Genomic DNA, 144,179 nt, shown 5'->3' with positions numbered 1-144,179 from the left:
TAGCAACCAATGAGATTCTAGCTATTACCTTCTAGAAGGTGCTAGATAAATGTTAAGTAGAATCTGATTGGTTGCTATGGGCAACAAAACCACTTCTAAAAACCCGCACTTTAGTAAATATACCCCATTGACTGTAGGATTTGTAGTTTTTAAGATAACTTTATAGTTTTTATTTGTATATCTGTAATCATATATTTTAGAATGATGTATTGTTGTAAATATATGCGCTGTAGAAGTTTGCTACTTTTTAAATGAAAAAAAAGTTGCAATCTGTGACAAGCAGTAATCAATCTGCATAAGAAGATACACCTGCTTAATGGGAACAAGAACTGCTATTTAAACCCCCTTATGAGCAATGCCAGCCAGCCTCCTGATGAAGTCGAATAACGAAACATGTTGGGGCATGGCGTGGCGTGACCTTCTGCTACTGTTTGACTGCTTGACTGTCCGGATCAGATCCTGGAGACGTTCGGGTTAAACACCGGCCTTATTGTTATTTTTATTATCACTTATGCTTGCAGTGGTTTTAGACCACTTATTTTGGTATGCACCCTGACATGGAGTCTTTGGACCTGATTCAGACCTGCTCGCTAGATGCGATCGCTCGCACTCAGCGTATGCAAATTTGGCTAGGTGACGGCATGGCAGGCGCTCGCTCAGAAAGGCATAAGCACGCCCACTTTGTTTTGGCGAGCGATCACTTTGTCTCTATAGAAGCCCTTTAGCTTATCAGGAGATGCCCACTAGCGCACGTCATCTCCAGGAAGTGTATTAAAACATTGGTACATCGAGGACAAACGGAAGCGATCGCAGCGCTTGTGGTTGCCTTACCTTACCACAAGCACTGCGAGGACTTCAGTGTAAAAAACAGGCATGTGACATGTACTATGATGCTGGCTGTTAATTATGCACGCCTCTGAAATGGCGTTGTCACTCTCAGGCACGCCTGCGTTCTCACCTCCACTCCCCCGTTATTAGTCATGCCCCTGTTACCACCTACAAATGGCCTCTCCTGTTACTCATTACACTGGGCTGTCTTTGCTGGGCAAGCGAGTAGATTCTGATTGCTCCGAGAAGTTTGACCATGCGCAGAACGAAGCATACGCATGCGCAGTCACTTACCATCGGCCACGAACGAGCGAGCGGCTGCTTGTGAGCGGCTCTGAATGAGCTCCTTTGTCTTTTATGCCATAAATTCTTTGTATATATTTAAGGCACGATGTAGCGCCCCCTTTTTATGCTTTAACATTTATATATATATATATATATATATATATATATATATATATTTTCCATAGACAAAAAAACCTTATAGTTTCACATGTCCTATTAAGGCTTCTTAGACATGATCTGAAGTTTCACAAAACCTACTGAATTTCTGCCACTCAAACTGAAAAAAGCAATGAAATTCCGATCATTAAGGCTGACGCCTTGATGGATGTGTTCGTTGAATAATACAGATATGGTATGCCATCACACCGTGTGCTTAACTGCAGATTCAGCACTCTCACAGAATGAGATTGCTGTCACTCACAAAATGGTGGAGCTGCTAATTCACAGAATTGCGTGCTCATTGAATACACATATGCAGTCTATACAACTGAGGTCTGAGCAGTTATGTAGCACAAACATCCCACTCAGTGCCCACAATCTACCCATTCGGTCACCTCAACAATCCCACTGGGTTCCAACATCCTTCTTACTCCATACATCCATCTCTTTCTGAATACACATTCAGCTCCCTAAATGCTAAAACTATCATACTCTGTCTATGCATGTACAGTATCTTCGCCTCCATGCTGCTCTATCTTCCCCAATCCCTTCTGCTGTGTGGTCTCCTAACTGTGCTAGTCTGTATTCCCTTATCCGCAACAATCTGCCTTTCCCCATCCACGCCACCATGTCTTCCTGCATCTGCATCACTGCCTTCCCCCCAGCCATGCCGCTCTGTCTTCCCCTCATCTGTGCCACTCTTTCTTCCTCCATCTGCACCACTCTGTCCCCCCAACCGTGCCACTCTGTCTCTCCCCCACCCACACCACTCTGTCTTACCCCCTTTCCCAATCAATCTTTCTTCCCCAATCCCTACTGTTGTGTGTTCTCCCATTTGTGCTAGCCTGTTGTGACCGGATAGCTTCCAGCCCGGACTCCCGATCACAGGTTGGTGTCACGATCCCCACTTGACCTTGGGGTATCAAGGTTCCCACTTACCATCAGTAACCACCTGTCACTGTAACAATGCTGCCACCACCGAGCTTCTCCAGTCGGCATTTGGAACACCCAGGCTCCTACCTCGGCACCTGTAACAGCTTCTGCTGCATATGCACTTCTCTAGCTGCGGCCACACCCCCTGATTGGTGTCAGCTGATTCCTCCTGATCCCTTGCAATGGACCAGGTCTGCACGGTAGCTGGCAGAGGGCCTGAACTTGGAGATGTTGATTTCTTACCCAGAACAGCCGGAGAACAGAATAGCATTTGCGCAATTCTGTTGGTTGCAGGATTGAGATGCAATTGAAGTTAGGCAAGATGTTTATTGCTCAAAGTCTTAAAAAGACTCAACCTCCTGAATGAAGGGGTACATTAGCATACAGGAATCTTATCAATCAGTAGTTCTTCTCCTCAAAGAATTTACAGGGTTGTACACATACAGGCTCACAGGCCCTCTTTTTATATCATTCTTACACACAATATCACAGGGGGGTAATATTCCTCCTGTGTTCCTCTCATCCAATCATGCTTCCTCACATAATATAATTTAACCACATATTAAATTTCAAAGGAGTCACCCAATTTCCTCCTTTCCAATCTACCACCCAAAGCTAAACAGAACCTGATTTATCATACATTATAACTGTCTCCTAAAATGTTGAAATAACATTTCACAGGAAATAGTAAATGACATTCATCCTTCCCAATGGAAGTATATATCAGTTTGGCATTTCCAAACTTAACACATTCAGTGACATCCAAAAGGGGCTTCTTAAAAACAAACAAATTGTCTTTTCAAAGGAAGTGCTATAACCGAAGGGTTTGGCCATATGACACTATTCACACCTTCAAACACAGAAAGCTTCCATCATGGTATCACCTGGAATGCACTTCAAATAAAGCTTTGTTACACAAAGGGTTTGACCACTACCATAGGTCAGGATAATTAACATATCACTTCCTATGTCAGGAGGATAATCCCCATTACAATAATATACTCTTAAACCATATAGTGCAGAGCCTATTAAATATACTTTGCTTCATGCACTGATGCATTGCAGATCAGCTGCAGTGCATTACAGCAATACATATATATTTTAATACAGTTTATTATAAACCATGTACAGTGTGCTTTTAAACTGTGTCCTCACTGGAACTTTAACTGTGTCAGTGCTGGTCACAGTGGGAGCTGGCTCTCCTCGTCCCCCTGTGTGAAGCCACGCTCTACCCAGACTCCACCTGGCCGCGGCATATAAACCATTAAAAACACACATACTAAAACTCAGCGTGTAGCACAGAGTACACATTTACAATGGACACCTGGTGCCTTTTGTCCTTTTAATAATGGCACTGCTGCATGGGGGTTAACCCCTTCAGTGCCACGGCTGCCATTATACACGTGGGGCTGGCCTCTGGCCACATCTGTATTCCCTCATCTGCCTCAAACTGACTTTACCAATCGGTACTTCTCTTTTTTCCCACAACCATGCCACTCTGTACCCCCCCATCCACATTGCTCTGTCCCCCCAAACCATGCCACTCTGTCTCCCCCCATCCGTGCTGCTGTCTCCCTCCCATCTGCACCACTGTTTTCCACCCATCTGCATAACTTTGTCCCCCCAACTGCACCACTGTTTTCCACCCATCTGCATCACTTTGGTTCCCCCCTTCTGTACAGTTTAATCTTCCCCCTCTCCATGCCTTCCACACCACTGTCTCCTCGCCCATCCATCCCACTCTTATCCCATCAGCGCAGCTCTATCTTCTGCTAAGACCTCAGTTGCATAAACTGCATGTGTGTGAGCACACAATTCTGTGAATTAGATGCAATGAGCACACAATTCTGTGAATTAGTAGCTCCACCATTTTGTGAGTGACAGCTATATCACTCTGTGAGAGTGCTGAATCTGCAGTTAACCACAGGGAGTGATGGCATACCATATCTGTATTGTGCAAGGAACACATCCATTAAGGCATCAGCCTTAATAATCGGTATTTCAGTGCTTTTTTAGTTTGAGTGAATCAGTAGGTTTTGTGAAACTTCAGATCATGTCTAAGAAGCCTTAATGGGACATGTGAAACCGTAGGGTTTTTTGACTATGGAATTACATTGCTTTTTTATAATTTATTAACCATCAGGGTTTGGAGGAACAAACCGGGACACCTGCATGGGAGAAGGGCAACAAAATGGTACACTAGCGCGGATGGAGGAGGGGATAGCACACAGTTGTTTTGGGGGTGCAGAGTGAAAGATGGGAGCAGGCTGCAGATATGCAGGGCAGTGGCAGCAGTGGGGGTGTGGGGCAGTGGCAGCAGTGTGGCAGTGCACAGGGCCATCAGCAAGCAACAGAGGGGCTCACTGGTGCTGGGAATGCATCTGAGAAATAAAATCAATAAGACACAGATGCATGGACGTATCATTGAGATCCATCTGTGTTAAAAAATGAATATGTGTAAAATAACAAAATTGTTTAAAAAATTGCCCCCCCACAAGCACATCCAGCCTCGGGCTTTTCACTGTGGGTCCTGGTTGTGAAATACAGGGGACAAACAATGTCGGATGGGGACCCAGTGAAAGGGCTCCCTTGGCCATGGCAATATCCCCCCATGCTGGTTGTGTTTAATACAGGGGACCTATATATTGTTTGTCCCTTGTATTTAGCACAATCAGTACTGGGTGCAAGGCTGTTTGTGTTTTTGGAGGGTGGGGGGCACGCTGTTTTTTTTTTCTATTTTTACACAGGTTTTCTTTTTTTTAAACACAGTAACTAACGCCCGCACCGCCACCCGCACCAAAGCCCGGTCCCACCACTGCCGAAAATGCTTGCATCACCGCTGCTAATGCCAGCACCTAAGCCAGTCTGCTAACATCTACTAACTCCCCTGAGTTCAAGCCACCGCTAACGCCTGCTACCTTCCCTGGGTCCCACCGCCATTACCACCCACAAAGGACCACCTTCTTTGTGCACCCATGTAAAGCCACAGTGAGTACATCCCCCTGCTGGAGGCACCTACTGAGGCTGTGCAACAAGTTGAAGCTCCCTATCTATATAATGGGGCATTTGTGAGGTAATAGTTTAAAAACTGTAAATTTCTCAATTACCTGAACTCTAAAAGCACCCCCACACTGGAACAATAGCTACGTAAGAAAACTAAACCCAAGTCAAAATTCGTCCTGTCCCTGACTTTTGTCTTCCCAAAAATCCCCCATAGATTACAGCAGAAAAGTGGTCCTAATAGAGAGTGGACGAAAAAACTGACAGTTGGAACTTTAGATTACTCCCAAGTCCTAATTTTATTTATTTATTTTCTTTGAAATTTGGCATTCAGCACTGAGCAACAGTCCTACCCATTCTTGCCACATTTCATCTCGGCATCTTCATTCGTTTTTGAAGTGTAGCCCTTAAAACACCATGACCCCCCCTCAGGAATTCTCTTTGGGAGAATGCCATTTTTTTTATTCAGCCTTAACATAAGGGCACAACTGTCCCCTTAATAAATTTTATATATATATATATATATATATATTGCACACATACAAGGTTTGCTCTTGGAGCTGCCCGCAGTAATAGAATATGATGAACCCTGTGTGCCCTCCCCAGTGGATGTACAGATATACAACAGAAATAGGCGGCACACACAGTGTTGAACCTCTATTTTTAACACTGCGAGTGTAGCCCCTTCCTGTTGTATATACATAGTCGTCAGTGACTATGTGATGCCGGAAAGCAGACACCTTGAGATTTACACAGTTAATATGCTGCTTACACTAATTGTACAACCATTGTGCTACCATTTGTTACCCCCTGAACCCCCTTCCTGGTAATGGGATAGCAGCAGCAGGCTGATGATTTATTTTTTACAAAAAAATGATGCTGCATTCAAACAGTGGAAAAGCAGAGGTGGTATTGGTAAGAAAATAATTGGTGCATCATACAGTAATTAGGTCATGGTTGCTAGATGACAGAGGCCCTGATTCATTACGGAGCACAAATGCAGTGCACATGCCTGAGTTAGCACTGCGATCACTCTGCGATCATGCACGCAGAAAGAAAGCCATCGCAGATGGAGGAACGGGACGTTTTTTGGGTGGTAAAAGGGGAGTGGTTGGAGAAATGCAGGTGTGACAGTCCTTTTTATCTGCGTTCCGTGCATTAATTAGCCACTGCGACAGCAAACGCAGCTTGTGTACTCACTGCATGCGACAATTTAGCAATTTTTAAGTAAGGTCAGACCTGTTGTAATTGTGCATGAGGGTCCGATGTTACTCGATGTCCCCGATGTATATACAGGACTGCAAGGTATTACGGATGTGAGACTGCGGTACTGGGAGGTAGAGGGCATCTTTATGCTGGATGTGCAACGGCATTGTGATAGCACTCATTAGCATATTCTCGCAGCAGAATTGCGGCCATGATTGCAATAGCAATCTGTAATGAATTGGGCACAGAGACTGGATTCCACAAGCAGGTCCAGTGATCTTCATCTGAAGCTGTCTGAGCCACACAATCTACACAGATATGCCTCCTGCAATGCCTATTGCTGCATATAAGTATCTCTTTCCCAGGGCAGCACATTCTGCAGAACCCGTAATACCGATTTTTATCTGTCAGGTCACCCAAGCTCAGGAAAAAGTCCTGGCATATGTGGCACAATAAATAATAAAGAAGTAGAGCCCCCTAATGAGATCTAAACTGCCACAAGGCAATGCAAAAACCCATGTTGTCATTTTCAGATTCCAGATAAATGCAACATGCAGACAGAGGGATAGCAGTGGCACAGTGCTCACTTTAAAAGTGATGATACACAGAGAAGATGTCCAAAACTCATAATGTAAAATAATGCAAGATTGTATTGTCTTCCCATCCATCATTTTATTGTATATGAATAAATAACAAACCCAAGAATTTCAGCATAAGGGAATGTCTCATTGTGGCTAAAGTGGTTGGTTTGTTTGCCCCCCCCCCCCCCAAAAAAAAAAAATGTGTTGTTGCTTATTGTACTTTATAAAAAATAGGGATTTTATTTCACAAAGTACTAATGATGCTTAAAATGTTCCTCCTCACCCAGAAAATAATTAAAAAGGATTTGATTAAAGCCTAAGGAACCAGAGTACACGGTCACACTACCCTGAATCTCTACCACTTGCTAACACAGAAGTGTTTCTCTTGATACCCACATACCAGAATTAATTAAATATTATTATTTTATTATGATTGGATTAATTAAAAAATTTAATTTTTTCAGTCAAATATCAACAATGGCTTTCAATAAAAGCACCAGAAAAGTACGGTCGCACTACCCTGAATCTCTATCGCTTGCTAATACAGAAATGTTCTCCTCACACAACAGAATTAATTACATTTAATTATCTACTTATGATTTGATTAATTAAAGAGAGGATTTTTAAATCAAGAATCAATTAAGGCTTTTCTTAAAGCCACAGGCACAAGAAAAGCATGGTCATACTACCCTAGAGCTTTGCCGCATAGTAACACAGAAGTGTTCCTTCTAACACTAACACAACATAATTAATTCAATGTACAGTAATTATTCTAATATGATTTAATTTTTTTAATATTTGGATTTTTAACCAATACAGGCTCTGATTAAAGCCACAAGCACCAGAATACCAGAATTACACTATCCTGAATCTCTATTGCTTGCTAACACAGATGTGCTCCTCCACTCATTCCTGTCTGACAATGACATGCAGATACATGTCTGAAAATGAATGGCATGTATACAGAAGGATAGCAGTGACAAACTGGGCATAATGGGTCATTTTAAAAATTGATCTCTACAGCAACAAGCTGGCTAAACCCAATAATGTAACAAATAGTGCAAGATGGAATTCTTGGGCTCTCCCACACAGACCTTATGTTGTATATTAAACAGGACATGCACATTTTTACCAAGCACTCCAACAACAGGGACTCACACTTTTGTGACTGAAGTGCTTGGTTTGCTTGGAGCACCACAAAAGAAATATGTTTGGTTGTTGTTGCTTGTTGGACTGTATAATGGATTTAGATATTAAGTTACAATTTAAAAATTGGTTTTAGTTTTTCGGTCTCATTTGTTATCTTTATGTTGACATTGACAATGTCATCATTGTCTTAGCCATCATACTCCTCAACACTGATGTCAAGCAGATCATCATCATCAACACTTAGTAGTTCTACCTCAGGGTTAAGCATCATATGAAAGTGATCCAGTCACATGGTTCCCCATGTTGACATCCTTAGAATGTCGACATGTTCACAATGTCGACATCAGAAATGTCACCAAATGAAATGTCGACATTCTCAGAATGCCAATGGTTGGGGTTAGGCACCACTGGGAGGGTTAGGCTGTGGGGTGGGACTTTTGGGTTAAGCATTAGGGGAGGGTTAGGGGCAGGGAATAGGGTTAGGGCTAAAATACTCACTGGAATGCAGCTCCATCAGACATCCCCACCTGAAGCGCTGGTCACATGGCGCTGGGACCCAGAAGATGATGTTGAAGTTGCCACTGCCGTCAGGACCAGGTAAGGGGCCACCAGGGACATTAGGTTGACATCATGTCAACATGTCATCCACGTAGACATGATTGACTTGGTCACTGCCGACATGCTAAGCATGTCTATATTTTGATCATATCAACATTCTCATGTTTACCTGATGCATGTCGACATAACTGCGGAACTAACATACCACATTTTATCTGAAAGGATCATCTTTACCTCTACAGTATTTTATATTAATGTTTATTAAATTGCTTGCAATATGATACCATTACTGTACAGTACTGCGTAAACTGTTGTTGTTTTATAAATAACTAGTGAACCGCCCTGACTTCGCACGGGAGCATTTTGAATTTACGGCGATAGTCTTTTTTAATCATGGTCTTATAAGATTGCCTTGTATTTATTTATTACTTATTAATTACCAGTTATTTATATACCAGGTACAGTACTTGTAGACTAGCACTGTGCGCACTTGACTATACATAATCTTTCTATTATTTGTGTACAATTAGTACTGAAGGGTGGTACTTGTCACATATAGTTATCTGCAGTCTAGAGAGGTGCTTGGCGCCTGTTACAACACCACTTACTCTATATAATCTACATTAGTTGTTTTCCCTCCTGACGTCAACATGAAAAGATTTAGTTTTGATGTGAGGTGGAAAAGGGCCACACAAAGTTGTTCACGAGAAAAACAGTTTCCACTTAGGTCAACTCCAGCCACGTTAAGTGTCTGTCCCTGTGCTTTATTTATTGTCACGTGAAAGCTGACTCTTACCGGGAATTGGACTTGTTTGAAATTAAAGATTTGTTTAAATAAAATAAGAAAGGTAAAAAAAAAGGGGAAAAACTGAAATTTTGTATCAGTAAACAGGGCTTACATCAATTTTTCTGGAGAAACCAAATAATACATATCAATCTCTGCATGGTATAAAATAAAGTCCATCATTGTGATATATCTATAACGGTTTAGGCAGCGTAAGCCAAGAAAGTGCTGGGACGTCAGTTTTTTTCATGGACTTGCTTCACTAAAAGCGTCACTGTTTGGCTCCCGTTTCATACACCTAAACCTAGCTCAGCAAATGCTCTATAGAATAGTGAAAACTGCATCAAAATCCACCCAGTGGTTCTCGGGATTAGCCCAAACAAAAAGACAGACGCCTACCAGGGACTTTATTTTATTCTATGTATAGATGGTATTATTGACTATGAGCTTTTGATGGTTGTGGTTTGTGACTTGGTAATGATGATTGTCATTTATGTGTGTAAGATGCCTTCTAGACGCTACATGAAAGGCTGCCTATATCTAAAGGGGTGTGTAGCTAAACACAATTACATTTGTTTATAATTGGTTAGAAGCAGTGTGTGTTCTAACCAATCAGAAATAAGCCACTCTATTTTATACAGTGAGTGGCTTAACCTGTCATTCGTGATGTGGATCCATTGGAGCAAGTGTACTGTCATTATAAGTAGGGTTTTCTGTCAAGCCAGGGCTAAGAATTCTACCTGGAATGAAGAGGACCTCCTACTTAGAATTAGGTGAGCAATAATAGAGAGAAAAAGGAAACATGGGTAGATTTTTATTTCAATAAATTATGTTTTTCAAAGGTGTCTGTCATTTTTTTAGGTTTTTTTTTTTTACAGGAATACTACAGGTCCCAGCAGGCCATAGTTGCCAGGGTACGCTGGCACAAGTGGTTTCACAATGCCAGCTTGCCCAGGCAACCATGAAATTGAGGCATAGCATAACCTGAGGAGACCTGTAGGTTACCTGGTTAAAAAATAAATAAATATATATATATTTTAAAAGCAATAAAACACTCATACAGCCCCAAAACAAAGGGCATTTATCAGGAATCTTCTAAAAAAAAAACACACTGGTCAGATTTGACAGCTATAGGGAGTATCAGTCCAGACGGAATTCTTTCTTTTATAGCGTAAATCATTATCCTTGAACTCCTCTAGAAATTAAGGAGCACCTTGGTAAGACCATGCTGCACTGCATGTGGCACAGATTTAAAATGTGCAGAGATTTCAATTTGGGATAGGGAAAAGCATCCAGGAACATTCAGTCACAGTTAAAGCAGAAAATACATGTCCAAAAATATTTAGTAGAAGATAGTTCATAAAAAAGAAATGACAGATAAGTTCATGAAGAGACATATTTCTCCTTTAAAATCCAAAGCCTCAATCCCACCTTAAAGACAATACAGTACTTACACTACAGTACGTATGACATCATAGTAACTTATTAACAAAAGGACACCGAAGAGGATTGTATTTCTTCATATTTCTCTAGCTATTAGTGTTTTATTATTGCTTGAGTGGAATAAGATATACCCATAACAAAAGTGTAAATACATTTATTTAAATTTATTTATTTAAATAATTTATTTTGTTTTTAATGTTTCTGAGTTTCTCTTTCTTGTATCAAAAGTCAAAGGAACATAAAAGTGTAACATATGAGTGTTATATGCAGTATACAGTATATACACAAATTAAAAGTTTACCAATAACAATTAACTGTATTCTTTAAATATCATATTTTTAAAATTCACCAAAATGTATGGGGGGAGGAGGAGGTGATGGGGATAAGCTGCCAAAACATGTTTTTTTTTGCTGGATGAGAAAATTTGTGTGGTCCGGTCCTGGGTCAGATCACTGTTGTCTACTTAGCTCACATTCCACAAAGAGAGAACCCTTCTTCACACCAAGCCCACCTTGTCATTCCACATTTATATTTCATCTCTATCAGGAGTTTGTGATTGGATGTAGTGGGAGCCTTGAAAATCTAGGTGGAGAGTAATACCATCTTGCGCAAGACCGACTCTTTTTTGGGGGTTCTATTTACTAAGCCTTGGATGGAGATAAAGTGACAGAAATAAAAAGTACCAGCCCGTGAGCTCCTAACTGCCATGTCATAGGCTGTGTTTGAAAAATGACAGTTAGGAGATGGTTGGCTGGTACTTTCTCTCCATTCACTTTATCTTCATCCAAGGCTTAGTAAATAGACCCCTTGGTCTTCTATGATCACTATGAGAGAAGTTGCTCTCTTTCTAAACAGTCGAATTTGTGATGGATCATAACCACCATTCACTAAGCCTATATTTCTGTGCAGGATCAGGTCACAGCTTATTCTACCAAGTCGGACAGTGCTTCTTGGGTGGTGCCACCTCGAGCCTCAGTGGAACTGAGCTGCGTGTTGGCCTTTTGTCTATACCTTCACAAACTTTTACAGGTTCAACATCTTTGCATCTAAGAATGGGTGGAAATTTCTGAGCATAGCAACTGTTTCCTGTACTGTTCCTTCCCCTGGGGTCAGCATTGGGATGTCCCCAAGGTACAGCAGTGCCGTCCAATATGGATAAAAGAGAATATAGGATTTTTGTACTTACTGCTAAATCTTTGTCCCTCAAATGGAGACAATGTGATCCTTCCACAGTTTCTCTAGTATTTTTTATATGGTTGTTTGATTGTTTGTTTAGTCTATCTCATGGGCTTTGCTAGTCAGAAACTGAAGGCTTTCCAGGGGAGGGACATAGAGGGGGAGGAGTCAGAGACAAACACATCTGAGGTGTAGTTGCAGCCTGCTCCAGCACTAGTGTCTTCTAGGAGGAGTCGGAGTTATTTGAATGTTAGAGCAGCTCGATGTAAAATTGTCCACAGTACACTGAATACATTGGGAAGCTATTCACATGCTCCTGATAGCCTGTTTCTGGATGACGCAACTTAGCATGTGACCTTGTGATGAATCATTAAATTCCCTGCATGATTGTATTTAATGCTCGGAAATCCAGTAGCTTCTCCAGAACTTTGGCCCTGATTCAGACCCACTCGCAAGCGGGCGCACGTACGTTAGGCGTACGTACAAAAATATTTAAATTCAATGGCTCGCTCGTATTTTCCTTCGCATCTAAAATTCCTCCCTAAACTCTGACGACCCCTCCTCTAGCTAACGAGTGTACGAAATAGCGAGCGTACATCCCCGAAATGGCTTGAAAGGAACGCACGCACAAGTATAAACAGGAAGTGGCCTTGTCAGATGTCGATTACCTGCTCCTTTATTCTGCCTACCTCCATCAATCGTATCATGCCAATCAATGTATCAATTAGCTTAATTGTTTGTTTTTTTCAACACAATGCAAGAAACTTTACTCTTGTCCGTGTTTGTGTTTACCCGCAGAATACGTACGGATGAAACATTCGCTTTTATTGTTCAAAAAACATGTGAACCACAATTAAACAATTGTACTATTGCTGTGGATCCCCGCATATTTCCCTGGGTTCATTTCTTTATTTAAATTTGCTTACGCATGTCACTGCATCAAGCCTATCATAACTCTCCAGAGATTTGTGGCCCTATCGAACACATGACTCATACACTAACCAATAAAATTGCTCCTGTTAATTTCCAAAATACATTAGCCAATCAGAAAATTTTTACACACTTTATCAAAAATGATTTTTACGAAAAACACCATTGCCATCATGAGAGCCTCCGCATTCACCAGGCGCGAGCTGCTGGTGCTTACGGAGGTCATGGATCGCCGGATCACCAGCCAACCTCAACCCATGACCAACCGGCAGAAGCGCTCCGCGTATGCGGAGGCACGGTCCCGCCTGCGGTCCTTCGGCTCACGCCGCAACATCGGGCAGTTGGAGCGCAGGTGGTCCGACCTGCAACGGCGAACGCCCCGCTTGCTGGCATGCTTTCGCATGCATATCCTGGAAAGTAAGTGTTATGTATTGTGGTTTTAATGTTTGTGTTTGTGGGGCAAACTGCGTGTGCATGTTTTCCTGTCTGTCCTCTTTATTATTTGTACTCATATCTGCGTGTGCATGTTTTCCTGTCTGTCCTCTTTATTATTTGTACTCATATCTGCGTGTGCATGTTTTCCTGTCTGTCCTCTTTATTATTTGTACTCATATCTGCGTGTGCATGTTTTCCTGTCTGTCCTCTTTATTATTTGTACTCATATCTGCGTGTGCATGTTTTCCCTCTATTTCTGATTTATTCATTCTACTGCTATTTGGCTTATTTGTTGTTTTTTTTTTTTTTTTTTAGTTTTGTAGCCCGGATTTGTCCATAAACTAACCGCAATTTCTTTGTCATATTTTAGGGGGACAGCCAAGACTCCGCCGTCACCGTCCGTCCAGACGGCGTTCCCGGCCACTATCCCCAACCCCCAGCCAACACTCCACCCCAAATCTTTCCCCTATTCCCCACTCCTCCCCATCCTTCCCAGACCCTCTCCCGGAAATGTCGGGCCTCCTTCCCCTCCGTCCCACTTCCCCCTCTCCTCCACCCACCCCTCTTCCAATTACCCCCTCCCCGGAGTCCATCATAACTCCTCCCCATTCTTTGGGGAATGACGGATCCTCCAAGGAGGATCATGGAGGCATTTCCGGAGCTCCCGTTTTGGCTCCCGGTATGTTTTTTTTTTGTTTTTTTTTAAAGCACAAACTGTTTGTATGTAATCATGTGTCGTGCCTTTCTTCGTGTTTTTGTGGCTTGACTTTTGGTGATTTTGAAGGTTTGCCTTTACCTCTTCCTGGTGATTTCAACATACACATATCATACCTGTGGGAATTTGTACCTAGGCCTTGTATTTTTGCCAGCCCCCCCTTTTTTTTTTTTTTTTCGGTTTAGGAGTGATTTGGTTGTGTTTTTTTGTTTTTAATGTGGATTCCCTATTGTTGTATTAACCCACACACTTTTCTCACCCACAGAGGAACAGAGGCGTCGGCAAGAGGTGGCGGATTGTGTGGGGCAGATGCGGCAAAATGTCATCGGCATTCTGGTGGCCCTCGACCGGCTGTCTGGCCTCCTTCGGCAGTAGTTTTTTTATTTTTGTTATCTTTTCTAAATAAATTTATTCAGACAAATATACGTTGTGGCTCATTTTTAAAATCCAAAACCAAGATAGTTTAGCATGACATAAGTAGACTGTTCCTGCAAGGATTTCCCTTTTTTAAAAGTTAGATTGTATTTTGTCTTTGTATGTCAAACAGACACAAGAAACACATAACAGTAACAATGTAATTTCCCTTTTTGGGTGTAGTGTCAATTACATATTTCTACATTTTACAGGTTCCTAGTTGGTGCGCAAGCTGCTTAGGCCAATCTTACAAATCCCAAGGTTGGGCCAGGCTTCCTTTTGGTGTGGGTTGGGAAGCTGAAAACATATTTCAGTTTAGCTCAACTGGCGTCAGTACTGGTTTATCCCTTAGTCAAATGTAACTTGTGTTAACCTGGTTACACTTGCTGTTAACGTCCCAAAAAAGGAAGACCATTTCACTCTCCAAACATTTATTCACAACATAACAGAGAAAACAAAGTGGTCACTCCCAAAAAAAGAACACAGTGATAAATTCAAATACAACACATACCAAGAAATAATTAAATAAAATCAAAAAATCAAGAACTGGTTGACGAAGGACCATGCCAACATGATTCCACAAACATGGCGTTGCGATATGGGTTACAGAATATATGCCCAAAAGGACCAGATCCAGGTTTGGTAAGGGTAGCAGGAAGTAGTGAGCGTTGGAGTGCCAAAGATTATGTGAACAAACAGAAGATGGTGAGAAAAAAAACACAAAATTAGATGTTCGCAAACAAACACAAACACATTAGGTATAAACACTGTAGTTTTGTTCAAACTTACCTAAAAAATCTGGCCACCACATCATCGCGTATGGCCCCCCCACATACTGACCTTCGACCAACCTCGGGGGGGCCATCCTCAGGTAAGGCATCCTCTGGCTGCATTGGGACACCACTCCTTATGGCAATGTTGTGAAATATCCCACACAGGACCACAATTTTAGACACCATATCCGGCACATACATGAGCTCGCCACCAGAGCGGTGGAGGCATCTGAATCGGCCTTTTAAAAGGCCGATACAGCGCTCCACCACTTGCCTGGTGGCTGTAAGTGCGGAATTATACGCACTTTGTGGCCCTGGTGTGGGAGCCAAATAAGGAGTGAGCAGCCAGGACATGCAAGGGTATCCACTGTCTCCTGTGAAAAAAAATAGACCACATCAGGAACACTGTGTATCAAGCTTAACATTGTTATGTACTAAAGGTCTCCACTTACCCAGAAGCCACGCATCACCAGCTTGTAGGTTGGTTAATTTCTGCCATATCCCTGATTGCCGGATGACGAAGGAGTCATGAGCACTTCCGGGTAATTTAGCATTCAGGGACAGGATCTGGAGGGAGGCATCACATACCACCATTACATTCAGGGAGTGATAGTGTTTACGGTTTCGAAATATTGCCTCCAGCCGTGCTGGAGGCTGAAGTGGTATGTGAGTACCATCCACAACCCCTATGATGTGTGGGAAGCCAGCTATTTGGTAAAAATTGGCCTTGGCCACACTAAGGGCACCCATATCCAAAGGCATTTTAATAAAATGATGGAGGTGCTTGAAAAGTGCCTCCATCACTGCCCTCAGGATCCGGGAAAAGGAGGATTGGGAGATGCCCGCCACTATTCCCACCGTTGTTTGAAATGATCCTGAGGCACAGAAATGTAACACCGCCATAAATTGCGTCAGTGGTGGTATTGCTGTTGGACTGTCAATTTGCCGCTCAAGATCACTTTCTATTAATGAGAGAGTGTCTATGATGATTTTGGGAGGTAGACGGTAGCGTCTTAAAACCTCATCATCGGGCATTCCAAAAAGGGTGACACGTGTTCGAAATATCTGGGGCCTTGCATGCCTACGATGCCTACGCCTGGGACGAGTTTGAGGTTGGTCGTCTTCCGGGAGCAGGGCCAGAACAATTCGCCCCAGATCTACCTGAAATTCAAAGTTTACAATGTAAGGCTTTTGAGCCACCCCAAAAGTAACATAAAACAACTTAGCTTTCTGATACCATCCATAGCTGCTTACATGCCGGGGTATTGTCATGATACGTATAAACTGTAAAAAAGCCAAAAATGAGACATCAAAAATTTAGAGGGTGAATTTTTGTTTGTCAAATTGTTGCAAGCCAACACATAAAATAGGCGAAACACACATTTGGCCATCGATGAAAACGACATTGCACACCGTATGTCAAATAGGGTTCAAATGGAGCCCAAAAATGGAAAAGGGAAAAGCAAAACTGGTTTACATGATGAATAAGCCTCGAAAAATGCGTTAATTAGTTCGCAAATGCAAGTCACTACACCAACAGTCAAAAATGCATTAATTAGTTCGCAAATGCAAGTCACTACACCAACAGTCAAAAATGCGTTAATTAGTTCGCAAATGCAAGTCACTACACCAACAGTCAAAAATGCGTTAATTAGTTCGCAAATGCAAGTCACTACACCAACAGTCAAAAATGCGTTAATTAGTTCGCAAATGCAAGAAAAAAAATGGACTTACCCAACTCGAATATATAAGATTTCCCTCAAAAAGGTCTTTGGGTCCGAAAGCCAAAACAAACTAAAAAAGATGAAATTAGTGTAAAAAACAAAATAGATAACCAAAAACCAGAAGTAGACACCAATTGGCCACAAATTAGACTGCACAAAACTTACCAAATCATGAAAGGATGGGGAAAAAAAGCAAAAAAATGCGAACGGAAAACCAAAACAACTGTAGCAAAACCAAAAAAAACCCAACTCTGCCAAATCCTCCAACCGCAAACAACCAAATCCAAACAACTTAACCGCCAACAATCCAACAACGCAACCTCGACTCCACACACACCAAGCCATAAATAGTGTTTATTTTCCCGCACAAATTAAGGATGAATCATAGGGACGCACAATCAATGATGCGGCCGCAAACTAAGGACGCATGTATAAATACGTCACGAAATCACATTTAATTTCTGGTTGATTTCATTCTGGAAGCAGAGACATGGCTTCAGACCAGGGAAACAATGGCCAAAAATCCGGCGGTAAGGCCTTCATGCATTTTGTCTCAATGATTCTTTTTAAACATAATATTGGGCAAGTTGTGAAGTGGCTAAATCTGCATATTTACCCAAATAGGTGAGGAGGATGACATGGAAGAGACTGCTGGCCCCAGTCAACCCGCCAAAGCTGCCAAAAAAAAAAGGCAGCCACATTTCACAAGCAAGGAGATGGAGGTTTTGATCCAGAAGTGCGTTGACATCCTGCCCCAGGCAGCCAGGAATATGAGCCAAAGCCAGAAGTGGAGAATGTGGGAGGAGGTCGCCGTTGCTGTCAATAGGGTGGGTGATTATGTCCGTCTAGCCCGGGATGTCAAACGGCGGTAAGTAAACACTTTCCCATCCTATAAACAAACCCCATTGTAAAAAAAAGGATAATGGTTCCAATTTCATTCCACAGATGGGCAGACTTCAAATATCATCTCAAGCAAAAACTTGCCGACAGGGCTAGGCATGCAAGGGGGACAGGTGGGGGTCCCACCCCTGTGTCATTGGAGTTGACAGACTTAGAAGAGCTGGCACAGGGGTGTGTGCAGGCTGTGGAGGTGTTTGGCGTGTCCAACATGGATACGGACATGCCAGACTTTGCGGCTCCTCATGTTGGCCAAGGTAAGTCTTGTGATGTCACCAACTCTGAAATGCTATTGTGCCAATATGTAGATTCTAATGTGAGTCTTTTCGCATTTTTCCTAACAGAGACAGAGGCGGATGAGTCTGCTCCAGAGGGGAGCCTTGGCCGCAGAATTTCTGCTGGCTCTGCAGGGGAGGAACCAGTACATCCGGCTGAGGACCCTGCAGAAGCCAGTCCAGGGCGTGCCCCCTCGCAGGCAGTGGGCCTCCTCACAGAACTCAATTTTAAATCGGATTTCCATACGGAGATTCTGCAGAGGATGGACGCCAGTCTGATACGGGTGGCTGAGGCCCTGGAGCAAAATGCTGCGGCCAACGTGACCATTGCTCAGGCCCTGGCGGAAAATACCAGGGCCAACATCCGCATCGCCGATGCCCTGGAGCAGCTCGTTCGCCAGCACATGGTGGAGCCGACCTCCCTTCCTGCCGGAACATCTGGATCCTCCACCTCTGGCACAACATCAGCCAATCCTCCAAATGTGCCTAGCCCTGTGCCTAGTCCAGAGGCCACAACATCTGCCTCTGGACAGGCCAGCCCGATGGCATCCCGGACCCGGTCTGGCGCCCACCCTCACCCAGCCAAACGGGCGAGAAAACGGTGACAGCAATGGCGACTTTTCCCACACTCCTTCTGTGCTTGGCTCATATTCCTTTCTGGTCAAAACTTCCCTCTCCTTTCTTGTGAAATTTTTTTACATTTGGTATTTACGTTTATGTTACCAGTTATGGCTTTTTTTTTTTTTTTAACAAATATCTTTGCCACAAAAAAAAGGCAACAAAATATTAGGCCAATTTGTTTGTGTTTAAACAATAAATTTAAAACAAAAAACTGACATTGTATTGTGACATTATTGTACAAATGGGTTACATTTAATCCTGGCCCTAAAGGCAAAAACTGACCCTCTTAAAAAAAAAAAAAGGCCTCTTTAAGGAACGTTTAAAAAATCACATAGCGATGCAAATTCCACAGTAAAGCAAAAAAAAGGGGAGCTAATTAAAACATGATGACATTATTGTTACAATAGGCCATAACCAACAAATTGTGGCCAAAATAAAACACCAAAAATGTACGCTAATTGATTGTGTAATCATGACATTAGCAGCTCTGATTTCCACCTGCGTACGCTTTTGTGCTATCCCAATAAACTGCTTTCCAAACACATACCAAGCCGGTTTTCAATCCAACACTAATTACTTTACTGACCAGCCGCGATTAATCGCAGCACCATCGTTGAGTCCCGGGACGGAGGAGAAGGCCATCGCCAATGTGGTCGAGTAATCCTGACCCTAAGCTGTGCGAGCATTTTGAAGGGAAAGCGGATGTTCCAGTGACGTATGAGACGGTCCGAACACATTTGACGTTCGCATCTGCTAATGTATGTACGCCCCAAAAACGCCTCGCCACGCCTGCGTTTTTTCATCTCCACCCCCGTCAAGACCCAAAAACGCCCTGTTCTGTCAATCACATTTGACATGTCACTTCCTGTACGCTATTTTAGGAACGAGAGGAAAAAAACTCGCAATCTGCCGTACGCACATGCGCAGTGTAACACCGACGCATGCGCGGTTAGTCAACATCGGAACGCAACGAGCGTACTGTTGTTAACGTGCGGCTCTGAATGAGGGCCTTTGTCTTTCTGAAAAAAGGGGAACAGAAAGAAGAACACTGTGGCTTTATCTTAATTCATAGATTTAAAAAAAATGCTAAATCACGCGCAAAAATAAAACAGTACAGTATAACATGCTTGGCAAGCCTGGCCGAGCAGAAAATCTGATTGATCTTACAGAAAATAAATCCATGCTTGCTGAATTGGTTGTCTTGAAATAAGTATATGAGATTAGGATTTCTATAACAAAGAGGTGGTGTGTGGGCCGATTGCACAAAATTGTCGGAAATGAGAAAATGATTAAAAAAAAAAAAGGAAGGACATATTCTAGAAATGAAACCATTAATGCCAATTTATTTACAGTGTTTGTATACTGTATGTTTATATTTATTTATAGTTGCTAACCAAACTGGAAACGAGACAAGATCTATGCTGGCACTTAGATAAAGCTGTGGTTTCCTGTTTATTACACTGTAGTTTGAACTATGTCTAAATTAGATGTTTTTGCACAAAAATAATTGTGGGCAAATGCACGATAACTCTGAAATATATATTTTTATAGAACTTATGAGTTTACAGAGCTACCCCGGTCTCCATAAGAGAGATTTCAGCTTGATGTTTGTAAGACAATGGTACAGCAAAGGGTTAACTGTATGATAGTTTAGCATAAACGTTAATAGTAAGATGGGAGTAGTTTAAATTGCAAGCTTTTAAACCAAGGCTATTTATTTGATGTGACACTGACACTTTCTTTCGGTTCTTATTGTAACCCCCATTTTAACTTTGTAAAGGGTCACCAGGTTACTAACTCCCTTTTGGTCTTATGACTCATCCAAAACCTCCCGCTAAGTTTTGTACATCCATTGATCAGTGCCTCCACCCAAGTATCAGTAAGTAGTAATTGGGAAAACCCATATTAAGCAATTTAGGTTTGGTTGGGAAAACCTCACCAGAAGTCTTTTGCTGGGTACACACCTAAAGATTTTCGGTCCCACCATCCAACTAGTTGATTGGTTGGAATGAAAATCTGGTAACATATGGGAGTAGATGATGATCAGCAATTTGCTCCTAAATGCCAGAAAACAGATGAAAATTTACGTCAGACAAGTTTGTTAAATGTTTGATCTAAACAATTTGTTCAAACAACAGTTTTTGTCCATTTTCCAGCATTTGGGAGCAAATTGCTGATTGTCATTTGCTTTCATCCCTTACCAGATTTTCATTCCAACCAATCAACTAGTTGGATAGTTGGACAGAAAATCTTTACGTGTGTATGCAGCTTTATACCCCTTTTCCACCTAAATTCCGGGTCTGACCCGGAGTTGGAACAAAGTTCCTATCCGGATCAGACCCGGAATTTTGCCGGCGCTGACTCGGGATATTCCCGAGTCAGCGCCGCTCACACCGCAGTCGGGTCTGCATAGACCCGGCTTTTGCGGAGTGAAAGTGGACGCTTGGAGATGACGTCATCTCCAAGCGCCACTGAAGCCGGACCAAGCGGCCGGCTAGCAGCGCACTCCAGGTCTTCGTGACCCGGAGTGCGCTGTTCCCATAGCAGGGTTTCACGGGCTACGCCCGTGTTAAACCCTGCTAGTTACCTGTGTTGGATTGCCGGGTCATTCGACCCGGCGATCCAACCCTCTGCCCTTTTACACCAGGGAGCTGCCCGGGTTAACCCTTCAAAAACCCGGGTTTTAGCTCCGGTGTAAAAGGGGTATAAGTCATAAACTTGTAGGAGGTATGTGAATTAAGATTACAGGGTATTTTCCCAACCACTTCCCTAAAGTAAATAGACTCACTGTGAAATTATATCATAGCATATTTATAATTTTACTGACGCTTGCAAATATTATCATTTTACCATCACGCACACATAAATGCATTACAACAATATAAGTGATTGTATTTAACTGAACAAAGTAATACTCAGTCCTGGTATATGAAGTAACAACTTAAAAGTATATAATTAAAAATACAACTCAAATTTTAAGGTGAGTCCAGCTGTAGCAGATTAGAAAATGCAAAAGGCAAGTCCTTGACTTACATTAATACTAGGTAAATATAATGATTCCCTTTAAACTGTTAAGGGTGGTAGTTCCTGGAGATTCCTGGAAGTTAAATAGTTTTGGGTACTCTCAAGTTCATAGCTCAAAACCTTGTAGTTAGTAACTAATAATAAATATGTACATTATAGTTTTTCTTTGCACAACAAACTGCTGATAGATACAGTATCCTTAGTTGAAGAATGCTACGGTATGCCACAAGTCCAGCCATCACGTAACGTTCCATGACGTGACTCAGAGGCCTGAATGCCACGCCATGAACAACGCCTCTGACAGTGCGCCCTGCTTCCTCACTAGTACCAGTCCTTAGGACAGCGATCAGCCTCCATCTGGATGAAAGGGTACTGGGTATCTGCTGTCTTGCCGCTGTAGGAGCCGCCCACCTTGGGGAATCTGCTGCTGCTTCTTCTGTCAGGACCTGAACCACCACAGCTGCCTCTCCAGACAATGCAAGGCGAGTACCACTGCCCACCGGCCTCCGCTGCCCTGAGTGGGACTCCCTTTCCGCCTCTGCCCCCCTGCGCCCAGAAGCACCTCACTACTCGTCAGCTGCCTGGGACACTGAAGGGAGAGATCAGCAGACTAATGGTGCGTACACACTGGGCGATCAAGGAAAGACAGTACAATTACGACATCGTAATCGTACCGTTGTTCCTGATCACCTGTAGTGTCTGTACTGAACGATCAGTCGTTCAGTGCAGGCACAGTCCATCATTCCTGAACATACCAATCTGCCGTTATCGGCAGATTGTGCTGCATGTTCAGGCGATAGACAATGTCGGAAACGACCAGCGGGACTGCGCATTGCTGGTCGTTTCGGACATAAAAGTGCACGAATTGCTTACAATTACAGTGCAATTGCACGATTACGATGTCGTAATCGTGCAATCGCTCAGTAATATCTCCCAGTGTGTACGCACCTTAACTGTCAGCTGCTGCTGACAGCTGTTATATACCTCTCTCCAACCGGACCTTCTTTTCCTGACAGGAACCAAATCACTTCCAGCCGTATCACTCCACCTCTTCTGCTACATTGCATGTTTATCCCATACACTGGGGCATATGTTTACCCCATTTAGAGCCCATAATAAAAGGTTTACATACACAATGCCAGGGACATATTTATAATGAGTGCAGGGTGTGCGGTTCGCATGGGCCCCCAGGTCCAGGGGAGGCCCACACCGCACACCCTGCACCCATATTATCTAAAACTTACCTCTCTGAGGTCCGGCATCGGGTTTCTCAGCGCTGCTCAAAACGCCAGAAAATGGCCGCTGCGGCCATTTTCCAGCGTTTTGCACATGCACTGTGAGGAAATCGCTGGGAAAATGGAGGAGGCGCGATTTCCCCTGTGATCTGCGCATGCGCAGTAGACTCTGGGCACACTCTAGTGCCCAGAGTCTGGGCACACTCTAGTGCCCAGAGTCTACTGATTCTGTGGTGGCCGGCCAACCATGTCAATCAGCTGCCGACCGCCGGGGTGAGACGGGAGATGCGCATGGGCCCCCTCCTCTCTAAAGACGCCCCTGCACAATGCATTAATCAAATATACAATTCATGCATTACATACTGTACATCTACAGTATATACATAGTTTTACCTCACAAATTTTAACCAGGGTTACATTATCATCATCATTATCCTTTCTGACATCTGATAGTCGATTTAAAGAGAAAACTTTCGTTATCAACTGAGGCTCCACCATTTGCAATAATGTCTTAACTCACAGGTTCTCAAACTCGGTCTTCAGGACCCCAATCAGCGCATGTTTTCCAGGTCTCCTCACAGAATCACAAGTGATCCACCTGTGGATCTTTTAAAATGTGTCAGTGAGTTATGAATACACCTGTGCACCTGCTGGGTGACCTGGAAAACATGAACTGTGTGGGACCCTGAGTACCAAGTTTGAGAACCACTGTCTTAACTTAATAACAAATAACATCCTCACCTAAAATAACAAAATGGAGATTTTCATTTGGTAAAAAAATAATTGTCACAATTTATTTTGTGAAAATTTAGTAAACGAAGGTGATGACAAAAAGCATTCATCCATCAGCTGTACATTCACGTGCACCCAGACAAGCGCCAGTTAGCAGCAGTACCACTAACACTTGCTAGGGCATGATTTTAAGTTACATGCGCTGCCGATGTTCACAGAATTGAGCGATTTTATTTTCTACTGTGCCGGAATCTAAGTAGCTAAAAAGTCGCACCACACATGTATCCCAAGGTATGTATCTACAAAATGGCAGGACTGATTGTGACACAGGGTCTCAGGAGTGTACTGGAAATGTACTGAGCGTTCCTGGGCGGTGACTGGGTGATGGCTATGCTGACGTACATAAATAGTTTGTCCCATGGGCCGCTCACATTTGACGCCATACTCTGATGGCGGTTCTGCACCTACTGTAACGTGGGGCTGGTGCAGGTTTAGATGGTGCTATCGATGGGGAAGAGCTCGTTCCAGCATTAGCATAAATTCGCACACACTACAACGGCAAAAGACAAATACCGACGCGGTAGCATCCATCTCAGACTCGGGCCTTAAATCTCTTAATTAGTGCATTACCAATAATAGTATAACAATAAAAATGACATACCTTGTACAGTATATATTTGTTTTGTTCATAACATAGATCCACCATAATACAGTAATATCAGAGTACAGCTTGTAAAATTATATAAATATAAGTCTTCACTTATTGTTTGGTAATTGTAAATGTGGTTTAGCAATAGAGTATCCAGGGCCGAAACTAGGATATCTGTCACCCGATGCAAAATAGCAATTTTTCGCCCCCTCCCTTTCTGTATCTGAAGTTTGTCCATGCTCCTGCATAAGGCAGTGCACTACTCAGTTGTCTCTGGTATAGTGACTTACATTATTCCACACACCATAATGTCCATTACACATTATGCCACACACTGTAATGCCTATTACCAAAGTGCCACTTACATATGTGCCCAACACCATTTTATACCCCACAGTAAGGCTTCTAATTACTTTAATATTACCTGCTCGGTGCCATGGGGTTTCATGCTTGTTGCCATGGGGGTTTCATGCTCATTGCCATGGGGTTTATGCTCGTTGCTATGGGGTTTATGCTCGCTGTCATGGGGTTTATGCTCGTTGCCATGAGGTTTATGCGTCTTGCCATGGGGTTTCATGCTCGTTGCCAGGGGGTTTATACTTGTTGCCAGGGGATGTCACAGGAGAAGATGCAGCTTTCAGCATTTTCTCCAGGCAGCGCCAGCGTTCCCGGTGCCGGGAACGCTGTGTGCATTGCGCTAGCCTAACAGACTGCATCTGTCTCCTCCTAGGCGGTGGCCATTTTTGGATGGCCGTTTTCAGCGTCCATGCGGATGGCTTGTCCGCATGCAATTTGCTGAAAATGGCCATCCAAAAATGGTCACCGCCAAGGAGGATACAGACACTAGAGGGCCAGTAAGGACTCAAGCATTTGTCTCCTCTTTGGTGGCGGCCATTTTTGGATGGCCGTTTTCTGAATCTACAGCCCCCAAGCCACCTCGAGTCAGCTTTTTTCACCCCCTGCATTCCAGCACCCGGTACTCGTGCACCTCTAGCCCCCCCCCCCTAGTTGTGGCCCTGAGAGTATCTACTGTATAAAGGGCTTAAATTCTGTCTCCTCAGTTATGCACTAAGGGGCTTATGTAATAGGTTGCGAGCTGCAGCCGCTGTGGGAACTCCTGCAATTCTTCCCATATTTTTGAAAGCGCCAAGCATTTTAAAGGCAAAACCAGCATGGTTTGGTCTTTGAAATAATTGACACTTTAAAAATACGGCAAGACTCGAAGAAGTTCCCGCAGCAGCTGGAAGTCGCAACCTATTACATAAGCCCCTAGAGATGAGGGGAGGCCTCCCCCTCTCCCCTCAGATCTCTTAGTGGCAGCTAGAGAGATAAAACATTCAAACATGCTCTTGCCTCCCGCATTCTTAAAAAACCAACCCTTGATCCTAACATACTTTCCAACTATCGACCCATCTCTCTTCTCCCTTTAGCTTCCAAAATCCTTGAGCGTATTGTCTACAACCACCTTACCACCTTTCTTTCTTCCCACTCCCTCCTTGACTCATTTCAATCTGGCTTCCGTTCTCTCCACTCCCCTGAAACTGCCCTCACGAAAGTCAGCAACGACCTCCTCGCTGCCAAATCCAAGGGCCACTACTCTCTGCTCATTCTCCTTGATCTCTCTGCTGCACATGACACTGTAGACCACTCTCTCCTCTTGCAAATCCTTTACTCTCTCGGTTTACGTGGCACTGCCCTCTCCTGGCTTTCCTCCTACCTCTCCGATCATTCCTTCTCTGTGTCCTCTCATGACTCCTCTCCCCCCCAATTCCGCTAACAGTAGGAGTTCCCCAAGGTTCTGTTCTTGGACCACTCCATTTTGCCCTATATACGTCCTCTTTAGGTGAACTCATAAACTCCTTTGACCTCCAATATCATCTCTATGCTGAGGATACTCAAATTTACCTTTCCACCCCTGAGCTCTCCCCTGAGCTCCTTACCCGTATCTCCAACTGTCTCTCTGCTGTCTCTTCATGGATGTCCCAGCTCTTTCTTAAACTTAACATGTCTAAGACTGAGCTGATCATCTTCCCACCCTCTTCCACTACATCACTTCCCACAATTTAATTATCTATTGATGGCACAACTATCTCCTCTAGCCCCAAAGTGCGCTGTCTTGGAGTTATCCTAGACTCCTACTTCTCCTTTAAACCACACATTCAGCACCTCTCACAGTCCTGCCATTTCCACCTAAAAATTATCTCCAGGATTAGATCCTTCCTCACCCAGGATGCCACTAAAACCCTCATCAACTCACTGGTCATCTCCAGATTGGACTACTGTAACCTTCTCCTAGCTGGCATCCCAGTCTCTCACCTCTCTCCACTACAATTGGTTATCAATGCTGCTGCATGGCTCATCTTCCTCTCCAGACATTCTACATCTGCTTCCCCTTCCCCTTCAAGCCCTACACTGACTCCCCTTCCCCTTCAGATGCCAATTCAAGGTTCTTACACTCGCCTACAAAGCCCTCACCAAATCCTCCCCTCACACTCCAGCCTGTCCACTTTGCTCAACAAATGCATGCTGCCTCTCTTGCCAACTGATTACTTCCTCCCACTCCCATATCCAAGATTTTGCCCGTGCTGCTACCTACCTTTGGAATGCTCTACCTCTCCCCATCAGACTCTCCACCTCTCTACAAATCTTCAAACGGGCTCTCAAGACCCACTACTTCATCAAGGCCTTCCAGCACTCATCCTAACCCACCTCATGCTCTTTCCTCCCTATCTTCCCCTTCTGTGTCACACCTGTCTGTCTGCACCTCCCCTTTAGAATGTAAGCTCTGACGAGCAGGGACCTCTTCCCTCATGTGCTTCTCATTTTCTTCTACTCTTTACTCCCCATAAGGGCACCTAACACGCGACAGCCAACTCCCAGCTGCTTATTGTGAGTGCTTTAATCGCTGTTGCAGCAATGTATATAAAACGTGTCCTTGTCCTGCACTGTAATGTCCTGTAAGTTACTTGTTTCTTGTTCACTTTTTAGTTCTATGTACTATGTAAGGTGCTGCGGAACACTTGTGGTGCCATATAATTAAAGGATAATAATAATAATAATAATAATAATAATAATAAAGGGGTCTATGTAGTAAGCTCCTAACTGTCATTTTTCAAACACAGCCTGTAAAGTGAGTTAGGAGCTTATTAGTTGGTACTTCATCTCCATCCACTTTATCTCTCTCCAAGGCTTAGTACATAGAACTAGTGGTGTGCACCGGCCACTCTTTGTGTTTTGTGTTTTGGTTTTGGATCTTTCTTCGTGTTTTGGATCTGGATTGGTTTTGCCAAAACCACCCTTGCGGGTTTTGTATTTTGTATAGAGATGTGCGCCGACCCCCGTGTTTTGGTTTTGGATCTGGATCTCCCCTGGTTTTGCCAACACCTCACCTCCGTGTTTTGTTTTCGTTAGAGATAAGTGGGTTGGATCCAAGTTGGATCCAAGCTGGCTCGGATTGTTCCCGCCGACTCGGATCTCCAAATCGAGGCAAAACTACAGAAGAAATCTCGCAGCTCACGAGCTTTCATCTCTACTATATATAAGGGACGTGGCGGGCGCCATTTCACTCTGGCTGTGGAGACTGAACAGGGAGGGTGGGTAGTGTAGGGCTGGGGAGAGGTGCTGGTGCTGCTGATCCATTCTGGGCTGGTGTTGTGTAGCTTGTGTTGTGCTGCCTGCTGTGTCCATCTGGGCTGGTGCTGTCTGCTGCGTCCATCTGGGCCCAAATAAAGTTGTTGTTTTTTTGCGTAATATATATTTGTCTGTGTGCATGTTAGGCTTAACCGCACAAGATCTATCAAGTCGGCAACGCAAGCTAGTGCTGCTGCCCGACTCCAGCCCAAAGTTCTGGAGCAGAAAAAATAAAAAAGACTTGTCTTTTTTTTCTAATAATAAATAATTGTCTGTGCATGTTAGGCTTAGCTGCAAAAAATCTATCAAATCGGCAACACAACGCAACTGCTTCAAGACCACAGAAAATATGGAGGGCTGTCACATGACAGGAGAGCAAGGCCAAGAACCACATGTTGTATCTGCCGCCAGCAGTGCAAGGCCATCAACTTCCTCATCCTCTATGAAGGCCCATACCCCGGGGCTTAAGTCATGCCATCGATATGGTAAAGCTTCTTTTACAGAAGTAAAGAAAAAAATCAAAAGGCAATTTGCCATTAGATAAACAAAACATTGCCAATATGCCCTACACTACACGAAGTGGCAAGGAAAGGATAAGGTCTTGGCCTTTCTTTAGGAAGACTGCTGATTCTGATAGCCCTTTGTAAAAAACAAACGTGTGCCCTGAGAAATCTAAATCACAAATCCCTGAGGAGAGTGCAAATGTGTCCGCGGTTGCCATTTGTGAGCCAGACTTAAAAACTAGTGTACTGGAGGATCCTCCAAGTTCCAACATTTGTGTGCCCTCTGTAAATGTGGGGAAGAGCAGTCAACATCTTGCAGACGTAGTCATTGAGGATGCTTCTGTGGAATTACACATGCAGGAGGAGGATATTTTGGTAGTTGAAGGTGCAAAGGATGATGAGGATGATGATGCTGGTGATGAGGATGTTGATGCCGAGGATGTCCTTTGTGTATGTAAGGCTACAGCTGTTGCCCATGGATTGAAAAAGCCAAAGCCCATTGTTGTCATGACAGGACAAAAGACAAAAAAAACCACTTCTCACGTGTGGAATTATTTCCACCCCGATCTGGACAACAGTTGTCAAGCCATATATGACCGTTGCCAAGCAAGAGTGAGTAGAGGGAGGGACCTAAACCACCTAGGAACCTCCTCCTTGTTACATCACTTGGAGTGCATTCATCAAATATCAAAATGTACGTCGCCAGTTCCAAAACTCAAAATGTAACAAGTCCAGTGTCACCTACCTGCTCCCTCTCTGTGAGATTCAAGCACCTTCGATCTCCAACACCAACACCTGCATCATCAACATCCTCATTCGTCATCGGGAGTAGTCCTGCTGCATCCAATGTTGGCATTCGAAGCATGATTGACTCCTCTCCTATCCGTGATTCCTCAGAAGGATCCTTGATGACTATGCCTGTTGCTGCTGCTGTTACCGTCAGTGGATCTTCATCCCAGAAGGGGACCAGGAGGAAGACTACTTGTAGTGTATCCTCCAAAAAACAATTAACTGTCAAAAAATCGTTTGCAGGGGCAAACAAGTACGACAGCAATCACACAGTTGCACAGCGGATCACTGACGCAATAACAGCTATGCTGGTATTAGATGTGCGTCCAGTGTCCGCCATTACCGCAGTGGGGTTTCATCAGTTAATTTAGGTCATGTATCCTCGCTACCAGATCCCTTCTAGATTCCACTCCACTAGAACAGCAATTCCAAATCTGTACAAGGACATTAAAAAAAACCTTATTAATATCCTCAGATATGCCGTTCTACCCACTGTCCACTTGACCACTGATATTTGGACAAGTGGGAGAGGGGAAACTAAGGATTACATGACTGACAGCCCACTGGGTAGGTGTATTGCCTACAACAGCAACAGCAGCAGCAACATCTACCAAACGACAGCTGATACAGAGGCAGGCTACTCTTTGTATAACTGGTTTCACTAAGAGGCATACCGCTGTGAACCTCTTAGAAAAACTCAGGGAAATCATTGCTAAATGGCTTACCCCACTTGGACACTCCTCGGGATTTGTGATTTCGGACAATGCCACCAATATTGTGAGAGCATTACATCTGGGCGAATTCCAACACGTCCCATGTTGGTGACACTGGACTTGTTACATTTTGAGTTTTGGAACTTGGCGACGTACACTTTGATATTTGATGAATGCACTCCAAGTGACATAACTAGGAGGAGGTTCCAAGGTGGTTTAGGTCCCTCCCTCTACTCAATCTTGCTTGGCAACAGTCATATATGGCTTGACAACTGTTGTCCGGATCGGGGTGGAAATAATTCCACACGTGAGAAGTGGATTTTTTGTCTTTTGTCCCGGCATGACAACAATGGGCTTTGGCTTTTTTCAATCCATGGGCAACAGCTGTAGCCTTACATACACAAAGGACACCCTCGGCATCAACATCCTCATCACCAACAACATCATCCTCATCATCCTTAGCACCTTCAACTACTAAAATATCCTCCTCCATGTGCAATTCCACAGAAGCATCCTCGATGACTACGTCTGCAAGATGTTGAATGCCCTTCCCCACATTTACAGAGGACACACAAATGTTGGAACTTGGAGGATCCTCCAGTACACTAGTATTTAGGTCTGGCTCACACATGGCAACCGCGGACATACTTGCACTCTCCTCTGGGATTTGTGATTTCAATTTCTCAGTTGTTTTTTCCGAAGGGCTATCAGAATCAGCAGTCTTCCTAAAGAAAGGCCAAGGCCTTATCCTTTCCTTGCCACTTCGTGTAGTGAAGGGCATATTGCCAATTTTCTGTTTATCTGGAGGCAAATTTCCTTTCAAGATTTTTTTCTTAACTTCAGTACAAGTAGCTTTACCATTTCGAAGGCATGACTTAAGCCCTGGGGCATGGGCCTTCAAAGAGGACGAGAAAGTTGACGGCCTTTCACTGCTGGCGGCAGCTACAACATGTGGTTCTTGGCCTTGCTCTCCTGTCATGTGACAGCCCTCCATATTTTCTGCGGTCTTGAAACAGTATCACAAGCACCAATAGTGTAGCCAAGGTGCGGTTACAAAATTCACACACGTGCAGTCGTGCGCACACAGAAAAAAATTTGAGAAAAAAAAAAAGACAATTCTTTTTTTATTTATTTTCAGCTCCAGAATTTGGGCCCAAAGCACAGATTGATGACAACTGGAGTCGGGCAGCACTAGGTTGCGTTGCCGACTTGCTAGATCTTGTGCGGCTAAGCCTAACACGCACAGACACACAGACAATTATTAGAAAAACAAGACAATTGTTTTTTATTTTTTTTTCAGCTCCATAACTTGGGCCCAGAGCACAGATTGATGATGACTGGAGTCGAGCAGCACTAGGTTGCATTGCTGACTTGCTAGATCTTATGTGACTAAGCCTAACACGCACACACAGTGGGCCTGATTCTGACCCGGTCACAAGCACTGTGCGCTCGCAACCGGGTCGATGGTGGGCGAGTGCGCATGCGCACGACGGAGCCGGCTTTGTCGTGCGCATGCGCGAGACCCGGATAGCAACGGGCACTCCGTCGCTCCGGGTCTCGTATCAAAGGGGGCGTGCTGTCGATGTTGAGTGACAGCACGCCCCCTTTGGTGGGTGGGCCAGGGGGGTGGCTGCCAAAATGGAGGCGTTCCCGTGTGAATGCCTCCGTTTGGGGGCAGCCCCACTGATATCATGAGTGATGTCAGTGGGAGAGATTTCGGCTCTGTTAGAGCCGAAATCTCTCTGGGGCTTGCAGTAACAAGACCTTACCACAAGGGTCTCATCGCAAGACCGATGGTCGTGATGGTCTTGACCATCGTGGCCATCTTTCTGGCCGCTCGCTAACAGCTATGCGAGCGGCCAGGAGGCAGTTCTAAAAAAAAAAATAGCCCGGCCCTGATTCAGAGCGTCCGGCTCTGAATCAGGGCCAGTGTCCAGAACTTGGGCCCAGATGGACTAAGCAGACAGCACAGCAGACAGCACCAGCCCATATGGATCAGCAACAGCTCAGATGGACACAGCAGTTAGCACAACACCAGCCCAGGACACAGCAGACAGCACCTCTGCCCAGCCCTACACTACCCACCTTCCCTGTTCAGTCTCCACAGCCGGAGTGAAATGGTACCCGCCGCGTCCCTTATATAGAGAGACGAAAGCATGCGCGCCGCGAGATTTCGTCTCTATGGTTTTGCCTCGATTTGAGGGATCCAAGTCAGGCGGGAACATCCGAGCCGGCTTGGATCCGACTCGGATCTCCAAAATTTGGGTGGGTTCGGATCTCTGAGATCCGAACCCGCTCATCTCTAGTTTTGCGTTTTGTATCTGTATTTTTTTTGAAAAAGCATAAAAACAGCTAAAATCACAGAATTTGTATTTTTTCCGTTCCTACGCTATTATTAACCTCAATAACATTAATTTCCACTCATTTCCAGTCTATTCTGAACACCTGACACATCAAAAGGTTGCACCGAGGTAGGTGGATGACTATGCTAAGCGACACAAGTGGGCGGCACAAACACGTGGCCCATCTAGGAGTGACACTGCAGTGGCAGACAGGATGGCAGTTTGAAAAACTAGGCGCCAATAGGCACTGTGCGGTAACATATCACGTCACCCATCAACTGCTGCTGCTGGGCACACAGGACGGGACTCAGAAGAGAGATGGTCGCCGCCGAAGCTGATAGGACGCTGTTCGTGAGGAACTTAGATCCCAGGGCCACTGAGGAGCTCCTGCTCGAGCTGTTTCTGCAGGCTGGTCCTGCAATTAACGTTAAAATTGCAAAAGACAAGGATGGGAAGTCGAAACAATTTGCTTTTGTCAATTTCAAACATGAGGAGTCTGTTCCCTATGGAATGAGTTTGGTTAAGTGGAATCAAACTCTTTGGGAGGCTGCTGAAAATTCAATTCAGATCAGGAAGCAGCCATGGCTCTGCAGAAGCAAATAGTGCAGCCTACTCACCACAAGGAAATGGCAGTTTTACTGGAAACAGTCCATCAACACATGACCGCAGGCATGATGGCACTGGGAAGTTCACAAAATACTCTAAACTTTCACCTCCTGTTCCACACTATTAGAGATCTTACTCTTCTCCGGACAATATTCAAAGACAAGCAATGATGAATAACTTCTATAGGTCGGAAACCCCTCAAGGATCGAGCACAGCAATGATGGCCCAACCCAGTTACTCGCCATCACATTATCTGCCTCACCAAAGTCGGTACAGTCACGGATCCGATCATTCTACCCCACAGAGATATGATTCCTCTTCCAGCCACCGATCCAGTAGAAGCCATAGCTCTCATGCTTATCATAAGGATAGTTACCACAGTAGCAGAGACGCATACTACAGCGGAGGTCAGGAGGAGCACTATCATGGCACTGGTGGCTGGAGTCCAAACCAGAGGAAAGAGCCTAGGTGGCATTCATCTCGCCACTAATCTGTCATGGTCACGTCTACTTTTTACTGGATCTCTGTTTGGCCAGAAGTATCTCTTCTTTAACTTCTATGCAAAGACAATTATTTCCTTGAGCTGTTAGGTGTCCTCTAAAGGCCCAGAGAATAAAGCTGCAAAATATTATTCTAGTATTATGGGCAGATGGTTATATTCTCACATTTATTTTTTTATGCCTCACATTGTGGGGGTTTTAAACAAGGCTTTTTTTTTTTCTTTTTTTAATTATTCAATGCAAGAAAATACTTTGTAATAGAAAATTTAATGTAAAGAGAAAAATATACCCTGTTTTAGAAGAACACCACATGTCCAATTATCCAGCAAATTATGAAAAAATATATTAAATCTACAACTACACGCATTAAAGGCATGTTATGTGTGAGCTGAAAGGGCATCACCAGTTTCTAGTGAATGGATGTGCTGAATGTAGGTTCCACCCACACATCCACTACCTGTATTGCGCATAGTTATTTGATCCACCTTAGTGCTTACACAATATGAGTGATCTAATCCAAATATCTGCCCAAATCACTAATCAAAGGACAGCAGTCGGTGAAATGTTGACCTCAAAAATGATTTGTATGAGTGTACCCCTACAGCAGACAGGGCAGCCCCTGTATAAATTATTTGTATGAGCGTACCCCTACAGCAGACAGGGCAGCCCCTGTAATAATTATTTGTATGAGTATACCCCTACAGCAGACAGGGCAGCCCCTGTAATAATTATTTGTATGAGTATACCCCTACAGCAGAAAGGGCAGCCCCTGTAAAAATTATTTGTATGAGCGTACCCCCACAGCAGATAGGGCACCCCCTGGACAGCACAGCACTACATCCATCCAGCCAGCCCCTATGGACAGGACAACAGCCTACCCGCCCCTATGGACAGGACAACAGCTAGCCAATATATGGACAAGGACAACAGGAGCCAGCCAACCCCTATGTATATATTGACAACAGTAGCCAGTCAGCCCAGCTTTTCACAATGGGGGTGGGTGAAGAGAGCACTCCTGAAGGACAGAGCACCCCCTGGACAACACGGCACTACAGCCAGCCATCCCCTATGGACAGGACAACAGCCAGCCTCTATATGGACAAGGACAACAGTAGCCAGCCCCTATGTATTGCATATGGACAACAGTAGCCAGCCCCTATGGTCAGCATCAGCAAAAGCTCCCTCCCTCCCTCCCTCTTCACAGTAGCCAGCCAGCAGTACTTTATTATTTTTTGTTTTTATAACTAACAGTCTAACACACAACACTGAGCTCCCAGCTCCCTCCTGACTCTGCACACTCCACAGCCGGAATGAAAAATGGCGGCGATCACGGGACCTTTATAGAATCCAAAACCGCGAGAATCCGACAGCGGGATGATGACGTTTTGTCTCGATTTCAGATCCGAGCCAGGCAGGAAAACTCGAGCCTGACTCGGTTCCCGGCTCGGATGGGGGGGGACTCGGGGGGGGGTTTGGATTTAGGAAATCTGAACCCGCATGCCTCTATCACACCTCCCCCTGCCCACAGACTGCCCACAATCTGTTGTGCCCCACCTACTTCTCTCCTCACCTCCTTCCTGTACGGCCAATGTACCACAAAACTCCCACCCACAAGCTACATTATCCCACCTCACTACCTTCTTACCTCCTTTCTGTACAGCACCACAATGAAATTCAGGGGAGCAATGCACCCTGTATCTGGTTACAGTATCAAAAACTTAATGGCGACATTGATAAAAGTGAGCATACAAAGAATATAAAAACAAAATGGCACTGCTGGCCACAACAGCTAATGATCCACAACATATAATTTTAAACGGGAGTTAGCACTCACAGAATTTCCCCAAAAGAGTGAGAGAGCTTCCAAATGCTGCCGACAGAGTGCCATATAAATATATCTATATACACATACACACAGCCCCCCATACTTGCATGCAACTACCACACGGGTGTGCAGAACAGCAGGAACCGGAGGACCAGCAGAAATTATTTGGTGAGTAGTAGCTTACTTATTTGAATTCTGCATATTAGTGTCCGCATCCACCCTGATACTGCACTCACGTACGCATGGGTTGTGAGACTAAAAGGCACCCATGAGAAGCACACATAGGAATAACATCACCTCATCACCAAAGACAGTTAACCATTATTTAAAATAACACTCTGCCTAAAGTTATTGCCTAACAGTGTTATAAAGGACACCTATTGGTTCAGTGCTATATTAAGGATATTGCCTTTCTGGACATTTTGTTTTGGGACAGTACTAAAGTCCTCATCACAGGACGTACACCCTGCCCACAGTTATTGCCTAACAGACTTACACGATCAGCTATACATGCATTTTGCCTTATACTGTATATCTCAATATAAAGTTTTTTCACATATTGAACGCATAAGTAGAATACATCCGAATACCACAGAGCGCTTGCTCTACTCCCCTATATGAAAATGACCCACAACATATGCCCACTACCCCCAGCAGGTGCAGTGAGAAAAGAAGATATATGGGAGAGAGGATTAGCAAACCAATATTGAGGTAAGAAAAGTGCAGAACAGTAGTAAAAAGATGTGAGGGGAGGATTAGGGGGTGGCAGGGGAAATAGGGGAAGGAGAGAGGAGAGCAGATGGGAGGTATAGTGGAGGATGGAAGGAATATGGGCAAGAATAGGGATATGAGGAGAAATAAGGGAAGACTGGAGGAATAGGGAAAAATGGGTGCAATAGGGGGAGATAGGAATAATAGGGGGAGTAAGGAGGAATAAAAGGAAAAATAAGGGAAGGCTGAAGAAATACGGAAAAAAGGGTTAGATAGAAGTAATAGGGGGAGTCAGAAGTAATAGAGGAAGACAGGAGGAATAGGAGGAGAAATAAGGGAAGACTGGGGGAATAGGAAGAAAAGGGTGTAATAGGGGGAGATAAGAGTAATAGGGGAAGACAGGAGGAATAGGGGGAGAAATAAGGGAAGACTGGGGGAATAGGAAGAAAAGGGTGTAATAGGGGGAGATCAGAATAATAGTGGAAGACAGGATGAATAGGAGGAGAAATAAGGAAAGACTGGAGGAATAGGGAGAAAAGGGTGCAATAGGGGGAGATAAGAGTAACAGGGGAAGTCAGGAGGAATAGGGGGAGAAATAAGGGAAGACTGGAGGAATAGGGAGAAAAGGGTGTAATAGGGGGAGATCAGAATAATAGTGGAAGACAGGAGGAATAGGGGGAGAAATAAGGGAATACTGGGGGAATAGTGGAAGACAGGAGGAATAGGAGGAGAAATAAGGAAAGACTGGAGGAATAGGAAGACAAGTGTGCAATAGGGGGAGATAAGAGTAATAGGGGAAGTCAGGAGGAATAGGGGGAGAAATAAGGGAAGACTGGAGGAATAGGGAGAAAAGGGTGTAATAGGGGGAGATCAGAATAATAGTGGAAGACAGGAGGAATAGGGGGAGAAATAAGGGAAGACTGGAGGAATAGGGAGAAAAGGGTGTAATAGGGGGAGATCAGAATAATAGTGGAAGACAGGAGGAATAGGGGGAGAAATAAGGAAAGAATGGAGGAATAGGAAGAAAAAAGTGTGCAATAGGGGGAGATAAGAGTAATAGGGGAAGTCAGGAGGAATAGAGGGAGAAATAAGGGAAGACTGGAGGAATAGGAAGAAAAGTGTGCAATAGGGGGAGATAAGAGTAATAGGGGAAGTCACGAGGAATAGGGGGAGAAATAAGGGAAGACTGGAGGAATAGGGAGAAAAGGGTGTAATAGTGGGAAGTTCAGAATAATAGTGGAAGACAGGAGGAATAGGGGGAGAAATAAGGGAAGACTGGGGGAATAGTGGAAGACAGGAGGAATAGGAGGAGAAATAAGGAAAGACTGGAGGAATAGGAAGACAAGTGTGCAATAGGGGGAGATAAGAGTAATAGGGGAAGTCAGGAGGAATAGGGGGAGAAATAAGGGAAGACTGGAGGAAAATGGAGAAAAGGGTGTAATAGGGGGAGATCAGAATAATAGTGGAAGACAGGAGGAATAGGAGGAAAAATGAGGAAGACTGGGGGAATAGGGAGAAAAAGGTGCAATAGGGGGAAATAGAAGTAATAGAAGGAGTCAGGAGTAATAAGGGAAGACAGGAGGAATAGGAAAAAAAAAATGGGAGATGGAAGGTCTAGAGGAATAACAGGGGAGATGGCAGTAATAAGGGGAAGCAAAGGGAGAGACAGGAGGAATAGGGGGAAAATAAGGGAGATGGGAGGAATAGGGGGAAACACAGGGGGAAATGGGAGGAATAGGGAGAAGAGACAGGAAGAATAGTGGGAAAGGTATGGGTAGGTGGAGGAATAGAGAGGGGAAAAAAATCCTGCACAATAACTATCACCATGGCAAATGACAGTTCCAAATTACTAGTACAGGTTGAGTCTTCAATATACAAAATTCCAAAATACGGAATTTTTTGAGCACGACTGAGATAATGACGCCTTTACTTTTTGATGGTGCAGTGGCCCTGATTCAGAGCCAGAAGCTCTGACAGAGCGCTCGCTCTGAATCAGGACCGGCCTTCCTAATTTTTAGAGCGGCCTCCTGGCCGCTCGCATAGCTGTGGGTGGCCACCCACAGCTATAGCGAGAGGCCAAAAAGATGGTCACGATGGTCAAGACCATCGGGCTTGCGACGAGACCCTTGTGGTAGGGTCTCGTTTCCGCAAGCCCTGGAGTGCTTTCGGCTCTATCAGAGCCGAGAGCACTCCCACTGACATCACTTGTGATGTCAGTGGGGCCTGCCCCAGACGGTAGGCGTTCCCATGGGAATGCCTCCGCCTGGGCAGCAACGCCCCCGACACGCCCACCAAAGGGGGCATGCTGTCACTCACCATCGACAGCACGCCCCCTTTGTAGCGAGACTCATAGCGACGGCTTGGCCGCCGCTATCCGGGTCTCGCGCATGCGCACGACGGAGCCGGCTCCCTCGTGCGCATGCGTACTGGGCCAACATCGACCCGCTTGCGAGCGCTCAGCGCTCGCGAGCGGGTCTGAATTAGGCCCAGTGTTCACAAACTTTGCTGCATAAAATTATTAAAAAATATTGTGTAAAATTACCTTCAGGCTGTGTGTATAAGGTGCAATATGAATGCATTCTCTGTTTAGACTTGAGTCCCGCTCATAAGATGTCTCATTATAGTATGTATATATTCAAAAAGTACAGAAAAATATGATACTTCTGGTGCCAAGCAATTTGGATATGGGAGACTCAACCTGTAATGTTATATTATAATGATATATGGGCAAACAACATTTACAGTAATTATAACCCAACTAATTCCACAACAGTAATCAGAAAATGCAAAAAACAGTCATAAAATAAACGGCACTAATCAGAAGATTCATACAGATGATTATAGTCCTTGTTTAGTCTCTGTCTTCCTGTCAATCATCGATGTGTATACATGGATTGCTCTGATGTTTATCCGATATTAACTCTCTCCAGGATGCATATACATAAAAAGAAAAGGAGAGAAAGCACTATATAGTGTAGTACTTTCGCAAATTTAATGACATATAATAAAATAAACAAATATAATTTTTACAAAAAGGTTTTTCACATGTAGTGTGCTCTGAGATCACTCAGACTGAAAAATATAAGAATTGGAACCGTACAGTGATTGGCACCAGATTCGGTGCTTCAAAGAGAGTGTATATGGGAAGTCTCCGGATAAACCTCCCTGTATATGTATATGCATCCTGGAGAGAGATAATATCGGATAAACATCAGAGCAATCCATGTATACACATATCGACAGGGGCATTTCTAGTGAGGAGGGGGCCCGTGTGCAGTCTCCGACACGGGCCCTCTCCTCTCCGGCCGGCAGCGCACTGAGCTGTGCGCGGCCAGCGCCAGAGTAATAGACTCTGGGCACTGGAGTTTGCCCAGAGTCTATAGTGTCTGCACAGGTCACCGGGAAAATGGCCGCCATGGCCATTTTCCAGTCATTTTATAGCGCTGGACGCCGCGCCAACGTGGGACTCCGGAGAGGTAAGTAATATTATGGGTGCAGTGTGTGCGGTGCAGGGCCCCCCTGGACCCAGAGGCCCCTGTTCCCCGCACACCCTGCACCCACTATAGATACGCCCCTGCATATCGATGATAGACAGGAAGACAGACTAAACAAGGACTATAATCATCTGTATGAATCTTCTGATTAGCGCTGTTTGTTTTATGACTGTTTTTTTGCATTTTATGATTACTTTCAATTGTTCTCGGTGGGAACAGTAGCTCATTTACATTGGCAGCTTTATATCAGAGTGCACCAGAGTTTTTCCATATAATTACTTAGTAATTCCACAACAGATATGACCAAAATAATTGAATTATATGGTTCAAGTTTATCTGAACTTCAAGATATATCATTTGAATTATAATAACATCAGATAATTAGCTTGGCTCTACAGTATCTTTACTATTTGTGTATTCTTTCCAAATTTGTGCCATTTCAACAAGGTATGTTTCCTCCTGTCTTCTATATCATCCCTTATATCAGACAGTAACTGTTATTTATTTTCGGTAAACGTCTCCTTAAGAACCGACTCAATGAGATCAAATACAGACTTCCTGAACATATTTTTGAAGCTTTCCACAATGAACAGGTAAAGTATTGGAGTAAAGCAACAGTTGATGCAGCTCAAACATGTTGTTAAGACTTGTAAAGTTTGCAGAACTCCCTCTTGGAATCTCCCATCCACAGACATTCCGTACCATATATGATAAGGGGTCCAGCAAATAAAAAACGATAGGATTGCAATGACAATTATCTTATAGGGCTTACTAGACCTTGCCAGCTGTTCCTTCTTCATCTTGATAAATATTTGGAGGTAACAATTTGCAATAATAGTAAAAGGAATTAGTAAACCCATTAACAAACGAAAGCTGAATAGGCCCCACTTTACCCGCTGTTCATTCCACTTCTCAAAATAGGTAAAATCATTGTAGCAGATAGTTTTGTTGTTGTCATCATCTTTCACTTGTCGAAAGATAAAATAAGGAGAGCTAAACAAAAACGCAACAATCCACAAAACCAGGCAGATAATGGAAGCGTACTGAGGATTCATGTGACTTCTATACCAATGCGGATGAAACACCAAGCAGTAACGGTCAACACCGATGGTTGTAAGGACAAACACTGTGGTGTACATAGCTAATGACAAAATGACATTAACAAACTTACACATAAACAGTCCAAACAGCCAGTGGGGCTTCATCAGAAAATAAACAGTAATAAATGGAATGATAAGCGTGAAAAAGAGATTGGCCAAAATAAGATGAAAGAACCAAGTTGTGTTTATAGTTTTTCTCATCCGGAACCAAAGGACCCAGAGATATAAAATATTTCCAACCAATCCAAACACAAATGTTAACAGCAGAAGCACAGCTGATATTATCTTGGATGTCGTCAAGGGCTCGTAAGTTGTTCCATTACTTGCACTGGGGTGATAACTAGAGGTCATTGTGTACTGCAAGACATAAATAACAAAGAATGACGCCACGTTCATGAAGACAAATCTGTTCTGTGGTCTAGCGGTTAGCGATAGTATCAGTAAGGATTCCATTTTATACAGTATATATGTCCTTTATAGTATTTGCAGTATAAAATATTTTCAAAATTGAAAATCATCTATGTACGTCTATGGGTCAGGAACGGCTGACTGCTTTGGCGCTGTTCTTTGTAGAGAATGACAGGGCTCAAAAATTCTACTTCATCAAAACCTTTGATGAATTCGCTTCAAAGAAGACAACAAAGGAATGCGTTTATTGTTACGTTTATGGGGCTTATGTAATAGTGAGCGAGCTGACGTCGCCGTGGAAATTCATGCGAGCATTCTCATATTTTTAAAGCGGCAATCATCTTAAAGGCAAAACCATCTTGGTGTTGCCTTTAAAATGATTGCCAATTTTAAAGATACAGGAATGCTCATATGAATTCCGGTAGTGGCTCCAGCTTGTACTCTATTACATAAGCTACTATGTGCAGGGCCGGAGCTACCATAAGGCAGCCTTTAGGCAACTGCCTAAGGGCACCAGCCACTGGAGGGTGCCGCAGAGTCCACACACATAAAAAGATGTCTCTTTAAATGCCGGCCAGAACTACTGATGACCAAGGTTGATGCAGGAACTCCCCCAGCCCCTGGCACTGCGCTCTCACTTGTTAGTGTGGTAGAGTCAACAGCAGTGGCCCCTTCACTCTCCTCCAATCCTTATCTCCTGGTGCCATGCTGTCATTCACATGAAAAGCTCCACTCCCCTAGACAACATGAGGAGATTCTGCAGCTGAATGGGTCCTGGTAAGGTATGTTGTGCCTTTTTGGTGAGAAATGATTAATGGGTGGGTGAGTGTATGTAGGTGGTGGGGGGCTTGTGTGTATGTGTTAATGAGTGCAGACAGGCTTAGCGTGTCTGGTGGTTCTATTGAGTGCTGACAGGATTAGCCTGTGTGTGTGAGTTTAATGAGTGCTGGCAGGGCGAGTGTGTGTGTGGTGAGGTAAAGGGTGCCGACATATATTAGTGCACACGTGTGGTATAAATATATATCGGGGCATAACGTATTGGGGGCAGATCTGTATGCCATATAAAGAATTTAGGGCACATGGGCATATGTACTTGGGGCATTGTTTGGCATAATTCACGACAATGTGACATACAATAAATTTGGTGCACAGCTATGTGGCATATTATGTATTGGGGCACAAATGTGTGGCATATTATGTATTTGGGGCATTGATGTGTAGCATAATTATGAACTGGGGATACAGCTGTGTGGCATGTAATGAATCTGTGGCACAGAAGTATGCATGTTATTAATTGGGGGCAGTTTTATGAGTCACAGTATAATTTTGGGGCTCTGCTGTGTGGCATATTATAAATTGGCGTCACTAAGGTGTGGCATAGTATGAATTGGAGGGAGCCGGGGCGGTGGGTGAAATTTTGCCTAGGGCTCCCAGACACCTTGCACCAGCCTTGCCTATGTGTTGCTTGTTGTCACTATGCAGTTTGCATGTCTCATATAAATGTTCATTATGTATTTTCCTGCATTTATTGATGTCTTCAATGCATTATAAAAACCAGCCTAGTATTTATTACAAGGACCCCAACAATCTACACTACGGCACGGGTTGCATTCATGTAAAAACAGAGACAAATGCTGAAGAAAATGTCTATTAAACATACCTTCTTTCAAAAAGTGCACCTTCACTTGTATGATACCAGCGACAGAATGAGATGATGAAGAGGTTTATCAGGAACACAGAGAAGTTGTGGTTTTCACTGAACAATTACAAATTAATCAAACTTCCACTTTCACATCAAGAAGGGAAACCAGAGAACATCAACATTCACAAAGTTTCTTCTTTTTACAGTACTTTCTGTATCTCTTATCTAGTTAAACTTTGTAGAATCTTCTATAATGATAAGGGCCACAAAGCTATAATTAAATGTTTGCTTTAAAGTGAATTGTACCAGTGGCGCATTAACACACAAGGGGGCCAGTGTGCAGCGAGCCCCCTCCTCTGAGCAGCGGAACGTGCATCTTACCTTGCTCCTGGAAGGTGAAGAGGGTCCCTCCATCTCCGAGGCACCAGCTTCCCAGTGATTATCGGGAAAGTGGCACATGCACACAAGAGAGCAAAGGCTCTGGCACCGTGACAGAATCTTTTACCCCTGTTATTTAGAGATGCGACCTGGTGAACATCCCAAGTCATTAGATACCTTCACTTGATACATTATATGTAATTGACTGGAAGAACCATATTGTGAAGAGGTTATGACAAAGAAATTTGATGGGCACAAGATGGCATTTTTGATTAGGACCTTTGGCTGTCCGGATGAGGTAGTGTAGGTTGAGGTCACCCAGCTTTCACGTTCATTGCCAGAAACTTGGCTGCTTGGCTTTCCTCGGCCTACAGAGCAAAACTCAGCAAGGGGCGAATGCATTGCCTTCAATAGTTTGACTTGTCTGCAAGGACAGAGGTTTAATTTTCACCAGTTCTGCTTGTGTTGCCGAGTGGCACATCCTGGCTTAAGTGGCTTCCATCATGGTGGTGCCACCAAATCGAGTAAGTCTCCTGAACCTTCAGTTGCTAAGTAAGGCTTCCTCTATTCTTTTTTTGGGTACCATGGTAAGATGTTTGGATTGGTACCCAAACAGATGTGATGCAGCTGTTTTATTGGATGGTTATAATTTTGGCTTTCATTTACCTGTTACTGAGGTTATCGCTGTTTGTTCTCCTAAGAACCTTAAATCTGATATGGAAATACATTTTAATCAGGGGCTTGCAGTCAAGGTAGGCAGGGACAGCAGAGCCTCCACGGTCATACTCCCAAGATTTGATATAAAAATTATTAGAATACAAAGATATTTATAACTTAGAAATATCTTCTTTTCTTATTGTAATCATTACTATAGTTAACACTCACCAGCTTTGCAGAGCTCCATGGGGCTGTAGAAAGATGAGGCAGGCACAGCTCAACCTCTCTTCTTTATAGTCAGACACTGCTTGCAGAGCGGGGGGCAGGGCCACACCACAGGCAGTAAGCTGCACAGCAAGAAAGCGAATAGAGGCAATGCCTCTGAGTGTGGAGGGCATGCCTTGAGCACTGATGGACACATTGGATGTGCCATTTGCCCAGTAAGTGCAATGCAACTTTTAGAGATCTGAGCTAGAAGAGTGTCATGTGATCAGGAAGTGCCCTGCAGTGTTTAGAGATTGGTAGCTGCAGCAAGAGAACACAGTGATGCAGGTAGGAGACTCAATTGACACTGAAGAGTTACAGTGAGCAGGGGGTGAGACAGGCTCCCAGCACTCAGACCCATCTCCATCTGTGCCTCCCCAGCCATTGACCTCACCACACGTTACTGATTGTAATCTAATTATAATATCACGCCAAATTTCAGATGTTGACATTATGAACATGTCAATATTCTGCACGTGCCAACATGTTCAATGTCAACATTTTAGGCGGGTATCCACTACTAGATATACAAACGAAAGCACGATTACAACATTGCAATCATGCTCTCGTTTGTATATCTAGTGATGTGCCTAGACTGAACGTTCACTCGTTCAGTCCAGGCACATCCATCATCCCCACACATGCTGAACCTGACGGGATCGTCATGTTACGGGCGATGATAGATGTCAGAAGTGACCAGCGTGCACGCGCATCGCTGGTTGCTTCCGACCAAAACATGCCCGATGCATGCGCGATTTGCAAACAATTGCACAATAACGACATCGTTATCGTGCAATCGCTTGTTAAAATTGCCTAGTGGATACCCCCCTTTTTAACAATGTCCACATCATAACTGTCACCATTGTAACATCAACATTATGACTACATGGCTGCAGATCCAGAGGTGTAATTAGATGCCATCCAATGGGTTTATTATTATAAAATACAATTTTTTTTTTTGTTATTCTAATAAAATGCCCTTAACCATATTAACCGATAGCGTCGTATCTCTTTTATCTTTTAAAATGAAAAGATCCCATGGTCTGACCTTAGACTTTGTGGTTTCTAAATAGGTGATACGCCACTTCTAGCTCATTCGCATTGCGACTCTGTAAAGAGCGAGTTCTCATGGTCAGTTATGGGTTTTCACGGTTGAGCCGATGAAGGAATACAAAGCGGAGGAGGAACCCTCATGCAAAATAATTAGGAACACAGGGAAGTTGTAGTATGTATTATAGAAACTCAAAATAACCAAACTTCAATTTTTAGATCTAGTGTGCAGACCAGATATGAGCAACATTAAAGACTTTACTTATTATAAATCTTACTTTTTTCTATACATTTTCTAGACTTCTCATCCTTGTTAGGAAACCATTAAAACTCCTTTCCAGATAAAGCATTCAATAAACAAAGTATATCACTATAGAAGACACTCTGCTGAAAGAGGACATTTAGATTTTACTTTAGTTAATCTGAAGAGCTCAGGTTATTATTTTAACAAAAAAAAAAAAGAACGTTTTTCTAACACTGTTGCCAGGCAACAAACCCACTGATATTATTAATAGCGATTATTAGTTCCAATGCACCTGATCAGTTCAGCAGGCCTCACATACAGTTCTATAGGTTGTCCCTGTTTTACGATCACGGATGAAGTCACCAGTGGGATGTACATTTATTTTTTAAAGGTATAAGTGAAACCACATAACACAGACTTTTGGCAATAAAATATAACTGTCATTACTTTTGTATGACAAAGCCGGATACACACAAATTTGAATAGAGCTCTATGCTCCATACCTAGAGATATATTTACGAAAGGGCCATAGCAACCAATCAGATTCTACTTAACATTTATCTTGCACCTTCTAGAGCAGATAATAGCTAGAATCTGGTTGGTTGCTATGTGTAACATCACCAATTCTAGAAAACCTGCACTTTAGTAAATAGACCACCTGAAGTCTAAACAAGTGTCACATTATACATCAATTCAAATTATTCTTGAATCTTCAGTTAGCAAAGGAACAGTTCTCTACTTCTTTTAACATCAGGAAGAGTAAATATAGATATTACAGAGAAAAAGACCACAGATTGACATACATAGCCACAGGAAATAAATGAGTTCAGTATTTTCACCTTTTTTTTTTTTTTTTTTATAACTGAACTCCGCACTTTTACAGACGTGTAATCATACGCATAACAGAACTTTTCTTTCAGTTTTGTAAATCTTTGCAATATATAAAAGAAAAATAAAACAATGTAAAGGTATCCCCCCCCCCCCCCCCCCAAACATCAGGAATCAGCATGAAACCGAACGGCAGCTCAGGTCTTTCCACCTGACTCAGATTCCACTTCAAGACAAAATCACCCTCGCAGATTTTGGTTTCAATATAAAAGGCACCGCAAACAGGACTCAGCGCCATTTCCTTGTCTTGCACGCCGCTGTATGCTGCACTTAACTCTGCTGTATAGGCTGTGCTGTGTCCAGACTCACAAGTGGCTGTACTGCTTAGTCAATGACTGCATATAGGGGGGTGCACGTTTCTATATGCTGTGCTGTACTCGACTTGTGAGTCTGGACACAGCCTACACAGCAGAGTACAGAACAGCATATAGAAGTGTGCATCCCCTAAACACAGTCATTGACTAAGCAGCACAGCCACTTGTGACTTGACTTGTAAGTCCAATCAGCAAGACATTCACGTACATATATAAGCCCTGTGACTCCACGATGTTTGAATAGACCTGCACTTGCAACATCAAAAAATTTAATAATTGTATGGTTTGGTAGTGTGTGTGTGTATATATATATATATATATATTTTACACACACAAAAAAAATTGAAAATAGCCCAGCTCTCCTCACAGCTCATAATGGTAGTTTACAGCAATGAATGACGAGCACCATTCTGAGATTTTTTTAATAAAGGCAAACTGTAATCAATACATAATAGTATAAAGCAGCCAACATTTTCAGGGGTCAAGTGCCCCTTTGCTTTGTCAAGGTGATATATATGCTTTGTGACTCCAGCCCATGCAGGAAGCTGTGACATAAAAATAAATTGTATGTGTTAGTGTGTATATTAATATCACCATATATAGTATTACATTCTTATACAGTTAGACATAATATTAAATTACTTATTCTATAGTCAGTATAGCAAGCTCACAACTGGTTTATCAGGGTCATTTACATATTAGACCTGGTCAGCGACTTAGCAGTTCACACATATAGGCCACTTCCTGCCTAAGGACCTACATAACACAATAAGGTTTGAAAAGCCCGTTATAGGAAACACCCTACAGGGGAGAAAACAGCATTTCACTCATTCACACAGGGCTCATGAATTAGGACACAGGAGCACAGTCTCTGACAGTCAGCCATAGCAGAAGGATGGAATATCAACACTCCTCAATGGAGACTACCTGGTGGACAAGTATCTGTCTTTCAAACCATACATGGCTTACAGGGAAAATGTAGTTGAAATCATGTGTGTGATGGTTAATTATGCTTTGAAATGCCTTATAATGTAGCGATTTGTTACCATGGGTGTAGTAGGTATTACTGCCGGCCGCATGGCCAGCGGTTCAAATCCCGACAGCAGCAGCCCAGCAAAGCTGAAGATCCCAATTGTTCTAAAGGTAAGTATAAACTAACCTAATTTAACCTCGTAACCCTCCTTTAGGGTGAATAACCCCCCTCCCTTCCCCGCAGCCTGATCTCACCTCCCCCCAGAGGTGCCTAACCCCCCCCCCTTCCCCGCAACCCAGGTCCCCCAGGGAAGGGGGGGGGGGGAGCCTAACCCTAACCATCCCCCCGGGGATGCTTAACCCCCCCCTTCCCCTAGCCGAAACCTAACCCTCCGAGGGGGAGGGGGGTGCCTATCCCAAGTCCCCCCAGGAGCCCTAAACCTAAAAGGGCTGTTCGTGCCCGGCTTACCTTCGTTCGGCATGCAGGGCGTCGGTCTTCCGGCATCTGGTTAATGACAGGCGAAGAGTTTGACGCTTGTCATTAGTACCACGCCAGGATTAGAAAGTCTGGAAGCCGGCGGTCGGCATTTAGATCGTTGGCTTCCAAACTACATCCTGTTACCATAGTTAGCTATATGTGCAAGTCTGTAATGTAGCATAAACTATGCTGTAGTGTACAATAGTCTGTGTATACTTGTTGTATTGGTAAAGAGTTTAGTGGGCAGCATGCAGGAAAGAGAATTGTAATGGAGTTTTTGTACTATTCTGTGAAACAGCACTGTGATAGTGAATACACAGCAAGATATACTGTTTATTGTGAATTCTGTAGTGGCCAATTGTATTGTAATAGACTCATAAGTACTATACACTGGTTGATAGTTTATATCTTCTGAAATATTATATAATGGAATCTGGATGGACTATTGTAGTCTGTAGAATGTGTATATTTCAGTTTGATATCAGCTGGTAATAGTTCCATAAGGGTTGTGAATTACTAGCCAGATTAGAATATTATGAAGTTTGTATAATGTGATATACTATCAGTTATAATCGATTGTATAGTTCAAACAGGTTTGTTATAAGTAATAACCATGTAGAATGGAGTCTGCAGTTTTGTTAAATATGGCTGCTGCTATGTGGTTTAAACAAAGGCCTTGTGCATGGCTAAATGGAGATTGTGGATTGCAAATATTGTGATCATAGTTATAGTTCTAGACTTGAATTAGTGTTGTATAGTTCAAATAGATTTATTATAATTATGATCATTGATGGATAGAGGATTTAAAGAGATCTAGTCTTATGGAAGTTTAGGCCTTTAAACAAAAGGAAGTCCAAGTTGCGATCAGTAATGAACCAGGCCCTATAATCAGTAATTAAAGTTCTTGTGAAATTCAGGGCACAGAACCATATACTGTAGAAGCAGCATTGCACACCAAAAAATTCAGCTTGTTCACTTCCTTCAAGAAACTCAAAAGGCCACTGGAGAGCCATGATCTTCTAAGACTACAAGAGTGATCTGCGACAGCAAGAGGGTTTTGTCCGACTGCAAGCTGCTTTTGGGGAGGAAGCACCATACTGAACCGCTGTGTGAGTGGTTTGCAGAATTTTCACGCGGGAGACATTCCCTGGCAGATGAGTGCTGCGGCTGACTTGTGTCCACAAGCACAGAGGACAACGTTGCTGCTGTGTGGCCATAGTTCAGGTGGACGCCAGGGTGAACTCGGCCCAGTTAGAGGAGATCGGCATCTCATTGGGATCCATCTGCTCAATACTCCACAAAAAGCTTGGCCTGAGCAAGGTTTCTGCACAGTGGGTGCCCCATCATCTGACTTGGGAACAGGAGGCTCGGGTAATTTCGAGCACCATGCTGGCTAGGTTTGATGAAGGCCACTCAAACTTGTCTGGGAGATAATCAGTGGCGATGAATCCTGGATCTAGTTTCAACCCCGAGACCAAACAGTTGGCCCAGTGGACCCCAGTTGGAGGTGCGTCGACAAAAGTTCGACAGTAGGGCAGCATGGCCAAGCAGATGGCCGCTGTTTTTGTGGCAAAGACTGGTCATGCAGCTACCGTACCACTAGTGCAGCAGCGCACTGTCACTGATACGCCAACCAATGCCTGCCGAAAGTGCTGAAAGCTATTTCTAGACTCTGTCCAAGAACTCGCGATTGCGTTGCTCTTCTCCATTGCTACAGTGTGCCGGTCCCTATAAGTCCAGGAAAGTGGTGGACTTTCTGGCCCATGAATGCATCCAGGAGCTGGGTCAAACGCCGTACAGTCCAGACCTGGCCCCCTGCGACCTACTGTTCCCACAAATCAAACGCAAGATGCATGGGATTCATTCTGAGTTACCAGAAGCTGCAGTGGAAACCCTCATCCAGCATTTAGAAGACATAAAGTATCTGTTTCAGATGGGTCCTGTTCAAGTGGTTTGAGCAAATGCAACTTTGTAGAAAATCTTTGCATGTGCAAAGCGGGTTCTATACCTACACCTGCTCTGTATACAGACAATTTCTCAAGCAGGGACAGATTTATTTTACACTCATTTCCAATGGCAAACACTTTACTGATAGTGTGTGCAGAGAGCCAGGAGCCACTCCGAATAAACCGGACGCTTCCACTGACAATCACCAACGATCCAGTGGAGCTCTGCCGGTTAAGAGAAGACCCGACTACCTCCCAGCTGATACAGATACTCTCTGGATACTGTTATTATCCAACGGCAAACATTAAAAGTGATCTGGAGTCAATCCTGAATTGTGCCAGATCACATTATGATAAATCTTTTGCGTTTATTAGTTTATGGGGGGGAATTAAATTATCCGCAGTAATTTACTGCATGCTAACTGATTCCCCCAGGCTATTTAATTAGCCCTGAATGCAGCCAGCACGTTACTTTAAACGGGCGTTAAAAAGGGTCTCGGGTGAAAGGGGCTGGAATGAAATAGCCCCAGGCATTAAAGCCTGATGCTACTACCCTTTTTCACCCCCTGCTAAAATAATGGGGCTAATTGAATTCAGCCCTATATCTCAATACTTGCATGGCATTGCCTTGCCATAAGAACAAACTAGTGATGAACGGTTTGGTTTGTGAACGGATCTTACCGCCAAGTTCAAATATCCAAATGAGGCAAAAAGTCATCTTTCGCGAAAAAAAGAGATCAGAACATGGCGGGAAGATCAGAGCCAAAACCGAACCGCTCGCCTTTAGAACAAGCCACTATAAAATGTGCTCAGGAAACCAGGAGTGGAGAGAAAAAAATCCACCCTGGAACACTGATCATGTAAGTGGAATCACTATTGTTCTAGATACAAGATCTGCATACATTTTTTCCCACATTACAGTAATTTGTACTTATCCTGTAGAATACACAGAAATTATTATTTCATTGCATTCCACACAATACATTTTCTGTTTTTTAAATTTATTTTTTATTGTACAACCGAGGCAGCTTGGGTAATAAACAATAGCCTGTTACACTTCAATTAGCTCACCAAAACAGGTGCAGTTTGACAACTAGTGAATGGTAATTTCTGTAGTCTCGCTTATCTCACCAAACCTCTGACATTTTAGAAGGAATCGAAAATATCCCAGAAAGCTTGTAGCCATAAGTGTGTGACTTGTTGTAGTTCATTACATAAAAGCGTAAAATACTACACAGACAAAAACACAGTAGCGTGAAGACGAACAACCTACTACAATATGAAAACGTAGTGTTATAAAATACCTAGGATTCTCAACCCTTTAAGTGCAGAACTCCGTCAGATCCATGAAATGGGAGGAAGGTTTGGCAATCCTTTGTCAGTCCATCAGACAACACTCGGAAAGCTTCCGCTGGACAGATACCTAGGAGATCAGCCCCAGGTGGACTGAGAGGGCTGCCCAACCATTTCCAGAACTTTTTAACAGCACTGCATAGGGATAAAAACAAGCCTAAAAGCGATATTTCACAAAAATAAAAAATAAAAAGCTGCCAAGGTTCCTTCCAAAGTATACTTCGTTTATTCCTCATCATAAAACAAAGCACCCCATATGAACAAATGATCCCCTTCGGCATCGGTCAGAACAATGAAATAGCATATTAGGGTTGAAAGTCACAGCCGATAATTTATTGTTGAGTAATGTTCAGCGATATGGGAAGGTAGCAGAGATCCAGGAGGCTGTGGGAGAGAAGACGACACCACTGAGCAGGATCGAACCAAAGGTTGGTTATGGTGTAGAGCCAAATGAGCACAAACGAGTGTGGGAGTCGTGCGGGGAAGAGTGTTGCCCTAGTGTTAGCCGTGTGTCAACCGTGGGCTTCTGAAAATGGATATCCTCATGCCAGAGCCAGCACTAGGAGAAAAAGGAATATACTGTTATCTCTCACGGAAACAAAGCAAAACTATATTTTAACACAAGTTGTACAAAACTTTTCCACCACAATAGCTAAAAGCTGTGTGTCCTAAGGCAACTTACTACAGCAATCTAACCAGAAAGTACAGATGGAGGGAATGGTTATAGCGTCCAAGGTCTACTCTACCTAGCCTAGCTTATGATCCTGCCTTCAGTTTCTGACACTATTTGTCTTGTAATCGTTACTGAAGTATCTTCGACACCTTTGGGGTTTATGAATCAAGCAGTGACAAGAGTGGAGAAGTGGACCAGTGGAGAAGTTACCCACAGCAACTAATCAGCTCCTACCTATTTTATAGACTGTACTTGATAAATGTCACTTCAAAGCAGATTGGTTGCTAAGGGCAACTCCTCCACTAGTCCACTTCTCTGCGCTTTTCACTGGTCCCTGGTCTTCCAAAGTATTGAGGCCAGAGACTCCAAGGTATAATACACTGGGGTATATACTTACAAGAGAAACTTCGGGTGAAATGTAATAGGGTGAGCGTTTAGAAAATGTGAGTTTAGCAGCGAACACTCACACTAACATTGGTAGAGTTTGATCTTCAAAATGGGGAAACATCTGAATGAGAGTTTAAATTATGAGAGTTTGGAGTCTAAAAACATGAGGGTTTGCCTGTACTCACACTATTACATTGGGAGAGTTACGACTAAACTCATTTTCTAAACTCCAATCCTATTAAATTTGGCCCATCCTTTGTGAATGTTGCCAAACTCTTATAGCAGACCCAGGCCTAAATGTAATAGCCCGCGAGTTGCGAGCAGTGGCGAGATTTCAGCGATGTGTCCTTGGAGACTTGAAGTAGCAATAGTTTTTGAAAACAAGGTCAGGCTGGTTTAGTTTACAAAAAGTAAAATAAAAAAAATAGTTGCGTTAAATCTCGAGGACGCTGAAAAAAAACAAAACACAAAAAAAAACTGTGGCCCAAATAGAATAGCCTTCGAGTTGTGAGCAGAGAGACCGGGTGTCAACCACCTATGCTCTGCCAGGAGTGAGTTGCATGGTAGTAGGGAGACACCAAATAACCCAAGTTGAGGTAATTCGCTTCTGTGGAAAGTTTTACGTGGGCTATTTAAAACAGAACTATTTTCAAAACCTAATAAGAATTATTCTTCTATTTTTAAAGGAGTCACAGTTTATGCCAAGAAATTATACACAGTGAAACCCGACATAACATAGGTATAGTAAAAGCAAACATTTCTTCATAACACGCCAATAAACCAACAAAGTAGGTAGGATGCAGACAAGGAGGGGAGTGTGGTACCTCATTGTATCTTGAGACCTGTGAAGGTTAGTCACAGTATGGGGGAGACAATTCAGCACACTGATGGGAGAACACACACACACGTCAAGTCGCCAAAATAGACTAGGAGCACTCGAAGAAAGGATAGTGCTAGGGACTAACATGAGGAAGGAGGGCCCTGCCCATGAGAGCTTACATGCAGAGAGAACCTTTAATGAAAAGTAAACAAAGAACAGCCTACAACCAGAACCAGCTACCAGCCACAATTACATACCTGTAAGTGCTTCTTGTGCAAAATATTTCACATCGACATCTTGGTCTTGAGTTAACTTCTCCAGGACTGGTTTAACATCATTCATCAAGGTACTGAAACAGCAGAGATCAAAGATTTGAACTACTTTAAATATAAAGAGATGGTAACAGGAGATAATCCTTACACAGATGAGTTTTCCTCTAGTCGTTCCATCACTGTGCACATTAGGACTGTCATTTTTCAGGCTATAAAATCTCAATTCGCATTTGAAAATCGCATCCCAACATTACAAAGATATAAAGAACAGTTAAACTTACATTTCTCAGTAAGAAAACAAAAGCGATGTACAGTATATACATGTTAATTATACAACCTTTAAGAGGAGACATGGGTACACTACTATACCAACTTTCATCTGACTAGTTGGCTGGTTGGAATGAAAATCTGGTAAAGTACGGGAGCAAATAATTAGCAATTTACTCCTAAGCGCAGGAACACAGTTACTCCTAAGCGCAGGAACACAGAAGAAAATGGTTGTTTAAATCAAATTGTTAAGTCATACATTTAACCAACATATCTGAACAGTTTGTCTGTTTTCCAGGCTTTGGGAGCAAATGGCTGATTGTCATTTTTTTCCATACCTCACCAGATCTTCATTCCAATCAACCAACAGGATGTAAGTTGGTCTAGTGGATGGCCAGCTTTAGCTGTAATCGGGCCCAACTCACTCCCCCATCCATCCACAGTAGTTACAATGTCCTGGTTTCCATTTGGGGCTGTGAGGTGAATTAAGGAGCCCCAGGGACAATCACTGCTTTGGTGAATGTTGCCTGGAGAAGCAGGATTTACATTGTGGTATAAAAACTATCTGACCACGTTTAACGAGCAAAGACTGACGAGCCGAAGTAACCAGACCCTTACGACACCATGTAATTCGATTTTATTTGGAGAACTATATTGTGACCAGTCTCCGTGACCGACAAGCTTGGCCCTTCTGGACCCCTCTCCCAAACACAAATGAGAACAAGTGAAGGTTACTCTGAGACACATTGAAATGTAATTATATTTTAATGTGGCATAGGATCGCACAGTGCAACGATTAACTAATAAATACTGCACCAGACGGGGGCAGATCTGTGATTAGAATATATAAAACACTAAGGCTGGAATTTGATACAAATCATACGTCAGAAGGTGAAAATATTAGAGGATGAGGCGACAAAATGTAACTGTGTAACTTAATCTGCCCATAAGGCAAAGGGCAGGAACAGTACAATAATGATATACAGTGTCAATTGTATGAAGTTTGTTTTGTTAAATAAAACAGAAAAGTTATATCTTGTGAGCAGATAGTGGATAACTTTAAATAAAAAAAATAAAAAAAAACTCAGTTTATAACGATCATGAAAATGTATTCTGAGAAATCTCCGTCTCCCAGGGATGTGGGGCTAAGTGGTGCAATGTTTGTTACTGCTGTACCATAGGGATTCTGGCGCTGCCCGAGGCTTTAAAACGCAACCTGTCAACAAGTGAAGTTTCTTAATGTAACGTGTCCGGGAGGTGTAAAAAAAATAAAATAAATCAAAAAACACCCATTTCAATAAGTAGTTAGAAGTTTAGGCGCTGATAGCATCTGTATAAAGGCAGTTTCAGATCCATCTAGCTAGGGATTAGTAATTACTTCCAACAGAGGTTAGGGCAGGGTCACTCCGATCATATCTCAGACAAAACTTTAATCCAATTAGAGACACATAGTGGCTCAGACTGCTACCCGTTCTACAAAGTGGTTTCAAGACTGCAAAAAAAAAGAAAAAAATCATAGAAAGAATCTTTATTAGATAAAGGAAGATATCTAATTATAAGCTGGGTTTTATTTATAGCCGGCTAATTAGTGTGAAGAGAGAACATTTCTTCTCCACGTATCTGACCATTCATATTACACAAATCACAATGTATCGGACAGAATCACCGAAACAGACCTCAAACTGTACAATTTAAACAAAGCAGAAAATAAGTGGCCTTATATAATGGATCAGATCTATTTAACAATCCACAAACATGGCATAACACAGGGCCCCACAGCAGGGGATCTAAATAACAGGGTCTGCAAACTATTAGACCCCAGCTTCCCTGGAATTCAGAGACACGCATGATATTTGTTACGCTGTATAGAACTGGAAATCCTAGACGTGTATAACCAGCTTTGTGGCAGATTTAAAAAAAATTGTATGAAAGGACATGAACTGCCGGACTTCAGGGGAGAAGCATCAAACCTTAGAGAACGATAAGGTGGTCTATGTACCAAGCCTTGGAGGGAGATAAAATGAACAGAGATAAAGTATCAATCAGCTCCTAACTGTCCTGTTACAGGCGGTGTTTAAAAAGTGACCGTTAGGAGCTGATTGGTGGGTACTCTCTCGATTGTCCCTCTGCTTCCATCCTTAAAATACTATTATAAAAACACTTTAAAAATTCTAAACACGAAGCAAAATGCGAGCACTAGATTGTGCTTAGTGCAAAATATGAGCACTAGGCACTTTCATAAAAGTTCACAATAGGCTGCCTTACAACCGAATGATACGATAGCAGCGGCCAGTCCTAAACACATTCATCGCTCCACACTGTGCGTCCAGGAAGCAGAGTTAGAAATCCATGAAGACTTCCCAGAACTCCAAACAAGTTCACATGACCGTGTATTGGTTAGTATTACTGCCTCACAGCACTGAGGTCATGAGTTCGATTCCCACTATGGCCCAACTGTGGAGTTTGTATAGTCTCCCTGTGCTTATTATTACCAGTTATTTATATAGTGCACACATATACCGCAGCGCTTTACACAGAATATCTTACCATTCACATCTGTCCCTGCCCCAGTGGAGCTTACAATCTATATTCCCTACCACATGCTCACACACTATGGTCAATTTTTGTGGGGAGCCAATTAACCTACCAGTATATTTTTTGGAGTGGGTGCTTGCGTGGGTTTCCTCCGGGTACTCCGGTTTCCTCCCACACTCCAAAAATATACTGGTGGGTTAATTGTCTCCAAACAAAAAAAAAAAAAAAATAACCCTAGTGTGTGTGTGTGTGTGTGTGTGTGTGTGTGTGCGAGCATGTGGTAGGGACTATAGATTGTAAGCTCCACTGGGGCAAATATGCTCTGTAAAAGCGCTGTGAAATATGTGTGTGCTATTTAAATAACTGGTAATTCAATAACCGTACAAATTTGCACTGAATTATAACCTATTAAATGAAAGACGTCCTAAAATTTGCCGTTCCAATAAAAAGAAAAAAAAACTCTTAGGTGCATTGTTCATTAAAGGTTCATAGGCAAAGTAAATTCACAATTTATGGTTCTACTAATAAGAATTTCTTCCAAGTAACAGCCTGCTGAATTCACCCAAGCCTGGCCGTTTCTACCACTGCGCTCTGATCAGCAGGGTCTTCGAATCTTCCCTGAAAGGGGACAATCTCAGTACACTATGTTCACCTAGTCGCTGATCATTTTAACACAGTGCAGTGATAATTGCATATCCTGGAATTATTTTATTCTTCCATCTTCCTTCTCCACTGAACTATTAAAATGATTGTGCCTATACTGTAATAGTGTTTCCAAACTATTTCTCAGAGACCCCTGGGCATGTTTTCCAGATCTCGCAAGTATCGCAAGTGAAACTAGTGCCACCTGTGGCTTTTTTTTAAAATGTGTCAGCCAGTAATGACTACACCTGAGCACCAACTAGTACAGTGGTCGGGGAACAGGGGTAAATTACCCCACAAGGGGTAAAAATGAAATTCCTGGGGGTAATGGACGGACAGCCGGGCATACGTGTGACTCATTCTATGCATGCCCGGCTGTCCGTCCATTACCCCCTGGCTGTGCCGGCAGGGAGTCTCCAAGCCAGACGCCCGCTGAGGTTCTAAGCCGGCTCCTTCCCTGCAGCGCAGTGTTAGCCGGAGGCTGGAGTTCTCTTTTGAACGCCAGCTTCCGCCTCTCTCCATGCGCACTATGGGAGAGACGTCATGACGTCTCTCCCCATAGTTCCGAAGAGCAGCCGGGCAGACAGGACGTTGGAGGATGCAGGAGAGGGGATTAAGCGTTTTTTTTGTACAAGCGGCACTACTACAGGGGCACTATATGGGGGCTCTACTACAGGGGCACTATATGGGGGCTCTACTACAGGGGCACTACTATGATTTCCTTCCTTTCAAATCAAGGGGGTAACATTGGTGTATCTAAATATATTTTGGGGTAAAAGGTGAGAAAGTTCCCTGACCCCTGAACTAGTAGATCTGGAGAACACGCACTGATAGGTGTCCCTGAGGACTAGAATTGGGAATCACTGCTGTAAAAAAGTTTGTCTGAGGAAATAAGGATTACCTGATAAACAATGGTCCCCTAGACCCCCAACCTCCCATTTGTATCAATTTGAGCTATTCGGAAAAACACGGACATTCCTATAGAAACCTCTGTTGTGTCCTGTAATATACTGTGAAGACAGCACAGTGTGAGCATTACGTGCGGCTGGGACTGGTCTTCCGCAGACACTATATGGAGCGATCGTTCTGCTAAATGGGATTACTGCGCTTCTGATCTTTCCTGCGTTACGGTGAACTGAATGAGCGTAAGCGTCAGGACTCAATACCTGTTATCTAACGTGGGTCCTATCTTCTGCAGAGACTTGGCGACATTAAAGCGCACATTCGCCACGGCGTCACCGGCCATCCGCACAACAGTAGGCAACATGTGCTTAGTAGTGATGTCCTGACCGCAAACCTCCGACAGGACCTGAAACCAAAATTCCAAGCAAAGCATAAAAATTTAAAAAAAACTTCCGCAAACCATTATTCTAGAAGTCAACACTAACAAAGGAAAGCAGCCTGGTCACAGTACAGGTATAATAGCACAGCACCAGTGTTCTCCCCAGTCTGTTTTCTGCGGGCGCATCGCCCGACAGAAACAGCCTGTCGCCCGGCACTTTTCCCCGCCGACCCCCGCTGTGGAACGCTGGCTTCTGAAGTGACTGGAGGCTAAAGAAGCCTCTGATCGCTTCAGAGGCCAGCGTTCCCAGTGATGCACTGCGTGGGTGATGTCATGACGTCACCCGCAGTGTGAGGAGCCTTCCCCACGCGCCTGCTGGATCTAGTTAGATCCAGTCAGCGCGAGGCAGCGGGAGCGGCCAGCAAGCAAAGTTAAGTGCGGGGCTGGGGCCAGGACCACTCTAGGGGCACTATTAAAGCCTGGGTGCACTGCATAAGGAACACTATTAAACCTGTGGGCACTGCATAGCGGGCCAGCCTGGGGGCACTACATAAGGGCAAAGTTAAAAAACAGGGGGCAATGCATAAAGGGGAAAACTACAGGGGGTACTGTTTAATGGGCACTTTTGACTGAGAGCCAGTGGGGGAGCAGCCTGAGATTTGTCAGGCTGGATTGGTAAGGGAGATACCCCTTTTCCCGGCACACGCATAATTGCGAAGGCCCCCACCCAGCTACTTTTAGATGCCACCCGGCTGGAAAAAATTTCTGGGGAGAACACTGAGCACAATATAGTATATACAGAACAGATAGTTAAGGTGCGTATCCACTACACAAGAATGGAACGACTGCACGATTACAACATTGAAATCGCTCACCACCCTGTGCAGTGGATAATGTGCCCACACTGCACGATATGTCGTTCAGCGCAGGCACCCTAACCGGACGATCGTCAGGTTAGCCTGCATGTTCAGGCGATGACAAATGCCGACAACTAGCTGGAACGCACATTGCTGGTTGTTGCCGGGATAATTATTGCTCGATTAATGAGCGATTGAACGATAACGATGTCGTAATCGTTCAATCGCTCATTTTTCTCGTGTACTGGATACGCGCCTTAACATTCAACTAGACAACAGCTACAAATAAAGTAACACTGAAGTGTATGCGGCAGGAACACTGCGTTCCCAAAACACACCAAATAAAGTCTAAAATAATACAAGAAATACCAGAAGGCACCTTTATGGCAATAAACTATAAACATTAAGTGACTGATGGTGCTCAGACACCGAATTAGCCCAGTACTAATGGGTAAAGAGAAAAATCAGACTTATCTGAAAATATCTGAGAAAACCTTAAACATTTTTTTATGGGAAGAGAGACTCAAATATCTTTAAACGCATGCCCAGAGGAGTAAGAACAGCCATAGTGTAATATGTTCACAGGAAAAAATAATGCCAAAAATAAGGAACGTACATGAGAATATAAAGGACTTCTGATAAAAGTTTAGGTCTCCACACATTGAACAGAATAACTTACAAGTGAAGATTAAGGCAGTCCAACAAATAGAAGCAAGATATTAGCGAGCAAATAGACCAACGCGTTTCGCCTAAAATGACTGATTATTCTGACTTTAATTTGATGAGGTCTATTCTTAGCTTGCTAATAACCCCGCTGCTCATTTTTGGACTGCCTTTATCTGCACTTGGATACAAGTTTGCTGTACTTGGAATTTTTCCATCTGTGATTGAGATCAACACTGATAAGCAGATTAAAACAAATTGTTTATGTACACGTATTACCTATTTTTATCATTAAATGGCTTGTGAAAATATTACACCATGTCTGTTCTCCTTCTCCTATGGGCATACATCCAAAACTATCTGAGGCTGTTCCTTCCAATTAAAAAGAAACATTGAATTTCCCAGCTACTCAGGATAAGCCTAATTTATTGTTACCCATGGGTACGTGGCTAATTCACTATTTGAGCCCCATCAGTCACTTACTGACTGACATACTGCCCTAGGAAGCAGCTTCTGTTTTTCTTCTATTTTAGATTTTGGTCCATAGCAGGGATTCTCAGAAGGCGGCCAGGCGATTAGTGAATTCACATACAAGGCCAAGACTAGTGATGTTGCAGTAAGTATAACTGACATGCTTTGCAGTTTAACATTTTTGTCCTATATCAGATCCACTAGGGTAATAGTATGTGGCTTCAGCCATACGGGTTGGATCTTTTCAAAAAGCCTACAGAGGAATGTAAAGGTAGCGGACACAAAAAACCCCACAGACTTCAATGTTTCATCGTCTTTCAAGGCAAAGGTCAATAAATAAAGCAACATTTGGGAGATAATCATCTAATTGTGGAATCCAATGAGAATAAAACAAACATGGAATATAGTTTCCTTACATTGATACAAAACAACGTCGTCATTCGATGCAGATAGTTGGGGTCATTCGACATGGCGAGAACCTTCGGGATGATGGTGGCCTGAGCCCAGTCTTTACCAAACTTCTCCACCAGCTTCTTCAGATTGCTTGTTGCTGCCTCTCTGATGGCATAAACTGAGACACAAGAGGTACAGGCACAATGAGCACTACGTTACACTGCAGCAACCGCTCCCTCCATTCTTCATACACACACACACACACACACGTTAAACTGACTAGAAGGGTTACACTGTGGCTAAAAGTAACAGACGATCCACGTGAAACAGTATTTATGTGAATCCACCACAGAAGATTCCATAATGTCCGATATGGTCCGTGAGCACTCGGGTCACTTTATCCTTACAGAGCACTCACTGTCGCACCTTACAGAGAAAGTCATGTATACAGGACACCACTTCTTCCCTCTAAGAGAAACCACTCACTGTGGGGACTATGAAAGATCTCAGCACCCTCAGAGGTAGTGGGATAGAAATGTGCGCTGTGAACGGATAAAGTGAATGCATATATAACATGCAGGAAATTTGCTATGGGGAGACATAAAAAAAAAAAAAAAAAAAAACATTCTCTGGAGGCCAATGGCCTGCTAGCGTGTGTGTATATAAGGGCAGTCGCTGAGAAGAGGCACATGACAATTTAGGGCAGTGTTTGTCACTAGCAACAGCAATCATCCCTGACTGACGGCCAGATTAACTTCTGGCTAATCACCCCTGATGCAGTCTTGAACTATACCTCAGTGTTCTAGAATTGGTGGAAGGTGCAATCAAGAATGAGCAGTTTTAAGGAAGCAAAGCAGGGCTGGCTGGTTTGAACCATGATTTAAGCCAAATTAGAAAAAAACACAAAAAAAAAAAACACACTTTATTATGCTGAGACGGGTACAATGCCATGACAAAAAAAAAAAATTCTTCTGGTTCCATGTGGTCTTCATTTGAGTGATCTGAACCAACACAGTAAATTCACACAAAGAAATGGGGAGAGTGGGAGGGTGAACCAGACCAAATTCCTCCCCTAACAATCCTATATGGCAAGAGAAAACCACAACTAACATTCTTAATCTTACAGGGTAAACAACTCATTTTACACATTAAAGAGGCAATACACAGAAAACACTTCATGGTTTAATCTCCTTCATATCTATTTTAATTCAAAACCTTCAGTCCTACTGAGATGAGTGAAAGCAAAAACAGACTTAGGGGGTATATTTACTAAAGTGAGGGTTTTTAGAAGTGGAGTTGTTGCCCATAGCAACCAGATGCTAGCCATTATCTTCTAGAACGTACTAGATAAATAAGCAGTATTTGATTGATTGCTATGGGCAATAACTTTAGTAAATAGACCTCTTAGTCTGGTTCTCTATTGAGGAGATAAAAAAAACCGGAGTATGCTTTATATAAGCATTAGCTTCTGGGGGGCATTAAACGGATTTATCATTATTTCCTTCTTATGTAATATAAACTTCTGTAGAACCTCGAGAGAAAAGCAAATGTTCTGTGAAACCAAATAATTGTCACTCACTTTATACGGGAAAGGAAAACGATCTTTAAACATTGGATTGTTTATTACACCCCTCAGCTACTAGGGATGGCGTCTCAGTAATGTGTGCGCCAGCCATATGAAAAGCATTAGGGGAATGCCCTAAGGCATTGTTATATACATAAAGACTCATTACATACCATGATCCACAAGCCAGGCCATGCATAATGAGTTCAGCTTCTCATCGAAGAACTCTACACCCTGCATAGTAAACAAAAAAAATCATTGCAGGAGCCAAAAAGCAAAAAAAAAAAAACCACTACTCAGTCACTGCGAAATATGCTCCCAGCAGATGTTACATGTTCTGATTGCATTATACATCATGCACAAGAGCGCCCTCTTCTGGTAACAAAGTAGATATGTTTACGTTTGAAAAATAATAAAAATCCGTATCTCCCAGGGACTGTGGATTGCAAAACACCAGCGCTAAACATAGATGTGCTGATCCTTTGTTTAGCCGCTTTGACACTTCCACAGAATTTCACTTCAATAAAAACAAACAAGCACATCTAACCCTCAGTACACTAACCATGGGGTGATGTCCCAAAAAGTTGGACATTGGTAGGATAGATTTGTAAGTCCTTTCTGTAAATCAGGGGTGGGGAACCTTTTTTCTGCAGAGGGCCATTTTGATATATATAACATTAGTCGTGGGCCTGGTGCAGGCCACATCCCCTCTGTGATATCACAGGGCGTGGCCACAATTGCAAGTGATCACAGCAATGCCTGAGGCATCATGATGCTTCGGAGACTGTAAGGGCAGCGGTGACATCATCTGAAGCGACCAGGCGGCACTGCTGCATAGATTCTGGCTGCAGGGTGCCAATATTTGTATCCTGCTAGCCAGATGAGGCAGGCAGAAAAAAGGTCAGAGGGCCAGACCAAAATGATTCCGAGGGCCTTACACGGCCCCTGGGCCTGAGGTTCCCCATCCCTGCTGTAAATGGTTGCGGTTATTGCAATACTTAAGTATTCTAGCCAATTGGAGGAGTTGGGCAGGCAAAAAAAATGTGTTTAACATTTTAACCCTATAGTCATTGGATTAGCAAATAAGAAAAAATTATATTATAAAATATAGTATATATATATATATTTATATTTACACACCACAGGTCCAAACTACTTTCAAACCCGGATTTAAAGGGCGCATTATTGTCTAATTGCAGTGAAAACTCTCCCTTCCCAACATTTGTAAACAACCCTGTCCCATCCATCTGCACGTTTGTGGACAGGCTGTAAAAATGCTCTTGGTGGAGACAGTACAGAAATCCCTAAAAGGTCCAGCCTAGATTAGAAGGTCCCCTTAGTGTTCCAGGTTGTCTCCCAACACAGTACTCTGCTCAGCCTCACTAGTGTCTTATACTGATCACTGCTAACAAGATGTCTTATCTTTAATACACAAGTCACTTTAGTGTGTGTTTTTAGCACACGTTAAAGGGTATCTAGAGATTTGCGTTTCCGAGCTTCTAATCAACTAAACCAGTGGGTTTTCAAACTCTGGGCCTGATTCAGACCCGGTCGCAAGCGCTGAGCGCTCGCAAACCAGGTCGATGGTGGCCCACCGCGCATGCGCACGACGGAGCCGGCTCCATCGTGCGCACGTGCGAGACCAGGCTAGCAACGGGCACTCAGTCGCTCCGGGTCTCGCACCAAAGGGGGCGAGCTGTCGATGTTGAGTGACAGCTTGCCCCGTTTGGTGGGCGTGCCAGGGGGTGGCTGCCCAAACAGAGGCGTTCCCATGAGAACGCCTGCAGTTTGGTGGAGGCCCCACTGACATCACAAGTGATGTCAGTGGAGAGCTTCCGGCTCTGTTAGAGCAGAAAGCTCTCTGGGGCTTGCGATGGGCGAGGCCCTACCATAAGGGTCTCGTCGCAAGCCCGATGGTCGCGATGGTTAAGACCATCGCGACCATCAACCTAGCCGCTCGCAATAGCTGTGGGTGGCCACCCACAGCTATGCGAGCGGCCAAGAGGCCGCTCTAAAAAAAAAAAAAAAAGCCCGGCCCTGATTCAGAGCGAGCGGCTCTGAATCAGGCCCTCTATCCTCAGGGTCCCACACAGGTCACATTTTCTAGGTCACCCAGCAGGTGCACAGGTGTATTCATTACTAACTGACACATTTTAAAAGATCCACAAGTGGAGTCAATTATTTCACTTGTGATTCTGTGAGGAGACCTGGAAAACATGCACTGTTTGGGGTCCTGAGGACAGAGTTTGAGAACCTGTGCACTAAACTATTAAGCTGGCCACACATCTAAAGATCTGTCCAACCTTCCAACTAGCTGATTGGTTGGAATGAAAATCTGGTAATGTATGGGAGTAACTGATGATCAGCAATTTGCTCCTAAATGCCAGAGAACAGATGAAAATGGTCATCAGACAAGTTTGTTAAATGTTTGATCTAAACAATTTGTTCAAACGGTTTTTGTCCATTTTCCGGCATTTGGGAGCAAATTGCTGATTGTCATTTGCTTTCATTCTTTACCAGATTTTCATTCCAACCAACCAGTTGGCTGGTTGGACAGAATCTTTACATGTGTGGCCAAGCTTTAGAGTCTCATTTAAATAACTCCATCCCACATATTGAAATCTTATTTTCGATTTCAGCGCAAAATATAGGAAAAGTGAGCACCTAATCTGTAGTTGATAAGAATGCGCACAAGTCCCCCCTATAGACAATACAAAGTTTATATCAGCGGTTCAATGTTTTCCCAAGAGGTAATGTCTGGAGGACAGATATTCACCACACTAAAGCAGCGTACACACTTAAGACATCGTAATCGTTCAATCGCTCATTAATCGTTCACTAGGATGTCGGAAACGACCAGCGATGCGCGCTTCCGCTGGTAGTTTTCCGACATCCATAATCGCCTGAACATGCAGGTCAATCTGCCGAGAACGACAAATTGGGCATGTTCAGGGACGAGGCAGGGTGCCTACAGTGTAGGCACTTCAGGGGATCAGGAAGGACTGTATGATTACGGTGTCCTAATCGTACTGTCTTTCCTAATCACCAAGTGTGCACGCTGCTTTAGCCAGATGTGCAGCTGATGAGTGTAGGAGCTAATGTATTTGTGGCCTCCTCAGTTTAGGGTAAGAGCAGTCAGATTTTATGGTGGTAGTAATACTCATTTGCATTTTACACATCAAAACAAGGTGGAAACGGCAATATAATAAGATAAAGAGGACAATTGTGGTCATCTATTTTAGATCTCACAGACTGCCCTTCATCTAGACTGCAAAAAGCTGGACGAAATCTATCGATATAACGGTGGCGCTATAGTTTTCAGATAATTGGGTCATTCCAGGTCAAGTGGTCCAATTTCTAAGATCATCCCCATCTGATCAACTCCAAGTTTAACAACATTTTACACGAATGTGGTTGTCATTTACGTCAGACTAATGGGGCCCATACATCTGCGATTTACTGCCCACCTCCGAAATCTGCCAACTGTGGGGAATCGTGGAAATTCAACATGTTGCAATCCTTGATTCATGGACCACGACCATAAAATGACCAAGATTGGAGAGTCGTGGAGATGGTCAGATGGGAACCCCTGGTCCACTTAACGTGGAATGACCCAATTATGAGAGGAGGCCATGAATAGTCGCATTTCAAGGTAACAGAACAAAGACAGCAATTGGCAAACATAATAGACAATGGGTACCCAACATCTGCTCAGCTCTCCAGGATCCTATGGATGGTTCTATCTGAAATCGCCTCCTTTGTCCGCTATATAATCAACGGGAACAAAGTAACCCGTCTCCTCCGTGGCTCCCTGCTCCCACAAAACACTTGATTTAGGCAGTAACCAAGATCTTGACCTTGAACAACATTTTACCAAGTGCTTGAATGTTAACAGATGCACGTACCAATTGCCCAGCCAGGAGAGGCATGTACTCTATGATCGCCAGACGTACGCGCCACTTAGCATCCTCTGCCAGCTCCACAATGGCAGGCAGGAGTGACTGGGAAAGCTGCCGGATCCCGATGACCTCGTTCACACAGTCCAGATTGGAGATTATGTTGAGCCGAACCTCTGGGCACTGGAGGGAGAGATGAATCTCATCACTGAGCAGCTGAGAAACTAATCCCATAATACGGGTTAAGGGGAACAGCGTGAGCCGCGTACAATCCAACTACTTACATTTTGTTTAGAGAGCGACTGGCGAACAAACTTCAACAAGATTTCTCACATCACTGACTGCACTAGGCTAATAGAACCTTTTGGGGGTGATTAAGTTGTTTTTCGCGCTCCCTGCTGGGGAGTCTATAAGAATAGGCGCCTGCAGGGGAAATTCAACTGTTGCTCCGTTCGGACGCCTAAGGCAACGGGGGACATTTTTTCTTGCAGGCTCCTCAGGTGTGAGAAGAAATGTGCGCAAAGTCCATTGTATGGGTGCCCCAACTGTGGTTTGGGCAGCTAAACACGATGCTTTTAGGTGCAAAGAATACCAATGGGTGCCCTGGGAATCAATTGAATTGCTCCGTCAGGCAGTATTTGTATAGATGCCCAGCACGGGGTGCGCAAAACCTTTTAATCATCACTTTGTGTTGAAAGCGCACTGGTCACTGTAAGGAACATGGTTTGATTTACTGAAAAGTTCAGAACTTCTCCTCTCTAAGTTGAAAACCTGACATGTTGTGAATATCTGACATCTAACAACCATGTAATTAAGGAATTCTGAGCCCTCATTGCACAGACGCAAATACCAAGTTTTAGCATACAGCGCACGCATAGACGCAAATGTACGCATTTTTGTACATCGCTGACTGAACGAGCTGGACTGATCTTGGTCGGATCTGTCTTGGCGTGAAGTGGGTGGCGACAATAATTGCGCAGAGCGGTTCGGTCTTGTGGGTGTGTAGCTAGTTTTCTGTGTGATTCTGAGTAGCGAATATGGAGAATGGAAGCCCGTTTCAGGCTGAGCTCTTGCACCCAGCATGGGGCTGGTGCCGCGTGTCTATGCTACTGATGGTTGCCGCTGTGGGCGGTGCTGCTACCTGGTTGAAACCGCACCAATCCTCGCATTAACCCTACGGAAATTCACATTAGCACAAAGTAGTAAATAGATATTCCACAGCATCAAGCACAGCTTCTTGCACAGTCCGCAGGTGCAAAAAAAACAGTGTGCTAGAAGCTCCAGAGCAGAGAGCGACACCCCCCCCCCCCCCCCCCAGACAGGACAGAGGAACTGCACGGCGGATAGTGACAGGTGCTAGAATGAGCACTAATTTTATGTGCCGCTAAAAGCAATATTTTCACCATCTTTGAATTTTAGATCTTCCCTGAACATTGTTACTCAAAGTACGGTGCCATATTAGGTTTGTCTAATGTACACTGTTTAGGTCAATGAAACGGTCCTGTTAATAGGTAGCGTTACTACTCCATACTTTTAAAGTCTTACTTGTGCACTTTTTCTATACATTTTTATTAAAGTGAAATATGAGGTCACAGAACGCAAGTTTCATCCAGAATTACAGACAGCAATTAAAACACAGATGTGTCCTCACATTACTGCTGCCGTTGAGCCCTTGGCGTGCCAAGTCTCACACAGGTATACAGGTGTCTCATAGCAATCACTGTCTCCTGAAGCATCCAAGCACATCGCAACTAAGACGCATTTTCGGTACAAAAAGGACGCCTGGCGCTAGCAGAGTCGCACTGGAGCCGACGGCTCACTCACGCCGTGGCGTTATTAAGGACATAACCAAGTAAAGATGCACTTCCTATTTAACAGGGAAAAAGTCTCACTATATTTCACTAAATAGATTTGTAGTTTTCTTCAGGACAAACTTATTGTGAATTTAAAATAAAAAAATGACAATATTTGAGGATCTCTTAATATTTAGGAGGCAATTCAATGTTACCAGACACCACCACAATATTCAGCTACGCAAATATATCTGTCTATCTGAAAATCGCTACTTTTCCAACGTAACTACGGGGTGCGAGGAAGAAAGCAGCGACTCTACTGCTTGCGATACAGCAAATTGCAGCCATGACATTTAACTGAATCGACTGCTTGGAATTTTATTTTTTTTGCAAAAGGTTGCGCCAATGATTTTCATGTAACAAGCGCTCCCTAGTGGCAGTAAGAGGAAATGCCATTGCCAGAATTGCAAGTAAATCCTAGGACACATACGGCACTCTGACATATGGGGGAGCTGTGCTTACCTCATCCTTCAGCTGGGCCAGGAACAGAGGAAGAAGATGCTCAATCGTGTTGTCCTTCCCCAGGATAGGAGACAGTCCCATAATGACAGAGGCCAGGGCGGACTTCACATGTTGGTTGGCATCTGTAACCAATTCCTGTTCCCAGAGCACAGACATGAGCGGCAGTCGGATAAACAGAATATTATGCTTATTGGAACATGTACATAAGTTACAAACCAACTGAAGTGTTACGTTAACAAAGATTTATTTATTTTTTTTAAATTAGCCAACCTGCTCATGGTCAGAGCGTTTATTAAAACATTTTTTTACTTTTATCAATGCAAACAGTTCAGTTTTATGAGGTTTCATCAGAAAGTGTAATCTCCAGGAATGCTTGAACCTCCCTGGAAAAAACACATTACTGTTTACACATTTTCTTTCTTAATCCAGTTTATGTATTATGTGCATTAGCGTCAGTCATAGGCTTGCATTGTGTTTGGTTTAGGTCACAGGTTCTCGTCTTCAGTCCTCGGTACCCCAAATAGTTCCAGGTCTCTTCACAGAATCGCAAGTGAAATAATTAGCTCCACCTGTGGATCTTCTAAAATAGGTCAGTGAGTAATGAGTACACCTGCTTGGTAAGCTGGAAAACATGACCTGTTTGTGGGTCCCGAGGACAGCGAGAACCACTGGTTTAGGTCATGAAAACATCTGTCAAGTTGCATCTTTGAACACGATACAAAAAAAATTATATTGAAACGCTGTGAAGAACATGAAGATGTTCGCTAGCTGTTCTATATAGCATCCTAGTTAAACCAGACACACGTACCTTCACGCATGGCAGTATTTGGGTCATGATGACATTTTCACGGCAATCAGCCGAAAGATTCTCGCAGAACTCTAGGATATAAAGAGATCAGTTGGCGTTAGGGAAAGACACGATTGCACATACTGGGGGAGCAGTGGGGCTTGGCGATTGGAACGGCAGCAAAAAAAAAAAAAAAAAAAAACTCAGCGAATGGATTTCATAAACTGCTGACAGGGATTATCTAGACCCCAAAATGTCAGGGGTGAGGTACCAAATAATATATTATGGCTGATGTGGGGATAAACGAGCAGTGTTTTCAGAGACAATAAATCTTCATTTACCATAAAACAAGCAGGATGATTATCTCAACCTCCCTGCCACATACAGCAAGGAGCATTTACAGATTAGGATCCCTTTAAAAGAGACCCTAATTTAAATAAGTTCATGTGTATTTTGGTCCTTTTAGACATAAACCCTGTAATGATAAATACCAATATTTATTATCTAATCCACTCAGTGGGTGATTTAACTGTGGGCTTCCAGCTATAGCATACAGTGCTTAATGATTACCAATTACGTCCTAGAGACCAGCTCCCCTCAGTGATGCAGCAGGAGGGAGCAATAAGTGGTGATTTAAAACTGCTCAAATGCTATAAATGTGGATTAAGAAGACTGTTTTGCTGTCCACAAAGTTTAATATTTTAGACTACAAAACACGTTGAAAGGGGCAGAAAAAAAATTAAATAATTTCTACCAACAAGTGTACTTCGACTAAAGGTGGGTAGTGATCTGCAGACACATCTTTAGATGGTTGTTCATATACACTGAATGGCCATCATCTATATGGCAGCCGGGAGTCCCGCTGGCAGGGAGGCGGGTTGGGACCCAGGCCGCCCCCCTCCCCGCAGTTACCGCTGTGTGTGTACGGGTGGTCTGCTGACGGACAGATAGGTCTGCAGACATATCTATCCATTGGCTGTGCAGCAGAGCCAGTGCGATATGTCTGAACGACGCGGTTCGCAGACATATCTCCTGTACATACTGGCCGACGGCCAGCAGATATATTGGCCGATCAATTGTTCGGCCAATATATCGGCCAGTGTGTACCCAGCATGACCCATGCCGCAGAAGTTACTGTAACCGTCCAGGAAGTCCCATTTTATTGCAGTTACTGTCTTATTCCACAATCCGTCAAATATAAAGTTAATACGTTCCAATTTAAAAGTTTGCAACACCCCTTTCGGCTGCAGGAAAACGTGGCTTTGCCAAGGTGCAAAACTGCACTTACTGGCTGGATTTAGTTCCAACTAAGGAGGCCATAAGCATTCATTTAAATGAACAAATATTGCAGTGACCCTTTAGGGTCCATGAAAGGAACTGAAGGTGAATAGAAGTGAAATTAGCATAGAGATCTTACCTTTAACCTTGTGTGAGGCAGCAGCCCGCACCTCAGCCTCACAGTCCTTCATCAGGTTCTGGAAAGCAGGGACCAGGTCTGTCTTGGTGATCTCTGCGCCAACCGCTTTCTGGAGCTAAAGAGCAACGCGGGATGTGGATAATGGGGCTGAGGCACTCAGACAATACACTGGTTCTCCTGACACTAGAGCAAATGTAATTTTTATTAATGATTGAGCACACTTCGGAAAGGGGTACTAAACCATGCCCTCTGCTGCAGGGGGCACTTTGCAGACAAGTCTTACAGTTAAGTCTAACCTGAATGGCGTTACCTGCAGGCCTCTAAGGGGTCGATTGGTAATCTTCCAAAGGGATCCCCGCTTAAAGCTGGCTCATTAGGTTAATATGGTATCCTGTATTTACCTCTGTGAATTTGTCTGCCACCATATAGCGCACACGCCAAGACTTGTCCTCGGCTGCCTGACGCAGGGTTGGCATCACCAGCGGCTCCAGCTCTTCCTGGGGCAAGAGTTGGGCAATGTTCACACAGGCTTCCACAGCCAGCAGGCGCACAGAATCCTGGGAAGACAGCGAGGGGACAGACATGACATGCATGCTCGAGTGTTCTCAGAGGGATCAGGTATTTCTCCAGCAGCTGGAAGATCTACGATCCCCAGGAGAACCCTACCTGCTCATCGGACGCAAGGTTGGAGAACATGGGGATAATTTCACTCTTCACGTTTTCCAGCTCCAGGACTTTGGCAAATTCCCCCAGTTTGGAGGCAGCAGCGCGCCTGACCATTGGAGTGTCATCGGAGCACAGATTTCGGAAGTGTCTGAACAAGGAAAAGACAAAAAAATAAATAAATATTCAGGATGGATATATCCCCAAAACAATAAATATCAAATACAGAGGCAGGGAAGGCTGAGCAGCAGTGCTGCATTACAGGGAGAGTCTCCCATATCCATAATGCTTGGGACCAGAAGTAATCTGGATATTGGATTTTTCCGTATTTTGGAATATTTGCATAACATGAGATATCTTGGGGATGTGACCCAAGTCGAAACATAGAATGCATTTATTTTCTATATACACAGTGTTCCCCAGCTAGCATGTGAGAACAGCAAGGAGCTGGGAGTAGCTGGCAGGGGTGTGCCCTTGGCACACTCCTCCAATCTGTTACGCATAGGGGTGTGCCCAGCACTTCCAGAGGTGCTGGGCTTCCCCCAAGCTCTCCACTCGCGGTGAATAGGCGCAGTGTGTGCGGCATCTAGTCACCCGGCAGTGATCGGTCACCGCAACTTTTGCCGCCCGCGGTTGGGGGAAGGCTGAGGGCATGCTGTTTTGGCAGGGCGCCGCTAAAAGGGCATGGCGCATTTTGCCCTTTTAAAAATCAGGCAGGGTGCAGCTCACCACTAAAACAAGCTAGCGGGAACACTATATAGCCTGAAGGTAATTTTATACAATATTTTTAATAAATGTGTGCATCAACAAGTGTGTACAAACACTAAATTCATTAAGGTTTCATATACACCTTAAACACAGCCTGAAGATGTTACATAACCTTTTATATAAAATTCATTGGTCTGTATGTTTGTCCTTTCGGTTGTGCATTTGGACACCCCTGCACCGATTGGGATGAAACCAATGCAAGGTGGTTCAGTTGGATCCTGGCCAGGTTTTAGGGGGGGTTAGGGTCCCGGTCAGACCTCCTGTTGGTGTACGGTGAGCGTCTTTTCTGGACCTTCCACTAGATTGATTTGGATGAAAACTTCAGGGGGGCGGCTATTGGTCTGGGATACCCAATACCCCTTTTCCACTGGCCAATATACTCAGGTTATTGCAGTGTTAACACGAGTAGCGGCTCAGCGGAAAAGGATCCTAGAAGAAACTCCCGGCTTGATTGACCCGGTACTTCTTCCCAGGTCTCAAGCAGGGTTTTACATGGGTAAAACACGAGTCAGCCTCAGTGGAAACTGGTTACCTGCGTGGTGATTGAGTGCTATTCGGAAGCTGTGTGACAGCTGTCACCAGGGAGGGAGAAATTACAGCCTCCCCATGTGGTCTGAACGGTCCAGTCTTTACCCCATCCCCATTTCATACGGGGAGGCTCCAATCTCTCTGCCAACGACAACCTCCTTTTGCCGCTGGCCGCTCTGGTGTGGCACTCAGGAAAGAGCTGGATTTTCTGGCACTTGGTGAGGACAGTCAAGTGCCGGCACTGCACCCGGGTCAGTGTGAATGGCATCGACATCACAATAGAAATGGGGTAATCCCGGGTCAGACCAGGGATTTTTGGTGGAAAAGGAGTAGAACTTAACTTGAAAAGGTAAACCAGGGGCAACACCGGATGTTTCAGCTAGTTTTTAAATAGTTTTGTGCATTAAAACAAGAGATATGGTAAGAACTTACCTTTGTTATCTCTGTTTCTACGAAGTCCATAGGGTCCACAGGGTTGACCTTGGGGTATAGGTTGGGAACCAAATCCGGGCACCACGCAGTTAAAGCTTTTAGCTCCCAGGATGCACTTGGGTCCACTCTCCCTATAACCCCACCCCCCAGCCAGAGGCACCTCAGTTTGTAAGTAGCCAAAGGCCGGAGGAGGAGAGAAAGAGAGAAAACTGGAACACTCTAGAACCATACTCACAGAAAAGGAGACGGGAAACCGGTGACCAGTAACACAGCCCATATGAAGCCAGGTGCGTCAGGGCGGGCGCCCTGTGGACCCTATGGACTTCGTAGAAACAGAGATAACAAAGGTAAGTTCTTACCATATCTCTTGTTTTCTACTTCAGGGTCCATAGGGGGTCCACAGGGTTGACCTTGGGGATGTCCCAAAGCAGTTCAACCAAGGGTGGGGACGCTCCTGTGCTGAGAGGAGAATCCGTCGCCAAAAAGGAAGCATCCTGAGAGGCAAAGGAAACCAATGCCTAGAACCTTAAAAAAAAAGGTTTGGACAGAAGACCACGTGGACACCTAGTAAGGCAAAACAGCCGAGGCGCCACAACGAGCCGCCCACGAGGGTTACATGACCCGAGAAAAAACAAGCCTCAACGACAGAAATGCCTACCTATGGGTAGGCCCCTGAGGAAGACATACGAGGCCATCCAGCCAACATTTCATTATAGGCCGGCCATCGTTTCCTGTGAAAACCAGAAACCGCAGACCACCAATAAGCAGTCCGATTACCATAAGGAACTTGAACGGATCATATAAAGCCAAAGAGGCCGGACCACAGTCAATGAGGCCACACCAGCCGAGAAGACTGGGGACTGAATGGCCGTACCATAAGTTCCAGAATAATATGGAACCTAAAAACCACTCTAAGAAGAAATACAGGGCGAGAGCAACTCACACCCTGACCTGATGCCCTCCAGAAGAGGGAGCCACATGAGAACGCTCCCAATTCAGACACTCTCCTGGTTGATTTAAACACCCTGAGAGAGAGAGAGCTTAAACAATAGACCATGTAATGGCTATCACAACCAGCAGTTCCATTGACTGTCCCCGGACGGAACAAAGAACCACTACTAACTCCCCAGGAGACCCTAGGGAGGACAAGTGGAGGCATAATCCAGAAAACACTCCAAAGGATGAACTGGATACCAGAGCGGAGCAATTCCATATCTTAACCATACCGACAGTGTAGAGATCCGCACTGTCAGGAAGGCCAGGCCAAGGGTGAAACCCAAGCCAGCCGGAAGGAATGCCAGAATATCTGAAAATCCTGGACACCGGAGGATCGTATCGACAAGTACGATACCATAAGAATTATGTATGCCACAGTCCGTGGCAGATCCCAGCAAAGTCTGGCCTATCTGCTCTAAACATCTCAATGAAGACAGAGCCAGGGAAGCCCTAGGACCACAGTAGGGGCGCAGTCAAAGACAAACGATCCAGGTCCAGGGAAAAACAAGGACCCTGAGACAACAGGTCCAGATAGTGAAGCAGTAGGAACGGAGTATCGATGAGGAGACTCCGAAAATCTCAGTACCAGTGATGTCTGGGACGAACTGGAGCCCCCAGAAGGAAAACCCCTCCGTCTCGAATTAAACTTCCGAAGACCTCGAGGAAGAAGGGAGACCGGAGGACACAGGTACACAAAGTGGAAGGACCACTTCACTGACAAAGAGTCACTGAAGGTAGCTTCAGTACTCCTGGAGCTGGACTGTAACACCGGTAATGTGTGATCAAGTCAGAAGGCCATGAGGATCAATCCCCTCAGGGAGGCCCCCTCTGCTCACCAGGAGTTGAAACCTCTCTTGGAGAAGAGACTAGTCCCCGGGATGCACGTCGCAACAGCTGAGGAAGCCCGCTTCCCAATGGAGAGCTCCGGGAATAAACACTGCAGAGTTGGCCAGGAGAAGACCCTTGGACTATGTCAGAATGGATGACATACCTGACATTGCCACCCAACTACCAGTGTTGCCTAGATGGAAGTCACTGTTGTGACACTGTCGGACTGAACCTATTCAGGTTTACCGTGACATATGGGTTAGACCAGAGTGAAGGTCCAAGACAGCCTAAAGTATCAACAAGTTAAGTGGCAGGACAGAAACGACAGACGTCCAACTGCCCCGAAACGAATGCGGACCAGACACTGTCTGTAGCAAAGAACACCCTGGACGAGATGGCCATAGCCACCCGGACAGAGACCAACTCGCCTCCGGAGAAAGTATCATCGTTCGAACAGCGATCCGATGGGAAAAACTCGATCCATCTGGAGGGGAGTCAATTATGGCAAGGTCTGGAATGGAACTGAGCACATTCCACCCTACCAAAAGGTAGACACTCTGGTAGACCGCGCATCACAAAGAGTAATGACATATGTCGAATGCGTAGATATCCGCACACTCCAAGTTGAAGAGTGGAGATCTTGTCTTACGCCAGAAAAATTCTCAGAGTCTGAGAATCCAGCAGTGCTCCCAGATGAAGAAAACCCTGTGAGGGATGTAGGGAGGACTTTTTCTCCGTTGACTAATTATCAGTGCCGAGAAGAAGCCACGGTTATCCTGACCTGGCGGTAAAGTACCTTGGTGATCCTGCTAAAAGCAGGAGACCGTCCAGAGAAAGGAGCATTCGGATACCCTGAACAGGTGAACTGTCAGAAAATCCATAAGGCTGGTAAACCCCGGTGGAGTTGAGGACAGTCCTAAAAGGCAGAGCCCGAAACTTACAAGTGTTGCTGTGGCACAGCAAACCTGAACCCATGCTGATGAGATGGCTCTGTACGTACCCGTAGGTACGTATCCTGAATACTCAGATATACCCTAAAATCCCCAGGTTCCAAACGTCGGATGATGGAGCATGGACGATTCTACCTGAGTCCAGGCACCGTTGGAATCTGATTCAGGGATTTGAGACAGAGTATAGGCAAATGAGGACCAGTCGGTCACCGCCCCAGAAAGAAAGTAGAACAACCAGTCCCTCACTGAGATAGTGAGGTTGGCCGAAATAGCTCTGCTTACCACAAAGACTGTATAGCTTTCTGGGATTGTAAGGCCCTGATCAGGTCTGAAGAAGGGCCCGTGTAACAATGCCTGTGAGGAGGCTGCCTGAGCAATGAGAGGCCGTTGAGAATCAGTACCTCACTCTGGAAATTCCCCAGATGTAGACCTGTCCCGTCAGGCTGAGGGTATATCCTCAGGTGTAGAAACAGGGTCGTCCGGAAGTCCAGGACTGCTCGGTACTGGATATGGTGGCCCCCATGGAGGCCGACAGCCTAGGAAAAAACAGGCCTTTAGGCTGACCCTGAGGACAAAACGACTTAACAGAGTTAGTCCGAATGTAGTGGGAGTAGCTAAAGACGGTATCTCCCCATTAGTGATACTGCCAATGATGCAACGATCTTGTCAAGGTCAGGACCAAACAAGATCTTCCCCATGGAAGGAGTGTGCACCTCTGCTTTCCCATAACGCAGCCATAGGGTACTGCGGCGGATACAGACGCCGCCGAAACCCTGAAAGTTAGAAGACCGGCATCCCATGAGGTAATCCCACATATGACCACTGCATATTTTATGTGAGCGGCAAAAGATATATGAACCTCAGGACGTGTTGGAGGGGAAAAACGTCACAAAAGCATCACCATGCGATGGCCATGGTAGGACGGGCAACAGGCCCTGAAAACGAGTACATTGAATTCAGGCAAAGTTACCACCTACGGATCCGTAAAATCCGTCCAGGCCGGGATGGGAGGCGTATTAATGCCTGTAACCCGATGATTAACATACAAATCCATCCCAGAAGGGGATTTCCATTACTTGTGAGGACCCTCAGGGAACAGGAAACAGGAGGCCTTTGTGACTCCTCGTATCTGGCGACAGCCAGACTCCCGCTATGAGATCCACCCGCTGGGCAGAAAACGGGAGATGTATGATACAGGTGCAGGATCGACATTCTCTATATCCAGAATGAACCTGGCTACCAGCCCCAAAGCAGGGATAATAATACTTGAAATCGGCTCCCCCCATGTGAGAGGGAAAGAGCCGAATATACCATCCAGTTCACGGCAGAGCCACTGGTCAGTAACCACAGGACGTATATCACGCCAATTAGTATTTCTATAAAACAACATCCACCAGGGTGGCCGTTGTGGTAAACCCTGCAAGGGGAATGACAGACCGATGTGGTATCGGAGGTAATTCATGTACTGTGAAAAACCCCGGCGGGGAGCGACAGTCTGTTGCACAGGGGTAAATTGCAAGAAATTGCGAGATACCCCGAGTTCAAAAGGGCAGTATGGTGAAGTAACTCCAAGCGAGTGACGACAATGGGGCCCGCCCGGCGATCCTCAAAGGAGAGGATCCTGAGAAATAAACCGCCCTTTAAGGGGGTCGTGCAAGGGGCCCGGCGCCAGATGGTGCCGCATACATAAACCTTTCTGAGTTAAAATCCTCCGCACTAATTCCTGCAGGCTATGACTTGCAGGATCTCAATAATGGGTGCAGTATCGTGTGCAATCTCCTGGTCAGATATATCTGACTATCTTGACGGAAATATTAAGCAGCGCCATACCGGTCCTGACTGACGCTAAGATTAGCTGCAGGGACCCATTATCAGCGTATGCAACTCACAGTTCCATCTAAAATATGGCAACGTGCAGCACGCAACAGTATGTGACAAACCTCACAGATATTAACAAATATATATATGTGAGGTCTCAGAACCACCCCAGGTACACCTGTATTAGGGCAGATAAAGAAAAGGGATAGATATACACTGACAGGTGAGAGAAAAAGCAGACAGTCAGCACTAGCAAAAGTCACATACAATGCAGAAAAATATATATACATACATAAGCATGACATAATATACTGCACAATGTCGCTACATTCAACTGCCCAGATTCAGTGTCTGGGAAGGCTATAGTGCTGTGTACACTCACCCAAATGGCCAGGTACGCAGGGGGACTGGGCTCACTGACATCCTAAGAGTTCTGCAGCACCACAGAGAGAAAATGGCCACTGGAGACCTCAGAAGAAGCGTGGCCCGCGGAGGAAGCAGCTCAGCGACGCCAGACTGTATTATTGAAAGGCGCGCTGAGCTGAGGGGAGGAGCCGCTAGACAGGGAAGGCTTCCTCCCCTGGCTAGCAATTAACCCCCCGGGATGCCGGCTCCCGCTGCCGCTATAATCCCTGGTGGGCTGTGGACACGCGGGGTATGCCTCCATGGAGGGGGAGCCCGCCGCCACCGCTAGCGCCTCCGGTGTGTCCCCAGAGACCGGAGGCATAAGGCTGCATATTCACACGTGGATCACCGCAAGCGGTGACCACGCGACTTACCTGTCCCCGTCGATCCGGCAGCAGCCCAGGGATTCCTCCAGAGCCCGGCTAGTACAGACTCTGGGGTCCCGCTGCGATCCCCAGATCTGTACTGGCGTCGCAGCGCCGGCGGGGTGTAGGAGCGGCAGCTCAGACGTCCATTGGACAGTCTGATGCTGCCGCTCTGAAGAGTAGTAAAAAAATAATAAAATAAAACTCTTTTAAGCTTAGGGGCTGCTAAGCAGCCCCCCTGCAGTAACGGTGACCCAACTCCGGCCGGGCACCAACTTAAACTGAGGTGCCTCTGGCTTGGGGGTGGGGTTATAGGGAGAGTGGACCCAAGTGCATCCTGGGAGCTAAAAGCTTTAACTGCGTGGTGCCCGGATTTGGTTCCCAACCTATACCCCAAGGTCAACCCTGTGGACCCCCTATGGACCCTGAAGTAGAAACAAAGTTTATTTACATTGAACCATCAAGAAGCTGAAGGTTTCGCCATCTCAGTCATGCTCTAAAAATTCTGTATTTTAGAATATTTGAATATGGGAGACTCAACCTGCGCTACATACAGCACAGGATAACGAGGCAGGGAGGCCTGAGCAGCATGGCATTATATAACACGCTGCATGACGAGGCAGGTGAATGCATGTAATTGGGTACAGCATTATAACACCGTATATAGATGCAGGGTAACCTGGGCAGCAGGACTGAGACAAAGGCCAAGCCAGCACAGCACTGTTTAATAAAGGATTCACTGTATAATGAGACAGTCAGACCCTGGCAGAGTACTGTTCACTACCCAAGAGTACTGTATTATAACATACAGCATAGTCCATTCTAGCAGGGAGGATCGGGCAGAACATTACAGTAATATAACAGTCAGCGCTCTATGATGAGGCAGATCCTGGCTGAGCAGTACCGTATCAAGGTTGTTGGACAACACAGTATTACACACGTCTCACTAATGAAAAAGGTGGACCTATGGAAAACTACTATATTATGACAGCACAGTACAATAGTACTACATTAGTTTTCACTCTAGCACCCCGAACCTGTTCAAACCAATGCAGTTCCTCTTTCCTGTCTGGGGTGTCGCTCTCTGCTCTGGTGCTTCTAGCACACTCAGCTGATGCAACAAACTTTTGAGATACAGCCCAGAGTGTGCTAAAAGCACCTGAGCAGAGAGCAACAACCCAGTCAGGAAAGAGGAACGGCACGAATTGTGACAGCTGCAGGGTGCTAGAAACAAACACTACTGTATTATAATATGGTAAAGTAGGAGTCAGGAGGGAAAAGGTAATACAGTATTAGATTATGACATACAGCATGTTGGATTACAGTCGATGGGTACAGCCAGGACATTACCACAGAATAATGGAATACAGTGTAGTGTACAGGAAGGGAGGCCTGGGCAGAACAGCTGGGAGGACTAAAGCAAAACAGTGACAACATACAACAAAGAATGAGGCAGAAGATATAAGAGCACAGTGCTGTATTAAAGGTATAACATATCACAGGACAGACAAGGGGATCTAGTCAGTGCAGTTCTGTATAACACACTGTACAATGAGGCAAAGTGGTTCAAGCTACTTTAGAACATGCAGCACAGTATAGGTCAGGGCAGCACAGTACAGTAGTGTGTTACTATACAGCACAGTATAACCAGGTCAGGGCAGCACAGCACAGTATAATGAGGGAAGGGCAGCACAGTACAGTGTGTTACTATCCAGCACAGTATAATGAGGGAAGGGCAGCACAGTACAGTGTGTTACTATCCAGCACAGTATAATGAGGGAAGGGCAGCACAGTACAGTGTGTTACTATCCAGCACAGTATAATGAGGGAAGGGCAGCACAGTACAGTGTGTTACTATCCAGCACAGTATAATGAGGGAAGGGCAGCACAGTACAGTGTGTTACTATCCAGCACAGTATAATGAGGGAAGGGCAGCACAGTACAGTGTGTTACTATCCAGCACAGTAGAATGAGGGAAGGGCAGCACAGTACAGTGTGTTACTATCCAGCACAGTATAATGAGGGAAGGGCAGCACAGTACAGTGTGTTACTATCCAGCACAGTATAATGAGGGAAGGGCAGCACAGTACAGTGTGTTACTATCCAGCACAGTATAATGAGGGAAGGGCAGCACAGTACAGTGTGTTACTATCCAGCACAGTATAATGAGGGAAGGGCAGCACAGTACAGTGTGTTACTATCCAGCACAGTATAATGAGGGAAGGGCAGCACAGTACAGTGTGTTACTATCCAGCACAGTATAATGAGGGAAGGGCAGCACAGTACAGTGTGTTACTATACAGCACAGTATAATGAGGGAAGGGCAGCACAGTACAGTGTGTTACTATACAGCACAGTATAACCAGGTCAGGGCAGCACAGCACAGTATAATGAGGTAAGGGAAGCACAGTACAGTGTGTTAATATACAGCACAGAATAACCAGGTCAGGGCAGCACAGCACAGTATAATGAGGGAAGAGCAGCACAGTACAGTGTGTTACTATACAGCACAGTATAATGAGGGAAGGGCAGCACAGTACAGTGTGTTACTATACAGCACAGTATAACCAGGTCAGGGCAGCACAGCACAGTATGAGGGAAGGGCAGCACAGTACAGTGTGTTACTATACAGCACAGTATAACCAGGTCAGGGCAGCACAGCACAGTATAATGAGGGAAGGGCAGCACAGTACAGTGTGTTACTATACAGCACAGTATAACCAGGTCAGGGCAGCACAGCACAGTATAATGAGGGAAGGGCAGCACAGTACAGTGTGTTACTATACAGCACAGTATAATGAGGGAAGGGCAGCACAGTACAGTGTGTTATTATACAGCACAGTATAATGAGGTAAGGGCAGCACAGTACAGTGTGTTACTATACAGCACAGTATAATGAGGTAAGGGCAGCACAGTACAGTGTGTTACTATACAGCACAGTATAATGAGGGAAGGACAGTACAGTACAGTGTGTTACTATCCAGCACAGTATAATGAGGGAAGGGCAGCACAGTACAGTGTGTTACTATCCAGCACAGTATAATGAGGGAAGGGCAGCACAGTACAGTGTGTTACTATCCAGCACAGTATAATGAGGGAAGGGCAGTACAGTACAGTGTGTTACTATCCAGCACAGTATAATGAGGTAAGGGCAGCACAGTAGTGTGTTACTATACAGCACATTATAATGAGGGAAGGGCAGCACAGTATAATGAGGGAAGGGGCAGCACAGTACAGTGTGTTACTATACAGCACAGTATAATGAGGGAAGGTCAGCACAGTACAGTGTGTTACTATACAGCACAGTACAGTGTGTTACTATACAGCACAGTATAATGAGGGAAGGTCAGCACAGTAGTGTGTTACTATACAGCACAGTACAGTATTTTACTATCCAGCACAGTATAATGAGGGAAGGGCAGCACAGTACAGTGTGTTACTATACAGCACAGTATAATGAGGGAAGGTCAGCTCAGTACAGTATTTTACTATACAGCACAGTATAATGAGGGAAGGGCAGCACAGTACAGTGTGTTACTATACAGCACAGTATAATGAGGGAAGGGCAGCACAGTAGTGTGTTACTATATAGCACAGTATAATGAGGGAAGGGCAGCACAGTAGTGTGTTACTATATAGCACAGTATAATGAGGGAAGGGCAGCACAGTAGTGTGTTACTATATAGCACAGTATAATGAGGGAAGGGGCAGCACAGTAGTGTGTTACTATACAGCACAGTATAATGAGGGAAGGGCAGCACAGTACAGTGTGTTACTATATAGCACAGTATAATGAGGGAAGGGGCAGCACAGTACAGTGTGTTACTATACAGCACAGTATAATGAGGGAAGGGCAGCACAGTACAGTGTGTTACTATCCAGCACAGTATAATGAGGGAAGGGCAGCAGAGCACAGTATAATGAGGGAAGGGGCAGCACAGTACAGTGTGTTACTATACAGCACAGTATAATGAGGGAAGGGCAGCACAGTACAGTGTGTTACTATACAGCACAGTATAATGAGGGAAGGGGCAGCACAGTACAGTGTGTTACTATACAGCACAGTATAATGAGGGAAGGGCAGCACAGTACAGTGTGTTACTTTACAGCACAGTATAATGAGGGAAGGGCAGCACAGTAGTGTGTTACTATATAGCACAGTATAATGAGGGAAGGGCAGCACAGTAGTGTGTTACTATATAGCACAGTATAATGAGGGAAGGGGCAGCACAGTACAGTGTGTTACTATACAGCACAGTATAATGAGGGAAGGGCAGCACAGTACAGTGTGTTACTATATAGCACAGTATAATGAGGGAAGGGGCAGCACAGTACAGTGTGTTACTATACAGCACAGTATAATGAGGGAAGGGCAGCACAGTACAGTGTGTTACTATACAGCACATTATAATGAGGGAAGGGCAGCACAGTATAATGAGGGAAGGTCAGCACAGTACAGTGTGTTACTATACAGCACAGTATAATGAGGGAAGGTCAGCACAGTACAGTGTGTTACTATACAGCACAGTATAATGAGGGAAGGTCAGCACAGTAGTGTGTTACTATATAGCACAGTATAATGAGGGAAGGGCAGCACAGTACAGTGTGTTACTATACAGCACAGTATAATGAGGGAAGGGCAGCACAGTAGTGTAGTAGTGTGTTACTATATAGCACAGTATAATGAGGAAAGGGCAGCACAGTAGTGTGTTACTATACAGCACAGTATAATGAGGGAAGGGCAGCACAGTACAGTGTGTTACTATACAGCACAGTATAATGAGGGAAGGGCAGCACAGTACAGTGTGTTACTATACAGCACAGTATAACCAGGTCAGGGCAGCACAGCACAGTATAATGAGGGAAGGGCAGCACAGTACAGTGTGTTACTATACAGCACAGTATAATGAGGGAAGGGCAGCTCAGTACAGTATTTTACAATACAGCACAGTATAATGAGGGAAGGGCAGCACAGTAGTGTGTTACTATATAGCACAGTATAATGAGGGAAGGGGCAGCACAGTACAGTGTGTTACTATACAGCACAGTATAATGAGGGAAGGGCAGCACAGTAGTGTGTTACTATATAGCACAGTATAATGAGGGAAGGGCAGCACAGTACAGTGTGTTACTATCCAGCACAGTATAATGAGGGAAGGGCAGCACAGTACAGTGTGTTACTATACAGCACAGTATAACCAGGTCAGGGCAGCAGAGCACAGTATAATGAGGGAAGGGCAGCACAGTACAGTGTGTTACTATACAGCACAGTATAATGAGGGAAGGGGCAGCACAGTACAGTGTGTTATTATACAGCACAGTATAATGAGGTAAGGGCAGCACAGTACAGTGTGTTACTATACAGCACAGTATAATGAGGTAAGGGCAGCACAGTACAGTGTGTTACTATACAGCACAGTATAATGAGGGAAGGGCAGCACAGTACAGTGTGTTACTATACAGCACAGTATAATGAGGTAAGGGCAGCACAGTACAGTGTGTTACTATACAGCACAGTATAATGAGGGAAGGGCAGCACAGTACAGTGTGTTACTATACAGCACATTATAATGAGGGAAGGGCAGCACAGTATAATGAGGGAAGGTCAGCACAGTACAGTGTGTTACTATACAGCACAGTATAATGAGGGAAGGTCAGCACAGTACAGTGTGTTACTATACAGCACAGTATAATGAGGGAAGGTCAGCACAGTAGTGTGTTACTATACAGCACAGTACAGTATTTTACTATACAGCACAGTATAATGAGGGAAGGGCAGCACAGTACAGTATTTTACTATACAGCACAGTATAATGAGGGAAGGGCAGCACAGTACAGTGTGTTATTATACAGCACAGTATAATGAGGGAAGGGCAGCACAGTACAGTGTGTTACTATCCAGCACAGTATAATGAGGGAAGGGCAGCACAGTAGTGTGTTACTATATAGCACAGTATAATGAGGGAAGGGCAGCTCAGTACAGTGTGTTACTATATAGCACAGTATAATGAGGGAAGGGCAGCACAGTACAGTGTGTTACTATACAGCACAGTATAATGAGGGAAGGGCAGCACAGTACAGTGTGTTACTATATAGCACAGTATAATGAGGGAAGGGGCAGCACAGTACAGTGTGTTACTATACAGCACAGTATAATGAGGGAAGGGCAGCACAGTACAGTGTGTTACTATACAGCACAGTATAATGAGGGAAGGGCAGCACAGTACAGTGTGTTACTATACAGCACAGTATAATGAGGGAAGGGCAGCACAGTACAGTGTGTTACTACACAGCACAGTATAATGAGGGAAGGGCAGCACAGTACAGTGTGTTACTATACAGCACAGTATAATGAGGGAAGGGCAGCACAGTACAGTGTGTTACTATACAGCACAGTATAATGAGGGAAGGGCAGCACAGTACAGTGTGTTACTATACAGCACAGTATAATGAGGGAAGGGCAGCACAGTACAGTGTGTTACTATACAGCACAGTATAATGAGGGAAGGGCAGCACAGTACAGTGTGTTACTATACAGCACAGTATAATGAGGGAAGGGCAGCACAGTACAGTGTGTTACTATAAAGCACAGTATAATGAGGGAAGGGCAGCACAGTACAGTGTGTTACTATACAGCACAGTATAATGAGGGAAGGGCAGCACAGTACAGTGTGTTACTATACAGCACAGTATAATGAGGGAAGGGGCAGCACAGTACAGTGTGTTATTATACAGCACAGTATAATGAGGTAAGGGCAGCACAGTACAGTGTGTTACTATACAGCACAGTATAATGAGGGAAGGGCAGCACAGTACAGTGTGTTACTATACAGCACAGTATAATGAGGGAAGGGCAGCACAGTACAGTGTGTTACTATACAGCACATTATAATGAGGGAAGGGCAGCACAGTATAATGAGGGAAGGTCAGCACAGTACAGTGTGTTACTATACAGCACAGTATAATGAGGGAAGGTCAGCACAGTACAGTGTGTTACTATACAGCACAGTATAATGAGGGAAGGTCAGCACAGTAGTGTGTTACTATACAGCACAGTACAGTATTTTACTATCCAGCACAGTATAATGAGGGAAGGGCAGCACAGTACAGTGTTTTACTATACAGCACAGTATAATGAGGGAAGGGCAGCACAGTACAGTGTGTTACTATACAGCACAGTATAATGAGGGAAGGGGCAGCACAGTACAGTGTGTTATTATACAGCACAGTATAATGAGGGAAGGGCAGCACAGTACAGTGTGTTACTATCCAGCACAGTATAATGAGGGAAGGGCAGCACAGTACAGTGTGTTACTATCCAGCACAGTATAATGAGGGAAGGGCAGCACAGTAGTGTGTTACTATATAGCACAGTATAATGAGGGAAGGGCAGCACAGTACAGTATTTTACTATACAGCACAGTATAATGAGGGAAGGGCAGCACAGTACAGTATTTTACTATACAGCACAGTATAATGAGGGAAGGGGCAGCACAGTACAGTGTGTTACTATACAGCACAGTATAATGAGGGAAGGGCAGCACAGTAGTGTAGTAGTGTGTTACTATATAGCACAGTATAATGAGGGAAGGGCAGCACAGTACAGTGTGTTACTATACAGCACAGTATAATGAGGGAAGGGGCAGCACAGTACAGTGTGTTACTATACAGCACAGTATAATGAGGGAAGGGGCAGCACAGTACAGTGTGTTACTATACAGCACAGTATAATGAGGGAAGGGGCAGCACAGTACAGTGTGTTACTATACAGCACAGTATAATGAGGGAAGGGGCAGCACAGTACAGTGTGTTACTATACAGCACAGTATAATGAGGGAAGGGGCAGCACAGTACAGTGTGTTACTATACAGCACAGTATAATGAGGGAAGGGCAGCACAGTACAGTGTGTTACTATACAGCACAGTATAATGAGGGAAGGGCAGCACAGTACAGTGTGTTACTATCCAGCACAGTATAATGAGGGAAGGGCAGCACAGTACAGTGTGTTACTATCCAGCACAGTATAATGAGGGAAGGGCAGCACAGTACAGTGTGTTACTATATAGCACAGTATAATGAGGGAAGGGCAGCACAGTACAGTGTGTTACTATCCAGCACAGTATAATGAGGGAAGGGCAGCACAGTACAGTGTGTTACTATACAGCACAGTATAATGAGGGAAGGGCAGCACAGTACAGTGTGTTACTATACAGCACAGTATAATGAGGGAAGGGCAGCACAGTACAGTGTGTTACTATACAGCACAGTATAATGAGGGAAGGGCAGCACAGTACAGTGTGTTACTATACAGCACAGTATAATGAGGGAAGGGCAGCACAGTACAGTGTGTTACTATACAGCACAGTATAATGAGGGAAGGGCAGCACAGTACAGTGTGTTACTATACAGCACAGTATAATGAGGGAAGGGCAGCACAGTACAGTGTGTTACTATACAGCACAGTATAATGAGGGAAGGGCAGCACAGTACAGTGTGTTACTATACAGCACAGTATAATGAGGGAAGGGCAGCACAGTACAGTGTGTTACTATACAGCACAGTATAATGAGGGAAGGGCAGCACAGTACAGTGTGTTACTATACAGCACAGTATAATGAGGGAAGGGCAGCACAGTACAGTGTGTTACTATACAGCACAGTATAATGAGGGAAGGGCAGCACAGTACAGTGTGTTACTATACAGCACAGTATACTGAGGGAAGTGGATCCAGGCAGTACAGCACAATACCATATGCAGAAACGTATATTGAGGTTAGTAGATGTACAGTAAGAAAGTAACAGTATAGCATTATGACATAGCACACTATAATGGAGCAAAACCATACTGTATCACAACAGTACAACGAGGCAGGTGGATCTATGCAATACAGCACCACATTGTGACATAAATCACAGTATAAATGAGATAGACAGATCCAATGAGACTTCTACTACAGCATAGTATAGTGAGGTAATACGATCCAAGCAGCACAGTAGTGCTTAAACATAGCACAGGATAAGATGGCAGTAGGATCAAGTCAGTGCCATATAAAACACTATTGTGCAATTTTAGAACATGCAGTACAGTATTATACACCATAGTATAATAAACCCAGGGGATCCAAACAATACAACACAATATACAGAGGCAGATGGATCCAGGCAGAAGCTACTCATATAGCACAGTATTATAAAGCAAGACTGCTAAATCAGCACAGTATTACAACATACAGAACAATAAAATTAAGCAGACAAAAAAAGGATAACAAGCAACGATGACCTGGAGTTAGATGGCTGTGTGAGCGTAGGAAAACATGTAAGGTTTGTGTGAACTGTGGGGAGGTAACCGTGTAAAATAGTTTACGGAGGTTATGTGGGTGTATCTGGAATGCGATAAGCTCCCTGATGGGGTGAGGTTTCAGAGACTGCTTGAAGTTTGAGGGCTTGATTAAAGTATCGTTGGGCAAGGGAGGGTATTTCATAGAGTGGGTGCATCCTGAAAATAGTCCTGTACTGGTGAATGGGAGCAGATAGTGTAGATGAGAGGCACATATCTTCTGCAGAGGGGAGGGGGCAAGTTGGGAGTTATTTTGAGATGAGATGCAAACCAGTGTTTTATAATTATTATAATAGCACAGTATAATGAGGCAGGATAAGCTGTACTGACTAGAACATACAGCACAGGATAATGAAGTGGCACAATATATTCTACAGAACAGCAAAGAGAAAGGTGGAGTATTATTTACCCATTGTGGGAGATAAACAGTATATAATAAGCATTCCTTCAATCACCTTGCCAGCCCATGATGTAGAGGTATTTATCAATGCTTTCACTTACTGTCTGAGTTCTGCTTTGACAGTACTGGAGACCCGAGGATAGCATACGCTGAACAGGCCGCAAGCAGATGTGCGAGAGGTGAACCAGTCGCCACTGGCCAGGCGCTTCAGCAGGGGCACAAAGTGCGCCTCCAGGTCCGAGGGAGAGTGCTCATGGGAAATTGCTCGCAGAGATTCCACAGCCTTGTCCCTCACCACGGTCTCCTCAACGGTCGCTAGGCTCTCTAGGGGAGGCTGCGAGACAAAGGACACGGTCAGAAAGGTTCACAACCACAGACCAGCTACATGGTGAAATGTCAGGAGCAATTGTCATACAGTTATGGTAGTACATAGGAACTGCATTACAGAAAAAAAGTTTTTTTAGTTACCTTACTATGTGTGAAATGCAGCAAAATCCTGCTAGACCCAACAGGGGTCAGGTGTTTGCCCACATCCACCTAAAATCTTTCTGCACATTGCTCCCTGTACGGTTGCACAGGACAAGCTACAGGAGGAAGACTACAGAGACAGCCTCTGCTGAACACATACATGGGTCTTTAACCTGAGTACTGAGACCAACCTGCGAGAAGTCAGAGTCCCTACTTTCTACACAGTGGGGTAGAATGCACAGTTTGATTTCTAACATGAGGACTGTGTAAAAGGTCTATATATTTAGTCTCCTACAGGATGGTAGAACCTAAAGAATTTTTTTGTCCCCGTCACAGGTTCTAATCATTTATGCATTTAAAGCAGAGCAACCATCGGCACAGTAACCATACATAACAGTACCTCCACTTCTCTTGTCCCTCCTGCTAATTTTATGGAACTAGAAATCCAGTATGCAGTGTCAGCAATAGTTCCACAGCTATAGGACACCTTCTGTAATGTGAAGTTTGACATTTTATGGGGAATTCTGCCGCGGGACTTACTGCAGGCTTTTAGCTCCCAGGTTAAGAGTCCAGAGCTATTTACTGCCCGCAATAAGCCACAATGGGGCACGTAACGCGGATTTCTGTTTGTGCTTTAGGAGGGTGCGACCAGAAATCCACATTAATTGCACAATCAGGGTTTACTGCACGCAACAACTGCATAGCTCTGGGCACTTAACCCGGAATCGATGCCTTACTGTGTATTAGCCGCAGAATATCATTGAACAGCTCCGGGCACTTTAACCCGAGAACTGAAAGCCCATGGTAAGTCCATTGGCAAACTGAATTTCTCCCTACATTTGTCCACTGGTGGAGAACAATTCATCACCATAATTAAAGAGGACAACCTGCAACCCCAGATAGATCTTAAAATCCTTCATTCATTCTTTGCAGTCCCGTTTGTACCTGGGAGGCTCTCTCCTACGTCACAGCCCCCTCTACGGCTTGACAAGTACATTTGTAGCTGTAGGAGAATCCACCTTCCACGCCAAACCTTTACGCCATGGACTACAACTGAATCGCATCTCTACTGATCATATAACAAGCCTCTATGGATGTCTGAACAAAGACAACATGTGTAATTCACTCCCCCCCCAACCTTCCGCAAAACTCAATAAAACTTCTATTTATTAACTACAAGAAAGTCTGCTGATTCTGCCTCCTCACCCACCGGTTTCCTGAGCACAAAGTGTTAGCAGAGGAGGTACATACTGCCGGAAAATAAGATGACGCGTGATCTACAAAGGGAATCAACAAAAAGTACAAATACCTGGAACAACAGAAGGCGGCCACAAACACAGCTTTGTAGACACTAACAGGCCACAGTCCAGCGTCCTCTTCATGCTCTGGGTGGAATTCAATTGTTTGAATCCCCCTTCGCGCCCGGCAGAGCTATTCAATTGCTGCTGCTGTCGGGCTGGATCACCTGCCAGCGCTTCAGCTCACACCATGCGCGAAAGTGACCCGTTTGGACGCCCAAACGGCACTTTCGGTGATCGCGCCCAGCACTCTGGTCGGGTGTAGTCGTTTCACGGGGATAAACCCAACATCCTTGGGCGCGATCGACGCAAAGATCGGTATCAATTGAATAATAACCCTGCGATCTGCTGTCACTTTAGACAGGAGATCCGGTGCGATAAGACAATTGAATTCCGCCCTCTGTGTTGAGGACAAGCAGTAAAACTGGCCTGTGTGGCCAGTGATGCACTGTTTTATACCAAAGCATCAAGTGAGAGAATAACCAGTGAATAAACAAAATATAAGAATGCCCCATCTTGTAAGACGGGTATATATGGCAGAGGGATATACCAACATCTGACATTTATCAGGGAAACCCTCACTACTGCTATAAACCCTGTCCGATAGAAGAGACGTAGGACAGTAGTCTCCGTACCACCTACCAATAAGCAGTGTACGAACTCCGGTCCCCCGACCAGCGAAGTGAAGGTCCCCAACTGCTCAGCCAATGCCAGAAGGACTTCATCTTCATCATAGATCGTGTCTGCAAGAGAAGGTGAAAGATCCACTGTGAGAACGAGGTTTGATTCTCTTCAATCTCTTACACCTAAATATTAGACTTGTTCGACCTATTAATTATATTACGGCATAAAAATAACAAAAACATAAAAACACGTGGTTCTGATTAGATTAGTACTACTACCGCAAAGTGTCAAACCCACGGCCAGATGGCCAAAATCAAAGCTCCAATGCTGAGCCAGAATAGACGGAAGTCATGTTACGGATATAGAAGCCGGAGCACACGTGACAACCTACGCAGAAGAGGCATTAGCACCCCACAAAACATATGGTGTCACAGGAGCAGCTTCCCACACAATATCATCACAAATAATTCACTGCTGCGCTCAGTACCTCAAGCTGTATCAGATAAAAAAGCCGTACCGCAGCGAGATTCAGAGGGCGACTGGCGCCAAAATCTTCCTGCATCCTCATTACAGAAGCCTCACATCACTCCTATGTGCTGTTAGAGAACCCTGCTCCCATCATTCTCTTACCTGTACCCGTATTAGAGAAGCCTCACATCACTCCTATGTGCTGTTAGAGAACCCTGCTCCCATCATTCTCTTTCCTGTACCCGTATTAGAGAAGCCTCACATCACTCCTATGTGCTGTTAGAGAACCCGGCTCCCATCTATCATTCTCTTTCCTGTACCCTTATTACAGAAGCCTCACATCACTCCTATGTGCTGTTAGAGAACCCTGCTCCCATCTATCATTCTCTTTCCTGTACCCGTATTACAGAAGCCTCACATCGCTCCTATGTGCTGTTAGAGAACCCTGCTCCCATCTATCATTCTCTTTCCTGTACCCGTATTACAGAAGCCTCACATCACTCCTATGTGCTGTTAGAGATCCCTGCTCCCATCATTCTCTTTCCTGTACCCGTATTACAGAAGCTTCACATCGCTCCTATGTGCTGTTAGAGAACCCTGCTCCCATCTATCATTCTCTTTCCTGTACCCATATTACAGAAGCCTCACATCGCTCCTATGTGCTGTTAGAGAACCCTGCTCCCATCTATCATTCTCTTACCTGTACCCGTATTACAGAAGCCTCACATCGCTCCTATGTGCTGTTAGAGAACCCTGCTCCCATCTATCATTCTCTTTCCTGTACCCGTATTACAGAAGCCTCACATCGCTCCTATGTGCTGTTAGAGAACCCTGCTCCCATCTATCATTCTCTTACCTGTACCCGTATTACAGAAGCCTCACATCGCTCCTATGTGCTGTTAGAGAACCCGGCTCCCATCTATCATTCTCTTTCCTGTACCCGTATTACAGAAGCCTCACATCACTCCTATGTGCTGTTAGAGAACCCTGCTCCCATCATTCTCTTACCTGTACCCGTATTACAGAAGCCTCACATCGCTCCTATGTGCGGTTAGAGAACCCTGCTCCCATCTATCATTCTCTTACCTGTACCCGTATTACAGAAGCCTCACATCACTCCTATGTACCTCTGGAGAACCCTGTACCCACCTATCAGTTGTTTCCTGTGCCCGTTCTATTCCTCACATCAGGACACAACCCTGTCGTAAACATTTATTTCCACCCTAACAGTTACGCTGGCTGGCAGGTCATCTGTACTCACCTCTTACAGAAAGAGCACACTCTAGCTACAATAATGCTACAAGAATGAGTAAATCATTAATATACATCTTGTCAGTAAGTCGGCATACTAATGTCAGCATTGTTATGTCCACATACATATAGGTCACCATATTTGTTGATAAACCATATGTATTCCCAGCATACACTTTCTGTATTCCCAGCATACACTTTCTGTATTCCCAGCATACACTTTCTGTATTCCCAGCATACACTTTCTGTATTCCCAGCATACACTTTCTGTATTCCCAGCATACACTTTCTGTATTCCCAGCATACACTTTCTGTATTCCCAGCATACACTTTCTGTATTCCCAGCATACACTTTCTGTATTCCCAGCATACACTTTCTGTGCCCATAAACCAATGACCTGTTAATTCTCTTCATGCCAACACGAGAAGCACTTACCGGTCAGGAACGGCAGAAGCTCACTACGTGTCCTCTCTACACCCAGAGCCAACGCGATCGTGGAGAGCTTCTTAATACTGTTCAGACGGAGCTGTAAGACAAACCAATTCAGGCTTAGATCTTCTGGGAAAGGACAGGTGACCCAGTATACACTCATTACCACCTTACACGGACAATATAACGGAACATGCTACAGATGTGTCATTTTATCAGTATCCGCTCTTACACGTCTGGATGAAGTGAGACATCTTCTGGGCAGCTCCCAGTAAACATGAGTATTAATGAGTCCCATGTATGTATTTGTCATGCTCCTGAGTCACCCTCCTTGGCACAAAGCTGCCGGCTTTCATCACAGCTAATTTAAATAACACTATATTCAAGTCTGCTATATGTCAATTTTCCTCAGGGTGTACTATTACCATGTTCAGGCGGCATGTTAGGTACATTACAAACTTCTGTGATACCCAACCCGGGTCGAGACTCCGTGCAATACCCCTTTTACACCAAGACCCGGGTGTCTGACTCAGTGGGCGGAATTCAATTGTTTCCAGCCCCTATTGCACCCTACGTAGTTATTCAATTCTTGCTCCTGTCGGGCGCGATCAGCTGCCAGCGCTACATTTCAGCTCGCAGCCCCAGGGGGATGAGAGCTGAAATGTGCGAAAAGTGACCTGTTTGGGAGCCCAAACATCACTTTTCGCGATCGCGCCCAGCACTTTGGTCGGGTTTAGCCGCTTTACGTGGCTAAACCTGACCTCTATGGGCGCGATCAGCGCGAAAAACGGCAGCAATTGAATAGCGGCCCGCGATCTCCTGTCACTTTAGACGGGAGATCCGGACCGCGTAATCAATTGAATTCCGCCCAGTATTTGAAACACGTTTCCAACCCAGATCAGACCCCTTTTATACCGCAGCACCGATCCGAGCCTGCAGTGACCTGGCCCTTCCAGCGTTGAAGTGGACGCTTGGAGATGATGTAATCTCCAAGCGCCGCTGAAGCTGCCCAATGGGGGATCAGCTAGGGTCACTACCCTGGGCATCACATAAAATACATGGAACATACTTGGAAAAAGTGTATGAAAACCTGTTTGATTGCTCTGTGCCACTTGTGCAATTACCGCCGAGTATAATTTCACACTGGATTCTTCATTGATAAGTCAGAGTTCATTACCTAATAAACTAAACTAACATGTGGAGACGCTGGCATTCGTTTTTATAGGTCACCGAGAAGAATTGCATTCAACCTGGGGAGTAATAAACAACTTAACTAATGTTTCTCCCACACACATACATATCAAGTTGCAGGCAAGTTACCATTGTCTTTATACAACTACCTTCAGGACAGCGGTCCTTAACCTTTTAGCGCTTGTATCTCTTCAGTGTACAGACATTTCTTGTACCTGTCGGCAATTATTAAGGGTCTCAGTCACCAACAAGTTTTATCATACGCAACGAGTGTTAAAATTCATTGCGTATGATAATGGTGCTCCAGCCAATCAGCTCCCAACTGTCACTTTTCAAACAGATGACAGCTGGGAGCTGATTGGCTGGAGCACCATTAAAGATTCATCAGTCGTTGTGAATGATAAAACTCGTTGATAAATGAGGTCCTTAATATGAAAAATTTGTAGTACAAAATTAAGCAAATCGGTATAAGTAGTATACCTCATGGTTATACCCACCATCCTAAAATCCAATATTAGAAAAAAAAAAAAAAAGCAGCAACAATCCCAACCTTAATGAACAACATACATAGAGCAGAACTCAACTGTTTCAGCGCGCCCAATCTCCCGTCTAAAGACACAGGAAATAACGGGGCGCTATTCAATTGATGCTAATTATCGAGCTGAACGCACCCATAGAAGTCGAGTTAAGTAGCGTAAAACAGCTACTACACCTGACAGAAGTGCTGGGCGAGTTTGCATAAAGTGCCGTTTGGGTGCCCAAACGGGTAGCTTTTTGCGCATTTCAGCTCGCCAGCCCCAGGGGGTGCGTGCTGAAACGCTGGTGCCGGCAGCTGATGGCGCCCGACAAAAGCAGCAATTGAATAGCTCCGTCGGGTTTGAAGGGGGAGCGCAAACAATTAAATTCCGCTCCAAAAGTACTTCCCAAAGTTACTTTACGCACATTAAAGTGCAACATACTAACTCAACATAACACTATTAACCTCCACATCGTCACACAACCTCCTTACATCCATACAACATATTTATCACAACACCAAAGGGAGGAGCATGTGACAAAATCTGCTTCACCACACAAACACCAATCGTCCTTGGGACGCGACACGAGTGCTGGAACACGGATTAAACACGCACTGTACAAGTAAAACTGTCAGTTTATGAAACTTCAACATGTGGCGTGTCCAGGGTGTACCAGTTAGCCCTGGTAAAGCCATCCCTGGTTTAGAACAGCACCGTCACCTTAGCTGCATCAGCCGTAAAAGAGTCCCAAGTGCTACACTGCAGCAAGTCACCGAATACAGATCTGCAATTAAATCGCTTTTTTATGTTACGGTAATTATTGGGCGCCCAATGTTGCGATTCAATGGTTTTGGGCAGCCATTGTGGCCCACTCCGTGGGCAATTAGAGAGTGTTTAGCCATGTGAAACTACTAAACCCATCTAAAGTCCTCTACAGCAGCGACGGCTGCGTGGGTGCTTAGGTATCCGCCACAACAACTCACCGCCAGTTGGATGCCAAGTTGGCGCATTGAGGGTTAATAATGACTAGGCCCCACAGCGAGCTGTCCTGTCCCCGGATGTCATCAGAGATCTAGGTGATCTATTTACTAATGGTGCGTACACACTGGGCGATTAAAGTGGACGACTGAACGATAACGATATCGTTCAGTCGTCCACTTTATCGTCCATTTTTAACACAAAAAAGATGAACGATGACGACGACGCGCGTTCCCGCGGGTCGTTCGTCATCCTCGTTCATCGGGCTGACATGCAGGCCAACCTGACGACCTCGTCAGGTTGCTGCATGTCAGGGAATGGGTGAGAGAGCCTGGCGCTGAACGATATCGCTAATGATATTGTTCAGCGGCTGTGCTCAATGTCATGAACGACATTGAGCACAGCCTGCCGGGGACACACTAGACGATATCGCTCAGGGAGCATATCGTCTAGTGTGTATGCACCTTAAGCCTTGGATGGAGATGAAGTAGACGGAGATAAGAGTACCAACCAATCAGCTCCCAATTGCCATATCACAGTCTGAGTTTGAAAAGTGACAGTTAGGAGCTGATTGGCTGGGACATTACTTCCGTCCACTTTATCTCCATCCAAGGCTTAGTAAATAGACCCCCTAGTTAAGTGTACGCTGCCAAATAGACGTGACACCCCCCCAATGTGGCGTTATCCTGCAAATGTGGGCTGTATACTTCAGTCTCTCAGAAGTGGACTACAAGTCCCAGCATGGCATAGACAGGTTGGTGAGTGGTGCAGAAACAGAAGTAGCCCAGCAACACACACAGACTGCCCGGGCCTGCTGCTGGGACATGATCTGCCCCACATTCCACTATACAGACACCCCCCACCCCCAGCAATGGAGTCACACTGCGCCCGCTGCCCCTCCCGCCCCCGGGGCCCTCACCTGCACGTCCTCATTGCGCAGCTCGTCGATGAGCACGGCGATGGGATACAGGGAGTCGTCCCCGTCAGCCGCCGCCATCTTGCTTCTTCCTATCAGTTAAGAGACGAGCGAGGGCGAGTGACTGAGAGAGTGAATGGGGCGGGCGCGGGGTTTCCCACACTGTCACGCAGGGGTAGGAGGCTCCGCCCTTGGCGCTAGCGTCAGTGTTTATAGCGACGCGCTGACCAATAGGGAGAGGCACTGCGGCGTCCCTTAGACGACCGTTGTCAGGGGAGAGGCGGCGTGGGATGGTGACGAAACGCAACGAGGACCGATCAGCCATTGTTAGTGAGGGCAGAGTGGGCAGGTGACTGGATTTCTGTTTATGTTGTAGGTCGGATAACAAGAAAGGGCAGCAGGTACTCCTCTCCGTGCTTTTGGATACGGGAATGCAACATGAGACCCTCCAGCTGCTGTGGAACATCACAGTATACCCTACCACTGCAGGGATGGGGAACCTCAGGCCCGGGGGCCGTATAAGGCCCTCGGAATCATTTGGTCTGGCCCTCTGAGCTTTTTCTGTTGGCCTCATCTGGCTAGTAGGGTGCCTAGAATGGCACCCTACAGCCAGAATCTATGCTGCAGTGCCGCCTGGAGCGTCCTTAGGATAGTCACACTACTGCCCTTACAGCTCGGTCACACTACTGCCCTTACAGCTCGGTCACACTACTGCCCTTACAGCTCGGTCACACTACTGCCCTTACAGCTCGGTCACGCTACTGCCCTTACAGCTCGGTCACGCTACTGCCCTTACAGCTCGGTCACGCTACTGCCCTTACAGCTCGGTCACGCTACTGCCCTTACAGCTCGGTCACGCTACTGCCCTTACAGCTCGGTCACGCTACTGCCCTTACAGCTCGGTCACGCTACTGCCCTTACAGCTCGGTCACGCTACTGCCCTCACAGCTCGGTCACGCTACTGCCCTCACAGCTCGGTCACGCTACTGCCCTTACAGCTCGGTCACGCTACTGCCCTTACAGCTCGGTCACGCTACTGCCCTTACAGCTCAGCATTGCTGTAATCACTGGCGAGTGTGGCCTCTGCCTGTGTGACGTCGTGCAGAAGGGGGCGTGGCCTGCACTTGGCCTGCAAATAATGTTATATATATCAAATGGCCCTCAGCAGAAAAGAGGTTCCCCACTCCTGTGCTACCACATATTTGGCATGCCCTAATGCTTAGGTCTAGAACAAGGTGCTTTACCGGACCTCTGACATCACAATCGCATGACCGGCGACAAAAGGCGGAGAGGCAAGGTTCAAAACAAAGTTACAAAAGTGTCCTCTTGAGGGCTCGTTTCGCTCGCCACACTTCGGGCAGGGTGGCATGCTCCCACGCCACAGGTTTATCTTCCCCCTCTATGCAGGATGACCATAGGTGGTGTTACCATTGATAGTTGCCATTGATGGCAAAATAGCAAGTAGCCATAGATGGCTACAAACTATTCAATGGACGACCATCGCCTACCCTACAACATGACCCGTTCCACCTGGTACAGAACGCTCTGCTCCTGGACTTCCCACCTAATTAATGATTGCAGACACCTGTGCTGAACTAGGTAATAGATGAGACAGGTGTTTCCCCACAGGTGGCTGGAATCATTAATTAAGGAGGAAGCCCAGGAGCAGAGCAATTTGTACCAGGTAGAAGGGATCATGTTGAAGGGTCTGCCATCGATGGTTTCACCAAACGATGGTCATCCCTGTTTTGAGACTGACTGGCCCGTGGACCAATCAGAACCTGGGGGTGGGGCTTCATGGGTGCGAAGCTATGCTCCGAGTCTCGGCTCCTTGTAAAAAAGAAAAAAAAATTGGTACTGCTTAGACTTCGATGGAGGAAAACCATCTGGTTCTCCCCCATCGATGGCAAAAACATTCGACATCGGCCATAAACCATCGATGATTATGAATCATCGATGGTCGATGGCCATCTACCCTCTATGCCCATGTGGATAGTAACACTGGTAGCTGACCGGCCCTGCTGTAGTGGTCACATGGTTGTGAGGTCCTTTCTTCAACTTGGATCTAACAACCATGCCCTAATAACAAAACTGCGGCAGTACTTTCTGCATACCTTCCAACTGTCCCGCTTCTGGTGGGACAGTCCCTCTATTTAGGCACTGTCCCACCCGTGAGCCTCAGTGTCCCTTGGTGGGGGGAAGTTGTGGGAAATAATTCTCACCGCTGCTCTGCAGAGCAGAGGATGAATAGATGCCGTGTGCATGGCATCTCTTCACTTTTCTGGGAGAGCCCTGGGGGCAGCCCAGCATCCCTGTGGATGCTGGTCTTGCCCCCGGAGTGCATCCGGATAGTATTCAGTGCTTCACTTTTTCCACATTTAGTTATGTTACAGCCTTATTCCAAAATGGAATAAATTAATTTTTGTCCTCAAAATTCTACACACAATACCCCATAATGACCGTGTAAACATTTTTTTTGAGATTTTTGCAAATTTAATAAAAAAAAAAAAAAAATGAAATCACATGTACATAAGTATTCACAGCCTTTGCCATGAAGCTCAAAATTTAGCTCAGGTGCATCCTGTTTCCACTGATCATCCTTGAGATGTTCCTACAGCTTAATTGGAGTCTACCTGTGGTACATTCAGTTGTTTGGACATGATTTTGAAAGGCATACACCTGTCTATATAAGGTCCCACACTTGACAGTGCATGTCAGAGCACAAACCAAGCATGAAGTCCAAGGAATTGTCTGTAGACCTCCGAGACAGGATTGTCTCGAGGCACAAATCTGGGGAAGGGTACAGAAAAATATCTGCTGCTTTGGAGGTCCCAATGAGCACAGTGGCCTCCATCATCCATAAATGGAAGGAGCTCGGAAACCACCAGGACTCTTCCTAGAGTTGGCCGGCCGTTTAAACTGAGCGATCATGGGAGAAGGGCACTAGTCAGGGAGGTGACCAAGAACCCGATGGTCACTCTGTCAGAGCTACAGCATTCCTCTGTGGAGAAAGGAGAACCTTCCAGAAGGACAACCATCTCTGCAGCAATCCACCAATCAGGCCTGTATGGTAGGGTGGCCAGACAGAAGCCACTCCTTAGTAAAAAGCACATGGCAGCCCACCTGGAGTTTGCCAAAATGCACCTGAAGGACTCTCAGACCATGAGAAACAAAATGCTTTGGTCTGATGAGACAAAGATTGAACTCTTTGGCGTCAATGCCAGGTGTTATGTTTGGAGGAAACCAGGCACTGCTCATCACCAGGCCAATACCATCCATACAGTCAAGCATGGTGGTGGCAGCATCATGCTGTGGGGATGTTTTTCAGTGGCAGGAACTGGGAGACTAGTCAGGATAGAGGGAAAGATAAATGCAGCAATGTACAGAGACATACTGGATGAAAACCTGCTCCAAAGCCCTCTTGACCTCAGACTGGGGTGACAGTTCATCTTTCAGCAGGACAACGACCCTAAGCACACAGTCAAGATATCAAAGGAGTGGCTTCAGGACAACTCTGTGAATGTGGAAAATGGAAAAAGGCTGTAACATAACAAAATGTGGAAAAAGTGAAGTGCTGTGAATACTTTCAGGATGCACTGTATATTGAATTCCCCCTGGCATAGGGTTCTGGTATGAAAGATAGACAGGAATTAGAGACAGGTCGACGGGGACAAAAGGTTGACAGAGCAACGGTCAACATGGAAGAGGGATGACAGGGTCAAAAAGTTGACACAAAAATGGCTGACACGTTTTTTATTTATTTTCTAACCCTAGTCTCCATCCCTAACCCTCCCTCCTAGTGCCTACCATACCTTCTAGTACCTAATACTAATCCTCCGGTAAGTGCCTACCCCTAAACCTCCCTCCTGGTGCCTAATCCAAACTGTTGGAGTAAGTGCCTAACCATCAGGGTAAGTTTCTAAACTAGAGATGTGTGCCGAACCCTCCTGTTTTGGATCTGGATCTCTCCTGGTTTTGGATCTGGATTGGTTTTGCCAAAACCTCACCTCCGTGTTTTGTTTTCGTGTTTTGGATCTGGATTTTTTTCTTAATAAATAAAAAAAACATCTAAAATCACATAAAATGGGCCTTTTTTTGTTCCTACAGTATTAATAGCCTCAATAACATTTAGTTCCACTCATTTCCAGTCAATTTTGACCAGCTCACAGCTTACAATGTTGATTTGTTCATTTAGTTTAGGCCCAAAATTTGCACTAAGATAGCTGGCTGACTAAGCTAAGCTGCATCAGTGGGCGGCACAAACACATGGCAGTTCAACTTCAAACATGGCACATCAGGAAACACTTTTATTGTTCAAGAGAGGCCTGAGGGAGTTGGAGTATGTATGTAGTTGAAGGTAGGGCAGGGACAGGAAGGGTTGATTGGTAGTAAATTTAATTTCGCTTTTTGATTCCAAAGAAAATTTATGAGGGAGAAGGGGAGGGGAGGAGGCATTTACTAAAAAATGTGATACAGTACATTTACATCAGTCCTTGCCACAGAAGAATCCTTGAGCATGGCTGCTGCTGCTGGGAGTTGATTTTCTCATCCCAGAAGGGGACCAGGTAGAGTGCTTTCCAAAAAAAATTAAACAATTGACTTAAATAATGCTTTGCAAACCTTCTATAAAGGCATTTCCCAACCTGTACAGGGACATAAAAAAAACATAGTTAGTGGCCTCAAAGTGCCACTTAACCAGCACAGATATGTGGACAAGCGTAAGATCTATGATTTAAGGGCAGGGGTAGCCAACCCTGGTCCTCAAGAGCTACCAACAGTGCATGTTTTCCAGGTCTCCTCACAGAATCAAAACTATAAAAATTAACTCCACCTGTGGATCTTTCTAAATGTTTTGTTGAGTAATTGATACACCTGTGCACCAGCTCGGTCGTCTGTAAAACGTGAGCTCTCGAGGACCGAGGTCGGCTACCCCTGATTTAAGGCCTTACGTTGTATCTTTCTTGAGAATCCTGTGCCTGCTTCTGCGGCTAGGAGTAGATTTTCATCCCAGAAGGGGACCATGAAGAGTGCTTCCGAAAAACAATTGACTTAAATAATCCATTGCAAACCTTCTGTGAAGGCATTTTTCAACCTGTACAGGGACATTAAAAAAAAACAGATTTAGTTAGTGGCCTTCAAACTGCCATTGTTCCCACTGTCCACTTAACCATAATGATATATGTGAACAAGCGGAACAGAGCAGTAAATGCAACATTTCAGATGTAAGGTTTAAGTCTTACGTTATTTCTTTCTTGAGAAATCTATCTTGAGCGTCTTGCCTGCTTGCTGGGAGTGGATTTTTTTCATCCCTGAAGGGGACCAGGAAGCGTGCTTTCCGAAAATAAATAAACAATTGACTTAAATAATCCTTTGCAAACCTTCTGTTCTGTAAAGGATTTTCCCAACCTGTACAGGGACATTAAAAAAACAGAGTTAGTTAGTGGCCTTCAAATTGCCATTGCTCCCACTGTCCACTTCTTAGATATGTGAATATGATGTTAGAATGTAGAAGGCCAAAAATTGGGTGGACCACACATGGCTGATTGATCAACCATGGCGACTGGATTATTGTCATAAGGAAGAGGAGGCTGCAAACTGGGTGTCATGTTATGAGTTGGCCATATGGGGTATGTTGCTGTTAAGGGATCAGGCTGGTTATCATTATAATTTATCAGTGGACACATTATTATTATTATTATAGTTGTTGTTTTGGGTTGCCATCTCCTGAAGGGTGTTTACCAACAGACAGAGACTACCTACCTATCAGCTCAGACATAGACACTTCCTGAGGAACAGAGCTCTGTTCTCTGGAGGGAAGCCAAATAGATGGGAGCCCCTGTTCAACATCTGAAGCTCTTATCTCTCCACATCATCAATTATAGATGAAAAAAAAAATGTCATCAGGGACATCTAGCTACTCTTTCTGTACCCTGCTCTCCCTTTTTGGACAGGAAGTCCAGGATGTATGGTTTGGAAGAAGAATGGCCTAGCAACAGATGTGGATGGTCATTATCAAGACCTGGTCCCCCCAGTGGGTGTAGTCTGGGAGGTATTGGTTGGCATACAGGCAGTGGAACAACAAAGGCCTCCATGTTGTCTGTGCTTACTATTCCGTATTTCAGTTTGCGATTCAGGTAGGAATAAAGTCAGCAACAGAACACAGTGACAGAATCACAGGATGTCTTAGAGCATTCAGGCCACATACGATCCATGAATTCCCAGACAGATTCCAGACAGATGAATCCTTTGCTTGTAATAATCTTTGGTAATTCCTGGCAAAGGGGGGTGTTATAGCCAGACACTTTGAAGGCTGTAACTTTGAACTGCTTTATAGAAAACATGTGAATGAAACCTTTCCACACTGCAGAACATGATGGAGAAATCCCTTGACGTTCAGCACCTAGAGCATTTTTTTTTCATGTTCTCTGAGGCCTCTCCTGACTGTGAAGAAAGATTATCCACACTGTAGTCTTCCATTGTGACTTTTTAATGGTGATTTCAATGTTGTCCACTGGCTGAGATCCATCTCATCTGAGGCTTGGGTTTTCCCCATGCAAATGAGACAATTCACATCCAGAAGGTGACTCTTATGTTTAGCCATGGTGTCAGTCTCTCTTTTGGCAGAATTTGCACAATCTTGGTCTTGGGGGCACCATGATGAATCAGACAGATCATCCAGGGTAAACATATGATCTGGTGTTGTATCTATTTCTATTAAACCTTTGTGTGAGTTTAGTCATCTGCCGCTTGTGGTGGAGCTCTTTTTCTGCTTTCTAAATGATCTCCAGACACAAAGTAAAACTTAAACTTTAAAATGAAATGTTGCATTTAATGCTCTGTTCCGCTTGTTCTAATAACACACTATAACACACTAGACTTATAATCTTTGCTTTTGTTTACATTTTTGAATAGAACAGTTTTAGAATTTAGGATGTCGACTCTATATAGGTTTGTAAATAAATATAGGCTTTAGTTTTTTAGAGCATATAACTTTATAAGCTGTTAGGATAACATTTCTGCTATGTTTAAGATTAAAAAAAAAACTTTTTGTAACCCAATAACTTAAAAAAAAAGTTTTCATTGCAATATTCATGCAGCCCCTTGACAGACAGCAGCACAGCACCCCTGTGTAGCTACGCCGATGACAGGTGTGGCTAACATGCATACAATACAAATTGTTTATTATTTTGGGGAGCAGCCCCTCAACAGACAGGAGCACAACACCCCTACGCCGATGACAGTGACAGCCAGGTGTGGCTGACACACACACAAAAAAATATGACAAAATCAAGACACTATATTTTTCTTTTTTTTCAGCTCCAGAACTTGGGCCCAGAGCACAGATTGATCACAACTGTAGTCGGGCAGCACTAGGTTGCAACTTGCGTTGCTGGCTGGATTTTGTGCGGTTAAGCCTAACACGCACACACACAGACAGTAAAAGATAAAAAAAAAGACAATTTATTTTATGCTCAAGAACTTGGGCCCAGAGAAGTGATTAATCACGACTGGAGTGGGGCTGTACTAGGTTGCAAGTTGCGTTGCTGCCTGGATACATGCACACACACAGACAGTTAAAGATAAAAAAAAAATACTTTTTATTTTTTTATGCACCAGATCTTGGGTCCAGAGCACCGATTGATCACGACTGGAGTTGGGCAGCACTAGGTTGCAACTTGCGTTGCTGGCAGGATCTTGTGTGGTTAAGCCTAACACGCACACACACACAGAAAAATCTTACACTAAAAGACACTTTTTTTTTTTCACAATATATATATATATATATATATATATATTTTGGGGGAAGTCCAGAACTTGGGCCCAGATGGATGCAGCACAAGTCCAGATGGACACAGCAGACAGCAGAGCACCAGCCCAGAATGGATCAGAACTGCAGTACCCCAGGACACAGCAAACAGCAGAGCACCAGCCCAGAATGGATCAGCACTCAGCAGTACCAGCCCAGGACACAGCAGACAGCAGAGCACCAGCCCAGAATGGATCAGCACTACAGCACCAGCCCAGGACACAGCAGACAGCAGAGCACCAGCCCAGAATGGATCAGCACTCAGCAGCACCAGCCCAGAATGGATCAGCAGTGCACCAGCCCAGGGCACAGCAGACAGCACAGCACCACTCTCCCAGCTCTACACTACCCACCCTCCCTATTCAGTCTCCAAAGCCGGAGTGAAATGGTGTCCGGCGCATGGTCCCTATATACTACATTGATCATAGAGACATAAGCTCGCAAACTCCGACTCTATGGTTTTGCCTCGGTTTCGAGATCCGAGTCAGGTGGGAAACTCCGAGCCTGCTTGGCTCTGACTCGGATCTGTAAAATTTGGGTGGGCTCAGTTCTCTGAGAACCGAACCCGCTCATCCCTAGTCTAAGCCTATCCCTAAAAAAAAAGTGTTGACCAATTGTGTGTCAACCATATTTGTGTCGAACTTTTGACCTTGTAAACCTTTTGTACCTGTTGACCTTTACTGTGTTGACTTTTTGTCCCTGTCGACCTATTGTCTGTCTAACATCAGGTGTCTTTGTAGACATTGTCAAACTTTTTACTGTCTGTCTATAGTAGGATACACTGGCATAGACAGTTGAATCATCTCTCCTCCCCCATTTGCACATGTGCAGATTGCAGCCACCATCCAGCGTACAGGACTTTCGGCCATGATGTTCGCTATCTGTGAACATCCAGCCATGGTAAAACAATTTGGAATTGGTTTCAAACTATCGAAGGTGCCTAAGCATTGATGGTCAATGGCCATCACTACTTGTAATGCAATCTAAGTGCAGCTCATGAGTATCCTTTGTTATTTCTGTTTCGTGATTTGTTGCCATACTGAGTAGTGACCCTGAGTAAACCCTGATTCACCAGCTCATATTCATGACTGTGCCATGTAACAAATGTATTAGTGATATGAAGCAGACTTCTTAATGGCGAATCACATCATTTATAATGGTAAACAGCAAATACTAACTTAGAATGACCATGCACTTTAAGTCAGATGCAGACAGGCATATTCACAGACAGGCGTTCTCAGGGACAGACACAGACACATTTAATCAAGTTACGACTTACATCCCACCTAGGATGCATTTTATAACATTTAGGGAGACTCGGCTAAGGAAGTGCCCGCACCAATGCATGCAGAGAGCGAATGCAGTGGACTGGTTGCTGCAAAAGGCAATAAACCTCCTGGAGAGTTGTTGCTGGTTCCATTTCCACTTGTTCAGATGGGCTCTCTGTATGGAGAGTCTTTTGGATGAGGTTGGGTAGGAAGCCCTCTAGCTAGGATGGATGTATCGTGGAGGAAAATACATGCCCAGGCAGAACAGGAGCTGGAGAGGCTGCACCCTGAAACAGATCCAGCCTCTTCCTCTTGAGGATTCAGACAGAGAGAAACTTGCTCTCTGACCCTTCATAGACTAGGGAATTAAATAATGCTTGGAAAAACACGATCCTTTTGCAATTTACTAAACAGCATGCTCAAAAAGCTCCACCTGAGCTCCCCCAACCTACCTACTGTTATGGGTTGGACGGTTAATCAGGTAAGAGTTGTAAGAGGACTGCTGCCAGTTGACTAGTTGGGGCTAAGTATAGAATATGAGATGCCGCCTGTGGGCAGTAGGAGCAGCCTTGAGGGCTGGTTGTGGCCTTTATAGTCGTGGCCAAGGGACTGGTGATTGAGAAGCAGCCTTGAGGGCTGGCTGTGGCCTTTATAGTCGTGGCCAAGGGACTAGTGATTGAGAAGCAGCCTTGAGGGCTGGTTGTGGCCTTTATAGTCGTGGCCAAGGGACTGGTGATGTGAAGCAGCCTTGAGGGCTGGTTGTGGCCTTTATAGTCATGGCAAAGGGACTGGTGATGTGAAGCAGCCTTGGGGCTGTTGAAGCAGGCTTGGTGGCTGCTACCAGTGCCGCCAGGACGGTGTGCTTAATTGCGCACCTGGAACGCAGAGCTGCTACCAGCGCCACCGGGATGACACTGGCAACGGTGTGCTGGATTGCGCACCTGGAATGCAGAGCTGCTACCTGCGCCGCTGGGATGACACTGGCGATGGTGTGCTAAGTTGTGCACCTGGAATGCAGAGCTGCTACCAGCACCGCCGGGATGACACTGGCGACGGTGTGCTAAGTTGTGCACCTGGAATGCAGAGCTGCTACCAGCGCCACTGGGATGACACTGGCGATGGTGTGCTGGATTGCGCACCTGGAATGCAGAGCTGCTACCAGCGCCGCTGGGATGACACTGGCGACGGTGTGCTAAGTTGTGCACCTGGAATGCAGAGCTGCTACCAGCGCCGCCGGGATGACACTGGCGACGGGGTGCTAGGTTGCGCACCTGGAATGCATAGTAGCTACCAGTGCCACTGGGATGACACTGGCGACGGTGTGCTGGATTGCGCACCTGGAAGGCTAAACTGCGACTGGTGCTGCTGAGCTGACACAAGTTACCGGATGATGACAGATGCTTCTAGGGTAGGAAGCACTCCGTGCTGCCCAGATGGTACAAGCAGCACGTATGGACGAGATGCAGGTGGAGCCGCCTGGATGGAATAAATGGTTCACATGAAACACAGCAAGACTGACACAGGTACTCGACTGACATGCAGGAGACAGGAACCGGAAGTACGAACAAACTTCTATCACCGGCATGGATTGCTGGGCTGGGTGGAATTTAACAGAGACAGAATCCAATCCAAGCAACTTTCCCTTAATGACAGATTACTGTGCACCTGGGCTGTGTCCAGAGAGGAGAATCAATTAGTGCACCTGACACTGCACCGGGGCAGCAATTAGTGCAGTGCCTCAGTAGTAACAAAGGCTGGAAGTCCAAGCAATAGGATCTGCTAACTGCAGATCCTAACACCTACCTTGCAGAACATTTCACTCTTGCCAGGAAGAGCTGGTATGATGACAAGCATGAAAGGAAATCTCTAATACACAATGCTAGAGATGCTGCTAGGCTTGAGGTGGTATCACTACACCACAAGAAAACATGCATAAAGCAGAAATAAAAGTCTATCACTTCCCTGTCTGAATAACAGAGTGAGCACCACAGTTACATCTACTGATTTCAAAAGTCTCCATGGGGAGTGAGTAATGTACTCTGATCAGCTCTTCATTAATGTGCCTCAAAGAAAAGAAGAGCCACTTGTGTAGATAACCAGGTTAACAGATACCCTACACCTGCAATTCTACTCACATCAATATTTCTTCAATATAGTGAACAAAATATTTGGATTATATGCGCTTCAAAATAAGATGCAGCTAAAATTCTTAGTTGTGACCACAATAACTACTGGCAAAACATAAATGCAAAACAAACAATATAGAATTTTGCGCTTCCAAACTTGGGATGACCGTGGGAGATTTTCAAATAAATCCTCAAAAAAGTTTTCTGAGTGTTGCTAATACTTTATGGGAGGTGTACAGTATGTTCAGAAGAGGGAATTTCCAAACACTGATATTTTTCTTCAATCCTCTTCTAACCGAAGTTCCTTTTCAGAAAGTGTTTCTCACAATACCTCAAAAACAAAACATAAAACCTCTACTCATAGTGCAGATCAATGGGTTACCAAGTTCACACACCAGAAATCGACGTATATACTGCGTACCCTTATAAGGCCTGATTTAGGCCAATATATCAGCAACAAAGACGATGAATAATCCTCACTTTCCTCCAAATGTACATCAGAGTTTCCTTTACTCTCCTCTTCAAAAAAACAAGGTATATCCTCTCATAGCATAAAACTTTTATTTATTAACATTACCACAAAAACATTAAAACTACCAAATGGGGGAATCAGCTTAGTACCGTGTGTGGCCTTTTTCAAAGGCACAATGATCAGCGAGAAAGGGTGGATGTTATTCCCGGGTAAACAAACTCTCTCCTGGTCCTTCAGTGTCTCTGCCTCAGGTCACTCACAGCAAAGAATGGTCCCCATAAAGAAACGCGTTTCAACTTATGGAAAGTCTTCCTCAGGGTGTGAGTTGTTGGTGTGTATACATCCTATTTATAGCACTAATAGCCTTGTTTTGAGGGGGGCAGAGGTTTCAGCTCTCACATGTCATATTTTAACATGTTTTAACACAACATAAAAAATACATCGTATTATATAATAAAATATCAGCATAAATAACATAAAATTTATAACATAAAACGATAGCATAAAAAACGATCCTCCACTAAAAGCAGCAATTTCAATTAACCCAAATCCGGAAGTTAGTAAATCTTATTTACCAACATCACTTCCGGAAATCGTGTCTCTAAATGCGTTCCATCTTATTGGAACGCATACTGCAATATACGGAACTCACATGTGTAATCACGTGCTTCCGGTCTATGGGTCTCATTCAGACCTGCTCGCGAGCGCAGGACGCTCGCAAGCGGGTCGATGGTACCCAAATGCGCATGCAGACGACGGAGGGAGCTCCGTCGTGCGCATGTGCGAGACCCGGCGAGCCACGGGGTAGCCGTCACTCGGGGTCTCTCACCAAAGGGGGCGTGCTGTCGATGGTGAGTGACAGCACGACCCCTTTGGAGTGCGTGCTGGGGGCCTGGCAGCCAGACGGAGGCATTCCCATGGGAACGCCTACCGTCTGGGTCCGGCCCCACTGACATCACTAGTGATCACTAGTGATGTCAGTGGGAGTGATTTTGGCTCTGATAGAGCAAAAATCACTCCAGGGCTTGCGGCAGCAAGGCCCTACCGCAGGGTTTTGTCGCAAGCCCGATGGTCGCGATGGTCTTGACCATCGCGACTATCATCATGGATGCTCGCATAAGCTGTGGGTGGTATCCCACAGCTATGCGAGTGTCCAAGAGGCCGCTCCAAGTTGAGGTAGGAGGGCCCTGATTCAGAGCTGAGCGCTCTGGTCAGAGCGTCCGGCTCTGAATCAGGCCCTATGTTCCCAATGGAAATCTTGCGTCTCTGCAAGCGTTCCAGCTACGTGGGACACATTTCACACCTGGAAACTACGTGGCTTTCATAGATGACAACGTTTCCGGTTAAGACATTATGCATGCCAATTCTTGGAGCATAAAAACCGGAACATACCATTCGCATAAAACAATAGGGGGATCATTTGACATTCATAAACATTTAGAATCTAACGGAATAATCCTTTTCTGTTTTACTAAGAAAATTAATAGTGCATAAAATGTCTAAATGTATAAAATATAATAAAATGGGAATGATCCATTTAAACCTATCAAAGTGTCTAACCAGCTTTACGTCCCCAGGTGCATTGGTCTAAATCTATAGGTATGGATATTTATGAAATGAGTGACTAAAACTCTCATGATTAAAAAATCTCATGATTAAAAAGCTGGGTGAATACTTAGGAAAATGCAAGGAGAAAGGCTATAAAAAACCATTTAATTTCAGAATCACTATTCAACCCCTCAGGTTCTAAAGTGTTCTCTTCGTAAATTAATTTCATTTGTTTTAGCCAGGTAATTTTCAATACCCTTAACTCTCCAATTCCCTTCCACTTTCTTTATACCTATTATGTTTTTAATCCCTGAGAAGGAGCAACTATGTTTATCTTTAAAATTTTTGGATAGGGAGTGAATTTCAAACTTCTGTTGATGTTACGCAAGTAGAAGAAACAACCAGGTGCGCTGTCAGGCAGAAAATAACCCCTTGAATAAACGGAGTAGCTCACACATGCAGGTTCTGCACCTGCTGACAAGAACATGGAAAAGAAGGAGTGGAGCGCTGGTTTACCCAAAAACAAGCTTTGTATAAATCCACTATATGGTGTAATGTCAGCAAGAACATGAAAGCAATGTTGCCAAAAAGAAAATCCGGATCTCCCTTTACTGGACACGGACTATATCGTTCTTTCTCCCCATACCTGCTAACCCATTCATCTGCAGGGAGAACCTGGTAGAGTCAGCAGAAGAGAACGCCCATCACTTCTTTGCATGAAAGTTTATCCACACTTACGGAGCATCCAGCCTGTTTAGCCGGACGGAGATTACACAGCCGCTAGACAGTTTTGGCAGCGGCTCCCGTCACTGCACTCAGAATCAGCCATGCCAGTGTGGTGTGCCTGGTCTCCGTCTGGAATGGATCCCAGTGCACTCCACACACAAGCCTGATGCTACTCGAACAGTGTGAGTACTAGCTATATATATTACAGGTGACCACAGCCCTCCGGTCACTCGGATTTTTCTTTTGGCAACATTGCTTTCATGTTCTTGCTGACATTACACCATATAGTGGATTTATACAAAGCTTGTTTTTGGATATAACCAGCAATTGGACCTTGGAGTGGTCCCATGTTATAACTTTTTTACTTTCATCGGCTTTCCACTTCCATCACTGTGTCAGTGTAGAGATTTTATTCATGTTATTTATGTATTTATGCATTCACTATTTTTGATTTTTGCAATAAATCTTTTGCATTAATTAACCTGGTCACCTCACTAAACCAGCACTCCACTCCTTCTTTTCCGATGTTACGCAAGTGTTCACTCCATCTATCCTTCAACTCTCTTGTGGTTCTCCCTATATATTGGAGACCACAATTGCATTCTATAATATATGTAACACCCTCTAAGGGTTGGTATTTGTAAATACACCCCTCTCAGTGTTAGAGCTTGCTTCCTGTTGTAGATACTACATGCCTGAGACCCGGATCAGTTTTCAGGTAAAGGAGGGGCTGGAGAGATAGACACGCAGGGGTGGGAAGACTGGGTGTGTAGCTGGCAGAGCAGAGGGAGGAGGGGGAGAGAACAAAGGGAGTTGAGAAGAAGAATTTGGGAGAGAGCAGACATCTTTGGGAAGCTTCAGAGCTGGAAGCAGAAATGTAGCCCTTGTGCTCCCCTGGCAGGGGGAGATTGGCGGGGCCGTGGTGACTGCCACGATGCCCATCTAACGCCAAAGGAGAAATAGGTCTGGAGTGAGACCACTGAGATAAAGTCTGTGAGAGACCACAGAGAAAGAGCTGGAAGGTTGCAGTGTGAGCTGCCCAGTGAAGTGTTCAGCACCCCTGAGAGGGGTAAGAGACGCAAGTATATGTGTTGAAGAGATGGGGAAGAGGAATTTCCCAGGAGCTTTTACTGTTAAGGTACCAGAGGAGTCCCTTATGCATAAAAGCCACCCAGCATCCATTAAAGGGGGGGTCACTGTGGTAGCAGTGTGGCTATAGGAGCCATTCCTGTAGGATAGGGATGGACGGCAGCTGAGAGTCTGATAGCTGCAATAGCAAAGTCTGTATATTGCTGTCCCATGTGATAGAGAAGGGGAGCAGAGAGAGGCAGACTGTGTATGAGACACTCTGTATATTGTCTTAGAAGAGACAAAGGAGAGGCAGAGTGCAAAAGAAGTTATGTGAGATGTGTGTGAAGCTGTGGAACTACAGGCACCAGCCAGCATAGGGCCAGGTGGACCTGCATGTATGAAGTGGAGAACTACAGGCACCAGCCAGCAAAGGGCTAGGTGGACCTGCACGTATGAAGTGGAGAACTACAGGCACCAGCCAGCAAAGGGCTAGGTGGACCTGCACGTATGAAGTGGAGAACTACAGGCACCAGCCAGCGAAGGGCTAGGTGGACCTGCACATATGAAGTGGAGAACTACAGGCACCAGCCAGCGAAGGGCTAGATGGACCTGCACATATGAAGTGGAGAACTACAGGCACCAGCCAGCAAAGGGCCAGGTGGACCTGTGTGGGTAAAATGCAAAGCATTCATTGTGACTATGCTTAAAGACTGTGCTGGTGAAGAAGAGGGTGATGTAATGTAACCATATCCATAAGATTGTCATATACCATCTGACATGCCAAGTATATGAACTGGAGGGAGAGGAGAAGCTGCTGTAACCATATTCTTGTCCTGTAAAGTCATGTGCAGGAGGAGAGAAATAAATTGGTTTATTTTTATAAGAGAAGGTCTGGCGCCCAAGTTATTCAATAGAACTGTTGCTGCATGTGTCTATCTATACCTGTATCTATATGTGTGACTGTTATAAAGCCTGCATGGGCAGGGACCCCCTTCTCAGGTATTGCCCACACCCTGGAGAGCTAGCCTGAGGCAATAGGAGGTGTATCACTCCAAATGCACCTATGTACCACACCGCACACTGAAGGGGGGTTACATATATATGCAATTATTGCTGTTGCATGTCATGAATTCGGAGATGGCAAATTCTTTATTGTTAGAGTTGGATATAAATTTTTCTGTTTTCAAAATTTGCCCACCATGTGATCTGCATACCAAGCATAGACCACATCTGTGGAATCCTTTTGTCTTGATTCTTCCTGACTTTTTTTCACCAGTGGCCCTCTTTACTAACCTATTTATTAAATTAGCTGATTTCCTGTAGACAAAACAGGTTTTCTCAGGAATGATATTATTTAGGACCGGATCCCCTGTCAAAATGTGCTAATGTTTCCGAAAACATTTTTCAACTGTTCGATATTGGTTATGAAATGTAGAAATAAAAGGTACTAAAGGTTTTTGTTTTTTATCCTCCCTATTTTTATATTCAAGCAGTGAATCTTGAGGAGTATTTTTCATATTTTCAATAATACTATCTATTTTTCCTGGATTATAGCCTTTACAAATGAATTTTTTCTTTAAATCTTTTGATTGTTCATCAAACACCTAATTCTTAGTACAATTCCTCTGTATTCTTTGGATTTGCCCCTTTGGAATGTTTGCTAACCATTGCAGATGATGTTGACTATCCGTACTAATGTACGAATTACTGTCTGTAGGCTTTACATAATTTTTAGTATTCAGACATCCTTCTTCGATGTAAATGTTGAAATCCAAAAAAATGATGTTCTCTTTGCTACTCTCAAAGGTCAAAATAATATTAAAGTCGTTGCAATTAATAATTTCACAGAAAACAGAAAGTTCTTCTGTGTCTCCGTTCCATATTGAAAAAATGTCATCTATGAAATGAATCCATAAACCAGTGGTTCCCAATCTGTGTGCCATGGCACTCTGGGGTGCCTTGGGACACTTGCAGGGGTGCCTAAGGTTGGTGGTCCAGCACCAAATAACATTTTTTATGGTCAACTTAATGTAAATATGTGAACAAAGAGAAGCGCAAACCTGTCCACCACTATATAACCAAACCTAAGGGTGACAGGTAAGCACAATTTATTTCACATTACTATTTAACTACTTTTTGTTACTGAATTTCTCAATAACAAACTTAAACTTAGGGGCGCCATGAAAACAATACTGATACTCTAGGGCACCGCAATTCAAAAAAGTTTGGGAACCACTGCCATAAACCAATTTTATCCAGAAAAGGGTTGTTTTGCCATATAACTTTATCTTCCCACCACCCCATAAAAATGTTGGCGTACAAAGGGGCAAAGCATGTGCCCATGGCGGTTCCCTGTATTTGGATGTATTATTGTCCTCCAAACCAAAAAAAAATTGTTAGTTAAAATTCATCAGCTAAAACATTTGGATCCTTTTTAAGAGTGTATTCTACAACTTCAATACCCAAATTATATTTAATTACTGTATAAAGCAAACTTACATCCACTGTTACCAGAATAGAGTGAGGTAGAGTGCATCAATTGTGTCTTTCACATAAGATTTTATCCATATCACTTCAGGTAGTAAAAAGGAGTCTACAAAATTAGAAAGGTTAGAGGAAATCAAGTCTATACCCACGATGATCGGGTGTCTCGGGGGATTTCTTTCATCTTTATGAATCTTTGGTAGTATATATAGTACTGGAAGTACTGCTTGTTCTTTAATTAAATATTTAGCTTCTTGTTCTGAAATATTACCCTTTTTAAGGTGGCCTGTGATCATTTCCCTAAAATGTTTTTCAATACGATCACTTGGATTTCCTTTTAATGGTTTTTACATTTCTTTGTCACTCAATAGCTGTAATAACACCATATTATATTTTTCAGTGTCCATTAATACAACCCCACCCCCTTTTATCCATGGGTTTTATCGTGATATTTTTATTATCCTCTAAGTTTTTTAATAGCTTCTCATTCCTTTTTCAGTAAATCAGGTTTACTTTCCCATTTTGGTGTTAATTGATTTATCTCTGCACTTATAATTCTATTGAAGCTTTCCACAAAACAACCATGCCTAAATATGGGGTTAGAGGTGGATTTCAATAAATTTCTTGATGGGGATGGTGCTTTTGTTCCTTCACTTTCTGTCGCTTTCTGGTTAATAAAATATCTTTTAAGACTTAATTTACGAACAAACTTTTGAATGTCAATGTGGGTTTCAAATTTGTTTAACCTACTTTGCTGATTCCCCCATTTGGTGGTTTTAATGTTTTTGTGGTAATGTTAATAAATAACAATTTTACGCTATGAGAGGATATACCTTGTTTTTTTTGAGTAGGAGAGTAAAGGAAGCTCCGATGTACATTTGGAGGAAAGTGAGGATTATTCATCATCTTTGTTGTTGATATATTGGCCTAAATCAGGCCTTATAAGGGTACGCAGTATATACGTCGATTTCTGGTGTGTGAACTTGGTAACCCATTGATCTGCACTATGAGAAAAGGTTTTATGTTTTGTTTTTGAGGTATTGTGAGAAACTTTCTGAAAAGGAACTTCAGTTAGAAGAGGATTGAAGAAAAATATTAGTGTTTGTATATCCCTCATCTGAACAAACACATCCCATAAAGTATAAATAACACTCAGGAGACTTTTTTGAGGATTTATTTGAAAATCTCCCATGGTCATTCCAAGTTTAGAAGCACAAAATTCTATATTGTTTGTTTTGCATTTATGTTTTTCCAGTAGTTATTGTGGTCACGTCTAAGAGTTTTAGCTGCATCTTATTTTGAAGCACAGATTATCCAAATATTTTGTTCACTATACACACAAGAAATATTGATGTGAGTAGAATTGCAGGTGTAGGGTATCTGTTAACCTGGTTATCTATACAAGTGACTCTTCTTTTCTTTGAGGCACATTAATGAAGAGCTGATCAGAGTACATTACTCCCCATGGAGACTTTTGAAATCAGTAGATGTAACTGTGGTGCTCACACTGTTATTCAGACAGGGAAGTGCTAGACTTTTAATTCTGCTTTATGCATGTTTTTTTATGTGGTGTAGTGATATCAGCTCAAGTCTAGCAGCATCTGTGTATTAGAGATTTCCTTTCATCCTTATAAGGGTACGCAGTATATACATCGATTTCTGGTGTGTGAACTTGGTAACCCATTAATCTGCACTATGAGAAGTGTGTTTTGTTTTTGAGGTATTGTGAGAAACACTTTCTGAAAAGGAACTTCGGTTAGAAGAAGATTGAAGAAAAATATCAGAGTTTGGAAAATCCCTCATCTGAACATACACCTCCCATAAAGTATAAGCAACACTCAGGAGACTTTTTTGAGTATTTGAAAATCTCCCACGGTCATCACAAGTTTAGAAGCGCAAAATTCTATATTGTTTGTTTTGCATTATATTTCTTGTGTGGTTGCATATCAAAATCTAGCCAAAGACGTCAACTTCTGCCAAAACCAATTCCAATCGGGGAGAGAAATTGCTCAGCGTGTACGGGTACGTACCGATCTGAAAATTGTTTAGTCGGATCGGAGTGTTTATCGGATTGGCTGCATTTATTGTGTAGTGTGTACCCAGCTTTACTCTTTATCACTGGATACATGCAAATAATAGCAATATGACAAGCTAAAGATGTCCCCCGTCTGAGGTTAGGATGCATACCAGAAACAAGCTGTATCACTTATTACATAGAGCCCCAGATGGATGTCCCAGGATGAGGGGTCATCTGTGTTCCGCAGTCACAATTCCGCTCAGTCTGCAGGTTACTCCATCACCTCAATTCCACACCGAGGCATTTCGACCTTTAAGCTGAGTACACATTTAACGATGTGTACCTAGCTGACCTATTGTGCGACAGGACCCGGCGGAGGACCCGGCATCGGCAAGTGTATACACACTTGCCGATGTCAGGAACAATGGCACATCAGCATGGCCCCCGCTGACGATATCGCCTGTTGGACCTACATGCGGCAGGAACGCGCATAGTCAGTGACATAGTCTGTACACTGGGTCTGATTCAGAGCCGGACGCTATTTGCGGACGCTCGTTCTGATAAAGGGGCCGGATATTTAAATTAAGCGCTCGCTCTTTGCGGTCTGTTGACGCCTCTATGTCTGAACGAGCGAACAAAACATGCGGTTGCTATTTTGAAAAAAAAGCCCCTTGGCCGCTCGCATCATACGTCATCTCCGCTATTTATTAGATTAATCGAGTACATCGAAAGGCGTCTGAACTGCTCGCTATTCTTGTGGTAGCATTTTCCTACCGCAATCATGCGAGCAGTTCAGGCTAAAAGACAACCAACTGACGTGGTCGATGACGCTGCTTTGTTAATAATGCACACCCTTAAAACGCCCGTTTTGACCGTTTGGCACGCCTGCGTTTGGATCTCCACTCCCCGTTTTCAAGCACCTTCCCCTGTTACCACCCACAAACGCCTCATCCTGTCACTCAAATTAGCAGGCATTCACTATTTTGCGAGCACACGATTTCAGACCGCACAGACTGGTTCGCGCATGTGTATTAGAACCCATATGCATGCGCAGATGTGCGAACATCATTCGGAGCAAACGAGCAGCCACTTACGAGCGGCTCTGAATCAGGCCCACTGGACGATATGTCGTCCGATCTACCGGAACGGGGTGACATATCGTCTGCATATCATCTAGTGTGTTTCCAGCAAGGTGGTTTGGGAGATCTAATCTGGGTTCCATTAAAGCTGTCATGTCCAGTTGTAGTGAAATTCACTTAGGGGACAGTGGCACTGTAAATTTTACAAGATATCCTATGAGGTAGCGTAAGTGCCACTAAGCATTGTTCCGTGATTGTGTCTGGTGTGATATACACACTGACGGAACCGCTCAGAGTTAAATAAACTTGTGCTACTGACATTTATCTTTACAGGATTATTCATATTATTATTAAACCCACAGCCAGGATAGCTGTGAACTGACGTTTATTATCCTTGTGCATCTGGATTTATAAGATTCATGTTTTGGATGTGTAAGTCGGATAGGCAGGATTTACAGGTTCTTGTGACATTTGACACTTTCATGTGTGTGGATTTATAAGATTAATGTTTTGGATGTGCAAGCCGGTCAGGCCGTATTAACAGGTTTCTGGACTTTTTAATATACACCAATTAAGTGATACTTACTCATAACTTGCCTAGCCTCCCGATTCAGCCAATAGCCTCCCGAAATTCGGGTGCTGCTCCCGGCCCCCTGGAAAGGCAGGCAAGTCTCCCGGGCCCCAGCGACCCGTCCGCCCCGCACTGCACTTACAATTTAAATCCCGGCAGTGGAGTGGCCGGTGATGCCGCACAATGCCATTAATAAAGAGGGGGCAGAGCCACGATGACGATGTCACACCCCCATGCTCCAACCCAAATACGCATCACCGCTGGGCCACGCCCCCTTTTTAACCGTGACCCGCCCCCCTGTTGAGAAAGCGCGGCAGGGAGTGAAATGTCGGCTAGTATGTACTTACTATATCTACAACCAGTAAAAATCTAAAATATTGATCCGATTGAGCATGCATTTCACTTGATGAAGACAAAACTGAAGGGAAAATGCCCCAAGAACAAGCAGGAACTGAAGACATTTGCAGTAGAGGCCTGGCAGAGCATCACCAGGGATAAAACCCAGCGTCTGGTGATGTCTATGTGTTCCAGACTTCAGGCTGTAATTGCCTGCAAAGGATTTGCAACAAAGTATTAAAAAGTGAAAGTTAGATTTAGGATTGTTTAGTTTGTCCCATTACTTTTGGCCCCTTAAAAAGTGGGAGGCACATATAGAAACCGTTGTAATTCCTACACTGTTCACCTGATTTGGATGTAATTACCCTCAAATTAAATCTGAAAGTCTGCAGTTAAAGGACATCTTGTTTGTTTCATTTCAAAGCCATTGTGGTCGTGAATAGATGCCAAAATATGAAAATTCTGTCAATGTCCCAATATTTATGTACCTGACTGTATAACATGAATTATAACCTGTATTTATTATAGTGTTTTTAACATTTATTGTAATATGGTTTTTACGAGAAGATTAATATTTATCATTGTGAATTAATAAATATACTGTCATTTGTGCCTTATTAGGCGGTAGATCACTGAGTCTAATCTATTTCCTATTTTCTGTCACCTTTCCCCCCTTCCCCCCTCCCACCCTTTTAAAGATTGCGCCGATAAATAACTTCCTTATAGTGATATATATTATCTCTAGTGGAGGAAACTAGTTAGTTGTGTGACTGCAACCATTGGACCTCATTCAGAGCCGCTCGCAAAAAATGGCTGAAGGAGAGCGGCCATTTTTTTTCTTTTAGCCGGCCTCCTGGCCGCTCGCTAAGCTGTGGGTGACCACCCACAGCTTTTGCGAGCGGCCAGGTGATGGTCGCGATGGTCGTGCCCATCGGGCTTGCGACGAGACCCTTGTGGTAGGGTTTGGTCTGCTGCAAGCCCCAGTGAGCTTCCTGCTCTAATAGAGCCGGATGCTCACTACTGACACCACGAGTGGCCACACACAAACGGCAGGCGTTCCTTCTGGAACGCCTCCATATATCCAGCCACCTCCCCTCCCCGCCTACAAAACGGGACGAGCTGTCAATCAACATTGACAGCCGCCCCGTTTGTAGCGAGCCCCAGAGCGAGTCAATTTCTTACTCGCTCCGTGGCTTGCGCCCCACCATCTACCCGCTTGCAAGCACATAGGGCTTGCAAACAGTTCTGAATGAGGGCCATTGTCCACTATTCATATTCACCAAAAGTGCACAGATAGTTCTCGATACTTAATTTAGAAAAAATGGGCAAGCAGAAGGATCTGAGTGACTTTGACAAGGACCAAATTGTGATGGTTAGAGGACTGGGTCAGAGCATCTCCAAAACTGCAGGTCTTGTGGGGTGTTCATGGAAAGACAACCGGTAAACTGGCGAGAGGGTCATGGTCGCCCAAGTCTCATTGCTGTATGTACGGAGAGAAGGCTAGCCCATCTGGTCCTATCCCACAGAAGAGCTACTGTAGCACAAATTGCTGAAAACCACTAGCGCACGGAGGGGGGGTTTCTAAGTACTCAGAAACCCCCCCCCCCCCCTTTCCTGACCAACCATTTTTTTTTCCTTCAGAGATGGAGACAGCCTTGTCTCCATCTCTGCACCATCCCCGGGCCACCCACAATCAGTGGCACGGCGCTGCCCGGCCAGACCCCTGCCAGTTCAGATGTCAGCACTTCCGCGTCAGGTGGCTTTCATACCACCTGACGAGGAAGTGCTGGCAGCTGAATCGGCAGTGGATGGGCAGTGCGCCATGCTCACAGCCCTCCCAGAGGGAGCTAGACAGAGGGAGGCACAGCCGGAGCCGGGCTGCACCTTCCGGCTCACGGACGGCGGCGTGCACAGGAGCGGGGATTCAGGTAAGTGAGGTTTATTTTTTATTTTTTTGTGTGTATTTTTGTTGTAAGGGGCACTGCTGGGGTGAGGCACTACTGGGGGCACTGCTGGGGTGAGGCACTACTGGGGGCACTGCTGGGGGGAGGCACTACTGGGGGCACTAGCACTGCTTGGGGGGCACTACTGGGGGCACTGCATAGGGGGGACTACTACTGGGGGCACTAAATAAGGGGCACTGCATAGGGGGGACTACTACTTGGGGCACAATATAAGTGGCACTGTATATGGGGGACCACTACTGGGGGCTTTGGCACTGCTGGGGGGGCACTGCATAGGGGGGCCTACTACTAGGGGCACTATATAAAGGGCACTACTTGGGCACTGCATATGGTGGACCACTACTGGGGGGGCACTACTATGGCACTGTTTAAGGGGCACTGCATAGGGGGGACAACCACTTAGGGCACTGCATAGGGGAGACTACTTCTGGGGTCACTATATTAGTGGCACTACATAGGGAGGACTACTACTGGGGGCAGTATATAAGGGGCACTGCATAGGGGGGACCACCACTTAGGGCACTGCATAGGTGGTTCTACTACTGGGGGCATTATATAAGTGGCACTACATAGGGAGGACTACTACTGGGGGCAGAAAATAAGGGGCACTGTATAAGGGGCACTGCATAGGGGGACAACCACTTAGGGCACTGCATAGGGGAGACTACTTCTGGGGGCACTATACAAGTGGCACTACATAGGGAGGACTACTACTGGGGGCAGTATATAAGGGGCACTGCATAGGGGGGACCACCACTTAGGGCACCACATAGGGAGGATTACTACTGGGGGTACTATATAAGGGGCACTACATAGGGAGGACTACTACTGGGGGCCTCTGTTGCGCGCACCTACTTATATATGTGTGTTTGTGTGTGTAGACATATATAATGGAATCCTGCTGGCTATGATAGAAAGATATTACACAGGGAGAGAAAGAGAAAGGACTGGATACTACAAAGCTCACAATAGGTAGATTTAGGTGAGGAAGTTTAACAATTAAAACATAACCTTTACTTGTTAATTTGAAAACAGGGAGATCATAAAATATTAATCAACACACATATTGGAAGGAATTCAATTAGCAGTGAGGTTTACCTATTACAGAGGTAGGTTGGATTATGTTTCTTTTTTGGAAAGTGAATCTCCTTGAATATTGCTGAAGTGCATACCCTAGGGACACGTCCTGTGTTTGATTCAGATAAGCATTTCTTTCATATCATCTGGTCCTGGCCAGTTTTGAGTGTCATCTCACAGTGGTGAATTTGTGATATATTACACTAGGTGGCGCCCTTGTTTCTTCTGTTTTTCTTTGAGAGCTACAGTATTTGGAATGTACAGTGGGCCTGATTCAGAGCCGGACGCTATTTGCGGACGCTCGTTCAGAAAAAGGGGCTGGCTATTTAAATTGAGCGCTCGCTCTTTGCAGTCTGTTGACGCCTCTATGTCTGAGCGAGCGTCCAAAAAATGCTCTCGCTATTTTGTAAAGATGCCCCTTGGCCGCTCGCATCATACGTCATCTCCGCTATTTATTAGATTAATCGAGTACATCGAAAGGCGTCTGAACTGCTCGCTATTCTTGTGGTAGCATTTTCCTACCGCAATCATGCGAGCAGTTCAGGCTAAAAGACAACCAAGTGACGTGGTCGATGACGCTGCTTTGTTAATTATGCACTCCCTTAAAACGCCCGTTTTGACCTTTTGGCACGCCTGCGTTCTGATCTCCACTCCCCGTTTTCAAGCACCTTCCGACAGCACTGACTGGTTGGCGCATGTGCATTACAACCCATACGCATGCGCAGAGGTGCGAACATCGCTCGGAGTGAACGAGCGGCCGCTTACGAGCGGCTCTGAATCAGGCCCACTATGTGGGATCTCAGGAGCTCATTCAGAGCCGCTCGCTAAGATGCAAACGCTCGCTGCTGCCGATGGTATGCATTGTGCGCGTGCGCATACTTTAGTGAAAGTTCACAATGCATTCGCTCGCTGCGCATAGACAGCCCAGCAGAGTGAGTGACAGGAGAAGCCGTTTGTAGGTGGTAACAGGGGCTGGACATTAAAAATGGGGGAGTGGAGGTGCAAACGTAGGCATGCCTGAGCATCTCAACGGCGTGTTACAGGTGTGCATAATTATAAGACAGCATCATAGTACACGTCACCTGGCTGGTTTGTACACTGAAGTGCTCGCAGTGCTTGCGGCAGGATATAGTCAACCTCAAGCGCTGTGATGCCTTCCAACGTTACCCAATGTTCCCATGGTTGCATACACTTCCTGGACATGACGTGCACAAGTGGGCGTCTTACAACAGGCCGGTGGGTGTCTGCGTACACTATGTGATCGCTCTCTTAGAAATACTGGGCATGCTAATGCATTGCTGTGCGATTGCACTGCCTACGTAACCTGCATACACATCGTGCAAGCGATCGCATCTAGCGAGCAGTTCTGAATCAGGCCCTGAGAACGAGGATAGCTGCTGGCTGCTTTATATTTAAGCTCCCTAGAAATGGAAAATATTTATTTGGACACTGTTATACAGACATTTGATATTAGCACCACTAACTATTTGTTGGGTTTATTTTGCTGTTTTTTTAGTGAATATATATACATAGAAATATCCCTGTTTCGAGATACTGGCGCCGTAATGTAAGCACCGGCATCCCGACCGCCGGTATGCCGAATGCATCCCCTTCCTCCATCTCTTTATTCCTCTCTTTCCATTTCTCACTGTTCCTTCTCTTTCCCTCCATTCCATCTCTTTCCCTCCCTCCCTTCTCTCTCCCTCTTCCAGTCATCTCTCAACCTCCCTTCCTGCTCTCTCTCTTAGGGCTCTATTTACTACAATAGTAGTAAATCCCTTGCAGGGACAGAGCTTGCGATAAAGCTCTGTCCCTGTGAATCCCCTTCGGAGCTTTATCACGGTATTTTCGCAAAAAATACCGTGACTAAGTGCCCGCGCATACGCCGACCAGTTGCCGCTGCTACCCCCCCGGCGCTAAGCCCTGCGCCCCTCGATCGCTGACCCCCCGCGCCCCCCCTGCGACCCCCCTCTCCCTTAATTACACTTACCTGCATGATCCGGGCCTCCGGTGATGTTCTCCATGCCTCCGGTCAGGTGATCTCCCATACTGCACTGGGACCCGATCTCCTGATGACCGGGCAGCAGTGCACTATGGGAGACCAGCTGACCAGAGGGGAGTCATCACCGGAGGCCCGTTCACCGGTCCCTGGAGTCAGGTAAGTAAATTTTTTTTTTACTATTTTTTTTTTCTTTTTTTATAGTAATCAGCTTGCGGTCTGTTTAGACCTCACAGCTGATTACTGGGACCGACTCCCGGCTCTGCTCTGCCCATTAGAGTGGAGCAGGAGTCCGGTAACCGGGGGAGACCCTGGATAACGCCACCTCCAGGTGGCGTTATTATCACAGGGCTTTCCCTGATATTTTTTCACATTTTTTTTTTTAGTAACTTTGGTCAGATCACATTTCCAATTACAGTTATGGGAAATGCGATCTGCTTTACTAAATATAAGTGATACTTAGGGGTTGGAGTAGAATTTTACGAATTCTACTCCAATTGCCCTGTAATAACTGTAGGTGATACTAAAATAATGTGAAAAGCGTGTGAAAACACCCTTTTTCACTTTATTTTAGTAAAAATAATGTTAATAAATAGAGCCCTTACTCTTCTGTTTGGAACCTTTTATCCTGCATGGAAGAGGGCAGTGTGGTACCTTCTTCTGTGGGCAGGATAGGGTGTTGATCTGCCTAGTTCAAGACCTCCTCCTGCGAAGGAGAAAAAGGGGATACATGTGGTTCCAGAACTTCACCCACTGGGGAATGGGAAGCATTGTGGCTGGTTCAGTGCTCATTCCTGCGTTTGGGGGGGCATGAAGGCTCCCAATTTGGTCCCTTCTTCTCCGCTGGGGGAGGGGGACTGGGCCAGTTTTCTCGGAAGGAAGAGAGGATGTGTCACCTGCTATTACATTTACCCTTATCTGTTTTGGTTTATGGGAACCATATAATACATGTTCAAGTGTTAAATGTAGGGGTGAGCGGGTTCGGATTTCTGAAATCCGAACCCCCCCGAGCCCCCCCGATCCGAGGCCGATCCGAGTCAGGCTCGACTTTTCCCGCCTGACTCGGATCTGAAATCGAGGCAAAACGTCATCATCCCGCCTTCTGAGTCTCGCGGGTTTTGGATCCTATATAAGGTACCTGCGTCGGCGCCATTTTCTCACTTGGCTGTGGACAGTGAAGAGGGAGGGTGGGAGTTAGGGCTGGCTGGGCTGTGTAGTGTAGTGTAGTGTAGTGTAGTGCAGAGTAGTGTTGTGCTGTGCTGTGCTGCGCTGTGCTGCTGTTGTCCACTACTTCAAAGTCCATAGGGGCTGGCTGTGTTGTGCTGTGCTGCTGTTGTTAATAGGGGCTGTGTCCACTACTTCAAAGTCCATAGGGGCTGGCTGGACTGTGTTGTGCAGTCAGTTCTCCATAGGGGCTGTGTCCACTCCAAAGTCCTGTGCAGTATCCCAGTCCTAAAGGGGTGCTGTAGTGTTGTCCAGGGGGTGCTCTGTCCATCAGGGGTGCTCCCCCCAAGTGCTAAAAAAATAATATTTTTTGTGTGTTTGTGAATTGTGTGCGCAGTAGCCGCACGTGCATCAACAAAGTAGTGCCAAGCGTGCGCCTGTGTCATAAGTAAAGGGCCGGCTGGCTTGACCGTTAAAGGGTGCTGTAACCCCCAAAGTACACTCCAGTCCAAACCAAAAAAAAAATTATTTTCTGTGTTTGTGAATTGTGTGCGCAGTAGCCGCACGTGCATCAACAAAGTAGTGCCAAGCGTGAGCCTGTGTCATAAGTAAAGGGCCGGCTGGCTTGACCGTTAAAGGGTGCTGTAACCCCCAAAGTACACTCCAGTCCAAACCAAAAAAAAAATTATTTTCTGTGTTTGTGAATTGTGTGCGCAGTAGCCGCACGTGCATCAACAAAGTAGTGCCAAGCGTGCGCCTGTGTCATAAGTAAAGGGCCAGCTGGCTTGATCGTTAAAGGGTGCTGTAACCCCCAAAGTACACTCCAGTCCAAACCAAACAAAAATTATTTTCTGTGTTTGTGAATTGTGTGCGCAGTAGCCGCACGTGCATCAACAAAGTAGTGCCAAGCGTGCGCCTGTGTCATAAGTAAAGGGCCGACTGGCTTGACCGTTAAAGGGTGCTGTAACCCCCAAAGTACACTCCAGTCCAAACCAAAAAAAAATATATTTTCTATTTGTGAATTGTGTGCGCAGTAGCTGCACGTGCATCAACAAAGTAGTGCCAAGCGTGCGCCTGTGTCATAAGTAAAGGGCCGGCTGGCTTGACCGTTAAAGGGTGCTGTAACCCCCAAAGTACACTCCAGTCCAAACCAAAAAAAAAAATATTTTCTGTGTTTGTGAATTGTGTGCACTGTGGCTGCACGTGCATCAACAAAGGAGCAGCGCCAAGCGTGTGCCTGTGTCCCATAAGTAAAGAGCCGGCTGGCTCATTTCTTAAAGGGTGGTGTAACCCACAAAGTGCACTACTCTCCAGCAAAAATAAAAAAATATTTTCTGTGTTTGTGTGCGCTTTAGCCGCACGTATATATCAATATAACATAAATGGAGGACCAAACTTTCTCCGATAAAAATAAAATAGGGAAAGATCAAGAACCATTTCCTCCTAGTGCTGTTGCTGCTGCTGGGAGTTGTTCATCATCCCAGAGAGGAAGTAGGAACATCACTACTTTTACTAAACAATTGACCCTCCAACAGTCCCTAGCGATGAGGATGAAGTACGACAGCAGTCATCCTGAAGCAAAACGTATAACTGAGGCCTTGACTGCTATATTGGTGTTAGACGTGCGTCCGGTATCCGCCAATAGTGCAGTGGGATTTAGACAATTGATGGAGGTAGTGTGTCCCCAGTTCCAAATCCCGTCTAGATTCCACCTGCATCCTCAAAGCAGCAGCGACAAGCGTGCGTCTGTCTGTTAAAGGGTGGTGACACCCTCAAAGTGTGCTACACAAACAATAAAAATATTCTTCTTTTTTTTTCTGTCTTTGTGAAATGTATGGGCTGTAGCCGCACCTGCATCCTTAAAGCAGCAGCGACAAGCGTGCGTCTGTCTGTTAAAGGGTGGTGACACCCTCAAAGTGTGCTACACAAACAATAAAAATATTGTTCTTTTTTTTTCTGTCTTTGTGAATTGTGTGGGCTGTAGCCGCACTTGCATCCTCAAAGCAGCAGCGACAAGCGTGCGTCTGTCTGTTAAAGGGTTGTGACACCCTCAAAGTGTGCTACACAAACAATAAAAATATTGTTCTTTTTTTTCTGTCTTTGTGAATTGTGTGGGCTGTAGCCGCACTTGCATCCTCAAAGCAGCAGCGACAAGCGTGCGTCTGTCTGTTAAAGGGTGGTGACACCCTCAAAGTGTGCTACACAAACAATAAAAATATTGTTCTTTTTTTTCTGTCTTTGTGAATTGTGTGGGCTGTAGCCGCACTTGCATCCTCAAAGCAGCAGCGACAAGCGTGCGCCTGTCTGTTAAAGGGTGGTGACACCCTCAAAGTGTGCTACACAAACAATAAAAATATTGTTCTTTTTTTTTCTGTCTTTGTGAAATGTGTGGGCTGTAGCCGCACCTGCATCCTTAAAGCAGCAGCGACAAGCGTGCGTCTGTCTGTTAAAGGGTGGTGACACCCTCAAAGTGTGCTACACAAACAATAAAAATATTGTTCTTTTTTTTCTGTCTTTGTGAATTGTGTGGGCTGTAGCCGCACTTGCATCCTTAAAGCAGCAGCGACAAGCGTGCGTCTGTCTGTTAAAGGGTGGTGACACCCTCAAGTGTGCTACACAAACAATAAAAATATTGTTCTTTTTTTTCTGTCTTTGTGAAATGTGTGGGCTGTAGCCGCACCTGCATCCTTAAAGCAGCAGCGACAAGCATGCATCTGTCTGTTAAAGGGTGGTGACACCCTCAAAGTGTGATACACAAACAATAAAAATATTGGTTTTTTTTTTCTGTCTTTGTGAATTGTGTGGGCTGTAGCCGCACTTGCATCCTCAAAGCAGCAGCGACAAGCGTGCATCTGTCTGTTAAAGGGTGGTGACACCCTCAAAGTGTGCTACACAAACAATAAAAATATTGTTCTTTTTTTTTCTGTCTTTGTGAATTGTGTGGGCTGTAGCCGCACTTGCATCCTCAAAGCAGCAGCGACAAGCGTGCGTCTGTCTGTTAAAGGGTGGTGACACCCTCAAAGTGTGCTACACAAACAATAAAAATATTGTTCTTTTTTTTCTGTCTTTGTGAATTGTGTGGGCTGTAGCCGCACCTGCATCCTTAAAGCAGCAGCGACAAGCATGCGTCTGTCTGTTAAAGGGCGGTGACACCCTCAAAGTGTGCTACACAAACAATAAAAATATTGTTCTTTTTTTTCTGTCTTTGTGAATTGTGTGGGCTGTAGCCGCACTTGCATCCTCAAAGCAGCAGCGACAAGCGTGCGTCTGTCTGTTAAAGGGTGGTGACACCCTCAAAGTGTGCTACACAAACAATAAAGATATTGTTCTTTTTTTTTCTGTCTTTGTGAAATGTGTGGGCTGTAGCCGCACCTGCATCCTTAAAGCAGCAGCGACAAGCGTGCGTCTGTCTGTTAAAGGGTGGTGACACCCTCAAAGTGTGCTACATAAACAATAAAAATATTGTTCTTTTTTTTCTGTCTTTGTGAATTGTGTGGGCTGTAGCCGCACTTGCATCCTTAAAGCAGCAGCAACAAGCGTGCGTCTGTCTGTTAAAGGGTGGTGACACCCTCAAAGTGTGCTACACAAACAATAAAAATATTGTTCTTTTTTTTTCTGTCTTTGTGAGTTGTGTGGGCTGTAGCCGCACTTGCATCCTCAAAGCAGCAGCGACAAGCGTGCGTCTGTCTGTTAAAGGGTGGTGACACCCTCAAAGTGTGCTACACAAACAATAAAAATATTGTTCTTTTTTTTCTGTCTTTGTGAATTGTGTGGGCTGTAGCCGCACTTGCATCCTCAAAGCAGCAGCGACAAGCGTGCGTCTGTCTGTTAAAGGGTGGTGACACCCTCAAAGTGTGCTACACAAACAATAAAAATATTCTTCTTTTTTTTTCTGTCTTTGTGAATTGTGTGGGCTGTAGCCGCACTTACATCCTCAAAGCAGCAGCGACAAGCGTGCGTCTGTCTGTTAAAGGGTGGTGTAACTCTCAAAGTGCTCCAAAAAATAAAAAACTATTTTTTTAATGTGTTTTTGACTTGTGTGCGATGTAGCCACACTTGCATCCTCAAAGCAGCAGCGACAAGCGTGCGTCTGTCTGTTAAAGGGTGGTGACACCCTCAAAGTGTGCTACACAAACAATAAAAATATTCTTCTTTTTTTTTCTGTCTTTGTGAATTGTGTGGGCTGTAGCCGCACTTACATCCTCAAAGCAGCAGCGACAAGCGTGCGTCTGTCTGTTAAAGGGTGGTGTAACTCTCAAAGTGCTCCAAAAAATAAAAAACTATTTTTTTAATGTGTTTGTGACTTGTGTGCGATGTAGCCACACTTGCATCCTCAAAGCAGCAGCGACAAGCGTGCGTCTGTCTGTTAAAGGGTGGTGACACCCTCAAAGTGTGCTACACAAACAATAAAAATATTCTTCTTCTTTTTTCTGTCTTTGTGAATTGTGTGGGCTGTAGCCACACTTGCATCCTCAAAGCAGCAGCGACAAGCGTGCGTCTGTCTGTTAAAGGATTACATCGGTGACAGCATCCAAGTAGGCATGTCAGACAGTCCGTACCTGTACTGGCAGGAAAAAGAAGCAATTTGGAGGTCCCTGTACAAACTGGCTCTATTTTACCTGAGTTGCCCCCCCTCCAGTGTGTACTCCGAAAGAGTGTTTAGTGCAGCCGGGAACCTTGTCAGCGAAAGGCGTAGGAGGTTGCTTCCACAAAATGTGGAGAAGATGATGTTCATAAAATGAATTATCAACTCTTCCAGGGAGACCAGCCTCCAGAACGTACAGAGGGACCTGTGGTTGTGGATTCCAGCGGGGACGAATTAATACTCTGTGAGGATGAGGATGTACACACTGAAGAGGGTGAGGAATCGGTGGATGAGGAGGATGAGGACGACATCTTGCCTCCGTAGAGCCAGTTTGTGCAGGGACAGATTAATTGCCAGCTTGTTTTGTGGGGGCCCAAACGAACCAATCATTTCAGCCACAGTCGTGTGGCAGACCCTGGCGCTGAAATGTTTGGTTTGTTAAAGTGTGCATGTCCTGTTTATACAACATAAGGGTGGGTGGGAGGGCCCAAGGACAATTCCATCTTGCACCTCTTTTTTTTCTTTGCATTATGTATAGTTTGGGGCCTAGTTTTTCAAACTGCCATCCTGTCTGCCACTGCAGTGCCACTCCTAGATGGACCACGTGTTTGTGCCGCCCACTCGTATCTCTTAGCATAGTCATCCAGCTACCTCGATGCAACCTTTTGGACATAAAAACACTATTGTGAGGTGTGAGGTGTTCAGAATAGACTGGAAATGAGTGGAAATTAAGGTTATTGGGGTTAATAATAGCATAGGAGCAGAAAAACCCACAAATTCTGTGATTTTAGCTGTTTTTATGCTTTTTAAAAAAAAAATACAGATCCAAAACACAAAACCCAGAACCCAAAACACGGAAGGGTGGTTTTGGCAAAACCAATCCAGATCCAAAACACGAAGAAAGATCCAGATCCAAAACCAAAACACAAAACACGAAAAGTGGCCGGTGCACACCCCTATTTAAATGTATCTATATATAGGGGCATATTCAATTAGGTGCGAGAATAGCAACAATTCTGCCTTTCAGTGTGTGTGTGTGTAACCCAAAATCCCCCCGTCATGTGTCTGTAACCCCCCCTCTGTCATGTGTGTGACCCCCTGTCGTTTGTGTGATCCCGTGACCCCATCCAGTGTGTGTGAGTGTGTGTGACTATTACTTCACACTGGTCGGCTTCTCCAGTGCAGCAGACAGTCCCGTGAGCAGCCGCTGGGCACAGGAGATACTGGAGCCACGGGAACGGGTGAGTGTTTTCATGCACCACAGGGTTTTCAATGCTGAAAACCCTACGTGCATTTTTTTAATTGCAGGGGAAAATGCAGGATTTTGACATATTGACCTGTGAATCGCAGCAATGTTCTGCGGGGATTAAAAAACACGTTGCCTGCACTACAGTCTGTCAGGGGGGGTTTCTGAGTACCCAGAAACCCCCCTGCATGCGCTACTGAAATGGAAACCACTGGAATCAGGAGGGCGCATACCTACAGTGATCCTAAATTGGTTGCGAGGTCTGCATGATTTTTTTTTATGTTAAAACCTTTCTGCCAATTGAATATGCCCCATAGCATAACATTGTAATCCAAGCAAGTGCCTAAAGGTGCCCACACACATAGCGATGTGCACACGATCAGCCGATGTGTGCGATTTGTGTACGATTTCCCTTGAAACTCTCCCCGGCAGCTCTGCACACAATCTGCACACGATCTGCACACAATTTGGTGTCCAATCTTCAAACGATCTCTCCTGCATCCAGACTGTCACAGTGGATCGTGTCCTAGATTATCAGATCTGCCCTACTGCACGGCAGATCTGACGATGCGACGTGCGACCAGCGGGGACGCGCATCGGCATTGTGATCATGTGTAGAAATTCACGATTTACCCTTATTTCACACAATTCATCTGCGCGATTCATCGAAATCGGCCAAATTGGATGAAAAATCGCTATGTGTGTGGTCACCTTAAATCTCTCATTTTTCTGATAACCTATCACTTAATGGTTAATATTTGATTCCTGTGTCTGAATAGATGTTCATAACAAATCCTGATATTTCACCATGGACTATTAAAAGCCCTTTAATTTCTTGTAATATTGCATTACAGCACAGGTTCTCAAACTCGGTCCTCAGGACCCCAAACAGTACATATTTTCCATGTCGCCGCACAGAATCACAAGTGAAATAAATAGCTCCACCTGTGGATCTTTTAAAATGTGTCAGTGAGTAATGAACACACCTGTGCTCCTGCTGGGTGACCTGGAAAAAGTGAACTGTGTGGGGTCCTGAGAACCGAGTTTGAAAACCACTGCATTACAGAATAAGTAAGTGAAGTTATTGTTATATCACTAAAGGGGCCTATCCATTAGCACAGAGGTCCCCAACCACGGTCCTCAAGGCACACTAACAGTCCTGGTTTTAGGGATAGCCATACTTGAGCACAAGTGACTTAATTAGTACCTCAGTTATATTGATTTAACCATCTGTGCTCAAGCATGGATATCACTAAAACCAGGACTGTTAGTGTGCCTTGAGGACCGATGTTGGGAATCACTGCATTAGCAGATCTTTCTGTAAGATGGAAGACAAAAGATTTATCCCATGAAACTTCCTGGGGCTGCTGTGACAGATATCTGTCATGTACATGACAGATTTTTGCAAACGACGAACGATATTGCATGACATCATTCATTGAGTTTTTTTTTTATGTTTCTATTCATTTTCATGAAAAAAATCGTTCATCGTTTACCGCGACAAATATTTCTAATATCTGTCAGCGATAAACGATAAAGACCAAATTTGTCGGCCGCGGGAATGCGCATTTTTATCGTTCAGATCCTATCCATTAGCAGATAAATTGAACGACTGACCGATAAATCGTTCATCCTTCAAATTTATCTGCTAGTGGATAGGCCCCTTAAGGGGATTACAGTAGTTTACAAGCACATAACTCCATGGCCACAATTTATTTTTACAAGTGTGAAAAATAAAGGCTACATTTTAATTCTTGAGAATAATATAAAATATAATAAATGAGCACCAAGTTTCTTTTGCGTCTAATTATCCCCTTTATGAATATATAATAGATAAAACAGGTGATCTGTGATGTCCATTCCTTTATCATCTGGCCAATAGGGGTCAATTTATTAAAGTGAGAGTTTTTAGAAGTGAGTATTAGAAGAAGAGATGTTGCCCATAGCAACCAATCAGATTCTAGCTATTATCTTCTAGAAGGTGTTAGCAACCAATCAGATTCTACTTAACATTTAACTAACAGTCTGCAAATGTTTTCTATGTAAAACCACAGGTACTGGGTGGGAGAACCCCTGATGTAAATCGCATGAGTGATCGGTGGTAGCTGATCATGTATGCTATTTCTGGGGAACACATGAAGCAATGCATGCTGATGTGTTTTGGGAAATAGACTATATACCCAACAGTACACGTCCTGTATGTTAATGATCAATCCCAGGAGATTATCGTGACTGTCGGCAAAAATAGAACGAAACCTGACAGCCTACTAGTAAACCGACCGTAAGTTACTTCTTCTTTTAAATGTCAAAAGAACTGCATCATCACAAGTGTGGGCAAGGGCGCACTTACATTGCCTATAATGCTCTAAACTAGTTTTACTGATTCAAATATGAAGAAATGTATTGATTTGCCACGATCGTGGTGCATCCAAAAAGGATTGTATTTCCTCTCCAATATGTAGTTCAACACAGGAGGGGTTTCCAGTTGCCTGGAGATTCCCCTCCTTCCTGACCAGAGGCTCAAATCATGACAAGAGCAGTAGAATATTATACAATTTTACTAGAGCTATGGCCACAATATGAGGTATAAGGGGCAGAACGGAGCTGCTGTGCATTCCCAGGAGAATGTGCTCTGTGTCCTCTCCTACTAATTATATTATGTAGATGTAGTTATTTATGGGATGTTTAAGCTTTTCCTGACCACTTATGTCATTTATAGGAGATACATACAGTATGTTTGATACAGAAAGTTTGTTTTTTATACTCATTCCCCTACAGCCTATACTATAGACCAGGGGTAGCCAACCCTGGTCCTCGAGAGCTACCAACAGTGCATGTTTTGCAAGTCTCCTCACAGAATCACAAGTGAAATAATTAGCTCCACCTGTGGATCTTTTCAATTGTGTTAGTGAGTAATGACTACACCTGTGCACCTGCTAGGTGGTCTGGAAAATGTGACCTGTTAGTAGCTCTTGAGGACCGAGGTTGGCTACCCCTGCTATAGACAAACTACAGTGTTAATTATTACTACTGCATTACATACACTACCTAGTACTATAAGGAGATTGATGTGTACACATATGTCCAGGGCCGGTGGTAGGATCTTCTGCTGCTCCCCAAAACTCCCAGACTTGCTCCAATGCTCTGCAGAGTGGGGGACTTGTATTGTGGAATGGTGCCCAGATCTGCTAAAAATACCCTACTGCTGCCCCTCTGTGATGGCTGGCCCTGTATATGTCTGCAGTATGACATACCAGGCACTTATAAGGAAAACTATGGGGGAAATGTAACAGATTTTTGTGCGAGTTTGCAGTCGCACAAACTGTGCGAGTGTCTTCCGAAGCTCACAGCATGTAATAGGCTGCGGGTTTCAAGGTGCCTACATACCTTGCATGTGACGCCATGTGGGTTTGCTGGAGAGAAAACCCTGCTAATAACAAAGTGAGTTTCATTGGCTCTTGGCTTTGAAAGTGGTGTAGTAATTGGTCATTCAAATTTGCATGATTTAGATATCATTTGCCTAATAAACCGTATCACTTCTGCACTGATCTCACTGATGGTTTTGTGAAGGTGGAGACAGGCTAGACAGTGTGGTGCAGGGTCCCAACTAGCTATGGGTGACCGGTGCCGCCAAATAGGGCGCAGCACTTTGTGGGCGGCACTGCCGACCATCCACTGCCCCTGTATCTGGCTTCCAGGGTGCTGGAACGGCACCCTGCAGCCAGAATCGTGGCTGCAATGTCGCCTGGAGCATCCTCTGGAAGCTCCAAATGGCACGACAGCCCATTGGAGCATCCTCTGGAAGTTCTGGGGCAGCGCTGTTGTTCTGGTCGCTTGTGGCACGGCCCTCCATGGCATGATATCATGATGGTGCCATAACTCGTAGTTTGGTTTGTTGCAGGATGCTATTAGGAAGAGGATAATGTTCATTTTGATCTCCCAGAATTAGTAGAAGAGGGTGAAGAGGAGGAAAATGTAGAGGGAAAGGCTGCAGTGTGTGCTCCAGGCAGGACTAAGACCGGGTACAACGTGCGCTTCTCCTATGAAAGCTCTGCACTGGAGAATCCAATTGTGTCAGTGCATGAGAGGCTGCTGGGGGCCGAGGCACATTTCACATCCCTACCCTGCAAGAAGGCTTTACGGCAGAGGGTTTGTGAGGCAGTGAATGCTGCGAGTCCCTGCAAGCAGTGTGTTGACAACTTTAAGAAATTCTTCTTGGATGTTAAGAGGGTTTTGAAAGCTAAAATGGCAGAAAGCAGGAAGAAAGGGGTTAGCTCAACAGCATACATGCCTAGTCTCCCAGGTATCGTGGGAGGCTCCCGATTTTTCGGGTAACCCCCTGCACCCCCGGAAGAGTAGGCATATCTCCAGCATCCCCCCCACTTCCTAGATTTTACCTGAAATTTTTGGGTCCGTAGGGAAGGGGTGGGGCTAAATGGTGCAAATGGCATCATTTAGCCCCGCCCCCTCCTCACAGACCCGCAAATCACTGGGGTTTTCTGTAAAGGGGCGTGGCCTGATGGAGTCTATTGTCTGGCCCCGGCCCTAGAGGAGAGCAGCAGGTCCCCTCCTGCTGCTCCCGGAAAGCTGCAAAAGAATGTCGGCAAGAAGGCTCAACAGTCCGCGTGCACTTCATTTTGTTTGAGGAGGAGCTGAAGCAAGTCATCCCACCTCAAATCCTCCCAGGGACACATATTAAGGACACAGACAGTCTATCCTCCCATACAGCAGCTGGTGAGTAAGGATAAATTAGATGCCACTACTGTCTTTGTAAAATGAGTTGCGCTGAGCAATAACAGACATCCACGTGAGCGAAGCTGCGGGCAAACACTATCTATACTAATATAATTAGAACGTTGTGTCTCTCTGTTTGATCCAAGTTGGCTCAAACACAACTGAACCTATTTTCATGAAAACTGCATCATTGTGTAGTGGAAACCCCTAGAAATAACCTGCACTTTGCTTCATCCCAATCCGTCAAGTGAAACCTGAACAATAACTAAATTTATCTCATCAATGCAAGAGATAGGTGTGGCACCAAGTGCACGGCCAGTAAGGGGAGAGGTTATTCGAGCACATGGTCACATGAATAGGATAGATTACATAGCAGTCTGTGCACAGGGCACACAGTGACATTGGTGTGATTGGTGGGTGTATAGTGCTGTTGGTCACATGGGTCACTCCTGCGACAGGGCCCCTATGCAAAGCAATACAACTAGAACACCTCAAATAAAAAAAAAAATGTTGGCAGAAGCGGTTGCATCGTGGGCGAAGCCGTGGGCAACTGCTAGTGACTGTTATATGAAAGCATCAAAAATGGTCACCGCATGAGAATGGACATTTCATAGGAAAAACGATAAATGACATAAAATTAGAGAATTAACAATGATGAACTCTACAGAACACAAGATATAGAAACTGCAAAGGCGTTAGGCTGTGATAACATAATATTGTGCCCAATTGAATTGAGACTATGCTATATTGTGTACCATCCTGACAGTGACAACGCCGCTACCCGCTGTGAATACAGACCGTGTTACATCACGGCATAACGGCTGCACGCTGTGACTGTGTCCGGGCATTATAAAGCCGGCACGGTGACAGCTAGCAACGCACCGCGGCTGTGGTAACGTTGTTTGCAGGGAAACTAATCTACATCACATGGGGCTACGGATATACAGTATATTACAGCTTCAGATACTATGTGCAAATAAATTAGAAGCCTGTGTGCACGCATTCAGTGACAGATGACAGATAACTATAAGTCTTTAGTAGTGTAACATTAAAGGAGCTAATATTCATTGCCTGAAAGATACTGAAACATTTATCTGCCACATCCTTATTAAAGGGCAATTGTGTCACTGAAATAGAGACAAAGTAACTATAAAATCATAACAAGGTGTATTGGTTGGATACTTTTATTAATACAGGCTTAACTATTGCACAACTATAACACATACTGTGTTATGGGACACACAGGGCCTGATTTAGAGGAGTTCGCTGTTTGTGTGCGCTCGCTCTGAATCAGGGCGTTCTTTTTTTATTTTTTTTCGGCCTTCAGACCGCTCGCACAGCTGCGGGTGACCACCCACAGCTTGCGCGAGCGGCCTGGCAATGGTCGCGATTATCGCGACCCTCAGGCTTGCGGCGAGACCCTGCGAGAGGGTCTCGGCTCCCGCAAGCCCGAGTGAACCTCCTGCTCTAATAGAGCAGGAAGTCCAATACTGACATAACGAGTGATGTCAGTAGGGCCGCCCACAAACGGCAGGCGTTCCCTGCGTTTGTGCAGCCACCCCCCCCTCCCCGCCTACAAAACGGGGCGAGCTATCAATCAACATCGACAGCCACCCCGTCTTGTAGTGAGCCCCGGAGCGTTGGAGCTGCCGTCGCTCGCTGGGGCTCGCACATGCGTATGCCGGAGGTGGGGCATGCGCAGGGGCCAAACATCGACCTGCTATGCACTCGCGAGTGGGTCTGTATCAGGCCCACAGTCCTGGTCTGAAGCTGGCCACACACATAACGATTTTTTCCCTGATCTGGCAGATTCCGACACATCGGAACGACAGATTGGCTAAAAAATGACCAAATCGTGAGTCCCCACTCACGATCACGATGCGATGCGCGCCCCCGCAGGTCGCACATTGCATCTTCAGATCTGCAGTGCTGTAGGGCAGATCTGACGATCTAGACTCAAATGCACTGTGAAAAAGTCTGACTGCAGGAGTTTCGATGAAGATTGGACGAAGATTGGACAGCATATCGTGTGCAGAGCTGCCGGGAGAGTTTCAAGGGAAATCGGACACATCGTCGGAACGTGAATACAGTCGGTATGTGTGTGGCCAGCTTTAATTCGTAGCAATACCTCATATGATGAATGTGCATTTTGTGTCCCTTTAGAAGTATTTATGCAACAGTGGCCCTGATTAAGAGCCGCTCGCAGAAAGCGAGCACTCGCTTTGAATCAGGGCCGGTCTTTTTTTTTTTAAACCGGCCTCCTGGCCGCTCGCTAAGCTGTGGGTGGCCACCCACAGCTTTTGCGAGCGGCCAGGTGATGGTTGTGACCATCGCGACCATCGGGCTTGCATCGAGAGGGTCTCGTCCGCTGCAAGCCCCAGTGAGCTTCCGGCTCTAATAGAGGCCGCCCTCAAACGGCAGGCGTTCCTTTGGGAACGCCTCCGTTTGTCCAGCCAAATCCCCCCATCCCGCCTACAAAATGGGGCGAGCTGTCGATCAACATCGACAGCCCTCCTGTTTTGCTGCGAGCCCCGGAGCGAGTGATTTCTCGCTTGCTCCAGGGTTCGCGAACGCGCGTGTGCACTGCCCGGCCATCGACCCACTTGCGAGCGGGTCTGAATCAGGCCCAGTGATGCGACGTAAATTGAGGACTAATAGTGTTAATATGCTAATGTGCTTCTCTGCAATTGAGTAATACAATATAATAATAATAATCGCAGTATTATATTTATGCAATTCTAATAGCTCTGCTTTTACTCTGCAGCAATTCACTAGTCAGAATGTACACACACAGCGTCTCACAATATTAATGGGACATAGAGATTATGACAGCCATTCTTATTTTAATTTTCATTACTTTTCTATCATTTTAATTCGCTGTATTTTAATATACTTCGTATGTTTATTACTGATATTCAATAAAAGTTATGTTTTAACATTTATATACCTACATTAACATTATTGTGTATCCCAACGATTGGACTACTTTTTTCTTTTTGTGCTGAGAACACAAGATATGAAAGAATAATAGCAGAAACCGCAATGTTGAAGAATAAGCATCGATAATGGGGAAAAACACAATACAAATGATGGATACACTCTGCCTACCAGATCCTCTGATACTGTGAACCAGCAGCGGCTCCTGCCCTCTTACCTGAGGGGGGCTGCCGCTGCTGCTGGCTTGGGTCCTGGCGCCTGCTCAATGAATCTAGTAGGCGTCGGGACCTGCGCATTCGCGGCGGTGGCGCGTGCACGCGCACGCCTAACACCAGCTTCTCAGGGCTGCATCATTTGCAGCCCCGAAAAGTCCGTAGGGCTGTTCAAAAGGCAGAGCTGCGGCTTCCACTGGAATCGCCCCCTAAGGGCTTGATTCAGCTTTGGGAATAGAGGTTCTGATTCAGACCCACTCGCAAGCAAACAGCGCTCGCAAGCGGGTCGATGGTCCCCCACTGCGCATGCACACGCCGGAGCTACGGGTCTCGCACCAAAGTGGGGTAGCTGTCGGTTGTAATTGACAGCTTGCCCCATTTTGGAGGCGGGCCGTTTGGGGGTGGCCCCAATGTCATCACGAGTGATGTCAGTGGGTGAGCTTCCGGCTATATTAGAGCCGAAAGCTCACTGGGGTTTGCGGGAACGAGACCCTACCACAAGGGTCTCGTCGCAAGCCCCGATTTGCGGTGGTCGTGACCATCATGACCATCACCTGGCCGCTCGCTAAAGCTGTGGGTGGTCACTCACAGCTTAGCGAGTGGCCAGGAGGCCGTCTTTAAAAAAAACAGGGACGCCCTGATTCAAAGCGAGCGCTCTAAAAGAGCATCCGGCTCTGAATCAGGCCCAGAGTGAGAAAGAGCACGTAACTGTGAACCAGGACAAACCATGTTGCAATGCAAGGGGTGCAAATACATACATTATATTTTGCATGTAGGGTAAATACTGGCTGCTTTTGCATGTAGCCTACAAATACTGCACAGCTTTATTTTTACACTGCAATTTAGATGCCAGTTTGGATTCAGGACCTTATTCAGACCCACTCACAAGCATTGAGTGCTCGCAAACGGGTCGACGTTTAGGCCCTGCGCACGTGCAGCGGCCGCATTGCATGTGCGCAAGCCCCGGATCAAGAGACAAATTCTCTCGCTCTGGCTCTCGCTACCAACGGGGCGGCTGTCGATGTTGATCCACAGCTCGCCCCATTTAGTAGGCGGGGAGGGGGGGGTGGTTTCACAAACGGAGGCGTTCCTTAAGGAATGCATGCCGTTTTGTGGGCGGCAGCACTGACATCAGCAGTGATGTCAGTGGGGAGCTTCCTGCTCAATCAGAGCAGGAAGCTCCCTGGGGCTTGCGGTTGCCGAGACCCAACCTTAGGGTCTCGTCGCAAGCCCCGATGGTTGCGATGGTCTTGACCATCGCGACCATCAACCTGGTTGGTCGCTAAAGCTGTGGGTGGTAACCCACATCTTAGCTAGCGACCAGGAGGCCGCACTTCAAAACACAAGCGGCCGCCCTCATTCAGAGCAACCGCTCGCATTTTGTGAGCGCCTCTGAATGAGGGCCTCAATCCTTCCAAATCTGACTCTCTCTGCACATTGTACATCTGCCCCACCGGCAGTGCAGCATGGTTTAACCAAGATGATCAGTTACGTGCTGTTTCTCACTCTGGGGGAGATGTATTAACGGCAAAAATGTGGTAAAACCCCCGAAAATGCAGTTTTCGTGGGTTTTACCGCATTCCCTGTATGTATAAAGCAGCAGAATGCTTAGGTGACGCCACCTTCAGGTGGCGCTACCCAATAGAAGCCTATGGGCTTCTTAACGCGACGCTCGGGGCTGGGAGGGATCCGATCGGATTCCTCCCATGAGCCCCCGCGGCCCGCGGCCTTCTGCGCATGCAGAAGGACTTCTGGGTGTTCAACCCTGAAGTCCCTCTGCCCAGCAGCATCGCAAAGGACAGCTCTCATCGAGAGAGCTGTCCTTTGCGAAATCCTTGGTACATACCGCGGTAATGAACCGCGGTATGTACGCGAAGTCAAGGGGGATGTACGCATCAGCGATGTCGCCGTTAATACATCTCCCCTTCTATTCCCAAAGCTGAATCAGGCCCTAAGCGTCAAGAAATTCCGGAACTGTATCCTCTGATAGAGCCAGGTGCTATTTTTGAAACTATATAGAACAGTCAACAGAATATATGTATCCGTTTACCAGTTGTATAGTGAGGTGCATCCGTGGAAAAGTAAATCTTCCAATCCTCCTGTTTCTATACATACTATAGGAAAATGGCCCCATAAAGTGTTAAATACTCACGTTACATCCTTAGATTAAAGGATCCTTTTATAGTATGAACACTCTGGAGGTGGCTGCAGCGCTATGCTTTAGATCTGTGTGTGCAGCCCCACTTACTGATCAGCCCCTGCTCTCCACACTGTCTATACACCTCGCACCACCTTGGTTGGGACCCAGGGTTCGATTCAGACCCACTCACTAGATGCGTTCTCACACTGAGCCTTATTCAGACCCGGTCGCAAGCGCTGTGCGCTTGCAACCGGGTCGATGGTGGGTCAGTGCGCATGCTCAAGACCTGGATAGCGACGGGCACTCCGTCGCTCCAGGTCTCGCAAAAAAGGGGGCGAGCTGTCGATGTTGAGTGACAGCTCACCCCCTTTGGTGGGCGGGCCGGGGGGGGGTGACTGCCCAAACGGAGGCGTTCCCATGTGAACACCTCCGTTTGTGGGCGGCCCCACTGACATCACGAGTGATGTCAGTGGGAGAGATTTAGGCTCTGTTAGAGCTGAAGTCTCTCTGGGGCTTGCGGCCATGGGACCCTACCACAAGGGTCTCGTCGCAAGCACGATGGTCGCGATGGTCTTGACCATCGCGACCATCTTCCTGGCCGCTCGCTATAGCTGTGGGTGGTCACCCACAGCTATGCGAGCGGCCAGGAGGCCGCTCAAAATAACAAGAAGGCCGGCCCTGATTCAGAGCGAGCGCTCTGTCAGAGCGTCCGGCTCTGAATCAGGGCCACAGTCTAATGATGCCCCCTTGTCTTGGCAGCACACATTATCTCCAGGAAGTGTATGTTAAAATAGTAACATCGAGTGCCATCGGAGCCGCTCGCAGCACTTGTGGTTGACCCTACCCCGCCGCAACCACTGCGATCGCTGCAGTGTGAAATACAACCAGGTGACGTGTACGATGACGCTCCATGTTAATTGTGCATGCCCAAGAAACGCAGTTAGAATGCACAGGCACGCCTGCGTTCGCACATCCACTCCCCCGTTTTCATGGAGCATCCCCTGTCACCACCCACAAATGGCACTTTCTGTCACTCATGCTAATGAGGGTGTTATGGCTGGCGTGCGATCACTTCCTGATCACAGAGACTAGTTCGCATACGCAGATATCGAAAATCGGCCAGCTGCAAGAGAACGCAGCCTTGCGAGCGGATCTGAATCGCCCCCCTAGTTTGTGTAGCTCCTGAGATCTCAAGGACATAAAAGTTCTAATTAGGGATGTGCGCAGGACCATTTTTGCCGGATTTGGTTCTAATTCGTCATCCGGATTTGGATTTGGATTTGGATTTTTTACAAAAATTGGCAAAAAAAGCTAAAATCACATAAATTGGGCTTTTTTTTCTTCCTAGAGTATTATTAACCTCAATAACATTAATTTCCAGTCATTTCCAGTCAATTTAGACCACCTCACAGCTTATAGTATTGTTTTCACCATTATTGGCCAAAGGTTGCAGTGAGCTGACTGGTCACCAAGTGACAGAGCAGCGGCACAGACACCACAGTTTAAAGCACATATATGACACATTGCCACACAGCAGTGGCAGAAATGAAAGGTAGTGCAAGAAGGAATTGTCTTTGGGCCCGACCACCCACCCTTATGTTGGATATTAAAAAGGACATGCAGAGTCACAGTGCTTTTATACACAGAGGGCTAGTGCCCAAAGGAGTCACAGTGCTTTTGATTTATACACAGAGGGCTACTGCCCAAGGACTCATGGTGATTGTATACACAGAGGACTAAAGCCCAAGGAGTCACAGAGCTTTTATACAGTGGGCTAAGGCCCAAGCAGTCACAGAGCTTGTATACACAGAGGGCTTATGCCCAAGAAAACACAGTGCTTGTATACAGGGGGCTAAGGCCCATGGAGTCACAGAGCTTTGTATACAGTGGGCTAAGGCCCAAGCAGTCACGAAGCTTGTATACACAAAGTGGGCTTTTCCCCTGTCACGAGGCTTGTATACACACAGGGCCTGATTCAGAGCCGGACGCAATTAGCGCTCGCTCGTCCAGAAAATAGGGGTGGCTATTCAAATGAACTGTTCGCTCTTTGCGGTCTGTTCACGCCTTTAGGTCTGAACGAGCGAACAAAACTTGCGGTCGTTTTTTGGAAAAATACGCCCCCTGGCCGCTCGCATCCTACGTCATGTCCGCTATTTATTAGATTAATCGAGTACATCGACCAGCGTATGAACTGCTCGCTATTCTTGTGGTTGGTTTTTGCTACCACAATCTTGCGAGCAGTTCTGGCTATAAAATTACCCAGTGACGTGGTCAATGACGCTGCTGTTTTAATTATGCACACCCATAAAACGCCCGTTTTGACCTTTAAGCACTCCTGCGTTCGGATCTCCACTCCCCGTTTTCAAGCACCTTCCCCTGTTACCACCCACATACGCCTCTCTCTGTCACTCAAATTATCAGGCATTCGCTATTTTGTGAGCACATGAATTTCGACCGCACTGACTGGTTCGCGCATGTGTATAACGATCCGTACGCATGCGCAGTTGGGCAAACATCGCTCGGAGCGAACGAGCGGCTCTGAATCAGGCCCACAGTGGGCTTATGTCCAGTAAAGTCACGGATCTTGTATACACACAGTGGGCTTATGCCCTGTCACGGAGCTTGTATACACTCAGTGGGCTTATGCTCTGTCACGGAGCTTGTATATACTCAGTGGGCTTATGCCCTGTCACGGAGCTTGTATACACACAGTGGGCTTATGCCCTTTCACGGAGCTTGTATATACACAGTGGGCTTATGCCCAGTAAAGTCACAGGTTAGTTTTTTATATGATTGGTGCCACTGCCTACTCTCTCTAATGGTGCGTACACATGGGGCGATTAAAGTGGACGACTGAACGATAACGATATTGTTATCGTTCAGTCGTCCACTTTATCGTCCATTTTTTACACCAAAACGATGAAAGATAACGACGACGCACGTTCCCGCGGGTCGTTCGCCATTATCGTTCATTGGGTTAACTTGCAGGCCAACCTGACGACGTCGTCAGTTTGCTGCATGTTGGGGAATGGAGGAGAGAGCCCGTCGCTGAATGATATTGTTAATGATATCGTTCAGCGGCTGTGCTCAATGTCATGAACGACATTGAGCACAGCCTGCCGGGGACACACTAGACGATATCGCACAGGGAGCATGCCGTCTAGTGTGCGCGCACCTTTAGTCTAGTCTCACTCGAGTCTCTCTCTCTAACTAACTAACACTAACTACGCGTGACGAGGTGGAATCCGAGTCAGGCGGGAACACCCGAACTTGCGTTCGGTTGGACTCGGATTCCACCTGTTCGGAGCGGTTCGGATTCTGAGGAATCCGAACCGCTCATCTCTAGTTCTAATTACTGATTATTATGAGGTGCTATCAGAGTCGGCCATTGGCATAGACAAACTAAGCAAATGCCTAGTGCCAGCAGAGACTCTGGCAGCTGCAACTGCACAACGTCCACGATCGGAGCTCAGCTGACAGCTTCAATTGGGCCCGGCAGCAGCAAACAGTAAGCGGGCAGCGTCATAACAGCCGGTGCCAGGTTGTGGGCGGGGCACCTGAACAGCGGCTAGTGGTTAGCGCCGGGTCGGCTCTGGGGCGTATCTCAATCAGAATGAGCTTCTGCGCATGGGCAGAGGTTCATTCAGGACTACAAATGGTCGTGGCAGGGCAGCTGCACCCGCAGCAGCTCCTCTCTTGGGTCTTTGCGGAGCTCAGAGTGTGAGTCACACCTGACGGCTCCGGGCTCCACCTCCAGCAATCATATCACACAACTGGGGTCTGCCAGCCTGAGACGGGAAAAGTGGGTGTGCCGTCCGCGGCTTGCTGTACCTTGAGTCGGATGGCTCTAAAGGCTACGCTCAAGTAAAAGTAAGTTTGGAACTGGAAGAGGGCCGGGGTGCTGTGATGCTCACTGCTTGGAGTGGGGTGCTCTGCTGGGATAGGGTTCCTGGGTGAGGGTGGGTGCTGACACCATGCTGTGTTGGAACGGGATGGTGCTGTGCTGGGTGAGGGCCCCTTCCATGTGTACACACCCCCTTTTTCAGGATCCCACTGAGACAGGGGCACCACCCAAAATCTTGCCTAAGGCACCAACTTGGCTAGGGCCGGCTCTGGGTGCTATATTAACACAGAGGAGTAAAGGCCCTGATTCAGAGCCGCTCACAAGCACTGTGTGCTCGCAAGCGGCCCAATGTTTAGACACTGCGCATGCGCCGCATCCGGCATGCGTGTGCGTGAGCCCCGCCGAGCGACTGAAGTTCAGTCGCTATGGGGCTTGCAACAAGACAGGGCGGCTGTCGATGGTGAGTGACAGCTCGCCCCATTTTGTGGGCGGGTAGGGAGGGTGGCTGGACAAACCCAGGCATTCCCTTAGGAACGCCTGGCGTTTGTAGGGAGGTCTTACTGACA

General features: G+C 45.2%; 2 protein-coding genes and 1 pseudogene across 2 annotated transcripts; 1 reads left to right on the top strand and 2 right to left on the bottom strand.

Moving 5' to 3' along the window:
* The first annotated feature begins 32,821 nt into the window (after positions 1 to 32,821).
* Positions 32,822 to 33,599, top strand: LOC148525430 (RNA-binding protein 7-like; annotated as a pseudogene).
* A 6,537-nt stretch (positions 33,600 to 40,136) lies between these two features.
* Positions 40,137 to 42,853, bottom strand: LOC148525429 (putative G protein-coupled receptor 33). The gene is made up of 2 exons (XM_088470950.1): positions 42,808 to 42,853; positions 40,137 to 41,096 (listed from the first exon to the last, which is right to left on the bottom strand). The coding sequence occupies exon 2, from the start codon at positions 41,088 to 41,090 to the stop codon at positions 40,137 to 40,139; it is 954 nt and encodes a 317-aa protein (XP_088327076.1). The 5' UTR covers positions 41,091 to 41,096; positions 42,808 to 42,853.
* An 8,683-nt stretch (positions 42,854 to 51,536) lies between these two features.
* PPP2R1A (protein phosphatase 2 scaffold subunit Aalpha) lies at positions 51,537 to 96,392 on the bottom strand. Its single transcript, XM_088470948.1, has 15 exons — positions 96,210 to 96,392; positions 92,610 to 92,700; positions 90,473 to 90,573; positions 88,166 to 88,398; positions 71,241 to 71,388; positions 70,976 to 71,131; positions 70,575 to 70,689; positions 69,179 to 69,249; positions 68,371 to 68,505; positions 66,065 to 66,238; positions 62,333 to 62,393; positions 60,619 to 60,773; positions 58,096 to 58,238; positions 53,471 to 53,562; positions 51,537 to 51,892 (listed from the first exon to the last, which is right to left on the bottom strand). The coding sequence occupies exons 1-15, from the start codon at positions 96,285 to 96,287 to the stop codon at positions 51,876 to 51,878; spliced, it is 1,770 nt and encodes a 589-aa protein (XP_088327074.1). The 5' UTR covers positions 96,288 to 96,392; the 3' UTR covers positions 51,537 to 51,875.
* Between the last annotated feature and the right edge of the window lie 47,787 nt (positions 96,393 to 144,179).

The sequence above is a fragment of the Taudactylus pleione genome, unplaced genomic scaffold (genome assembly GCF_031769625.1).
Source record: "Taudactylus pleione unplaced genomic scaffold, aTauple2 ptg000108l, whole genome shotgun sequence".
Classification (NCBI taxonomy): domain Eukaryota; kingdom Metazoa; phylum Chordata; class Amphibia; order Anura; family Myobatrachidae; genus Taudactylus; species Taudactylus pleione.
Note: the sequence above shows the minus strand (reverse complement) of the source record. Positions and strands in the feature narration are given on the sequence as shown.

Bases quoted from the DNA above. Each gene is read 5' to 3' on its own strand.
- PPP2R1A (XM_088470948.1), bottom strand. From the start codon at position 96,287: ATGGCGGCGGCTGACGGGGACGACTCCCTGTATCCCATCGCCGTGCTC. The intron at 71,389-88,165 runs GTAAGTGAAAGC...TTCCTTGTTCAG, and splicing joins GTCAAAGCAGAACTCAGACA to ACACTTCCGAAATCTGTGCT. The intron at 71,132-71,240 runs GTAGGGTTCTCC...CTGTCTTCCCAG, and splicing joins ACCTTGCGTCCGATGAGCAG to GATTCTGTGCGCCTGCTGGC.
- LOC148525429 (XM_088470950.1), bottom strand. From the start codon at position 41,090: ATGACCTCTAGTTATCACCCCAGTGCAAGTAATGGAACAACTTACGAG.